The sequence below is a fragment of the Cataglyphis hispanica genome, chromosome 1 (genome assembly GCF_021464435.1).
Source record: "Cataglyphis hispanica isolate Lineage 1 chromosome 1, ULB_Chis1_1.0, whole genome shotgun sequence".
NCBI lineage: Eukaryota > Metazoa > Arthropoda > Insecta > Hymenoptera > Formicidae > Cataglyphis > Cataglyphis hispanica.
The window spans coordinates 18,819,265-18,941,160 of NC_065954.1; the positions used below are offsets into that span (position 1 = coordinate 18,819,265).

Here is a 121,896-nt window from a genome sequence, read left to right on the forward strand (position 1 = left end):
TTACATATTGTGAGTCCTGAATTTTGTTATAAGTAAACTCGAATATTTAAGAAAATATTTTTTTTTTGCATTTTTTAAATATTTATTTTATTAATTTATTATTAACATTTTATTAATTTAATTTATTAATTTATTATCGATTGTTACACATATATTATACATATATTGAACAAAATTTCTTTTTCTGTCTCTCTCTCTCTTTCTCTCTCTTTATCTACCTGCTAATTTTAAGTACCATCATTAACTTCAAAAATTAAGAATTGTTTTTAGCAGAATATATTTTGAAGTCTTTAGATAGACACAATAACAAAACCTTACCGTTACAGATAATTTCAAAGTTCTTCTATAGTGTTATATAAAAGTGTTTCTCTGCCAAGGAAAATTAAAGGAGATATTCTGGTTTGCTTGATAACATTGCGACCCTTATACTTCTATACAAACAAATTAAATTATAACATTTATCGTTAATTTAAATATTAAAATAAATAATATGCTTATTACAAAAAGAATACAAAACAAATTATAAGCTCGATTGTGTGTTTATAAAAATAATAAAAATTGCAAGGTGATAATTGTTTGTATCGTAGGGTCAGAGAATTACAGTTATATTAATTTCTGACTTTTGCGAAGCAATGAACTGTGATATAGAACACGAACATTTACTCGCGCTAATGACGGTGACAATTGCATGGTCGTACAATCGCACAGCCTTTTACGATGAACAAGCCGGTTAGTCTTTTCCATGGAGAAAGCAAACGTACCGCAAAAAAAGATGAGGTGGTTATGAACGCAGCTTTTACGTGGACTAAACAATGGAAGCGCACTCGCGCGAAAACTCGAAGAAAACGAGAGAACAAGTTTTTTTTTCAAAGTATAATCTTTGTCTACACCGTTTTATCATACCTATTCCTATTTATCTTTAACTTACTTTTATTCTTATCTATTTCTGCTCTAAATGACGCCCTCAATACGATTTTTTTTTATTATTATATCCAGTCGATGGGACTGATTCTGATTAATTGTTACTAATATAATTAAAATTTAAAATAAAAAATTTAAAATATTATATGAGGATTCTATAATATATTGTATCTCTTTTTTGTTAATGAAAAAATACGTATTTTATTTTGTCATAGATTACAATGTATTCAAAATCGAAGGCATACACTTGTGTTACTTTCTTTGTCAGACAAAGACATGATGAATTGAGATTACTGGATACATCGGAATTTTATATGCAATTTTATACCTCTGGGATTGTTATCAGATTCATTTTTAGCCAGCTTGATCGATCGATTGATTTTGTTAAAAGCTCTCGTAGCGACACATTGTTTCATCGGAATATCGCGAGACTCCTCGCTGGCATGGACAGTATCGTTGACATTCAAACGCGATCTCATACATATTGCATAGAATGTAAAACGATTTGCAGGAACAATGACGTCAGTGTCGTACACTGAGAAAGGGTTGGAAGGAGGGATGAGATCGAATCTTGTTTGTCATTGCATTACAAGTTGAACGTGTATGACACAGACAGAATTAACACTTTAAACTCTATTTTCCTCTGGGATGAAAGGCGCTTCTTTCTGATTGGAAACTTTGGATCAGCATGTTCTCGATATTTTTTGTTCAAGAAAACCAGCGGTTTTACTGTAATATATATTCAAACGGATTCGATTTTATATGACGCATTCTCTCCCACAAAACATTTGACCTTAATCTGTAATCTTTATGTGCCATACATCAATTTTTTTGATCTTTTTACAATGTTACCACTTTATATAGATACTCATATCTGTTAGATTAATAAGTTTTATCACACCTCTATTGAAAGACCGTCTCTTTAATAAGTTTTTTATTTTAACTATATTATTTATTTTCTTCGAGAAATAAAAAAATACGTTTAACATTCTTTAACTTTAGAAAATATTTTTGATTTTAAATTAAAGGGATATTTATGCAGATCCACTACTGTACCTTTTTTCAGTTCTCGATTCTTGGCCAACGTTGAAAAATTTACACTAAAAGAGATTAGCATTAAAAGCGGTGGATTAGTTGAGATTAATTATCGTGCAGTGAGACAAATAATCTGGCAAGCAACGATCCGTGAGAGAGGTCTTTAATTGGCGCCGTTGTCATCTATAAATAAACACAATAACGGGCATAATAACAGTATAACGACCCTTGTACAAGTACTCGGATTAAGCGTGGGCGTCCATCAGACGTTCTTCGGCAATCGATGCCTAGGGAGCGTCAAGATGACTGATTTTCTTTACATGTACGAGAATACCATATTGTTGTCTTTGTCGAGTTAAGCTTAAAGCTCGATCGTAATAAATAATGTTTATTTATGTTTTGCTAACAATTTCGCGAAATTTTATCAAAGTTAAGTCAATAAAATCTGCAGCATCATTCAAATTACTTACAGTTTGCATACAAAAGTAGTGTCTATTATTTTGTAGAAAATTTTGTAGAAAAGTTGCCAAGAAAATTTGCATGTTTATCGAGTGATCGAAATATGTCAAAAAAATTAATCTCATTCGGAAGTACTTTTGCGGATCGATAGCAAGGTCGTGATTTATGCTCTCATTTTGCTCTCTAATTTTGCGTCGTCGTTTTGATCGGCATTATAGCTAGCCAAGGATTCTTCGTCGATTTATCGCTCGATTTTTATCACTATAACGAGACCGTGTGCTATTGTTACAGCGACTCATAAAAAATTTATATGCGAAAGTAACGCAAAAGTGCAAAATGCAAAAATAAAATAAAAAAAGGCTCTCAAAAAAAATTGCTCCATAAAATTGCTTCATAAAATTTATTATATAATTATAATTAATAATTTGGAATTATTATAATAACTAATATTACTTTAGATTATAGCCATGTATCTTTTATTTATTAATTGGTGCATAAAATATTTTTGTTATATATATATATATAATCAGCTGTCGCTTTTGTTCTTTTTCTATGAATCTTAGAATTCTTGCAGTCTTATGTCTTCTCTGTTCTATTATGATGATATATCTATGAATAACAATGGAAGCACATGCATCTGATTACCGAGAAGTCATTTGCCTGAAAATTAGTACGTAAATACGAATCGTGTAACCGGAATCGGAACGGATCGGAATCGAGTAAATTGATGAGCAAAGCGGGATTAAGTATTTTACGGAAAAACAGATGTTTCTGATTAGCATGAATAATTATTATCTCCCGACGCTATAATTAGTTACATAGTTGACAAACATCCAAGAAACGTTGAAGTCAGAGGGAGAAAAATATTATTGAATATTCTTTCTATTTGGTATCTTATAATAAAGAAAGTATAAAAACATTACAAAATACAGAATACGATTAATATGTATTTGCTATAGACAGATTGTAAAAATAAAATTCTCAAAGCAAAATATTATATATAAAAATAAAATATTTTATTTCTTTGAAAGACAGTGTGTTTTGTAAGCGAGAAATTCTACGACAAACTTTTATTATAGATAAAATTTACAATTTTACGATTATTTTAATCAAATGTAAGCATGCATGGATACTTTGCTGAAAATTAAATTTAAATATTACTTACTTTTGTGAATAAAGTTTATTATTTCGCTATGCTAGAATTTGTCAATAAATAAGAATAGATATTCTTCGAGTTAAAATTCTGTAATATTTTATCGTTCTCTTCTGAAAGAGAATGATAAAAGTGTTAGAAGAAAAAAATCAATGTCGGGAGAGCAGGATGAATGTACATAGATTGCATATTATTTAGAATTAAAATTATCAGATATCTTAGTCGAACGAAAATAGAACGTTTATAAAACGTTTTCTCTTATCGAAGAAGACAAGTTATATTCGTAAAAACATCTTCGAAAAATATTTCTGTTGGATTATTGTGGATCTCTGGCAGTGAATTGACACTCTGGGACGCAATCTGAATTTTCGATGTGATTTTGTTCTTGATACATTGATCCTGCGGAAGAGGAGAATGTTGGGACGAAGGCGATAAACTTCGAGAATATTTGCTTTGAAGCTTTGAATACTGAGAGGGTTATTGAGGGATGACATGAATACCAAGAATATTAAAAAAAACTAAGAAAGTTTATATGATTTTAATAGATATGTATTTTTGATAATTTTTAACATATTTAATATTTTTATAAATTTTATTTTATTATATAAAATAATTCACAATATACAGATTATGTAACATAAATTAAAATATATAATATAATATAATATAATATAATATATAATACATGTCGAATGCAATGAGATAGAGATTAATACAGGTTGATTTCATAAATATTAAAAATAAAATCAAATAATTACGAATCGTATTTAATATTTAATATTTATAAAATTATATAATTTATCTTTGTTGTTTTACGCTGTTTTATGATTAAATTTGCAATATTATAAGATAGATTTATATTAAAAAAGAAGTCATATTTTTTTTTTAGGTGATCAAATAATAATTTTTATTTTTTTTCTGAAATATAATATAATAAAAAAAAAATTTATAATTATGAATATTTTTTATGGAAAAAATTGTGTGGAAAAAAATTAACCGTTCTTAATTATGAATACGTGTTTATGATATTAGTCGAAATATTAGTTGCATGTTCTTGCTGGTTAACATATAAAATTACAACAAAATTTTCTTCTTTTCTGTTTCTCTTCATAGTTCTGCATCGGTAATCGATAAATCGAGAATATTTCACTGATCCCAGGTGTAGAAACTATATTTTTAATCGTCGGGATATGGCGGCTTTTAACGGAGTTCGTGTGCTACCAGATATACCAACGAACGTACCGAGCATGGAGACCTTAATCCAAGAGTTCGAGACAGGCCTTAAATCGTCCAATCGCCAGGACAGCGTTTTAAAATCGTCGACTTCAAACGGCGGCAGCTTCGTTAAGAAGATTGTCGAAGCTTACGAGTCGAGTATTAGAGCATCTATTGAAAATGTTGAAGAGGAACACACCAGCAAAAGATCCGGTCTTTTCAACACCATCCGAAACCAGAAAAATGTAGAAAAGACCGATTCAAGTCCCTTGACATACGGCGAACTCAGCAATAGTCTTAAAAATACATCCGAGACTTTTGTTTCTTCCGTCGTCAAGAAGCACGATCCCGAGGACGATTTTGTGATGCCTAATCGATGCCGACATTCAAAGAGCGACAAAAAGACAGACATTTTGAAGACGTGGTCGGATATCTCTTCCAAGATAAATAAATATAGTTTTATGAGAGAATTGACGAATAGTCGACCCAATTCCTCGAAAAAAAGCAAAACTAAAACTCTGAAGAGGAAAGGTCAAATATTCTGTAGCCCCTCGGAAAGTGAAGGAAAATATAAATCGAAAAATAATATGCCTCTAATCTGCTCGAGTCCTTTAGAGGATGTTGACGACAAAGATATGGACTATGACGAGGATCCTCTTGATAATATCTTGACAAATTCTCATGACTCGAGTAACAATAGCAATGATAGTTACAAAAATTTGCAAGTCGACTTGTACCATTTTGAAAGCGAAGATCGCAAATTTGAATTATCCTCAACCTCATCGCAATCGTTGAATTCCTCCTCGAGATCATTGTGCGATGACACGTCGAGTACAAAGAGTTATAATGACAATTTGATGTTAGAGTCATCCTTCCAAGACATTACCGTTGTACCTGATGTTTTAAATGATTACAAGAATCTTCAGGACATGGAACAGATATTAAAACTCTCCTCCAATTTCAATGGGGAATCGCCGCGAGTGATCGGCGTTTCGCTGAAGCGGCCGATCGAGATCGACAACGATATCTCCGTGACATGGATACCGGTGCTGGACGAGAAGCTGCCGCAAAAGAAGTCATTGAAGAAAATACTATCAATGTTTAATCGAGCTAAGCTATCGTTAAATCACAGGAAGATCAGCAAGAAATCGAAGGAGAAGCAATCGAAGAAACAACATATTTTTGACTCGGGATTTATCGAACAATGTCCGTCAGCGTCATCTCCCTCTTCCCAACAATCCTGGCATTCTGATACCGATCACGTCGGCGACGAGCCATCGACGCCGCTGACCTTCGGGACATTTGGGCGCGTCAGTGAGCATTGCACTGGGAGAACGGACAAGAATCGCATGATGTTGACCGAAATACTTCATGCTCCGCAGCTCGCGAGTGATTTTGTGTCTTCCGATCCGAATTCCTGGATATCCTCGCGGATTTCAACTTCCTTGGGCAAAGAGCCAGGGCATCAGGACGTTGAATCCTCGTCGAGAAACATGAGCACTACGAGTTTTTCGAAGTCGAGGGTTTTCTGCAAATACCCGTCGCTTCCTAAGCACCCCCATTTGAACCGCAGTAGCATTCCTAAGCATCCTTTTGTTGCGCAGACGAAAATGGATCAAATAGAGGAGGAGGAAGCGGTGACAGAGAAAACCATGCAGTGTGACGAAAAGGTCGAACAGAAACCTGAAGTGCTTGAATTAACAATGAGATCTTCGAGTTCGTCGCCTATACCCGTGCCTCAATCTACATCAAACACCTCGCATTTCAGAATGCCCAAATGCACGGATTCATCTACAAATAGCAATTATGATCTGCCAAAGTAATTATATAATAATAATAATTAATAATATAATAATAACATATATTAATAATAAAATATATATTAATAATAACATATATATTTACTGTAATAATATATTATAAAATTTAATATTATAAGTATATAATAGAATATATTATATATTATGTAAAAAAATTAATAAAGAGCTATTTTCTTTCTTCTATAGAAAAGATAATTTTCAAGGCTGCAACTTTATTGCATAATCGGATTGAGATCAATAAAAAAGCGCTATAAAGTTTGAAGTTTCTAATTTCGGAATCTTTTCGACAAAATCAATTTTTTTCTTATTTATTACAAAATTACATTCTAAAAAAGCGACATCCGTTGATTGAATTTTTTAAAAGTTTGTCAAAGAGGGCCGAACGAAAAAAAGATATAGCACAATTTCGTTAACTGAATTTTGAAAAAGCAGAATCTTATCTTTAGTCTGCTTTTTTAATTAAATGTCTTATGATTTTTTTCGCCGAGTTATTTACTAAAGTAAAATTAATCTATTGACTTTGAGCGTTCATAATTAGTGAAAAAATTACAATGATTATTAAAAAAGCAATTTAAAGAGAAAAATCGACACTTTAAAATGCACTAATTGCTTTTTCAATCAACACCATTGTTGAAGTATAATCGTTACTTTAAAATCAAAATAAAAATTGCACTTTTACTCTTTTTTATTTAAATCAATGCAAATTAATAGAAACACGCTAACATTTTTATAAATACTGCAATATTTACAAAGTATTATTATTCATATATCAATTACTCGTGCAAAAGGTCAAAGCAATTTTGAAAAATTCAAAAAATTTGTTCAATTGGCGGACGTCGCTTTTTCGTAATATAATTTTGTAACAAATAAAAAAAATTGAACTCCAAAAGATTCTGAAACTAAAAAATCAAGCTTTGTAACGCTTTTTTATTGATCTCAATCTGATTATGTGCGACAAGGCGACTTGAAAATTGCCTTTTCTGTAGAAGGAAGAAAGTGGCCTTTTAATTCTTTTGCGTAATGTATATATATTATAGAATATATAATAAAATTATGCTATAATATAGGACAAAAAAGATAAAATTTAATTTTCATTTTTTCTCTTTTTATTCTTTTTATTCTTTTACTCTTTTTATTCTTTGCTACAGACAGTGTAAAGATGACATATATAAGTAATAGACTATAAATATAAATAAAATAATAAAAATTGTTTTTAAATAATACTAACCATTGCATGCTTTTGCAGCACAATCGATTACTTTAAAATTAGATAAATGCATGCATCTGCATTATAGTTGGCGCAGGTCAACATCAGCGCTCGACGAGGTCGTTCTTCGTCGGCAAGCATCTATCTATGATGTTCCCAGACGTTCCTGGTTGTCCAGCCTTACAATGGATCCCTCATCGCCCATTAATAATCTATATGAGGAGATCGTGCCTTGCGAACCTCGTTTTGCTACCGTGAGCCCGAAGAACTTTAGATTTTTTATATCTCAGGAGAAATCACGAGCGATCGAAAAGAGTTTTGACAATTAAAAGAGGCTCGGAGGCATCTTCTCTCGAAAAAATTTTCGACAAGGTTATATGATTAATTAGCCCGTACTTAATTTAAACATAATTTATTTTCTTTAAATCTATCTTAATGAATAATTTTTCTTAATGTAACATTTTATTTGATAAATGTATTTAAGTTATACGAAAGAATGCTATGAATTATTTGTCAAATTATGATCAAATTTTTCATAATCACATAGCAACGTTGTTTATTAAAAATTAACTTATAATTATTTACGGTAGCTCATAATTAAAATTATTTTTCTATTTAGGTTTATGAAGATTAATTGCACGGTAATGTCAGATGAATGACGAGAACGATTTCAATTTATGCATGCTTTACAGCGTTCATTGTTTGCGTTGTGTGAAATAGTCGAAAAATTATTAATACACGGATTTATCGCGTTAATTTACGGGCGTGTTGATATTAATTGACATCGCAAATTCCCGAGCACTGTTCTAGAATTATTCTTGTCTCACAATTAGTAGGATTCTAATACAACACTTCGATTAACGATCGATTTTGCTTAATGATCTAATACGATTTCTATGATAATATTCAGCGAAGTTGAATCCTGGATTTTCAGGAAACTTGTGTTTCCGACAATCATTGTATTTTAAAACTCGGATTTCAATGACTAGACTATCATTGCGCGACTAAAACGTAATTAAGAGAATGTATCATTTATAAGAATGGATTTCGGAAAATTAAAAATTTTACTCGCATGCGTCGTTTCGTTTGTTTCTTTTAAAAATATCACGCAAACAAAAGAGAGATGAAACGTGATAATGTTAATTGCAATTTTATTTCTGCAAATTTTCTACCGGAAAAAATATAATGACGCTCGTACGTTGTAAATATCGCGTTGACAATTTCGCATGCAAAATTGCATTTTTAATTTTCTTTTAATCTCTTTTATTCTTTTATAACATTTTATTCGATATAATCCTGCTCTCGCATTGTACGCAAAAGAAAAAAAGGAATTTTGACAATTGCAAGTAATTTTCCATTTACTCTTATCTGTCTTTGTCTAAATGAAATTCGTAGCTTGCAATCCGCGACAGGTTCATGATATCGTAAAGATCTTGATCATTTCTCGCGAAATGATACAAAGATTCATTCAATAAGCTTGATAACATTGTGCAAACGTAGGGCGATGTCATGTAACGCCACTCATACGGACGAAAATGCGCGAGTCTTTCGTATTTCTTACGGAAATATCGAAAAAGATCTCCAGTAGCATCGCACAGACTGTTATTTGTACAATAACGATTTGGCAGTTCTTGACAACTGTCGATATATTTGCTATTTTCTTTCAGTAACATTTTGATGTGATATTATACGCACAATTGATTGCCCATATTGATATGCGTTCAAGAAATTAGTATAGTTTTTAATAATTATATTTTTTATCTTTTTTTTTTATATTTGTGTATATTTTTTATATTTATATTTGTGTAATTTAGATACTTTCCTTTTTTTTTTTGTATAGTGTCTGGATTGCCTTTTTGTTCCAATAAATGCAGTACATCATATTCTAAATGGAGGGTGGGTTATTATATAATATAAGTGTTAACAAATTCCGACATCGATTTGACTCATGTAAATCCTTTAATTTTCTTCATCATTATTTATGAATTATTTAGTAAATATTTGTTTAGAAGTCTGGATATATAAACATTCTGATAAATTATTTTCAGAGATTATATAATTTCTTTTTTTTTTAAAAGTAATATATACAAGATTGTGATCTTTATCTTTATCTGATCTTTATCTTTTTTTTAAGTATTTTAATTCTAATAAAAATTCTAATAAAGTTATTAATTTTTTTAAAGTTTTTCTTAGAGATATTTGTGAATATTTTTCTTCGCAATGTTTATGAATCTAGAATGAATGTAATATGTGTGGAGGAGCCGTCGACAACAAGATGCCGATAAGATGGAGCTTTCGCGCGAGTAACGGGACGAAATCGGCGCAAATTTATGTCTGACGGTCGATGTCAGGGCGATTTGCATGAAATTCGCCTCGCTTCGAGCGCTGTAACGTTCATAACAGCGATCATCCGATATACAAACGGCGAATATGCGGGACAAGGACGAGAATATATGTTTATCTGGCAGAGAAATTCTGCCGCGTTGTAATGCAATGGAAATTGCGCGTGGAAACGAGGCTACGAGAAGCGTTAGCCTTCGCGGTTACGCGATATATCGCGTGCAGTCTTCCTAAGTAAAGCCACTCGTTTCGAAGAGCAGTTGCCCGTTTAAGTTTTGTCACGCGATATAGAGCTTCTTCCCGAATCACGGTCATTTCCTTAATCTACGGGATATTAGTGCGTCTTCTTGTAAATTGGTTTTTTGTTGTATTTATCTAACTTAATTCGAAGAACTTTAGTGTGGACATTATTTTTTAATTATTAATGTTGTCCGTTATTAACTATTTTAATAATTAATAATAATTATATATATATATATATATATATATATATATATATATTATTATTATTATTAATTATTAAAATAATTAATAATATGTAATACGGAAAAGATTGATAATTATGTAGATTGATAATTATATAGAAAAAACAGTTTTGATATTTCTTAATATATAATTTAAATTTTTCAAAAATAAGTCTATTTGGAATTATAGTTAGAATATTTCATTATTACCTATTTACATTTTTTGTCACAAAGGACGTTAAGAGATTGGGAAGAGTTGCTTGTTGTCGATAATTATAACATGTTTGAATAAACTGACAACTGCATGCTGTCGGTGCGTGATAAACTTGGGCTTTATATATTATTCTCTCTGTCTCTCTTTTTTGAAATTGAAATTGATTCTCAAAATCTTATCGTGCGCAAAAATTTGTCGACTTTATTTCTTCGTTTTATCGAGTTTGATTTTATAAAATTTTATTAAGCTTTCATTGTAGAAACTTTCATTATGCCTTTTACCGTATACACAAATTTTCATAAAAATTCACATCGATTTATTAATTACATAGAATTATTAATCACATAGAATTATTAGTCGTAAAAATTGGCCGATTAAAAAGAATTGACAGGGATTTATTTGAAATTATATTTTTATTAAATTATGTAGAATTTGATTTGAAAATTGTTACATTTCTATTTGTTCTTTCTATTTCTGTCTATCCATTTTAATTCTCAAAATAAATGAATTATAAATTAAAAAATAAATAATAGCAAATCTTCTTATATAAAAATTTAATTAAATTGTAAAAATATTGTATTGATACCGTTTCTTTAGATGCTTTAAAAAAATCTGGAACATTATTTTAAAAAGAATTTAAAGCAAGAAGAATGCAAATATTAATTATTTGCATATATTAAGAATTATCAATATTTTCTTTTGTAAATTAAATATCTAAAATTTACCAGACTTCATTGAGTTCGAGGTATTACGTGCGATCGTTCGACGACGTAGTAGATAATGGCGTCTACAAGTTCTCGCCCACGCTTAAATAAACGGTGACGTAGGTCATCCATTGAAAATCTTGCCCACACAAGTACATAGAGAGTGACCTCTTGGGACGTGTCCTTATATAGATTCCTTGATTACTTCGGAGTATCTTTTTGTCGCAAAAAAGCAATCTTTGTTTTACTTAAAAATATAAAAATTTTCACACCATGTACTTCACACGGTTCGGTTATTAATAAATAAACACTTTTCAAGATATCTAAGAAAAAGATAATGTATTATTTTTAATTTTTTTTGTGAAATATATATAGATAAAGAAAATTTATTGTTATTAAAATATTGATTCTATTCGGGAAAGAGAAAATTTGAAAAGTAAATATATTAGATAGAAAATTATATAATTCATGAATATTTGCTTTTTGAAACAAATTGTATTTAAAGTTTTAAAGATTTTGGAAAAAATTCCATTATGCTTAAGAGTTTAAAAGAAAAAGTAAGAAAACTTATTATATATATATATATATATATATATATATATATATATATATATATATATATATGACCTAAATATGTATTATCTTGTTCACCGAGCCGTAAATCTCGCTCGAGATTTAGTTGTTACTACTGAGATCCCGTGGCGATAACTCGCAATATCGAGGAAGCGAGTTAACAAACTCGTTTAACCAAATTAACATTAAATCTTTCTAAAAGTGGTTCCTAAATTATTGCAAGTTAATATAACGTCAGCCAATAGTTGGTTAATAAAATTACAAAATATCCTTCTAGCTTTTACTAAATTTCAATTAATTGAAAATAATAGCGTTATTATAAAACAAATTTTTCTTAAATATAAAATTATTTTTCATTTTTTCTTGTATAAAAATTTAAATTTTAATAATGTTAAAAGGAGAGAAAGAAAAAAAAGGAAGAATATTCTGATATTAAATTTTTTAAATTTGCAACATTTGATTTTTAAGTAATTATGTAATTAAGTAAAATTTCTTTAAATCAAGATTTATTTTTTTATGTATCTAAATATTACAAAATTCGAGAACTATTGTCTCTAATGTATAATAGTTTCTCTGTTCTATCGCGCTATCGCTTTGAACCATCGCATGCAACAATGAGTATTGAAACGAATCTGCATGCATCTGCTTAGGAGAGAATAGCATCACATAATAATACAAGCTGAAAGGAGCAATTTTCGGGAATGATAGCGAAAATAGATGCGATGCCGTTGTAGTAATATTGCTGTATGTCAATGATTCCTCCATTTCTCGGCAATGGCCATTGCTCGCGTTTTATAAAAGTGGTTGTTTGCAAACGAAGTATCATCGAAGTATGACTTTTTTCCGAAGAATCACTGGAATTAAAAATCTGCAGTGATTGTTTAAGAGTGCATTTTAGAAAGGTGGATGGAGAAAACGTCTCAAATAAATGGTGTATAATTTTATTTTTTTAGAATCTTAAAAAAACTTTTTTGTATATATATATATATATATATATATATATATATATATATATATATATAAATTAAGAGCATTATGTTACACGTTTTCGAAATAATGAGAATAATGGGGAAGTTACTAGAAAAGTATTCAAATATTCGTAAAAGTGAAAAAAAATGTAAAAACGTAATTCTCAAGAACATGAATTATTATAATCCGCTTTTCACAACGGTACATATCTATTTTCTGACAAAAGTGCATTTTTGCAAGAGAAAAGAAACGGTTTATATAATTTTTTTTCTCTTTTCTTTGAAAACGCACATGTACAATCTTTTTAATAATATTATGTACATTTCTTCATTGTTTCTAATATTCTTTTATATCTCGCAAAATTAATATTTTTATAAAATAAAAATTGAACATTATCAATGTTAAATATTTTTCCGATTGTTGAAATAATGATGTATGTGAGAGTAATAATAAGCCGATTTAATAATTAGATTTTATTTGAGAATCATATATAATACAAAATATAACACCTTGTTTTAGTATAACATGTTTGTAAAAAAAAATTTTATTCGAAACAGAGTTTAACTTTAATATTATTTTCTTAATGTTTGAACATTGTTGGATATGTAAATAAAAACGTAAAATAATTTTGCTAATTCAAGAATTCAAAAAAATGTTTGAAAATATAATTAGCAGCTTAATGCAGCTTTCTATATCACATAATTGTTTTATTATTCAGAGATATTTAATATCTTTTATAGATATAAATTTAATTAAATATGTATATAAACACATTTTTTATATGATTAGAATTTTGTATCGTTATTTTCCTTTAAAATTGATCGCTATATGATCGCTTTAATTTAGAGCTTAGATTACCTAAAGAGAAAAAGCAATATTATGCAAATTCAATAACGCTAGGTAGACCCGATGATGAAAAGGTTGCACTTAAACTCGTAAGCAAACCGCTTTGTGTTTGTATCTCACAATTTTTACCAAAATATCATAGCTTTAGAATAATATTTTTTGATTCTATGTAAGGATATTGGATATATGTATTTATCATAAATGTGCTTTTTTCTCTCTTAATATTTTTAAAATATTTAAATTGTTGTCATTAAAGTGTAGTAAAAGTGCTTTTGCTTTAAAGTAATTTTTCAAAAAAAGGATTGCTTAAATGATAATAATTTGTAAAATTCTTGATCACATTTAAGAAATATTTATTTAATTAATGACACACAACTATATTTTAGTAAAAATAGATATGAGTACGAATATGTGTCCGACTATAATCGTTTATTATCACTCAGTTTATATAGAAAACACAGAAGTACTTATATTTTCAGAGAAAATAAGAGAGAATTTGCGAAGCTTTCGATATTGCTTGAGAATTTCTCACATTTTAGCGTCTCCTTATTTGCTTTTTCCTTCGAGTCACCTACCCATTATTTTTCAATGTTCAGACCTTTGGCGTTCATAAAGAACGTACATCGATCGACGTCTTCATATATACCAATAGTGAGGTTGTTTCACTGCATGTTGCTTTCGACATAAATTAATAAAACGTGTCAATAACAGGGAGAGTCAGCGACATCAAGATACTTTACCAGTGAACTCAGTTTACTGGCTTTATGATCTGCGGCGACCATAACATGAAGCTCTGTTTATGATTTGCAGTTATGTATGTGATAGAGGAGTGGTGATTGCGGTTTGTCTACAGGAGAAATTTATATGAAATTTATAATAATTTTAATATCTATAGTATTTACACGCTATTTATACAGCAATATTTATGTCAGTACTCGTGGATTATAATATTAAAAACAAAAATATGAGAAAGTAGGATAAATGACCCAATTCTTGAACATTGTATTGCTTAATTTTTGCTTAATTACTTAATTAGAGAAATAGTTTCCTTTTTCATAAAAATTTATTAATATTTATTAAATATATATCTAATTTAAAAGAAAATTAGTAATTTCAATCTTCGATTTATGTAAAATTTAAAAAAAAAAAATATTAATTTCAAGATACATTTACAAATTAAAAAACCATGAATGATATATTGAAATTATTTCTCTTTTCTTCAGTTTCAAATTAAGATATGGGGAACTTCTGATAAGCTCGAACGATTCCTTAAATCTCTTCGAGCGTGATGAACAACCTTTGATTATCGTAAAGAAGTTATGCAAAATGTACATACTGTGTTTTTACAGAATAGTTGAAGTTTACATTTCATAAAAACTTGGTGAACCACTGCACACATACCACACACATGATTATGCTAATAATTATATATTTTGACGTAATAAAAAATTAAATTCAATACGTTTTATTTAAAGATAAACATTTATAAAAGAAAATTTATACGAAAAATTATGTAAAATTGCGCCAAATATATATAAATAATATAAAATAGTATTAAAAATTTTATGTATTATTATATTTTTCAGTCTCTCCCTTTTTTTTTCTATTTTCCCGTTTTTCATTATATTTCAATTTTTTATTAATAATTTTTATTTATTTATGGAAAAGAAAATAATTTCCTGATGATTGCATTGTATATTTGAATTAAACAATATCTTATTGAAAAAAATAAATCAGTGTTAAATCGCGCACAAAATTAATTTATTTGCAAAATATTTTATCGGCTCCTTGCAACAGCATTTTGAAATTTATAAAATTATAAATTTTGTTTACATTCGCTTAAAATAGCGCTACAACATGCAATGTGTGTAAGCAATCAACAGTTTATAAAAATCATACATAAGTATTGAAAGAAAGATTATACTACGTATTATATTAAAAATAATGTATCGAAAAATTACTTATGTATTAATTATTCATAAATGTGTGCGCAAATTATAAGACTCGAAATATAAGATATAAATTTATGCATTTAATTAAAAGTCTATCTTTTCAAACCTAATGTAATTTTATAAAATGGTTTTGCACGAGTTTAAGAAATGACGCTTTCCTTTGAAAACTAAATTTAAAAGAGGCTGCTGTAATCAGTGACGGGTACAATTCACATGCAAATTCTCTTGCTCGCTACTTCGTCGTTGTTGCGCACGATCGCGCTACTACTGAGTGAAGAAAAGTAGTTTAAAGAGGATGTAGTAGACGGAAGATGCTGGTTTCTGAGAATTTATCGAAATCTGACAAAATGTTATTAAAATTTTAAATAATAACAAACCAAAAGAGAATCTGGGAGGTTGTTAACAATTATATAATAAAACATTGCAGTGTAAAGAGAGAAAGAAAGAGAGTGAGACAGAGAGATTTCGCATGCTTAATTTTACATAGAGAAAATGTGACACTTCAATAATTTTTCCAAATTTCTTTCTTATTCCATTATGAAATTAAATAAATATTATTATTAATGTTATCATCATAAAAAATGTAGCTATTTTTTAAATTAAATACATTTGTATGATATGTCATTAATTAAAAATCATTAACGCAAAGTTAGCATTTCATATGCATTGACTTAATAAAAAAAGGAGCATGCTGCTAAAATTTATAGTTGCAAAATGTGGTCATCGTACAAGTTTTTTCTCTTTCGTATTAATTCTTATTGTGGAAGTTGCAGTAGTATAACCAAATATGTCGACGATAGAGCAGCGATCTGAAAACAATATCGATAAAATCATAACTTTTCAATATTCCAATGAATATTACATGAAGTACGAAAAATATTCAATATACAATATTTATATAATTCCCTGAATAAACAACAGAATAATAAAATTTATTAAATATGTATAAATTATAATATTATTATGACGTTATTTGTTAAAATTAATTAATATAAAAATAATTAATATAAAAATTATTATATATGATTGTGTTGCATATTTTCTCAAGTTTCTTATTTGCTAAAATAAAAAAAATTAAAAATGAAATAAAATAAAATAAAAATATAAGATAAAAAATAGAAAAAAAAAATGCAAAATATAAAATAGTAAAAATGCAATTGTCGAGTTTACGTATTGCAGTGAAAAATATAATCTTCATAAATACATTTTTAAATGACGCTTTAAATATAGAATATTATTAAATCTAAGCTAATTTTGCAGAAGACACTTGCGGAACTTCGTTAAGCTATTGTGAAGCTAGTGTGACAGAATTTAGAGAGTCTAAATATCATCGAAATTGTGTACTTATACAACTGTAGTACAAGTATCGTAACAATTTGGCGAAGTAGCAATTCCGAGAGGTAGAATACCAGTTTGAATGTACACGAATTTCGTATGGTTTGCGGAATCAAGACGCAAAATCGGAGGCGCGTTCCGGTCACGATACGATTTACGAGCGCGTTTACGCTAGCATTTACGGCACCTCGAATCCCGCTGGGATATCGGACCAAAGCCAATTATCCTATACCTTCATCACATGCCTGGAATTGTACGCGATCGGTGTTTGACAGAAAAACAATCACCTAACCGTGACGATCGTTAATGACACGAGTCTCTTTTTATTACTTTGCAAGAAAAATCGATCACACAAGCATTTAAGTGAATGATTAATGACTCTTTGTGAGAGTAATATAAGCATATTCAATGTTTGTCACATTTAACTGGCGTCGAAAAATATTTTATGCATTTTTTTCTTTTTTTCGAAAGTTATACGGCAAATTTTAATAAAATTGTTTGCGCGACTAGACATTTTTATAAAATACCTGTTATTGTTTACGTATGCATGATATTGTAAATAAACGATATTCGATTTACATTTTGATATCAATTTCTCGTATCATTTATTTTTATTTTACATTTTGATATAACTTTGCCTTCATTACTACACTTGCTATTTGTTTAAGCGTTAATATATTATGTAAAATAAACATGGTATTTAAACTGTTTTCGTTTTAATAACTTCGATTGACCTGTCCACGTGTCGAGACTGTCCTACGTGTTTGCATGCTTCTCTTTAAATAGTACCGCTGTGTCGTGATAACATCGCGATGAGAAACGTGTTCTCCATGCAATTATCCATATAATTCAACGGCTTTATAGTTTTGATGTGATTATTTATGTTAACTTGTAATATCTTGACGAGATTGTCTTAATTTCATGAGTTATTAATCATTTTAATCTTTCAATGTACGTGTGTGTGTGTGCACATAATTCTATTCATCCAGCATGTAACTTTTAGCTAAATTAAAATTAGAACAATCAATTACAGGATTAATTACTAGATACTCCTAATTATCTGAAGCTGAAACGGAATATCCTCCCCTTATATAATCCGTTTAATTAAAATCCCTATATAATCCGCAAGATGCAAGAGAAAATTTCGCAATAACTGCGAGCATTGTTTAATTAACGGGAAAGATGAACTTATAAGAGAATTTATATGTATACAGCTTGAAAGACACATTTATACCTAATTAAGAACTTCGATATCTTTCACAATACTCTCATTACTTACAGAACGTAATAAGGGTAAGTTTACGTAAAAGCATCCACCGGCGGAAAAGTTGAATCCTCGATTTAGGAATTGCAATAATGATTCCACGTATTCCTGCATTCGGAGAAGAGTTTTTACAGAGATTGCAATCGTATTAAAAATCATTGTTGCATAAATATAATGGAAACAGCATTAAGAAACACCAAGAACAAACTTTAAAAAAATTTAATAAAATTTTGATTCGAGGAAAATTGCATTTGTAAATGATTGGACGTGATTTATATATATATATATATATATATATATATATATATATATATAAAATAAACAAAAAATAGACAAGTATTTGAAATAATAAAATGTCATTATCTACTTACATCATTTCTTTTCCTCATTTTCACTTGCCACTCGATAAGAATTATACTTATGCAATTAGCCTGAAATACAGATCACGTTTTTTTTTTAATTTTCTAGTAAATAACATTTTATTTATTATATTTATATCAAACATTGATACTTTATTATTTATATATTACGTGTGTAAAGGCGCATTATTGTATGCATATACGCGTATATTTATAAATTTATACGATTAAAATTTATTATAAAATTTTATTAATTATAAATTCTCAGCGTTGCTATCTGGACACGGTTTATCGCAGAAGACAATTATTAAATTTAAGACGATTAATTTAAATATAAAAGGATCTTTTATTTTGCATTGGTGGGATGATCTTACTTGAGAGGAAGCATAGTGGCAGGCAATGTGAAGTAATACAAGCTGGAAGAGAAAGGCTAATAGCCAGGCGCTCAAGCAGAATACCAGACCCCACGACGGTGGTCCCTCTGGGGAAAGAACTTTTGCATTTTTGAATATCCACACTATTATATAAAACATATTGCTGACAATATGTATCCCAAGATTGCCGAGCCAGAAAAGTAGTGACCATGAGTACATCGATTCCAAGTTTTCTGCCGCGGTCATCAGATCGTTGTGCAGATCCAGGATTGTCTTTTGCAAATAAATAGAAAACAATATAAGTCGTTGTTATTAATTCTTATCTCTGATATAAAAATTCACATTGCAAAAAATAAGAACAAATTAAATATATATAAAAAATTATATGTACAATTATATATAAAATTCTATATAATCTTTATATTATCCTTTATGTCGTATTATTTATGTTTTTATATTATTTAAGCGCGAGAGATTAAAGATAAAAATTTTAAAAATATGATTCAAACCGTTTTGCTAATTGTGATAATACTCTTATTTCCCGATGTGGATGGCAGACTTTTTATCGCCATCGCGTTGAGATGATGAAATCGTTGGCCTAGAAAGAAAGCCATCGCCACAAATTTATAGACAGCGATTGAGCTCCCGACGTAGATAATCAAGTATCCCACATTATAAGTCCATGCCTCGTAAAAGGCGTACATCCCGATACGATTAATGGCGATCCAATTAATCGTCATAATAACAGTGACAATCCACGCGACGATCGCCGTCTGCGTCTCTTTGCGGGGATAACCGAGCTGTCTGACATCATCGTCGTAATCTTGCAGCGCGTTCCACGTTTTGACGAAGCTGCGTCTCGTGAATGCCGCCAAGCCCAATTCGTATATCGTCACGCTGTAGTTGATGATCACCTGGACGATCACTTTTGATCATTGCTTCGAGTTATTGATAATTTTAAAATTTAAAGTCTAATAAAACTTAATTAGATCCGCATTGAAGAAATCAGCCAAAATAGATTTAATACGAAAAATAAATTCAAGAATTTTTACGGTTGGCTATTGTCATCGGAAAAAAAAGAGGAATTTCTTTTTCGTTTCATAAATTTTTCTTTTTCGTTTCACGAATTTTTCACTGACCTTCGTGTTTTCTGTTGCTTCGACAGCTCCGTTGTCTTCGTCTCTCTGGATAGCAAAAGACCTTCGGATCACCACGTAAAATATATATGTGTAAAGCGTGGCAGCGATTGCCGAAAAGATCAGATAGATGTTTGACGGCACTAGACGATCTTGCGAGAAATCGTAAGGAGTAAGACCAAAAACTCGCATGATGTAGAACATCGGCCAGATAGACATGAAGAAAGGTGAGTCTGGACCGCGCAGCTTCTTCGCCTGTTGTTTCTTTGCTTGTACGAATACGGTCTCCACATCAAAAGGATGAGCTCGAAACATCATATTTAGATTAAATTCCTAAGATCCTTCGGATTAATTAAGCCTGGTGAGTTTACTTTCCACTAATGAGGGACGTGGAATTTGCACCTGTCTACAATAATTATCAATTAACACGTGCAATCGTTTACATTTGAAAAGTTTACATGCAAAAGAGACAGAACAGCATCCTGTAAAATTAATTGCTTCGAATGAATTCACTTCAAATTACTTAATCATTAGAATTATTAGGATTAATAATATCACGATAATATTATCAGTGACTGATGTAAGTTTATAATAATAATGCTCGAACACATAAATATGTTGGAAAAATGTCATACAGGGATTTTTGATTTGATTGAGAAATGGGATTTTATACATTCATTGTAAATTTTTAAAACATAAAACAAATTAAAAAAAAAAAAAAAACTGTAAGATTCAAAAGTTTTTGTTAATCAGAAGATACTTCGTTCTTCTTCATTGCGCCAATCTGTGCTGTTTTCTTTCGTATTACTAATTTATATTAATAAAATTAATAATTTGTGAGAGAGCCAATTATATCAAACGCGGCGCGAAAGCAAAGACTTTAATTGTAAAAAAGTCGATAATGTAGCTTCCAATCAAATCCACGTTCAATTTCACGAGTAAATATTAGATCAGCGAAGTCCAGAAAAGTCTGCCCGCTTTTGCTTGGTGTCCCGGAAATCACCACGTTCATCGATCAATGGCATTGTCCTAGAAAACGTAATGTCAAAAGACAACATGAAGCTATGATAAATAAAACTGGAAGTGAACTAACAGAGAAAGAAAACACAAGGCGCATGACATATGAAGAATTACGAAGGAATAGAATCTTGTGTGGCGTAGCACGAGAGCGGAGAGGGAATGCATTTACTTTTCCTTTTTTTTTTTTAAAAAAAAAAAATATTGACTCGAGCCCAATAAAATTAACCAGTATTATATTTGAAAATTCTGAACATTTCTCGTTTGGTATTTCAAGAATTAGACGAATTTCGACGTAGCCCTCGGGTCGGTGCTATCGTAAAGCTCAAACTTCTCTCGCCGGTCTCTGACGTCGAGCGCTCCATCGCCAAAAATGTTATAGATCTCAGAAATATAAAACTCAAGATAGAGAAATAAAAAGAGTTATACAGTCTGAAGAGATAGTGAATACTGAATTCAGCAAATGCAGGAACCAAAGGAGAACTGTATTTTAGTAAAAATATAAAATATTTATTAAGATTTATATGAAAACGTGATCACGTCGTGCGTTGCATGAATCTCGATCAGACATTATCGTGAATATTTTAAAAGAGAGCGCAATTCGTACTCACGTTACGCAGATCGAAGCACAACGTCTTTCCCGAATAACGTCGCGAGAACTGTGACCAGGATTCAATATGTCATGCACCCTTGTGCGTGCTTGATAAAGCGAGATTAGAACTGCCCGCACGTGTGCACACAAAGGTACGTATGTATACGTGCCGAGTGTGACGTGTGGGACGCGTCAAGATACCGCCGTTAAATATTATTCCATGTCAGTCTCGGATGAATAATTGAATAACGAAGAAGAATAACAAGTAAAAACAACCGGTCGAAGTGGACGCCCCTTAGATAGTTACAATTGTATCGCATGCAAATCGTCTATTTGCATTCATGGTTACTTTGGTTGATTTTATTGTGCAAAGTGATCTATTCCATTTTCCTCCGATTTCAATAAAACTTAAAATATAAGATTTTTTTTTTTTTTATTTTACACTTTTATATCTAAGTAACATAATTTATGGTTTAATGATATATATATATTTTCTCTATACACTTTTGATAGATTATGTTCTATATAATATGAAGTCACAATAATATTCAAATTACAACGCGGGATAAAATAATAAATATCTTTAAAATAATTTATAATATTGTATGTAAAATAATTAAAAAAATATTTTACACACATACATATATATCTATAAAATTTATATTATTTAAAAAACAATATCTTTCTTGCGATTGTATATTTTTGTATGAGAGATAATATTGATAAATTATACATGCGCGTATATAAATTTTGTACGCGTAAAGTACGAAATAAAAATGTATAATTTCAAAATTATAACACTGAATAAAATAACAATCAAATGATAACAAATATTTCCGACGTAATGAAAACGCAGAATAGCAGCAAATGTGTGGATGAGCACGCGAATAAATCGCGCGATGCTAGATGAAAATCTAGGGTGCGAGACTATCTCGTCCGGGCGACGCCCTCGAGAAATGTAATTTAACATGGAACGATATTCGTCGAGTACTCGAAACAACGGCTGGAACGAAACGTATTCTCATATTTTCTCGGCGAAAAGACGATGAAGTTACATGCCGATCTTAAAAATAACCCAAATGACATAAATAAATTCGTAATTTTCATTTTCTTCACTCTGCAAGCTTCTCTTTTATAAAAAAGGTGATAAATAAAATAAATAAATTAATTTTTAGATTTAAATAATAGTAATATTTAGAATTATTTCGTTTATTTGTTACTGACATTTGAGTAACGAAGAGAGATCAATAATTGGTTACAGTAAATTACGCGCACACAAATATACAATACAGGAGTTAATACAGATGATTCCTTCTGTCAATAAAAGCAATATTTCGGGCGACGTCTAGTAAAATATTCATTGTAATATATGTACCAAATAATCCGGAACTAATAATTAACAGAACGTAATATCACAAAGATATTAAACATTGTTGAGTTTATTAAGCGGCAGTAACGTCAGTGCTCTCTTTTATCTTATTGATATTCTGGTTACTACAAGAAAAATTAATTTAGAAAAAAAAGTATGTTAGCTAGCAAAATGCAGAAAAAGAATGCTTTTAAGGACGGTGCGGTGAATGCTAGTGGCAAATATCACGTCGGCGTCGTTGTTCTCATTTCTCGTATAATTAGATGGCAGCAACGGAAAATGTGACGACGATGCAACGAAATACTTTGCAGATTATTTTTTTGTTTTTAATATAAAATTATTCAGTCTGTGTTTTCTAGTTATGTGTAGGTTTAAGAAAAGAATTTATAATTTTATGCAACCAAAAAACAGATTTAGGTATCTAAAAAAAATCTCGCGTTTGATCAGTAAAATAATTTTTGCATATGTGAAAAAAGGAGCTTATATTGAGAGTAATAAATCTGAAATTAAATACGCGAACGTCAATGATCTCGAAATAAAATGCGAGCAAAGTATTCATGCCTGTGCAATTGCAATTTCTACGCACACATTCTACAAACTTCTCATAAAGATTAAAACTTAAGATGAATAGAAAAAATCAAAGAATTTTTTAATCTTTTTGTAAAATTTAATTCAGGTGTAAATTATTTAGAAAATATAATAAATTATATTTATTAAATTATATTTTATATTAATTTTAAATTAAATTATAATTAATTTTAAATTAAATTATACTTTATATTAATTTATTAAATTATTAAATTAATATATTAAATTAAATTATTTTTATTTAAAGGTAGATGTAAAAATAAATTTATGATCTAAATTTCTAATTATTAAAATTAAGAAAAATTTATCGTACGATTTTTCTTTTGTATATTTTATATTGATTTAATACACATTTATAATTGATAGATGAAAAGAGCCAATTGAACTAGAGAGACTTTTCATATTTCACATTGTTTAAACGGTTGAAAAAGAAAATAAATATTTGCATGCTATAAAAATCACATTCTGTCTCGACAGCTAATTAATTACTTTGAATCGGCGCGAGTGATTAAATCCGCCGAATGCAGATAATGAAGTAGTCCGACTTTTGGCTAGAAACTTTCTTAGATGCCTTGTTCCTGAAAATTTATTCTCCGCCTCTTTCGCTTTCCGCCATTATTTCCAACTCTCAGTGAGCTTCCACAAGTTTTACTAGATGCTTGTGAAAAACATTATACATTTGCCGAAACTGGCGCTGGAACTTGCATTTTATCGTGCGCTCACTTAAAAGCTCTCTTGGATTAAATTCAAGAATTAACTGAGTAATATCTTTACAAGAAATCTGAGAATAAGAATCATATTTCTGCAAATATTTTCTGCATATTGCATCACGAGTTAAAATAGTTTTCTAATACATTCTCCAAGTTATTTATTTTAAGAAATTTTTAAAAAATTTTGTAAAAATTAAGTTCAATTAATATGTTTCTATTATAGTTTTATAAATAAAAAATGTTATTATATAATAATTAAAAATAACAATAATTAGCATTATATAAACAGCATTAAAATTGTATACATGTAGATTAAATTTTAAATCATAATGTAAGAATATTATCATATTTCTATTCTTATTTGAAAAAATAATTATCCAATAATTCTATCCAATAGAAGTATTTATCGAGATTGATTCATAGATTTAATATATATGATTCGAATCATAATTCACAATCTCTGCTCGAGAAACTAGACAAAACGAAACAAGCACGCGGTCGGAGCGACGCATTTTATTTGTCAGTGCGTCCGTTTTGTTCGTATAAAACTTTTATTCTCTATAGACGCAGTCCCCACATTGCCATTTTAACTTTTAACTACGATTCGCCTGAAAATTCTCCCAATTGTCGTATCTAGCAACTTTGAAAGACCCGAATGTCCTGAAGACCACACCAACCGCGATGCGGTGAAGATGATCAAGAATCAAGATTTGCTGAGATGGACCAACGAGAAACACACCACTGACTATTCCCTCGACAGGCATTTTCTACGTGATAGGGCCCTCGAATTGTTCCGCGAACACGGACTGTCCAGTGCGTCTTCTCGAAATTCTCTCGCATTGCTCGAAGGGCTCATGACACGAACGTTTCGGGATTAATCCGAACGGAAGCCATTCTGCGATAGACGAAGGGATAATAGACTCGTAACGCGATAACATTGAATGTCATATATTTAGGAGCACGGGATGATGTCTGGCTGCACCGTGTGTGCGGGTGCTTTGTTTTATCTCGTTACGGAAGATCAACAATTTCCGCTCCTTATCACGATTTTATTAGAACTCCAATTGCTCGGGAATCCTTGGGACATCCTATATAGAGTAAGATCGATATAAGTATCTCTTAAAGAGCTTATAATATATTTATCATAATATACAATATAGATGTTCGGATACTAGCTGTCATATTTCATATTGTCATAACATAATCGTAATTATCATCTTATTCATAATTTTTCCGGAAGAATTAGCTTAGCCAGCTTTAAATGTTTTGAGAGATAACTGACATGTTTTCTGAAGAAGCACGGCTTCTCTCTGGTCCTTGAGAAACCCATCTTCAGCAAACACTGATTATGCATTGACATAATCCTATTATGACATGGTGCAGGCACAAGAACTTTTTCTACTTAGACGAGCTGATGATACATGAATATCTTGTTCACCAAGATCTCATCGACGATATAGCAAAATGAATCCGATATAATTTTGAAGAAGGCAATGATTCTGATGTGTTGCAACCGAGAATCTGCCACCGAGAAACTGTCGTTATTGATTTGCGATTCTAATCCCACTGTGTTAAGCAAGGATTGTCGTGTATAGTCTTAGTGAAAACACTTCAATAAGAGCTTCTTCAGAAAATGATTGATTCGATTGAACGATTCTATATCAAATATTAACCGCAAGATTTTATTGCTATTATATAGAAATTGCATAAGCGTTTTTCTGAGATCTAAAATTTATTGTTTTCTCAATGTTTTCTTTCAAAGCACGTTTTTTTTCTCGATAATTTCTTGCTAAGTCTTTAAAAAAACAAGACATGCACTTTATCAAGATGGTTAACAAAAATAAGTATGTTCAACAACTGCTGTTATCAATTTATTAATTTATTCTATAAAAAATTATAAGTTTATTGTATATACAAAAAAGATTCGTCACATATATAGTATATTCTTAATTATTTATATAAAATGTGCTGCGAAAAAATCGAAAAAATTAAGAAATAATATAATTTACAATATATTATTAATTCTTAATTCTTTTTAATATGAAACTAATAAAAAATTTTTCAGATTAAATTGTCTAAAAACACCTCATAAAATTCTTTAAATTTCTACCTCATCCTTAGGATACACACATATATTTTTTTTTAATTCATGAGCATTTCTTTTAATAAACATGAGTTTATCAAAAGCTTCAATTTCTCAAAGGCTTAATTAACCCGTCTGTAAGAAACTATCGCAAATAAATTATCGTGAGTTTGTAGAAGGAACTAGGGAACGTAAATGCCGATGATATGTCGAAAATAGAAGTGAAAAGCTAGATGGAAGCAAATTCCGTGCGATCTCATTATCGTCAATTTTCAGCAAACGAGCTTCCAAACCGACAATTATTTCCTGGAAATCCATTGCGACGCATGAAAGGATTTACAGGCTGGGCTGTCTTTCAGGAAATTTGTCACGTTCGATCACAATCTTTTAACCAATGCATTACACAAGCAGCGCAAATCCCGATAAAAATCCCAATTACAATCTGAGGACTACGGAAGTCATTGGATTAGTTGATGATCAGCTCGATTACGCGTTTGATTCGAAAAAGAAGAGATCAATCTGATCGATAATCGCATGTACGAGTGAACAGAAATTTAGAACAGATTTGTGTAAAAAAGGACATTCATTGGAGAAAAGGAGTTTGTTTCAATAAAAAAAAAAATCTTACAAAAGAGCGAGAACAAGTAATGTATCAATATCGAGGAACAACGAAGATATCAATATTCCGTTATCGGCAAAGTTTACGGAGATTATTGACATTTAGATGATCAAAGATATAACTCAAAGTTCTAAATCCGGTGAAAGTTTGACGCAAACGATTGTGAACGCTGTATTGACTACATTGAAGACAAATACGAGATCGTAAGCTCAATGAAACGGCTAACAATTGAAAAGGAAGTAGAAAATAGTCAAGTTTCAAGCGGCAATCAATCGAGTCATTGTCGGAAATCGACAGCGCGAATGACAGCATATCGTGTGGCAACAAAATATTTAACAATCGATCATCAGACAGAAACGATGGTTTTTCCCAGCAGAAAAAGACTCGCGCATCGTTGACGCCGAAAAATCTTGCAATAATTCTAATAATTCTAATAAACCAGAGCGTAAAATATCGCGGCTCGATTACGATTGCACGAAGTAGTACGAGCTGATATTCATTCGACTCGTCTGACTTAGCACGCACTGTAACTACTGATTATTCTGTTGATATAGTCAACTCAGTGAATTTTAGAAATGAAGACAAATGATGATAAATAGGATAATTTATTAATTTTTGTAGAATACTATCTTTTTTTATTTTTTTTCTATTTACTGCTTCATTAATGATGAAAATTTAAAGTATAAGGATATAAGAAGATAATGTTATTCTTTTTAATTTAGCAAATGCAGGATAAAGACGATGACTTTTGGAAAAATCTACCAAATTTATAAAGGAATGTATGACAAATATATGATCTGATAATAAACAAGTTTCAAATATTACGAAAACTAGTATACAAACTGTCATCATAAATCTTTTACTCAATATTTCTCATCGATTAACGCATTCACGTATAGAGGAGAACAGGGAGATAATAATAATTATAAGAAATAAATACTTGTATAAAAAAAAGTTCTCTGTGAATTGTTCCGGCAGAATGATGATACAATTAGAGAAAATTATCTTCGTATAGAATCATGCTTTCTCGCAATATTAATTGAGCGAGCAATATGGAAATTATAGTTCGAGAAAGCGAGAGAGAGAGAGAGAGACAGAGAGAGAGAGAGAGAGAGAGAGAGTTAATAGGTTCCCTGAGTAATTCGCGAAATCGCGTCCAAATCGCGTTTCCGTGGAAAATTGCATCGCTCCGAAATCATCAATTCCGTGCTGACGCTCCATTGTATTCCTTTCGTCGGATTTCTTAGGCAAATGCATTTTCCCGAATCGCGTTTCCGTAAGGAAACAAAATTGCGCCCGCCCAAAGACTCGTAACAGTAACTTCGAAGAGTCGTGATTCCCGGACGATGTCTCTAACCGTTGAATAATGCGACTTTGTATGTACCATCCCGCGCTACGCTGCGCGTGAGTGATACTGAAGGATTAATGGCATGTCGTCACAGAGGACTGTAATAATTCACAACCAGATCCCAGTAGAGAGAGATCTTACGTTAAAGCAATGTGGCTGTTTTATATAGATTATCTCAGATTTTGAAATGTCAGAGGAGAGATAATAATTTTTAATTTGAAATAATTTGATTACAAAGTAAATAATTGTTTGAAAGATATTAGAAGGAAAACACTTTTATATTGATGGATAAAGTAAAGAGAGAGAGAGAGAGAGAGAGAAAGTAGAGGAAGGATAACGGATAAACGCATTAATTTTAATGTAATTTATTACATATTAATATGCTAAACAATGAAATATTCATTATGTTCTTAGAAAAATATAGAAATTATAAAGTAGTATTAATAAAAATAATTAAATATGCATATTTTTTTTAAACCATCTAAGTATATAATTCAATATAATTAAATAATTATCTATCTATATAATTACAATCTATTTAATAGATCGATCAACTCTTTTAATAAATCGATTTATTTATGAAATTAGCAAATGTTTTGAATTTCTAGCATATATAATTATTCTTTGTTTTAATTATTTAAATTTTTTAAATAAATTATAATCACATTAAAAAAAAAAATTCTACTTAAAAGTATACGAAAAAAATTAATTTATTCTCGGAGAGAGAAATGCATTTATTAAACTCCCTTCATTCTGGGATATCCTGAGAGATTCAGAGATCAGCGTAAATCCATTACCACCTACTCGGATCTTTTTATAATATTAGCTATTGAGTTGTGTGCATACATAATATATGAATTATTTGAATATATCTTCTCTTGCTTGAATACGCTTTTATATAAACATATTTTATGTACTTGCTTCTAGATGTATCTAGATGATACGTGAAAGATATCATTATACACAGTACATGTCGTAGTCTGCGGAAGAGAAGCAATTTATCATTCTCATACAGAAAAAAACTTTAGCAACCGTTGTCGTCGCACCTAACATAATCGATTTCCATTTGCCATTTTCTTTATCATACGAGAATATGAGCATCGTAGATTCCGAGGAATATTTTTAGAAGAAAAAATGAATTTTTTCACATAAAAATATTACAAGAAATATATTTTGGTTTTCTAATATTAATTACTGTGTTTAATGCGTTAAATGTGTAATTCTCTTCAGCAGTCTTTAATTAAACATTTTTTTTTTAAATTATGCATTATGTAATATTTGTATTTATCTTTTCTCAAATTCGTTCGATTTTCTGCCGATGGTGGAATTTTAAGCCATTATAGGAATCCGATATGCGTGAATAAGCATACAAGTGAAAATGTGAAAAGCCGGCTGAGAATGTGAGTATGTGAAAAACGGCAAATATGAAATTTTCCAAGAATCGCAAGTCTAAGAATGTTTGAAAAGGCTCAAAATTTTTAAAATTGAATTTTTGAAAAGTCGGAAAATTCTTAGAGGAAAAGATGGCATGAACTGAAATTTCAAGAAATGTAATTACATAAATTTTTAAAAATTTTATGATCTTTGAACTAGAAAAATGTAAATTCTGAAAATGTTCAAAATGAAATAAAATATCATGAGAATATAATTACATAAGAAAGGACACAAATCAGAACTCCAGTTAATATTTCTGAATATTTCAATTTTTTAATTATTCTCTGCCTTTTGCCTGCATTATGACAAAAGTTATGATGTAATATAGGGCGATGTAAGTTAGTTTATATTGCTATAATACATTTCGCGTTCTCAGTTTTTACAAATGATTGTTGCACAACTCCAAACGCAATACGGCGAGTTATATTCTTAAAGAGAATAAAAGCAAGGAAAATAAATTGAAATTCTAACAAATTGGCTTTTGACTTGATTTTTCGCCTCAAATAAAATTCCTTCTTTCATTTTTTTTTTTTTTTTTTTCTTAATAGAACTTCGAGCTTAAACGACTTGCAATTTTTATTATCGAGCCGAATTCTTTAACAAAAATGCAATTATAAATACGGATACCTATATCATCTCAATCTACCTCTTTGTAATAACACTCATTTTTATTCATACATTGTTATTTATAGTCTAACACATTTTTATTTCTTATAGAGTTTTATTTATTATACAATATCTAATGTGTGTCGCATGATCAGTCATGTCCCGAGGACGAGATGCATCTCGTGAGAGACAGAGCGTAACGCACAAAGTGTGCTATCCGATTCCAGAAGGGTTTATCGCATATTTTATTTCGCTGAGATCGAGACCGAGACCAGATGTACGACGAAGCCGCATTTCTCTAAGATATGTCTGAATTTTTCCGAGAGACGCGTGCGACCCCGATTTTTTCTTTAATGCCGGTTTTTCTAAGAAATCGGATTTGTATTTAAATCCAGATGGAAGAAAATTCCGTCTCGGCAACTTATTGTGACAAGCGTGAAATTATATTTGCATGGAAAATTGCGTAACGCGATATACTTGGATTTCGCTTTTATCAGGAAAAATAAAAACAAATTTACTTTATTACATTTGGCATTAAATACAAGTATTTCATATACAAACGTTAATGAAACAAATAATTTTGAATCAAACATAGGCAATCTAAATTTACATATTACAATTTCAACATATTCTATACAATTTTATCTAAATATTTCCATTTTTTTTTTAATTCCAACTATATATATCTTACTTATTAACTGATATAGTTATATATCTATTAAATAGAAATCAACAAGATTTATACAGTTTAATTTAATAAGGCTTTTAAATTACTTTACAACTTCCAAATATTAAAATAGACTTTCATTTAATATATTCATTTATTTTATTATATCAAAATTTTAGAGATTGTAGCAAAAATACCGCAAAAAATTGCTAATATAGTAATTCCTTGCCATGATAGAAATATAAAATTAGATATTCATCCGCATTTTCAATTACTTAATACCTTTATATTATGACATTGAACCTCTTGGATTACTGACAGTGCCTTTTGCAGTATTTCACTGTGCACAGCCGATTCATCTTGATCCGCATTTACAATGACCCAAGTATCATCTTTTAATTCCTCATAATTAGCATTGACACGTTGCTGAAATTCATCATGCTCAAACCTTTCTTTTCCCCAATCACTACGCTGTTCTTGCTGTCGCTTGGAAACCTTGAGAAACACCACGCAATCTGGCTTTGGAAGCCCTATGTCAGGTTGTTGACACCAGTTGAGACTTCTGCCAGTGTTGGCTGCTGTATATGCAGCACCAGAAGCTGTGTATCTGTCCATCACTAGAGTAACGCCAGACAAAAGTGTCTTCTCAATATCCTCCTTGCACTCCCATCGATTCGCAGAAAACAATAAGTGAACTGCCTCTGGTGGCATATTTATCTCTTTTGACAGGAAACTATTCAAGATAGCTCCGACAGGAGTCTTTCTATCTATAAAAATAAAATAAAATTTTTTTTTTTTGAAACAATCATTACATTATGAGTTGATGCTTTATCTTTATATCATTCACAACAATGCGATTAAAGAAAAAATGACGTATTACGATACTGATTTCATTATAAAGATAATAACAATCATACTTGACATATAAATTTTCATTTGTTAATATTTTCAATGTTCTAATATTTAATTGTTTTGCTAATAGCGACAAAACATCTTTTCCCGCGCAATATAACCTAAACATAACCTTGCGATCTTACGAGAAAGTTTTCTATAACTTACTCGGAAAAGCTCGGGCTTTCACAGGAATCCGTAGATTGTCCAACGCGTTCATCAGCATCTTCGCTTGGGTCGATTTGCCGGCCCGATCGCAACCCTCCAAAACTATCAGCGCACCGCGTTTACTGAACATTGTTGAGATGACACGCGTCTTGGTTCTTGACGCCGGTCATTCATTCCCGGTTCTGGTTTGAATTACTTCTCTTAGTGTGATTCACGCACAAATCTACATGCTACGTCCATCTAACGGAAAGAATGAAGATATTATCCGACGATAAATAACTTGCGTGGTCCGCGTGAATAAAATTTTCTAAAAAAAAGAAAGTTAAAAATATTCTTTTACAATCTTTTATATATGACAAGAAATTAAAGGCGAAGTTAAATTTTTTGATAATGTAAATTTTTTATAATAAGCATTAAACATACATAGAATTATTCTTCTCTCTTCACTACATAATTCATCTTAAAAAAAAATTTGCTTCGTTATAAGATTATTACAGATTTATTTAATTTTATAAAAATTAAGAGAGAGAGAGAGAGAGAATAATCTTATTTTATAACAATTTTAAAATTATTAATATTGCCTTGGTAGAAAATCGGGATTGGTCTAATTATAAGTGAAAAGTCATTCGTGCGAAATATTTTAAGATATTATTTTATTTAGTTTTTTTCCTTAAAAAAAGAGTGAACTTCAAATTGGTTGTCAGGTTTCTTCTCTTGGATTCTGGCGAGTAATGACTGGGCATTTTCGAAGCGATGGTACACACTAAGTTTGCAAATTGAACTAGCTATATATATATATATATATATATATATATATATATATATATATATATATATAATATATAATATATATAATATTTATATATAAGATAAGTTTGTCACCTCTCGTTTACAGCATAGTACATCAGTGTATAATGCACATTTACGTTTTCGTATTCTCCCTGTAACTCCCTTTCTTTTCTCTTTCACACTTTTTCTCCTGTTCTTATTTTTGCGCATATACATACACACATATACACATGCTCACACACATTCATTCAAATTTCTTTCTCTTTGCATACTCATGCTTTTTTAAATATACTTTTGAGGGCTAAAGAATTAATAATTCTGTCGTACGATGCAGTAATATCTCTCTCTTTCTCTCTCTCTCTCTCTCTCTTTTTTGGTATATTACGTGGATCACTGGCAGATTTACGCTTCACGTGCACAAAGTGTACTTATTTTTTCTGAAGAAGAGAAATGAAACACACACACACACACACACACACACACACACACACATGCACGTATATAATCGTGGTGCACGCGCGTCAGCACATAGACAATTTTGTATTTTTTTTTATAGTTTCTTTTTCCGAATTAAAATCATTATTCGGAAATATTCGGATATTTTGGCATTTGAAATGATTTTACTAAACACGCACTAAATTTGCGATACCTTCTAAAAATCTTTGTGTCAATCTTTTAATATTTGATACTGAATATTTTATTAATTTTTAGTCTGGAACAAACATTTATGAAGCAAAATCTATTTAAAAATAATATTGTTTATTTGTGCTCTCGCTGTTTAATTATAATAAATAAACACTGTATTTTAAATTAATCTTACAATTATATCGGTACATCGTAAAATATTCGATAAAAATTTTAAAAAATATTAAAATTGTCCAAAAATCTTCTTCTTAAAAGGAAATACTTTTGCGTTGTTTGCGTCAGGAAAGAACGATATATAGAAGAAGCAAAACTTTTTTTCATTTCTTTCATTGACCGGATTGCGAATTAACTCCAGCGTGACGTACGCGCGAGCGCCCAAAAATTTTTAATTATTAATTATATATAAAGGTATAATTTCTCTTCACTTCACCGATCCCTTCTTAGAGAAAAAACAAGTATCTTTCTTTCGCGTATATATATATACATCTACATTTATGTATAAGTAATATACAGTAAATTTTTTTATACACTAACGGAGAGCACGACGGGACGCTGCGCGACGAGATCACGGATTTTCGCTTCATGGATTATCGAAATCTCGGCGAAATCTCGTTTACATGCTCGAGAGTAAATGTCGCACCGGAATTTCACATTCCTGGAATTTCCAAGCGCGAAAAATTCGCTCCTCGCAAGCTAGATTCGTCTCTCGATCGCATCGAAAGAAAGAAGTAGAAACGATCGGATCGTGCCGGACAATCGCGCGTCCGATAAAGCATCGAGTCTCTCCACTTTCGCCGTGCTTTCCGCACATGCGCCGCGTAAATCCTTCCGCGCGTACGCTTTTTTAAAGTTAGTTTGTTTCGAAGTTAAAGCTTTCAATGGATTTTTTTTTCGCTTTTTCCATCTTTTTACATTATGCTTATGTAACAACGGCACGCGGCTATTAAAGTCAAGGAATCTTTGGTACGTCGCGTCGTCGCGTTGCGCTTTTAGTCCTAAATGCGGCTCACAATACAGACATTAGAGACACATTGGATACACGATAAAAATCGACTCTTGCTTTCCCTTTTAAATAATACGGGCATTAAGAATCGATTTTTTTATATATACGCTGCATTTACTTCAAGTCGCTGGAGGGGATCCACTACGATCAGATTAAAATTTGAAATCGATCGCATTTAACGCTAAATGCGGATCGCGAAGACGCAACACACACACAGCCACGTTCTTTATCTCTTTTTTTTTTATTTCACTTTCTGTCGCGATTTATGTCGCTCGTATGTATTCCTTGAAACATTTACGCGTGATACACATACGCACATATGCATGCATACTTAGACACAGGCCAGTCGTGACTCGTTTCCCATCTCGTCAATTTGCTCTGGATTTCTGTCTCTTTGCTTTCTATTTTGTTCTCACATTTTTTCCGTTTTTCTTTTTATTTCGTTTTTTTCCATCTCTTCTTTTGATTTCTAACAGCCATAAGACGACGACGAAATCGCAAAACCGCGATAATATCTTAAAACAAAGCTGGGCGATTAGTATGTTGAATTGTATCTTGAACATGTAAACATCTTAAAGATGATTAAACACACAGACATTTCTACAGCATTACTATTTCTACGGAAATAGAAATTTGAATGACATATATATATATATATATATGTACAAAGTTATTTTAAAACACTTTAGAAAGAGAAAAAAAGATAGAAATATAATTTATATGAAACGAAAGTATGGCATTAATGATTAAATATTAATTAAATATTGATTAAATATTAAATGATTAAATATTAATTAAATAATTTAGAAATTTGTATTAATTAATTAAATTAAATGCGTTATGCATTTGTTATGTAATTATGATTTATACCCAGCAATCTTTTCACGTTTTTCATCGAATTATAATGATTCATACTTTGAATTAATGACTTGAACAGCTTTATATTTTCTCAGCCTTGATTGTTCTAATTTTTCTATCTTCTCCGCGCGTTTCGCGTATCCTAGTTTTGTGAACGTGTAATATTAAGGCAACTCTTGTTACTAGTTAATGATTTACCGTGTTACGATTTTTCTTCTTTTCTTTTTTTTTTCCCAATTTTTCTTTGCATTTCTCACGGGTTTTGCGCGAGAGAAAAACGTCAGCCTCGATTTTCGGATTTGTGAATTCTTCGATTTTTTTGAGAATACAATTTTCCACATCCGAACGATGCGTGCATACGTGTCGACAATATGTCAAAATTACAACTCACTATTATTATTTAATTAGAAATTTCAAAATTTTAATAAAACTACTTAAATTAAAGCTTTGCAGCAATTTTATGTTATTAATGAGTCATAAAATCGCGAACAATCATATTACAGTGATAATAATCATTATATTTATTCTGATTTAATTTCAAAGCAGTTTATTAGAATTTTACAAATTTTATTATATTACACGCACCTTATCTCAATATAAAGTAATAAAATTAAAAACTAATTTTAAATTAACGGATGACAAATTTATTTCCGCATTAATGACAATAAATAAAAAGAAATTAATTTTTATTCATTGCATCTTCATTATTCATAGAATTTCGCAAATTAGATTATAAGAAAATTCATCTTATTCCAATTTTTTCTTAATTATGTCCGGTATGTCGGCGCGCGTTCATGTATGGAAACGATATACATATAACGGAAGCATTCCGACCTGAAAAAATTGACGTTCTGAAATGATTTTCCGTCTTTTGTAATCTGCTAATCTCATTCGTACCGCGGCTGCACACACGCGCATGACTTAATTAGACTCAGACTCAGATTAACGAATTTAAATCTTCGGGTATATTTATATATATATATGTTTTTATATATATGTATAGAGAGATCGGTATAATATATATATTTTTTTTTAATATGTAGTATGTATCGACGAGATATTTCGATTACTTGCAAAAGTATGAAACTCTACGGAGTCTCGGCACCGATACGCCGAGAGATCTAGTGACGAAGTTTTTCCCTTTCACGCACTCTCCTCTTCTCTTTCTCTCTCACTTTTCTTTCTTTCACTATTACGATTATTTATTATCCACAGAATGTCCATTGTCTCACAGTATACGCTTTCAATGTGTTTATTTATACCAGTTATTATGTATAATATTTATATATGTATATATATATATATATATAACGTGTATGTGTGTTTCTTTTACGTGTACATATTTATATATGTATACTATATGTATGTATGTATATATTTCTATGTGTCATATTTATATATTTATATATGTATAGATAAGTAGAAAAACTTAACGGTATAATTTTTCCTTTTTTCTTTTTCTTCTTTTTTACGTAAACTTTATTCCTCGCTCGCCTGCGAAACTTCGCGCGCGTCGCGTTTTATTAGTTTTTATTATTCTTCTGCGATTATATCTTATAAATAGATACAAGTAAAGTTATATATATATATATATATATATATATATATATATATATATATACATATATATGGGACAAAAAAGTTTATTTTTATTTATATTCCTTTTTTATAATATACTATATAACGAGCAACGCGATTCCATAAATCTCTCTCACTATCTAACGAGATTGTTGTGTTTCGTTTCGTTTCTCACGCAAGCCGAGGGCAATCCTCTGTTTCTTCGTATTCTTTTAACATGCACGAATGCCGAATGGATGCATCGGATAGATGCACCATCGTGAGACAGATATCGGATGTTGCAAATGTCTATCTGTTTTCACTAGGTTTCCTTACTATTTTTGTGTTTGGTGTATGTGTGTGTGTGTGTGTGTGTGTGTTTGTATATGATTGATATTATTTCTAATTTATGTATTACGTATTAATAGAGTCCACGTGTGCGAAACGTGCACGTATCGGCGGCAATCAACAGAATATTCAGAAAATGTCGCGTTTAACTCTCATTTTCATACATTTTTCTGCGTTTTTTTTTTTCTTATCATCGACTTTCCTGTAGAATCCGTTTGGATTTGAGGCATTCCATGAAACTTATTGCAATATTACAACGCGTTATCTATCTATTTTCGTTAGCGTTAGTTCGTTTTAATATCACGAAAGTCCGACGATGCGTCGAAGGCTCGCTTAACTCGACGGAATGACATGTCGTGAATAATAACATATGCAATTCTATGGGACACATAGAGATCCTAAAAAAATTATAGCTTAAAATTAAAAAAAGATAATAGAAAATATTTTATTATTAAAATTATCAATATTAATAATTACGATTTTCACTCGTAATTTGAAAGAAATATTTGAAAAAAATGATCTTTATTGGACGCACACTCCATGTTTATCTTGTTTATTTTTAGTGCTTATTAGTTTGTTGATTAATTTATTCATTGCATTTATCTTTATCAATGATGAATAAGGATTAATAAATTAAATTAAAATTATTTATAATTTCTACTTTAAAATTAAGTTAATTAATTGTGGTATTAATTTTTTTTATATAAAATTAATCAAATTTTTTAAAATACAAATTAAAATACATGAAAATTAATGTATCATATTAAACAAAAATTATTTAGAATACATGCACATATTAATAATTGAATAATATTTGTACAAACATAGAGTGTGTTTATTGTTATAAATAAATTTTTTTTTGTATAATTAAACAATAGAAACAAACCTTTACTTCATCGATATAATTATATCATCGAAATGATATCGCGATGCCTTCGAAGATCGCTGAGTCGCGTCGAGACGAGTTTGGACATTGTACTAATAGCACTATTATTTTAGGTATTTCTTATAGTTTTGGCCTAACATTTTTCCTCTTGTATCAGACAATGAGATGACAATTATCTCGCGGGATTATATATCTTGTCACGTTTCTAAGAATTTTTCGTTATCAGCTGTCAAGGTTTAAATGTCATCAGACGAATCGCAACAGTCATTATTATTACGCTTATTATTATCGCAATATATTATTACTATCATTATTATTACAATAATTAGTTTTATGAATATAATCGTTAACGTTATATATTAATGTATTAACACAGTATTATTGTTATTTAATCATAATTCAACAACGATTTCGTTAAACTTCTCACGTTTATCTTTAAATAGCTCTTTTAAAATGTAATTACGTAATCAATATTTGTTTCGAATTACGTTCGCGTTATTTCATGCTTGCAAGCTTGGTCATCTGCTTTTTATCCTTTGCGATACTAGAAAATTTGCGAAGTTGCATATTTCTCGATTATCTTTTCACGTATGTATGACACTCTATCAACGTGCATATTAAGTGGCATGCATTATACGCGCACATTTTTTGCATCCTCTGTTTTTTCATCTTTCCTATATCTTCTCTATTCTCGCATTTTCTCTATCTTTTTTATGTATACCATATATTTATATTGATTTTCTCAGGTATTTTCTTTGCAAGTCGCATTTACATCTTATATTTAGTATTTACTTTTATTTATTTATTTATATTAACCCATTTTTTATGTGCAATTTTATGCTTATCTATAAAAAGAAATTGGAATCGGATGATTAAATTTGATGTATGATTATTTTATTTCACACTAACAATAGGAAAACATTTTGTAATTTACAAAAAAAAGAAGATTAGACGATATTTTGCGCTAACTACAGCACTGAATAAGGTTGTAAATGCGGCTCTTTTTCTTTCTGTCCAATTGTATAAACGTATTTTAAAAATCGCCTATCGACGCGACTATATCGTCGGACCGGCTAAAACTTTTCGGATTTATCACAGAAAAACATTTTTATGAGTATTTAATCTTATTCCCGCGTACACACGCACACACACGCGCGCGCAAATCGTAATCGTTTAATCTACTCACGATTTTATGAATCTCTCAGTGAATCATTGCCAATTTGCCTTAAGACATTCGCCAATACCGGTTGAACATATATTCGCTTTCTTTAAACAAATTGCATTTTTAAGCTTGTTTATTCTAACTCTTTCAGATATATAAATAAAAATCTAGTTACTTTCCTCCTATTTTATTTTCGTAAAAAAGAAGGATGTGAAAAGAATTTTTTAACGAAGACGATTCTGGACCAATATTAGCGAATCGATCGATAACGTTCTTTTTCCCGTCTCGCACTCATTCTCACTAATTATGATTAAATAAACTCCGTTTATATTGCAACGTTTATATTACGCAATACAATTAAATTTTTAAAGTAAGTCATGCGACTCTGATTACGAATTTCTACAGATGCGTTCACGAGATCCTCGGTGATCCTCTTTCTCTCGTCCTTTCAAAATAATATTTTTATTTTTCATTCCAGCATTGATTGTGATTTAAATTTAATTATCTTGGACCTGTAAATATAATTATGTCATTGAAGATATCAATTACTAATTATCCCAATTTCTTTTGAATTATCTTTTTATTATTAATTTTTATTATTTTACATTATACTATTAGACAATATAAAGCGATTGGGTAAGTCTGTAGTCTTCTCTTTGGAAAAATTGATCTTAATATGTATTTTGTAGAATTCTTAATCGTTGGATGATACAAACAAGTTCGATGGTTAACGCCCGTCCATTCACCAAGGATCTTTGTATACTGATTACGCTGGAAAAAATCGATCGCTCTCTTGCTTTCTTTTTTTTTCTTTTTTTTTTCTTTTTATTTCATTTTTCTCCCCCCTTTTCAGTTTTTCCCGTCGCACGCACGCATTCCCTCTCAAATTAGCTACTTACATTAATTAATGTCGTTACGTAATGGCAATATTCTCGTTTATTTTGACTTAATACACGATAATTACGCAAACAAGCATAGAGCAGCGTTGGAAATCAATCGAATCGTTGATTTGAGAAACGAAGTAAATCGGCTCAATCCTTTTCTCGCACATTTCTTTCTAAAATATCATATTACACTCAACTTTAATATTTAAATGAAAAAAAAAAAAAAAAAAAAAATAGATCGATAGGAACAAATATAGATAAATGAAAATAAGATATATTTTGCGAAATAAATCGCGGTTGTAGGATCGTGATTTAATTATCGCATCGACCGAGTTGTTTCGCTTCTCACATTTGCCGATTCAATTACTTGCATCCACATTCATTCATCTTTTTTATTCTTTTGCTCTCTCGCTTTCTCTCCATCTCTTTCACTCAAACGGGTATTTACACTTACCTATCGTACAGTATATCGTAATGTATTTATAATGTGTCGCAGGAAAAAAAGAACGTACGTTTATGTACACCTATATATTCTCGTATGTGTTTCCACTTAAAACACCCCGTACGATTGGCAGTATGTTAAACGTGTCTTTTTTTTATATATATATATATATATATATGTATAATGTATAGTGGTTTTTTTTTTCTTCTCTTTATTCATGTAATCTCGATTCGGATACGTGCGCTCGTTTAGCAAGCTTTCGTTTACGGATAATTTTCTCGATTTCTCTCTATCTTTTTTTTTTTCTTTTTCGTCTATTCTATCATCCGTCGTTTAAATGCACATTCAAATCGACGGTAAAGTTCTCTCGAGTTTGAGAAATAAATAAATTACGTAAACTGATGTTTCTCGTTCTTTTCTTACGAGTCGCGCGCGCTTTTGTAATTAGCACACTTACAATATTACAGTAATGATAATAAACAGCGTTATTTAGCGACGGTAGTAGAATAGTTTAGTTATGGTAAGTAGTAATAGTAGTAATGATAGTAGCAGCAGCAATAATAGTAGTAAGACAGTAGTAGTGGTAGTAGCGGTAGTAAATGGTAATACAGTAGTAATGGTAATAGCAGTAGAGTTAGTAGTTAGTAATAGTAATAGTAGTGGAGAGTGGAGCTGTTTTTTTTCCTTCCCTTTCTGTAGGTGTTAATTTAATAACGGTATTAGCAGTGATAGTAATAAGTATTGTAATTCAATTATATATATATATATATATATATATATATATATATATATATATGCAATAATTTACAAGTGCTTTTGTGTGTGTCTTTGTATGTGTATGTGTGTGTGTGTGAAAACCGTGTGGTAAGAACTGTTTTTTCTCTCCCGTGTGTCGCTTATTTTCTTTCTGTCTTCCTCTTTAACGCATCTTTCCCCCCCCCCTCCCCGCCCCCCCGGTGACATTTTGCGATAATCATTCATTTGTCTTACTTCGATCGTGGTCCTCTTTACTTGAATTTTTCCTCAATCTCTCTTGATTGGCACGAATCGCGAGGCAACATCAGATCACGAATCAACGACGACGTTCGCGTTTGATCTTTCATTTTTTCGCCTTTGTTTCTTTTATGACTTAAATGGCTACGGATCGTCTCGCGTGCGATTTGACAAGAACTGCGACTGCGAACATTCGTGTCGATATCGATATCTCGTAGCGGCGGTTCTTGTTGCGTCCCTCGGCGAACCGATTTCTGATTTTTCGCATTTGATTAAAAACGTCGCTCGCGCGATTTTGCTAATGGCAGAATGGAGCCAATGTGAGTACGAAAGGAATAATTTAAATTCTCCCCCTTTACGATCATTGATCTAATTTCTAATAATCCTATCGATTCTTTATCATTCAGTTTTCTCACTCGATTCGTCGAGAAACACTCGCTTCTGCTCGTTAGTCCATTCTTCCGTTTGCGCAGTGAAATTTTGCGACGATACTTTTTTTTACAACGAGCACGAAACATTTTTAAATTTCGCCGTTTCGGATTGTTTTAATAGATTTAACCGTCTATCTAATCAGCCTCAAATTATGTAAAACTGAAAGTGACGATTCTACCGCAGACCCTATCTGGCCTGCATCGTCGTTCCATTCATTCGCTTCAATCTCCCTCGATCGATGTCCCTTTAAAATCAACGTCGTCGTTGAAAAATTAACGTTGCAATTATCCCCGTATTCTCACGGAAGTGGAACGACTTAATACATGAGTCGCGATTTTCAACGTCGTACTATAGGGGAAGGAGGTTTCATACGCACACACAAGCACAAAATCATACGCGTACGCGTACATACATACATAAAACATGCACACTCATATCAGAGAACGTTTCACAGTGGTGATCACAGCGCATCCGGGCGTTCGATGAGTCCCTCCTTCGGAAAATCGTATAAAAAGTGAGTCTTCCCCGATCGATCTTCGCTCGATCGAGACGAGGGAAGATTGAAATATTAACTCGCATACAATCGGAGGGTTCGAGAACTCTCGGAACGTCCGCTCAATTTTTCTATCACTGTCGCGCACGACGAGTTTTCACTGCAACCCACCACCATCGTGTCTCTCAACGTAGTTATCGCTCGAGAGATCGATCTTAGCTTTGCCGACCGTCGTTCGCGCACTAAGCGTCCTCGATCGTCGAGCTCAGCCGTGATTTGATTTCATCTCGATCGTTCGTCGAATCGCACGCATCGCACTCCTCCCCGTCCGCGGACTCGTGCGACATCGTCGTGCGAATGAGATTTCGCTGGCCGATTTCTCTTGTATTCGCGAAAAATCGATTAATTCTTGTGTGTATTTTTTGCTGACCCTGTTCGGTCGTCGTGTAGCCGGTCGGGATCGATCCGAATATCGGTCCGCTTCGAATCATCTTCTCCGTTCAATTTTCTTAGACCCCTTTCGGTCGCCAATATGCCGCGATGCTGTGAATCGGAACTGCTCCTTCGTAGAACCGTCTTCGGCCGGTCGTGGCTTGAAGGAATTGACCTCGGACTCGTCGATCGCGGTTCTTCCTTGGCTGCTGCTCTTCACAAATAAGATGAAATTCAACGCGTCCCACGTGGACGACTATCATGCGCAAACCCTAAGACGCCTGGGGGCGTCCACGTCACCGGACCACCGTCCAGGGTCCCACTTTGGCTAGCACCAATCGTCCTCGTCACTGTCCGAGTGCCTCGATCTGCTCAAAAAAGTTTATCGTCTCATTACGTTTCGTTATTATATAACTTTTGTAAAAGATAAGTTGATATGCGTTATTAAACGGTTAATAATCATTTAAAATTAATTCATTAAAAAAAAAATGTTTTGCATAACGTCAAAAAAAAGAATTAAAAAAAAAAAATAAAAATAATGGCTAGAATTATATTTAATCGACCAATTTTAATAAAAAAAATAAATTCTGAACCGAAGCGACAAGAGCTACTTACCTAGGCGTTCTTTGTTTGGATTGCGGTTGCGGCTTGTAGCCATTGGGCACCGGGCTGGGCAGTAAACGACCACCACGGCCCATGGCGACAGCCTGCTCGAAGCTCAACGGGTGATGGCTCGGCTGGATGCTGGGGGGCACCATGTGCGACGGCGGATGCGGATGCTGCAGCACGTGGGCTGGCACGGGGCCCACTGGTACGTGGGCCGGTCCACCAGGTGCCATCGGGCCGTGCAAGCCGTGGGTCGGCGAGGCGTTCAACTTGGGGAAGTTGATGTTGGCCGGCTTCAGCTGCAGGGTCGACGGCTTGTTCGGCGTCGGCGGCAGCCGGCGACCCTGGCCCCTCCTCGCAACCAGCACCGGGTAGCTGTGTTGATGCGGATGATGACGATGATGATGGTGATGGGAACGACCGCCCGGACTCGGGCTTCTCGAACGTTGCTCCAGGCTGGTCGTGCCGTAATGACCGCCGCGCTCGATCCGGTGAACCGGGCTCGGCGATCTTGCCGGGCTCGTCGAGGCACTCCATGGACCTGATGAACATATCCGTTAAAGATTTCCCGTCTGAATTCCACGCGTATGGGGAACACAATTATTGCGGGGGGATTTTCTCGGTGATGATTGCTCGACAAGTAAATCAAAAGCGTGACAAGGGCCGATAAGGCCGTTAGGGTTCGTGAACAGCTTTCTGTGCTACTGTGATTGCTTATTGATTATTTAATTAATAAAATTATAGAGCAAAGGTTCGATCGTTCGGTCTCGATAAAAAGTTGAAGATCTCGAGTGTCGGAAAGGATTTAGGATTGATAGATCAATGATTCCAATATAATTCTATTAATATTTAGAATTAATTTACAGAATTGTTAATTATTTTTTTAAAAAAGAACGATGACTATGCATTGAACTAATGTAATGACGAAAAGTCAATTTAATAATACATCTATATAATTTTCTCGATTTCTGCATTTTGAAAAATTAATTATTACAAGTCGTAATTTAATTTTTGAAATTTAATAAAAAACACTCAAATAAAAATATGTGCTAATTATTTTTAAAACTATAGAATCCGTTAAAGAAAAAGAAAATAAAAAGGATCAACATGCTTATAGTGTTCGTGAAATAACTCGAATCGGTAGTGCATACTCGTGTCAGTGCTCTAATAATTAATGTGTTTAAAGTTCAAAAAAGGCATCTATCGTAACATGCGCATTCTATGATTCTAAATCGCTACGAGTGCATCAATAGTGTCGCAATAAAAGTCTCAATAAAATTATTTTTCAAAATTCTCTAACACTTTCCAAAATCCTTCTCTAAAACACCAATTAAAATTGTGCTCAAAGATTCCATTCTACGTCGTATAATTGAAAAACGAATTAATTGACTGTGCTAAATAAAATAAGGAGATACAATTGAAACTAAAAGTTACATGTGCATGTTGCATCTTTCGGGCTATTATTGCACAACATCAACCGTCTATAAAAACAAGGATTAGACTTGAAAATTAAACACATTATAAAAATATGTTAACAAAATGCAAGATATAACTATATATCTAATATAATGTTACAACGTTAATTTCTTCTTAATAAATACAGCTAATTGACAATCTCGACAACATCTCTATTATAAGAAGCATCGAGTAACAAAGAAGAAGAGAAACACTTTCGATGTAAATATGTGAAACATTGATTGTGCTATTGGTGTTGTAAACATTAGTCGTTTGAAAATGTTTACTGTGTTGATTTGTGTTACATGATGTTTATTGCACGCGCGTATATATATATATATATATATATGTTTGTGTGTGTGTACGTGTGTATATGTGTATATAATTGTATATTTGCGTGTATCATCGCAAACAGGAACGAAGAAACGGTGAAAGCCAAACGATCGTATTAATTATATGTAGTAACATTATAACTGCACCGTGGACATGGGAATGAAGAAGAGGAGAGTTGCGAAAGAAATTACCATCGTCGTAATATTCGCAGTGGTCGTAATAGTCTGTGTAGGCGCATAACAGAACAAAACGAAGAAAAGTATTACATCGAGTATCACACAGAGCTTTCCTGCCTCTTACGAGTAAAAACCACTTATAGCAACATTCATGTTCTTATAAACCGTGACCACGAACTCTCTTTCGTTGCTTTCATTGATTGCCAACAATTATACAGTTTACAAAATTTACAATTTATATTTATATATATATATATATATATATATATATATATATATATATTTGTATATGTATATATTTTCACAGTAGTAGAGTAAAATATTTTCTATACATATACTGTGTTTTCGTAGTAAATTCTAAAAACAAAAGTCTAAATATCACCAAGCCGGTTGGAGATAATTATAATTAATTATAATTAATAATAATGGAGAAATATAACACCAAGAATGAAGGTATATCGGTGGTATATGGTGATAGAGTAGGTATAAAGATGCTGTGTTTGTAGAATAAAATTTCAGGCTGAAAAAAGACAACGATAGATAGAGAGAGAGAGAGAGAGAGAGAGAGAGAAAGAGAGTGAGAGAGAGAGAGAGAAATAGAAAGAGAAACCGGTTGGAGATGATCGACACGAAATAGAGTTCGCGGTCCTGGTTTCGTGAAAAAGACTTATCGTTGCACCGTCGTGGTCTTTCGCTGGTTGGAATTATCGCCGGTACGTCGTACCTCGTATCCTATGCCGATGATTATATTGTGACGTGTGGGGATGATGAGTGTGCCTTTGTATCTCGACGACGTTGCTAACGGTGTCGCTAAACCCTGGTCCTTCGTGGTAATGACCGTGATGGTCGTATCGGCCGTGTCGCCTTGGCGATGGCGATCTAGGCATTATTGGCGAGTGTCTCCTGCAAATAGTAATGTTGTATGAGTCATAATTGGCGTATGATGTTGCGATAATTTAACTAATACATTAATTCTGTCTGTAATAATCAAAAATTTTGTCTTTGAGCACCATCTCCAAGTTGAAATGTATAGAAATTTTTATTTTTATTTCCTTAAAAGTATATATTTTATTAGAATGTATATTTGTTTTTCTTCTTAATTTTTATTTAATTTTATAATTCAGAATGCAATTAGGTTTTTCTCATTCTTTCCAAGAATTAAATAAAAAAGAATAAAATTATTATAATATTATAAGAAGCATGCTACAGTGGAATGATAATTCTTTGCATCCATATGTCAATTAATTTGCACCCGAAACAGTGTAATTTTTTGTAACTTTTGTGCTTATATCCTAGATCCAATACCTTATACTTGGCGATCGTGAACGTCTAGGCGGAGCTGAGGGATGATGCGGACGAAGGACTCTGTCGCCAGGATGCGTGAGACTCTCGAGGCTACCGGCACGTGAGTCGGACGGTACGACGTCCTGCAGCTCCTAAACGAGAACAGACTTTCGACTTAGTAGTTTGCTCGTATAGTTGAAAACCGGGTTGGGAATCGAAGGGGTAGTCGGGGTGTTGCCGGTTCTTTGTCTTTAGCAATATCGCGCTGTATTCGCGCGCGCTCCGAACAATAAGCTAATTTGAGACGCCTTTCGTTTTCGGAATTTGAAAGCAAACGCACGTTTGAATCCAGCTCTCTCCTTCAGAATATTAAATTTATCGTTAATTAGATTTTGGAATCATAATTACTTGCTTAAAATATATATGAATCAATCAGAATATAACAGTTAATTGGCAGTAAGACAGATAATTTTGTGCTAGATATTCATTTTTTATTTAGACAATATCGTATCTTGCTCTATAAGATTTATATTATTTAATTTTATACGAGAAAAAAAAAAATGAGTTTTCAGTTTTTAATTTTACTTTAATTTTACGTTTCTGTCTAACAAAGATAAACTTAAGCTTCGCAGAAAATAGGAGAAATTGATAAGGCGGAAGAAAGAATAGTTTACACACACAGATACATACATACACAAGTGTGTGTTAAACGGCATGCAGTTAGAAAAGTCTCGTTCATGCACATGCTTGTCGATAAAAATTCCGATCGCTTGATTTAAAAGAGGAAGATATCCGCTACCTTCGAGTACTACCAGGAGACTTGTTTCACGGGTGTGTTTTACTTACCGGGACGTGGATACGAAAGAATCAAGAGATAAACACGACATACGAGGAGAACGAGGCAGTCTCGTGAGATCGTATTGACTGCTTCGTTGCTCCAACGATAATCCTAAAGCCGAAAGCAGCAAGGGACAAGGGGGTGGAAACTGTTCTATACATCGACACGAGCAATCACTATATTCGGTTGGCACGTGGCTATTCTTCTATGTGACGTTTGCGCTAGAGTGTGCGTTTCTAGGTGTCTTATTATTTACGGGAACATTAACACACTCAATGGGCTCAAGATTGATTCGACAATTTTTTTTTTTGGCTTCGTGGCAAAAACGCAGAAAAGCGCGGTCTGTCTGACACTAACGGTCTTATTTCACTGCGAATCCATCTTGAATGCCAAGGATCACGACATCACGCGCAATACTTTTCGATCCGCGAATATCTTTCAGAAAATTTATTTTTTAAGGATTGTGAAAATCACAAATTGGGCCAGTGGAGAACGTCGATCGACTTATCTAAGATGTCCTAATCTAATCTTAACGCAGATATTTGCAATTTATCTAGCGGAAATTTAAAAGTTTCTCTGAAATCTAATTTTGTTCTAATATGATTTTATGTTTCTCTAAAAAAGCATTTTACTCACATATAGATCTTAGAATCTCTAAAGAATTTTTTCTGGAAGGAAGTCACATCCTCTAAAAATTACTTTAGGTGACACAATTAATACTAAATATCCTAATTTGGACCAATCTAATAAAATAATTCGCGATAGGAGGTAATATCCTAATCTAGAATTGTCTTTAGGTACAATAGAACGATCTACGTTATTTATTTGCAGGATATTTCTAAATTTCGATAAATTTTTATCGACAAGTTTTTAAATTTTTTTTTTGCAGTATTAAAGAAATAAAAACTCTTTTTCTTAACAATAAATATATTGGTATCGACAAAAATATTTTGGAAATTTTTAAGACTAAAAATGTATTAATATAATTATGTTATATATAAACTTTTTAAATTTATCAAATACAAGTTAGTAATCTTCTTCTTATATTTTTATAATTGAATAAAAACTGGTGCATTATTATACTTATCAATTTTTCTAATAAAAACCTAAGATTATTTGTGAAATCTTGAAATAAATATTTCGAGAAGAGCAATATGAAAAGAGTTTTTTTAATTCAGAAACATCTTGCAATTACTACGAAACACAGCTTAAACATATCTTATACATGATTATCAATTAGATCGCGATTCGGATTTCTCCCGGCTCTCTATCGCGATTTACTTTCGGTGGGGTCAAAGGGTGGGAAGGACACTTTCAAAAATCGAGGGAAATCGAGTTCTTTTCAAGCTTGGATCGAGCCGACACCTTGTGGTAACGGATCGAGGAGCGAGGTACGTAGGTGTTCTGGTGTTGGTAGTACGAGGGTGGTCGGTGGTCATGATGATCATGATGGTGATGGTGGTGGTGGTAGTATTGGTGGTGGTCATAGTATTGATCATTGTCGGTATCGTAGTAGTATTGGTCGTGATGGTGATGGTAGTAGTTGTTTTGATCATCCCGCTGGGAGGACACCTCGGCCAGCAATGGCTCTAGCTCGGGGGCGCGATCCTCGCCATTAACTACAACCCCAGACCCACCCCCTCCCTGGCTACTCTCTCCGCTGCTGCCTAGTATATCGTATTGGCGAGACATCTTCCAGTTCACCTTTTTATTTCTGAAATCAAAACAACCGTCATTCTCGTAACAATTAGACGCACACATATATCAAGAATAATATATATATATATATATATATATATATATATATATATATATATATATTGTATTAATAAATATTGTAATAATAAATTAATCTGTTCAATAATTTGGTCTCGATCTTAAAAAGCTATGAAAGCATTAAATATTTCCTAAAAATATCTAACTTATTTTTTCTCTCTACATGTTTATGCAGAAATAATTATTTTTATATAAAATATTAAGAGCCCTTATATTTTCTTATGAAGTAGTTTTGAGCAAATAAACAAATTTTATTAAAACATTATTTTAATTAAAAGACTTAATACGTACCTGATGCTACGCTGACGTCTGTGCGCGGCGGCTGCGAGGACACCAAGAGCCCCTTCCTCCTCATCTCTGTGATCTTTATGTCGGTCTGGCTTCACGTCCACGGCCGGTCCCACCACCGGTTCGAGACTGTTCGCCCTACTTCCGGCTCCGTGATTATTTCCGATGTGATTTACCGCCGAAATGTCCAGCAGGCAGTTGAAGAAGGCCGACTGCTAAATTGCGAAACGTGCGAAAGCACACCAGCTATCAGAGCTGATTGACACCGATCTCGTTGTTCGATCGACTATTTCTTTTTTTTTTTTGCGCTTTTATCTTCCCACGTTTATTTTTCTTTCCTCCGCATATAAGTAAACTATATATGTACAGGCACATACAGGCTTTTCTTTAGCGTTACCTCTCGTCGATGGTCTCTCGAAAAATTGTGGAAGAATGCGAGACGCTTATAAAGATCAGATGCATTCAAAGTCGAGAATTAATAGTGTAAAAACGGTGAGAAAGAATTTTCAGAGTAAAGAGGCGGCCATGCTAGAAAAAAAGGCATGTCGTGGTAGTGCGTTTACTTGTGTCGGTCTTATACAGCGGATTTTTTTTTTCATCTCCGTCTATTGAGTACGCTCGAAAGAACGTATGTGTGATAGAAAAATTGTAAAAATAGTAGCGTAAACGGTACTGCAGCGAGGCAATCTTTTATAAAAACGCATTGCATCGCAAAGCCTGTATATGTTGATCAAAATTATGTAATTTATATACAAAAAAAATTCAACTCCCCTTTACCCCTCGCGGGTAGAAAAATGTTACAAGTGAACACAAATGTGTTAGTAAGTAGACACGATTAATCGTTTGAGAAATTGTAACAGTACTGCAAAAATGCAATTATCAGTAAACATGCACAGAACGAGTGAAGTCTCGATGTTCTACCAGAGCTGTGAATTATTTTTCTCTCTGTCGTAATAATTATAGAAATAGAAAAAAAAATAGAAAAAATTTTGCATCATATACTGTATCATCAGGTGCCGTGAATTATTGGAAACAATTTATATATATGCAAGGTAGAACACGAACAGTTCACTCCACAAAGACCATACAAATATGCCAAATAATCGTGAGCAAAATCGAAATTCTGCTGCTTGGTATGCAAGAAACGGGCTTGAATGAAAGGTATATTCCAGGGTTAAGGAATCTGGAACATGCCACTCTATGAGACATCCCAAAATCTTTAGTACATAATATTTTTAAACAATTATGTCTTTTTTTGTCCTCTTCAGATATTTTATAAAAATTTAAAAAATCTTTTAGCGCCAAAAAGATTAATGCTGCTGAAACAATCATCATTTTTGGGACATCCTTTACACGTCGATGAGTTGTTAAGTGCTTACTGAATCTGTAAAACGGGAGCTGCATCGATAGACACTTAAAATGCAGTAAATGTAAGTAGATTCTTTTTTAATTATCGAACTTATCGCGGAAATGATTATCAATATTATTACTTCTTATCTTTATCGTAAACATCTGGAAAACGCAACTTGATTAGAGATTAATTCAAAGTAGTTTATTTATACCAAATTAAAAAAAAAAAAATATTATCACACAAATATTATCAAAACTGTTTGGTTTATTATATTATAAATTAAAATTAATTTATCTTGTATATCAAAATGTGTCAATACGTTAAAACGTGTACACGTGTACACGTTATAGAGAGTATCAAATAATGTAACGTATAATTGAAAGAGCAGAGAATTGTTCTGGTTAAAAGCGAAAAATTCTTCTAGTAGAAAGCGATCAGATAAGTTGAGCAAGACTACGAGTCTACTCTTGTAATTTGCTGGTTAAAAAAAAAAGTGCCTATAATCTCCTCTACACTATTGCAATATTAAATTCGTAAGAAAGAAGAAAATAAGGATCAGCATTAGCTAGCAGGATCATCAGTTTCGCTGCATTAACTTTGCATCGGTTAAAAGAAAAAGATTTCTTAGGATTATCTAATATCTTTCTAAAAAAAAAACAATTAATCAACAATTTTAAGTTTTTCAGATTATTGTTACATTTGAGTTTACTTGCTTCAATATTAGATCCTCGAATCTATTTTCTTATTAAGAATCAAGCGGGATGATCGATATCCTTATATAAATGATAAACAATGCAATGATTTTCTAATAATAAAAAATAACAATAATATTTTTCAAATAATAAATATTTTCTTAATTTCTTTAATAACTTTGTAATAGTTGATAAATGTTTATTATTAGAAAATTTTGTTGCATTGTCTTCTATTTATCTGAGGATTTAAATCACTTGAGCTTACAATGAGCGCAAAGTTAAATCGCTTGGAGTAACGTAACTCCAATTTTTACTACTTTGAAAGGTTTGCTTCAAACTAAATAAAGGAGGAAAAAGTTCATTAAACGCTCAAAATGACAGTTCGGCAGAATGAAAAGGAACGTTCTACGTCATGATCTAAGATCGGCTGTTATAATACGTTCAATTAATCGAGAAAAGGCTTGCTTGGCAAGAAAGGAGTGTATATATCTAAAAGAGAGACAGAGAGAGAGAGAGAGAGAGAGAGGCGATTGACGCGTAAGGAATGAGGCAAAAGGCGAACTATATATAATATACACGCTCGAGAATCAATCGGCTCATCTTTTGCTACTTTTCGCTCTAAATAGGCACGAGAAACGGAGCTCTAGGAGGTGATTTACTTACATACAGCTATATCGTATTGCCAGTAAGACAAAGAGCCGATATATCTACACGTGCGTACACGTGCCACGTAGCCACGTGTTACTCACGTGTCGGCAACAACACGACGACTAAAACAACTCTGACAATGTTTTACAATCGTATATATCACACTAGGGCGGGAGGGGAGGGGGGCCTCGCCGAAAATCAGACAGAGAAAAGATCGACTGTCTTCCCTTTGTGATATATAGATCACGAGTGAGAGCTATTCTTCGATGTTATCCTAAACTAGTTTGTTGAAAGGAAACGTGCGATTAGAAAAAGGAAAATTCTCTCCGCAGAAAGGCGGCTAAATATCTAGACACTAATTCGTATATAAGAGAAGCCTGATTAAAGAGATCTATATTAGGTATTATATTACGTTTCTAACATAATAAGTGCCTAAGTAAGATAACGTGTATTGCCGTGTTATTTCATCGTACGTGGAACGACCATCATTCTCGCTTTTTTTTTTCATTAAATATATTTTTCGGCTTTACTCATAATATTTTGAATTCTTTTTCTCTTTTTCAAAAAAAAAGAGAGAGAGAGAGATAAAATAAAAATACTTAAAAATATACGAAGATATTTGTTTTTTTTTTTTTTTAATTTTAAAGTCTGATTACGCGATGTCTTTGTCTATTAATTTTAAGAATTTATTAGCCTCAAATATATAACACATTCTTACATTTAGATTTTGCAAAATAATATTCATGTTAAAGTTGAAAAGTTTAAATAAAATTTATTAAAAAATTAATTGAATTTATTAATTAAAAAATAAAATTTATATTCATTACATTCATTAAATTTATTTTTATATTAAATATTTATTTTTATATTAATGGTTTATTATTATATTTACATAATAATGGTGGTTCCGTTACGTCCATATGTGTGTGTGATGTGATCATTTTAGTGATAAATAAAAGGCTACTTTACACAAACGAAAGATAGATTAAAATTGTACACGTGTGACGAGTGAGAAGAAAGATTGTGTGCCAAATGTTAATTGTAGAAAAATATGCACCAGAGGCACAACGAGAGTTTTGTCGTATATATAAACAGAAACAAAGAAGTTTTAATTTACAGATATTATATTATATAAGGTGTTTTGCGAATAAAAATTTCTGTCTCGAATACATTTAAATATGTCAAAGATAGAAAACAATATTATATTAAAAAATAGTATAAAATAATTGTCAAGAGAAATTAAATTACTTTTTTTATTGTAATATTTGCTCTGCATCTAATATATTTTTAATATGTAAATCCCATTATGTAGGACACCTTATATACGATGTATCCTTCCTGCATGCATAGTGTACCTCTGGATAATATGAATGACGAAGAAAGTAGAAAAATTTTGATTGTAAAAAGTGTTATTTTTATAAAAAAAAATCAAGCGTCTGCTGCAAAAGATTCGCTCTCTCTTTCTTTTACGAAATATTATTTATTTGTTTCTGAAAATGTTGAGGAGGAGAAATTGATAAAAAGAGCGAGAATACTTTTGCAGTATTTACGTATTTAACACAAAACGGACAAGTGTAATTAAAATTTGAACATAAACATACAGCCAAAGAAATGAAACAGTGTATGTTAAGAGAAGATAATAAGTAAGAGAAAAAGTAAGTACTACCGCCTGGGCTGCAGGACTTTGCCCAGCATTATCGTTATCGATAAGATCGTTATCGTTCTGGAAAATAAAGAGAAAAGATACAAGAAGATGATTGAAAGTTACGTGAATATCCTTCGAATCCGATACTTATGATAAAATAGTTTGATGGATAAATCAAGTATCAGTAGTTATTTAAGTTTAAAAAAAAAAAAAAAATTCATGATTATTTTTTGTTCTAGTCTCCAATAAAAAAAAAAGGTAGTAACATCGTGTCTTGTTATCTAACAGTCTAAACTGAAATTCATTCAGTAATTTTAGAGCTATCTATGATAGACAAATGTTGCTATCCAATCAATCCATCAATTGCTGTTAAAGAATTAAATTTTTGAAGGAGATGAATTTGATTTTTAATCTAATACCATTGTGTAATTTTACGTAATGATTTGTATTAGCATTTGTATTATTTATAAATTAACAGCAATTAATAGACCGACGATGGGTGATATCTATATTAATTACTTGCACAAATTTCAAATTGTAATGTTCAAGTAAAATTACATCCAACTATTTCTATACACATTAACATATTTAATTTAAATAAACAGACAGCGATTGTATTTCTTTTATGTTATCAACTAAATAGTTTGACTTATTGTCCCGTTAAATCAAAGTATAGATGTAAAGATATATTTATTATTTTATGTATTTAAATTTATCCCTTAATGAATCGCCGATGATTCATATGTATGGTTTGACAAATTCTAACAAATCTGTAAATTAATCGAATGTCTCTATCTATTAAAAAAAATCTCCATAATAATCAAAAAAGAGTATAAGCTCTTCGAGTTAGGGAAATTATATATAAAATTTCAGAAAATTCTCTATTCAAGATTTCAGTCGCACATATGATGTCCTATCACAAAGAAACCAATGACAAACACATTCATTCCAATTCCATTCTCAATCAAAATCTTCAATTCCGATTTTCTAATTTGTTTTTTTCCACAGCAAAAGTTTATAAAACGCACACAAGCGAGAGAATCTTTTGACAAATATTTATTACAATTTTGATATCAATTTTGATCTTGAATTTTGCTACAAATTAATTTGTTTAACAACGGAAAGTTAAGCGAGAGATTTAAACAAGAAAATTGCAATTGAAGAATCTTAAAGAGACTTAAGAAGAATCTGCAATTATTCATCCGAAAAATACTTAAATTTTGCTCGACTCACCTGTTCGGTAGGCTTTGACTTCGATCTCCAACTTTCGATTATCAGAAGACAGACGTATATCTTACCCACGGTGAGCTTGTCTCTGCCCAAGTCTGAAAGAAAGATATCGTCGCGCGATTAACGTGCTGTTCAAAGTGTGTGGGCAAGTTGAATATAAATCCTTTTCCCAAAACATTTTATTTAATCAAAATATTTCCAACTCAAGTCATTTTTCTACATAGTTTCCACTAAAATCTAAGCTAATTTTTGCCACCGGATTGGCAGTTCTTTTTATTCTCAACAAAAATGTGCGTTGGAAATATTTTGATTGAATAAAATGTTTTGGGAAAAGTTCGGTTTATATTTGATTTGTTCACATAATATCGCTTTGAGAAGAAGAGCGAATTTTACCTTCGTTCCTAGGTATCAAAAGGTCCAACATTTTTTTCGCTTGCAGAGGCCAAATACTTCTAATCGTGTCCCGCAATTCTTCATTAGCTTGATTCATTTCGTCGGCTAGAACGATGCAAAGTTGGAATTATTTACATGTAATATTTTATATTACTCAATATGTAATTAATTGTCGAGAGAGCAATAGCATTAAAATCTTGATAAGATATTTAAATTATTATTTTATAACGTCTCTAAAAAGACATCCGGATATTCTATGACGTGATTTATAAAAGAGTAAATTTTTTCTTTAAGAATATTAATGTTTTCTTAAATCTTTAATTATTTCATATATAAAAGATAGAAAAAGAGAGAATCACATCAATCTTAATATTTATAATCTGAATTTTTATAATGATCTCGCTGCATTTATCAAGCATTTTCTTGCACATAGAATCTAGTAAACTCACCGCATCGCATCTTTATGCTGAGGTTTTCGCGTATCAAAGCAAACAGCGTAGTGGTGAAGTTCACTTTACCGTCATCGTCCACCGGCATATTCATTCTGATGAGTTTCTTGTACGCGAGGCGATTCGGGCATTTATTGCCAAACCCCAACGGCGGGTCCATATTCTTCAGCATATCATACATTTCTGTATAATGGATCTTGCCGGTGGCGTTCGGATCGTACTCGGCCCAGATCCGCACGAATTCGTCGAGATGATGGGCGCCCAGGATCGACGAGTCCCGCGTGAGATAATCGAAGTTGTCCATGATGACGGCGACAAAGAGATTCAGCATAAGAAACGAGCAGAAGAAGATGAAGGACACGAAGTAAGCGTAGGCGATGTTGGAGCCGCAACCCTCCGGATCATTGTCCGGATTCTCCGGATCCTTGGCCTTGGGATCGCAGCGTTGGCCCTTTATGCAATCCAGCATGATGTTCGGCCAGGCCTCTCCCGTAGCACACCTGAGAAGATTGCTTCTTGAGCACAATAGCGATTAACGATTGAAACGAGATATCGCTTCAGCGATCTAGTGCATATCGCTTGCGTCAAAGCCGCACGCGCTTATTATCGCATGCAAACCTTCCAAAATTCTAAGAATAAAGTTGAACACGCACTCAATGTGAGTGTTTAACATGAGATTACTGTGAAGTATTCTGGTGACTTATAGTACCTAGATGCAATTGATCCTGAGTACAAATCCATTTTTTAAATTTGATTTTTATTAAGTGACTGTTTTTATTAATTCAAAACACTAACTCAATGGCAGTCTCTTAGAATATATATAAAAAAAAAATATATTTTGGAAAAGATTTTTATAAGACTTCAATCTCTCTAGATGCAATTTACTGCATCATTTGTCTCGCTTCGTCTCGCTAGAAAAATCGCAGTTGGATTTGTCTCAGACTTAGAAATTTATCTATGAAATACTATGAAAAAACGTACATTTATATTTTTAATGCAGCATCTTTTTGCAATAACAAAAATAAATTAGCCTTGCAAAAATTCATGCAATACTCTGGCAAATTATAACATTGCATCTTTTGCAGCGTACATTGAATGCGCAATTGCTATAATCTTCTCAGTCTTAACATATATATATATATATATATATATATATATATATATATATATATATACACATACTCTAGATGTGGAGATATATTTACATATAAGATTATGTAAAAAAAAAATTTTATTACTGATTTTGAAATTACTTTAAAATTGCTGTCATTAATGCTGTTTTAATAAACTGTATTTTCGTGTATTTTATTTCGAGTCTAAGGGAAATAAAAAATTAGGCCCATCTCTCTCGCAAGCGCGGCATGCACGAGATTTGGCACTTTATGCAACATTAAAGATGATCTAGAATCTAGAAACTGCGAACTTAAGGTGGCAAACTCAACTTCTACATGAGACTGCTGTGTATTATTCTGTTTGCTCTGAATATACTGTGTCATTTAGCCTGATTCTGCTTCTGTGCTCAATTTAATGCTAAATTTTAATAATAATACGTGGTTCGAAGCGAAAAGGCCTGCTGTGAATATACATCCGGAAATAATACGAATTAAGCGATTAGAAGACTTTACGCCGTCGTGATAATTGAGATGTTCGGCGTGACAATGGCATAAATCATTTTTCAAAAACTGAATTTAATATTCAATATTTATTGTAAATAAAATATGTAAATAAAAAAAAAATAATAATCAGAGAAATTAATTTTTGAATTTTTGCCGCAATTAAAATGAACAAATTGATGCAATAAAAGCTATGAAAAATTTTCGTAAAATTTCTAAAACCATAAATTAAATTAACCACTTTTGACACAAACGGTTCAATTAAATCGCCTTGTCACGTGAACATCTTCAAAGATCAATCCACTTTTCCATCGCCGTCCGAAAAAAAAAAAAAACTTAAATCATTTTCTGCATCATACTTTTGCAAACCGTAACAAAAAATCGTGAGCAAGTAGCTTGCCGCAAGTGAGCGTGATGAGCGTGGAAGCTCGCTCGATCGTTCCGCATAATCGCGTGGCCAAGTTGAATGGTTAAACAGTTAGCTAGATGCTTCTGGTGTGACTTTACTTACCGAAAAAGCAGCATCAGACCTTGTATGAAGCTTTGGAAATTGTTGTGCTTGGTAATAGCTTCACCATCCAGCGCGATGTTACCGAATACCTGAGACCCACAGAAAAAAGGGCAGCCAAAAAAGGCGACCGGCATTACAAATTTGCGTCACCGAATATGGTTCTTTTAAGTAATAAAAAATCGAATAAAGATAATTGAGATGTTCTCTGCTTTTCTTCTCGCTGGATGACCACTATTTCGATTTTTGTATCGCTTCGACGGTTTTTGTGTATGTAATGAGTATTATATAGTAACGCAATATATTGTACTTTCTAACTACAACCTCTCACATACTTTTTTTTTTTAATGACTAAACGGTATGCTTGGGAGAATTGAGATGTCTTAATATGTGATTAAATTAAATTGATGTGCATAAAACGACTAATGGCTAAAAATAATTAATTTGCCAAAATCTTTTTAATTTTGACAATTTAATGATGTAATTGAGTAATCAAATCTTTGTTGACAATTTGATAGTGAAACTTTTGATAAGTTTATGATAAATATTACGATACTGATATTAAATATTAATCACATTTTTAATAAAAAATTTATTCTCTCAAGCACTGTCTTAATAATAACTTGAAAACTCTAACGCAGGCATGACTATGTGGAATTTCTCTATAGGATTGTTATACTAACTGGGGTGTGTCACACAACAGATTAACACGTCGAGCAGCTTACTCTCGTTACAGCTCATGCCAACAAAGCAATACGCTACCGTAGAGATAATTTACGACGACCATACTTTTATATATTCCGTTCAACTTCTCGCTCTACATTCGACGTCTCCCACATCTGCGTCGCGCATGATCTTTAACGTTGCTTCGCTCGCACCGTAAGGATCAAAGAGAGACAATCTCGTATACAAATCAATTTTCACAAATAATCGCAAGTTACTGTCGAGATCAAAACATCATGTAACATCGAAGACACATTCAACGAAGTTTCTTCTCTGTAACACATTAACGATACAGAAATAAATCTTCCATGCTATTTTTCCGTGATGTCATAGGGATCCTTCTGCGATGACATGTGCGAAGCATCGCGAAAGATCGCGACGACGGATCAGGTGTGCTCCAAAAGTGTTTTTTCTTCTCGTACGAAGATAAATTTTAGGAGAGAGAAAGAAAGAGAGAGAAAAGCAAATTGAATTTTCTTTTTTAAATTTAAAGTCATGATAAAAGAAAATAGCAGTGATATCTTAGTTCGCATTATAGGATCTATTTCTTCGTACGAAAGGAAAAAACGACAGTCGGATCAGCCGCTGATCGGCCGGAGGTCATCTCACTCGTTGCCGTCGAAGCGGCAGTCAATCTAGCTGCTCGACTCACCGAAAAAGCAACATAAGACCGGCGAAGAAGGATTGAAAGTTGTTGTGATCATCGATCGCTGTTTCCGGATCGTTCATTATATTGCCAAAGACCTGACAACGGACAATTTCAGGTTGTCAGCTGTCTGTCATTTAAAATTCCTAATCTGCAAGATTGCGCGTACCAAAAACTATCTCAATGTTCAATTTCGACACTCCGTATCTCTTTCGATTCAAAGTTGAGATTATTACACAGGGTGGCCCATCAAAAACGAAACGGGCAAGTTTTTTGGCATTTAATTTCATTTGTTCGAAAAACGCTCGTATAGATAAAAGTTGACTTATACGAGCGATTTTCAAATAAATAAGATTAAATGTCAAAAAAACACACCCATTTCGTTTTCAGCCACTCTGTACGTAAATGATTTATAGTTTTTTCATAACAATAATAAATATTTAGATAACAATATGGAAAATAATTTCTTATTTTATGAAGAGACATTAGTCAACCGTACTACTAAATTTTTTAATTAATTAAAAATTATTTCACATAAAATTATTTACGTATGCGAACTTGAAACTCTTATATAAGAGATAAATAAGATCAAATAACTCCGTGCTGTATTATTTTCTTTTTTTCATGTAGAAAACATAGTAGGACACTTATATCAGGTATACATGTATTTCTTTGTTACGATTATGATAATTTAATTAATTTCCTAAACAATTATATTACTCTCCAGTCTTGCACTCTTCTGTGCGTCATCCCTTAAAAGCGCATTTAATGAGCGGATTTATAGAAACTTTTTTAGGAATTCAAGCAAAGGAGATTCATACCTGCATACCGATGATAGCATAGATGAAGAACAGCATTGCTATGAGAAGACAAACGTAAGGCAGAGCCTGGAAGAAGATAACTTTTTATTATCGTTTATCTTAAATATAATTATAGCTATAAAAAACCGGTAAAAAATATAACTACCTAAATTCATAATGATCAAGAGTGTTGAAAAATCAAGCCAATAATTACGATCACAATATGATCGTGAAATGAAAAGAATGTGAATCAATGATAAAAAATCAGGGCTTACTTTAAAGGATTGTACAAAGGTCCAGAGTAAAATTCGTATCGTGTAACCCTGTCTAAGTAGTTTGATCAGCCTGGCAGCACGAAAGAGCCTCAGGAAGCCGACATTGATGAAATTCTCCTGTAGGGGACAGATAAAATTGCACTTAACCCCACAAAATGCCGACTTTTTATCGCGTCCCAAAACGGAGCTTCGTACGTGCAGCGTTTAGGCGTTTGCGTATAACGCGTCGAGGGATATCAGTCCTTTCGGCGTGTCCTCTTTTCTACCTTAGCGATGCACGAACGAAGCTTTAGAGCGAAACAATATTTTCGCATAATATAAAAAGATAATAGATATTTAGAATATATAATTTCAATAAAATTTAAGATAGACTAAGGGTATTAAAAATGCAAGATCACTGCCAAAAGAGGAAACGAAGAATCAAAATGTATTATTCTAATGACACTAGTTTACAAATTTCTTTTTTTTTAGTGCCAGAAAAGAAAACAACTTTTTTTAACGTATTTTGGTGCGCTGAATTCAAATTTGCAAAGCAAAATGGTGTATCAGATCAAGTATCCGAGAAAAACTGGGTTGAAACCTTAAAAAAACGCGTTTTTTTACTATTTTTGAAAATTCATACAAATCCGATATGCAAGAGACTTCAAACTTTAAACACAGCTTCAAATGAAAACTTGAACATCTATTCTTAATATAAAATAATCGAATTATAGCGCAAATACAATCGAACCTCAGACGCGCTTTATTTTTAAATATAGTGGCACTAGTGTCAAGTAAAATAATTGTACCATGCAGTTCAATTGTAGATAAAAGATTTAATATTTTTATATTAAAGTACAATATTCAAGCTCTCATTTGAGCCCTGTCTGAAGTTTTTTGCACATCGGATTCGTCTGCTACAAATTTTCAAAGATGGTAAAAAATGCGTTTTTTTATAAGTTTCAATCTCTTTTTTTAAGAAGTTTCCACACTCTTTTTCGAAAACCTGACCTAATAGAAATTTCTTGATGGCAAATTTGTGCTGAGCGTTTAAAATTACTCTGGAAACAGTGTTGAAATGTTCTGGCACAAAATCTTGTAAACTAGCGTAATTATTAAATTATTATCATACAGAAAGAACTATTTTTAATATAACAGACTAGTTGTCATAACAATAAACTAGTTGTATTTTTGTTGTCAGTAAATTAAATTGGCATTTCATTGAAAATTAATTCCGATTATATGAATATTTATTTAATCAACTTTTATATCAACGTTATAAATCAAAGTCGTTAGACTAATAATAAGTCTAATGAATATTGATGATTTTTGAACTTAAAATATATATTGAGAGATAATTATACATATATTACTTTAATAATTGAGATAATTTAATTATTTAATTCTAACATAATTATGTAAATTAAAACGTAATTACCCTTTTGCTGTAATAATAAAATCATGCCCGACTTTTGCGTCATAAAAACGATTTAATAACTCGAAATCGAGATTAATTAGACACCGCATCCATATGCCTTTAAAGTATAGTTTGTAGTGTAACTATAATGTAACAACTATCTGGATTGGTGATGTCAATATGTTGTAAAATGTACGAGACTGTTAGTGTGAAATGTACAAACAGTTTATGTATTTAGAAAAGTGCATGCACAGGATAAGTAAACGGGATAAAAATGACTTGATCTAAAAATGATTTAGGAAGATTGTCAAGAGAATACAAAATACTATTTTTGGAACCTAGTTCTTCTGTTTGTTTGCAAATAATTATTTGCATTAATTGTAAATAAAATCATGTCAATCTCATCATTCGCCAAGTATACCATAATTTTTGCTAATAACATATCGGAAAATGATAATAGTGTGTAAAGAAAGCTATGTTTGAAATAATTGTAATTTTTTTTTTTCTGGTGAAAGAAATTGGTAAAGAAAGAGATAGACTTATATTACACATACATTTGATACGCTCGATCTCTACACAAAAATAAAATTTAGAATTGAGAGAATAATATTCGATATTAATTTTGTACTTGCAATATCTGCTTCCAACTTACATTGTCAAGGTAAAAATTGTATAGTAATTTTATACCTTCTTTTTGTTTAGCTGGTCACCACTAGCCACTCTCGAAAGCCGCTCCTATTACAGAAATATGCGAGATTGCGAGATTAATCTATCCCCAATATTGAACTTCTGATTATTCAACTTCTGGCAATTACAAAAGGATATAATAACGATTGCCAAATGAACACTGATGATAGAAGAACTTCATAAGCAGCTCGTTTCAATATCAGGATCAATACTCACTTTACGATAATTCTATCTATTCTCTTACCTGCATTTCTAAAACATATTTTTACCAAAAATATTTTTCAAGCACAAGCAGAGAGCAATATAAATTAAAAAAATATTTTAAAAAATCTTTATTTATTATATTTTTTCTCCGATTTGCAAAATTTAATTATTTATATATATATATATATATATATATATATATATATATATATATATATGTTTAACTAGATCGTAATTTCTACGTCAGTGGAATTTAATGTCATTGTGTGACTTGGAAGAAAATAGATAAATATTCTATATGATGTGCGCTTCCTCCCCTCCTTCCAAACTATACAATTGACATTGATAATTCTAATCACAGATCTATATCATTGATCTAGTCACAGAATATCAATATGTAACAAAAGGGGGATGTACCTATGAATGAAATACAGGATTTGTATAGGAATTTTGTTCATGTGTAAGTAGCTTATTGTTATACTATACTGTGCAAATGTAGCGATGTAATATAGTGTGATGTATTTAGCGTATGAATGCAGTAAGCTAAAAAGATATACAAAAGGTATTTGAGATATACTTCGATATCGTAATTTACCTGCTAGCTTGTCACATGGTTGCACGACGAAATCTAGTAAGCAGCAAAAGGGTTAAACGAAAGGTAAAGGTACACATAAAGCAACACTGCCGCGATGATTAAGGCTCATTATTATAGATGCGTGTTTCGATCAAAAAGCGCATTTCCAATAAATTCGCTTCAAACATGAGAATTAATCTAGTACGTTAAAACAATTCGAAAAGTGGCACAGTTCATTTTTACATTATATTGTCGAGAAAAAATTTTGCTCCTTAATACTTTTCCTGATAAATATAATATTTTTAAACTTTCAAATTTTTTATCCTTTTTTTTCTAATTTTATATATGTACGTAAATACTTTTAACTATCAATAAATTTTCAATCTTTTAAGAATAAAAACACCTAATGTGAACATTCAAATGACGTTCTTCTTTCACTAAATTTTAGAATATAATATAATAGTTTTTTATTATTAAAGAATTATATTCTGTACAAACACACAAAGATATAGAAAATGTTTCATGTAGCTATTTCGTCTATTGCGTCTACTATCACCACCTTTATTTGTATCAACCTACTAGATCAATGCTGACGTTTCGTGCGACTTCATTAGAATGACTTTTCGCCAAAACAAACAACCATCATAGCGTAGCCTCGAATTTCCCGGGAGGTTTCCGATTATATGTGCATATACCTGGAAGATTTCTATTACGGGTTATATAATAGCTAAAACGCGATTAACACACTTATATACTCTCTTTTCGACTACTTTTACGGTGCTTTACGTACCCCGAACTCGATCACAAGGGCATCCACGATGCTACCGATCACCGTGATGAAATCGAAGGTGTTCCAGGCGTCCTTGAAGAAGTTCTGTGTTCACGGGAACAGTCGAAAGAATTGATTAGCAAAGTGATCTCTCTTCGCTTCCGTTCGATATTTGATTGTACTACCCCGAAGCTCGCTAAACAATTCCGACACATTTTCTATCTCAACAGATGCAGATTAGAGCTCTAATTGTCTATGTACGAGCAATCAGAATCAAAGCCAAGACATTATGAAGAGTAACAATTAACTCTTGAAGGAATAATTCAAAGTGTAATAATTTTTTTTTATAAACTTAATATAAATTTTTAAAATATAAAACTGTCTATTTCTTACTTTGTGAATTCTTGTGGTAATATTTCGTAAAAAAAGTATATTTAAAAATTATTTACTACACTTAAGTTTATTGCGCTGCTTACTTTGTAAATGCGCTTTTTTCAATTAATCTTGTGCCTGTAATTGCTTAAAGAAATAAAAAGAATAAGAACTTAGAAATTAAAAATTGATAACAAACAAATTCCCATATAATTAACAAATAATCTATTATTTTTGGCATTCTTTTAATTTTTTTTAAATTATTTTTGCCTTCATCTTGTCTTGACCTAAAAATCCACAGCAAGCAAGTAATCTTGTCAAATCATTTACATGTTCGGTGATCTATTAAACGAACTTGGGCGTAGCTCAAGAGTGTTTGTGGGATATGTTTTGCGTAGCTACAACTAAAAAAGAAACTACAAGACTTTCGATAAGACCAGAATATAAGAAAAGTATGGTACAGTCTGCTTCTTCCATGAATGTATCACGCTATTTAGTGTGTATGTGTGTGTGTGTGTGTGTAAGTGCCTGTGTACATGTGTTGTGTGCATGTTTGTATTTGTGAGCACTCCCATATGAATGTAATATTTTTTTATGATCGAAACTCTCTATAACGTGTGCTTCTCTGAATGGTGCTTCTGGATATTGTAATGATCATTGAACAGATCTCTTCGCATCGTAAAATAATTTTTCAACAAAATTATTCTTATTTAATTAATTATCAATATTATTTAATTACATGCTTAAATAGACGTTTTGTTGAGTTTATCGCGTAATTTTACTTTATTTTCACACAGATATAACAAATTATTGTTAAAAATGATTAAGTTATTTATTTTAAAAAGTGAGAACTCTCAGACTCTAATAAAATTATTAAGTTGATTATATTATTATTTGTTTATTAATTTAACTAATTAAATAATAAAAAATATATATATTATTTCTACATTAATTTCTGCGATAAAGACAAATTTCAGCTTTTCCACTTTTACATGTGTGATAATAGTAATGTTCATACATCCATTATGATATTCAGCTTAAATACTTGTAGAAGAGTTGCCAATGAAGACGAAGAGATCTGTTCTCGCGTGAGCTTTTTAAAGCGTTTATCCATGTTATACGCTTTGGTGATCGATAATTGGCTCGAGTACAAGTGACGGGATCTCCTCTAGAGAAGTATCTACGGGAGCATGCCGGTAATAGCAAGCAAACTAGAGAGAGAGAGAGAGAAAGAGATAGATAGAGACACGCGAATTTAATATTCAACATTTTCTACTTGAACCAGAAAAAAGGAGTCGTCATTTCATATCACGCAATAAAAAAAAAAAAACAATATCAGAAATTTTCATCAGTTATTTAATTTATACAAGATACGTCTGTATAAAACTTATGTTGGTTCACTATTTTATTCTGACTTTGAGATGATGATTTTTCTTCGACAAAAATTTATTCAACCGTCGCTTTTTACTTTAACTTTTTTAATTTGCATTATAATTTGCGATATCTCTATTGATAATTATTTTACAAAAAATTTATTTAAAAAACGATTTAAATTAAGTAATTAAATAAATAGATCAAACTTTTATTATCTATTCATTCTTCTAGAATAATTAATTGTTTAAAAATTTTGGTTTAATTGCAAAAAGAAGCGTTCAATAAATATGTATTACTTTTAATTATTAATTATCGTCGCCTTAATATTTATATCAAGGTTAATTTGATATCTAAAATAGAGAGAGATTTCTGAGAAGAAGTGACAAATCATTTTGAACTCCATAAATGGCGAAATCCTGTTTTCTGGCAATTACTACTTCTTGAATAACTATACAGATTTGTGTAGAAATCTCGTACCAAGAAATTTTACTTTGAATTGTAATATAGTTTTATTTTATTCGCGACAAGCAGTTTCGCGATGTCTCGGTGTGTTCCCTTCCGTTCCTCTCGCCAGTTTTCGGGATCCCCACTTTCTTCACGTGAGTCCTCCGACCGGTTAAAATCACGCGATTAATGATAACCGATGAGTGATATCAGTCTCAGTGGAATTACAGTGGTAATAATTGCGGTGTGAAATTCGAGTGAGAGTGGTGAAGTTAGAGCGATTTAAGAGGCTTGTTTATACCTTGCATCCGAAGGCGACGAGTTTAAGGATGCACTCAATGAGGAAAAGGAGGGTGACGACCAAGTTCACGATGGTCAAGAAGTCCAATAAAACTGGCGGCGCGTTGTGATACTACAAAATACACCCAACACACAGACGTAACACAACCCAGATTCTAATATATTCCGTTGTGCGCCCTGATATATATCACACATGTACATATTGTATATATTTCTATATCTCTTTATCCTCTATTAATTATAATCTCTATTCGATCGTTTCATCTATTTTTCGTCCAAGCAGAAAGAACTGCTGTTGGACTTATAGAAGAAACATTTCTTTGCGCAAAATAAATCAGGAAATATATTTTCTTGTCAGCTAAAAGATATTTCTCGAATTTTATTATTGATATTTTTACTTTGAAATTTTCCTTCAAACTTTTATTCAACATTTGTACTTTTATTATCAATTTTAATAATGCATTTCAAAAGTTTGTGATGTGAAAAAATAAATTTTCTTTAATTACGCTAATTTATATTTTTGATATTTATCTTATAATTTATAACATTTATAATATTCTACATATCAAGGTATATGTAGGAATAAATTTGTTTCTTCTGGCACATCATTCAGAAAATTGTTTGGACACAAAATTATTATTTTTAATAAAATAATATTGTTATTCTAAATTACATTAATTTTGCAACAACTCTCACTTTAATTCCTCTTTACTTTTTAATAAAAAAGCATTTCTTCTTCCACGTTACCAAGCAAATCTAACCAATCTCTCACAGAGTGATTTTTCAAGAGACACATATGTGTGTACGTAAAATCTCGATCGGTGTGTATACGACGTTCGATTCCATGTGTGCTGAGTGTGTGCAGGTGAGACGGAAATTTATACTCTTTCCCACAACACAATGGCATGCATGCGATGAATAGGAACGAGGGACGCTTTCTGCTCCTCGGCTTTAATCTTGTCACGATTATCATATACATCATTGTTATAATCATCATCACCATCATTCTCGTCACTTTATCGCCACCGTATCGTTATTTCCGGCCGACAAAAACACACAGTCATAATAATCGTGATGTACGCATGCGAGGATCCAAAACATGTCAGACCGTGCAAGTGATTGCGTGCGGATGCAGGCAAGGCGGCGGGCAATTCATGCAAGGGATGTCAAAAAACGGAGCTTCCTTTCTGTACACCTATCTTCGATATTTGACACTTCCTCTTGGATTTATTTGCCGCCCGTTTTGAAAGTTACTTTTACAAATCAAGACGACGCGAAAACAGAATACACAGGAAGACAGAAAACAAAAGAGATAGAAAAAGACAGAGAGAAAAGTGAGAGGAAATAGATAGACAGAGAGAAAGAGCGAGAAAGACGAACTGAAAATAGCCCGATGTAAGAATTGTGTTTTCCATTCGTCGTGTTTGGGTATCAGTGAGTGCCAGATGTATGACATGAATCTTCGTCTGAGTATGTGTAGTGTAATTGTTGTTGATTGTAAATATATTTGTGTAAATTGCATTTTCATTCGGACTCGAAGAGCGTGTTTCTCAGCTTTGTCATTATAAGCATCGTTAAAATATGTAATGTAAAATACAATTACATGTAAAATATTGCAGATAAACTCGCTCTAGAGTTTATTATTACGATTGAATATTTATATATATTTTTTACAAACATTCAAACGTAATCCAGTTGTATTGTATGAGGTCAGTGTTATTAGCTATTACGATAACAGGATAAGATAAATAAGTAAATTAGTATCGTAAAAATGCAAATCAACGTTGTTTATAAAAATCAAAACTGCAATATTGAATTTACAATTAATGATTTGATCCCATTACCGTCGTGCTTAGTGTAATTATGGATTTAGAAAATCTGGGAAGATTTATATATCATTGCTTCTTTTTACGTAGCAATTGTATAATAAATGTTCAAATCTGATTCTGATTTGGCGTTTAAAAATTCTTATATAATTATTAATTGCGTCTCCTTAATTATAATGTCTTTTAAATACAAAGTCGGCCAAAATGTTTATACAAAATAGATAATTATAGTAAATATGAAATGAGTATAAGCTTAAAAAACGATGTAAGTAGAGAGATGCAAAAAACACTGTAATCAAAAAATGACTTTTTGGAATATTAACACAAAATTTTACATAAAAAATTCATAATCAGATAAAGATGAAAAAATTTTAACGCTTCAAATCTATCTTCCCAAATTGTCCTGAAGCTCGATTACGTGTACAGAGCTGAGCGTTTTCTGCATACTAAAGTACTTGTAGAGTTCATCTTACTAACTCGGTCCCAAAAAAGACAAAACAACGAGAGCACGTGTAATTAAAAGAAGTACTATCTAGGTTCTTGCAGCTATATATCCTTGCAATAGAAGAGCACCATCGAAAAAAAAAATAAATAAATAAATAAATAAAAAAATAAAAAATATACCATTCTAATTCTATCGAGATATATATCTATATATATATGTTCGTACGGAGGTATATCGAGAAATGGAAACGCTACAACTACTCCGACAGCATCTAGCGCTTTGTTCAGCCCTGCGCACAGAAAGTTTACTAAATAGTAATATTCTATATACTCGTACACGCGCGAGAATAGAAAGTATACGGAATATGTCTCCGGAGTACCGAGAATACTCGAGACGTTTGTATGATTACATATCGGTACTCGCGAAGAAACGCTCTAATTACTTTCTAATAAGCGGCACTTACCGGGCGACGCGAAAATTGGCTCTCGCGACACGTTCCCTTTTCGAAATTTTTTTTATATCGTATAGTCATACACGTTTTTTTTATACTAGCTTATTATCTTTTGTATTCTTTTTTATTCTAACAAATCAATGTACGTAATATCCATTTAATATATATTTATCGTTAAATTATTTGGATCCTAAATAATTATTTATGTGTCGCATTTATTAATAATTATTCCGACAATGATGATTTATGTATTGTCAGGCTTGTCATTTTGGGAAACGATTACGAGGTGCCATTTTTCGCGCTACTCGAGACTTGGCGAGAGTTTCGAATAATGAATCTCGCTCTTTATTCGGAATAAATTGAGAAGTTCGATGAGAGAAAATTGTTGGTTGTATATGGAGCCTACCTTCACGCCGAATGCGGCGATCTTCAGTATGCACTCGACAGTAAACATCCCCGTGAAGCACATGTTCATGTACTTCAGCGTATTCTTGTACAAGTCGGTTTGCCGATGATGCTGCAATGCATACACTGACAAATACACGGCCGACAAACAAACATATGTATGTACAAGCTTATAAAATTGCATGATTCGTGTGGACAAAAAATATTTTCCTTTTTTTTTCTTTTCTGGCACGACCCTCTTCCCTTCCCTATCAGTGAGAAAGGAGGAAGTTGCTCCGTTTTTTCTTTTTTTCTTTTTTTTCCTTTTCACGAAATTCTGTGCACCGATACATGAACATTCTGTGCTGCACAATAGGTATCGTAATAAAGAGGTAAGAAAAACTCGCATCAGCAAGATTAACGCGTCGAGCGAAGGCGAAATAAAGTGCGCAGTGCGCTTTGGAATCGCTTGTGCCCCTTCAGATTTAATTAACGAATTTAATTTAATAATTTCCACTCTTACCACGAGAACGTATTGCACGTGAAATAATTCCGAGAACGCTTCTGACGCGAAATTAACCCTGCTGAAGCAGCTTCACCCCCTTCATGCTATTTTATTTGCATAGCTGTCAAAATTGTATCGAATGCAGGATAGCCAAAGTAAAACTTTTTGGACTGAGGAAAAAAAAAAAAAACGGAGATAATACAAAATTTTAAATAAATTATATTACGCTCGACAATGATTTGCGAATCAATGTTGTAAATCAGCTTAATCATGTGTCACGAATTGGTACACAGTTTTAATCACAAACGGCATGTCTAATAAAGCGCGAGAGATATGCGAATTACATATATGTTAAAAATATAATGATGTGTCATTTTATATCCAAACAATGTGGGGAATATATCTCTTATATATATATATATATATATATATATATATATATATATATATATATATATATCGTAATTTCGTCGTTAATTTATACGTGAATCTACTGGGTGTGTGTGGAAATATATATTTAATGAAATGTTTTTGTTTCTTTATATTCCTGCGATTGTTTTTTCAACGAATATGCTTATGTCAACTGTGTGTACATGGATATATCATTTATATGCACTTTGTGTTATACATCTCTCCAAATGATTAACATGAAATATCTTCAGCACATATTGGTATAATTAATAATTAATTGATTTTCTAATTTTAATTGGCATTAATGGATTGTATATCGGGAATTTTCTGAATAATGGACACTGTCGGAAGTAACGACAAGAAGAAAATTATTTTATGTTACATAAAAAATCTTTCAATCAAGATCTTATCTTCTTTCCAAATTCTTTTTTTTTAATTTTAAATAAGTAATGAAACATAAAGAGGAGACCTATATAAAATTAATTTTCTTCCTATCGTCATCTTTTCATTTGGAGTCTGGATCAAAAGTTGGATATATACGAATCTAAGTGTCTAAAGAAACTAGTCGCAAAACTGATAAAGATTGTGAAGAAAAAGAGAGAAACGATCGAAGGAAACGTAAGAGAAATAATCAAACAAGGATACTTAAAGTAAGTGAATCTCCGGAACACAAAAAGAGTGCAATTCAATTAACGAAGGAATCGTCAAAAATTACGAAACTTCGTTTCTCGAAGTGCTCACATCTTTTTGCAATATTTTTTTTTTCAGGGAGGAAAGAGGAAAAGGCAAAACGTGCGGACGCCCCGTGCAGAGTGTGTTTTCTGTCATTGTAAAACACACACATTCAGTGAATATCTAATGTTGTTGCTGTTTCGTTTGACTTCTAATATTGGTCGATCTGTTTCGGCAGCCAGCATGCGACACGCAGTTTTACACGTGTGTAAGAAAAAGTGCGTGAGCACCCAATATATATATATATATATATATATATATATATATATATATATATATGTACATTGGTCGCCGTTCGAACGAGAAGGCAATCAATTATAATCGACTAGCGGGAAATTGATTTTAATTTGATAATTAATTATTAAATAAGTATTAATTATTATATGAGACTAGAATAATCATTCTTGTGATTTAGAAATAAAGTAAAATATTATACATTTAGAGGTGAAGAAAATCAACTAATCAAGTCACAAGTTAATTATTTTAGTCATTGACAGATAAAATGCTAATATTTACTTTTTATATCACTATTTCCTTTTCAAGATTTCTCTTAAAATTCACAAATTTTATTGTTTCTATAATTATTTTAAAGCAATAATGAATATTATCCCCCCCTCGTTCGCGCAAGCGTATCGAGTAATGTGAACATATAGTATCTCACTTGGTATGTGCTCTTAAGACAAGTGCAGTGCGTGTGCAAGTGATCTGAACATTCCGTGTTTTTTTTTTTTTTTCAGGCCAACAAGTCCGACCACAAATCATATTAATCGGGCGTTGCGTGTAAATTCGAATCAGCGCAAATGTGCTTATATCTCTAATCCAACGAGTCCAGGCTCAAGCTGTGATCTCGTTCCAAAGAGAAATGAAGGTAAATATCTATCTCGTGCGTTTTTAAAATGTACAAGTTAAGGGAGACTGGGAGACAAATAAAGAAATTTAGAGTCTCAGGCTCAGAATTCAGTTCAAGAGTGGAAGCGTGCGCGAATCCGTGTTAATATCGACTCGCACCCGTTTATTCTAACAACAATGAGTGAATAGAAAATCAAAAAATTGTTTACAAATCTAGAAATTGAGAAATTTAGAATCCAATGAGTTTAGAACCCGAATGTATAAATATATATATATATATATATATATATATATATATATATATATATATATATATATATTCAGATTTATATTTATATTTATCATTAATCAAGTAAAATAAAATTATGAACAATATAAATAGAACACAATGTAAAAACTTAAAAAAAAAAATAAAATTAGTAATTATTATATTAAAATAAAATTACTATGTGAATACCTTCTTAACAGCTATTATATTTTCTAATAATTTTATGAATCAAGACTGTACAATATTAAATAAGCAATATTTTTTATAATTTCTTAATATCTACTAATTTTTTGCATAGCTCTCATTTAGCCAAAAATTTAATTACTGTATTTACACAAATATAATAATTTCTGAAGCTATTTGAAAAATCTGCAATTATTGCATTCCGAGAGAGAAGAAGTCCATAAGGGTTAACAGGTAATTTAGAAGAGCGTGTGAGCTCGCGTGCAGGATTTGTAGATGCCAAGAAAGTGCAATCTCTTCCGGCACTCTAGTTTTCTCGATCATTTTAGTTATATCAAGCGAGGACGAGTTGAGGTGCAACGCGGCTGCTTCACCTCACTACCAGTTAAAACATGGTATTAGCAAGGTGAACGCAAAAGTTGAACGCACATTGTGTTAATATCTGTGTGTGTTGTTGTGGAGACCACACATTGATGTTCAAAAACGTATTTCCTTCTCACGTTTTCGAATATATCTACTTCGAAAACGAGGACACAGCGGCAGCCATGCAATAGGTTGAAAGAAGGATCACAAACTAATTTTAGAATAAAAAAAAAAAAAAGAAAAAATACAAGAATACAACAAAATTAAAATACGAACATATATACAACAAAATTAAAAATAAAAATTAACTGAGCAAAGAAAACATTCTATTTCATCTTATTGACCCTCGAAATATTATGATAAGAATAAAGATATTTACGTTATAAAAATTGTCATACAAAATGATGAAAATTATGTAATCATTGTCATACAAAATTATTAATTTTGCTTCATAACTTTAATGTTAAATATAAATCGAGTTTTATAAAAATTCGCTTAATATTTCAAAGGTCTACAAATACTAATAATACTTACAAATTTAATTCATTGAAATTATATTGAGAGATGATAATTAAAGTAGGATAATGATTAAATTAAATGCACAACTCATCAAAAAGAGAAAAATGAATCATTAGTCAATTATCAGAAATCCAAATTAATTTGAGAAATAAAATGTGACACGGATAATACATGTCGCTTAAAAAGAAGAAATTTTGCAGGGAAGATTAAAGAACGGGATAAGATAATATTTGACATAGCTGTGTACACGTATTGATAAAATACAAGGGTGATATACAATTATACAAGAAAACGATTAGAAAATATCAGCAAGCAAGAACAACAATGTCCTCGTACGTATATATAACGTGATATATAAATATCATATACAATCATTCGGTATTACGTACGCTGCACTTAGACGCGAGATATTCTCTTTTCGATCTCGCGTATCTTTATTATGCTAGATACGAGACTGTTTGTCGATTGGTTAAAGTTGCCGATAGATCTAACGTAATAACGGATCTTACGCGCAGATTTTGAAAAGAAATTGAAAACGATAAGTATCGCAGGATTTAAAAATAAATGAATGATACATCGCAGCTCTAGCAAGATTGAGATCTAAGTGCGCCGAATTTTCGTTCTTAAATTAAACATTTTATATATATTGTTACTCTTTGTATTTAATTGTAAAGAAAATAAATTTTATATACAGGAATATTATCTAGATTTTAAAGAGATTATAAAGAAAACTTTTTACTCGATTGATATATACTGAAAAATAATAATTTTCATTTATGTCTCTTTCTTATTTAGAGTCGCGACATGAGAAATCGAAAACAAAGATAGTCTCAAAATTTATAAAAACTTTTTTGAATTGATTTACGTTTAAAAAAATTTTTAAACATAACTTTTGCCTTCGATTGCTCTCATAAAAGGGATGCGTATTTCAGGACTCTATTATTTTTCATTACTCGCGTTTTTTATATCGGAGCTGATCGGGAAGAAAAAATTGTAATCTGATTAGTGAAATTCTCTTTAGAGAAATTTGAGTGCAAAAGAGAAAATATGTGACACTCACCTTCATCATAAGCAGTATTGTATTCAGTACGATGAGTATCATGATAAAATATTCAAATGGTGTGGATACGACTATCCTCCAGATTTTGTACTTTATGCTATTCCGTTCCTTCGGCATGTACCTTTCGAGCGGGCGAGCTTGTATCGTAAAGTCTATACAAGATTTCTGAAAGATTGTTTTAACACAAAATTATTAATATTTGATGCTAATAAAAAGGTAACTTTGAAAGATAATTTTACAAATTTAAAAAGAAACGAGAATATATAATATATATTTTTAAGAATATATAATGTATAATTAATAAATATAAAAATAATTTTTTATTACCGCTAATTTATCAAGTATTTATATTAATTGTCAATAAAAAATGAACACGAAATATATTTCGACAAATGAATTCGACAATGGAAGTGAAAAAATGATTGACGCGTGAGATCACCTGATTCTTATCGATTTCGCCATCCTGCAATTCAGCCTCTCCCTGCTCCTGAAATGTGATGATAATTAAGGCCACGAAGATGTTGACGAAGAAGAACGGAAAGACGATGAAGTAAACGATGTAAAAAATGGACATCTCAATGCGAAAGTTTTGGATGGGGCCCTTATCCTCGTATGTGGCCGCCATCGAGTTCTGCAGAATTTGCGGCCAGCCTTCGCCGGTTTGGACGGCGAACAGCGTCAGCATGGCCACCATCACGTTGTCATAGTGAAAAGCCTGGAGTTTCCAAGACCGGTTCTTGAGCTCCGGTACCATGTTATCCTCCTCGAAAACGAAGTATTGACCTCTGTTACGAAAATTAAATTAGTTTTCATTTGTTTTCCCTTGCACCATTCATGATTTACAAAATTAAAAAATAAATATGCAATAAATATCTTGATGTTCCGTGCGTGTTTCAATCATTATTATTAAATGCCCTAATACATATTTATTTATACTTTTCGAAACTCTCTCGATAATTAAAAGTGAAATAGAGTAGATTTGTAACATACTCACTTGCAATCTTCTTGCGATAATTTGCTCTCGTCGGTGCAGTAGTAAAATTTACCATTAAACAGCTGCACCGCAATCACAGCGAATATGAATTGAAACAATATGTACACTATGAGAATGTTAATGACGTTCTTGAGACTGTTCACCACGCAGTCAAACACCGCTTTGAGCTTCGGCACGCGCTTTATCGTCTTAAGTGGCCTGAGCACTCGCAGCACTCGCAGCGATTTTATAGTCGAGAGGTCCTGGCCGGCCGAGCTGCCGCTCATATCGAAGGCGAACGACACCATGGCGCATATCACTACGACCGCGTCCATAATGTTCCAGAACTCGCGTAGATACGAGCCCGGATGCAGTATGATGCCGAGATCGATGATCTTCAGTACCATCTCGATGGTGAAGACGCCGGTGAACGCGTAATCGAAGTAATTGAGGATCTTGTTCCTCGGCGCCTGCTCCCAAACGGGATCCTCGGCGGCCAGCGCGATACTCGACAGCGATATCACCACCATTATGAAGAAGTCGAAGTACCGAAGGTTCACGACCCAGTGGGCGGCTCTTCTTACGCTGCGAGTAAAAAAAAAAAATCTTGTTACTCGCGTAGAGAACAACAATCTTAAAACAATAGCATCGTAAATTCTAATTTTATTCTTGAGATAAAAATATTGAAACATTGCGATTGTTAATAAAAAATATTTTAGACTTCCACTACGTTCTTCAATTGATTGAAGAGAAGAAAATTGATTAATTTTATTATAATTTATTTAAAAGTTATTCTTAAAAGAAAAATTGTAAAATGAACTTACGGATTCGTAGGGGACAGTATAAACATGGAGGAGTATGGCAGCATTGGTTTTGGTCCCGTGTCGTCATCTTCATCCTGCCTCCTCTCTTCGGATGCTTGGTTATCACCTCTTCCATCTCTGCTGGAAAGGACAAGACATCGTTCTTTATTTTGTGCTTCTCTTCATTACATTTTTTTTTTTTAAATTAATCTATTATTGATTGTTTTTCTCTTATTTAATAACTACGACGAGAATTATTAATTATACAGAAAAAAAATTTGTTAGTCAAAGAAGAATGACCTTGTCGTGTATTGTATCAATAAATTTCCTAATTTTTTCCTCTTAACTCTAAATTGTCATAAAAAATTTTCGCTAATTACATTAGAGCATATACGGTTAAGAACATTATTTTGATTTTGAATATAAAATAAAAAAGAACATTTTCTACACTCTCGTAAAAATAATCATTTGCTATAAATTATAACTGGCTACGAAGAAAGAGAGAGTAATATATATGCGATAAAGCGACAAGAGATGAGAATTTCGACGAATGATAAGAGAAAGAAGGGAGACTTACAAATTCTGGGTTGGACTTGGAGGGCAGATTTCCACCTTCGGTGCACCACCGTCCCCGGGCTTCTGCAGCGACTCGATCTCCTTCTCGAGCTCCTGCAACTGCTTCTCCTTATCTTCCTCTTTCTGTTCCTCTTCGGCAGCGCTCAGCTCCTGCGCGTTTGCGAGATTGTCGACGGCGATAGCCAAGAAGACGTTCAGCAGGGTGTAGTTGCCGAAGAGTACGAGCACGATGAAGTAGAGCGAGTAGGCCATGCCCTGCGACTCGATACCCTGGTACATCACTTCATTCCAGTCTTCTCCAGTCAAAATCTGTCAGCATCATCAATTATTATACAAGTTGAAGATTTCTTTCTTGTAAAATGATGATTAATTGTCTAATTTTTTTCGTTCACTCAACAACTTGTATTCACTCTCGATTTTTTTCTCCAATTTCTATTGTGTGCAAATTTTAAGATACATAAATTGCATATAATATTATTAGCTATTTTTTTAATATTAGCGAGACTACGAAAATTTTCCCGCCAATTAGATTTCTAAGAAAGAGCGCATTTTAAACACACATTTAATGCAATATAAAATTAGATGATATTCATATTTATATAAAATTGAACTCAATCGGCAAATAAAAGATATTTATTATACACAATATTTTTATATATTGCAAATAAATTATATATACATGTATACAGTTTAATCACCTCGCTGTTATTTAACATCTGCAAATTGAATCTCATTGAATATACACTGAAATAAAAAAATAGCAATCGGTTTTACTTACTTGGAAGACAGTGAGTAGTGCGATGGGAAAGGTGTTGAAATTCGTGGGCGGCGTGCCGTTGGGGAAATTGAACTGACCGCCGAATAGCTGCATACCGAGCAGCGCGAATATGAGGATGAAAAGGAAGAGTAGGAAGAGGAGAGAGATAATGCTGCGCATCGAGCTTAGCAGCGATATCACGAGGTTCCTTAGGCTCTTCCAGTATTTGGTGACTTTAAAAATTCTCAGGAGTCTAAGGGCACGTAGGACGGAGAGGCCGAAAGAGCCGGACTTCAATGCGGACCAGATCACCTCGAAGATCGAGCCTGAGATGACTATGCAGTCGAAGCGATTGAAGCTCGATTCAAAGTATGTGCGGGGACCGAGCGCGTAGACCTTTATAAACATCTCCATCATGAAAAGGGCCAGGAACACAAACTCTGCGTAGACTGCGAATAAAAAGAGATCGATTTTCGAAGAGCTCCAAACTCCTTGGGCTATAGAAAATTTTGATGGCCGGTAGATTTAATAGCGAATCGATACTCACAGAGAAAATCGGTGAGCCATTTCGGCTGCCCGTGATGTTCAACGGCCACGCAGATGGTGTTGAAGAACACAAGGACGATGACGAACCAATAAAAGTGTTGCGACTTGACGGAATTGCGTACCCAGAACCTGAATCTCTTCTCGGCTCGCCAGAATTGCAAACACGTGCCCTGTTTTTTCACCTTCGATTTGAAATAGGAGGTTCTTGAGAACCCTATAAAATAGAAAAAGTCTTTTTAGCGTAAGACATAATTGACATTAACGCATGTTGACACAGACGCGAACCAGTCGATCGAGTTTAATTTTATCATATATGTATCATAATTGTACAATTGTATACTTTTATTTTCTTTGCAAATTATATAATTTTTGTTCGATTTTAAAATATCTTTTCTACATCTACGTTTTCACATTTCTTATTATTTACTAAAATCTATTTCTGCGATTCGATCCAAATATCGCGTCATTTAAAATATTACGATCTATATTAAATCAAAATTCTTTCATCTTTAAATATTATAGATAATGATATCTTTCTAAGTTTGTTTTGAAAGAAAATATTGCGAGGAACTCTGAATAATTACAGAATTATTTTGTGCATCGACTGGGAGAGAATTGGAAAATTTTATTTTTCTTCGACGTAAGATGCATAGTTCTAGACTCTAAGTCATATATTCTACCAAGCGGATACGTCTATATATATGGTGATGCGTACATGTTCTGGCTACTCAATCGCTATGTATAAACGTTGACAGGCTAGTATCTATCCAGCCTATCTATCAAATTCTATAGGACGGGATTCCTAGTACACTACTCAGGGGATTCAATTCCTCACTCGACAATACTAAATAATCTACTGTTCTGTCAGTTCGCTTTAGCTAGCTAAGATTATAGATTATATAATAAAAAAACTAATCGATATTTTATCATCACACCGTATATCTAAATCTGCCGGAAACATTCGCATCTAATCGCTTTGTCAGAAATCATTCCACAAAAAGAAAGAGAAAAATTATTACAAGCTACAATTACCATTCTAATTTACTGATAATTTACTGTAGAAAAAAAAATATATATTTAAATTGATGAAGAGAGAGAGAGAGAGAGAGAGAGAGAGAGAGAGAAGGTAAATTTTTCTTTTTTTTTTAATGTACTTATTATATTAATAATAAATATTAATTTCATAATTTGTTTAAATTTATATTTCTTTCAAAAATTTGATTCTAGCTTTATAAATTTTATATTTTTGGACGATTGTGTGAATGTTCTCGGCCGCAAAAAGAAATAATATTTATGTGTATCGTCACATCAGCCAATAGAAGCAATACCTAGAAAACAAAAATGAATGAGCTGTTGGGTTCTTGAATCTGTCTTTTGATTTTGAGTGATTTGTAGCAGCCATAACATCAGCAGCAAGTCGATTCGATCATTACATAGAATGCAATAGTTACATTTTTCTACCACGTGTGTATATATATATATATATAACCATATCCTGCGATTTTATAATAAATAATATATAATCTAGCTACGTGAGACGAACATACTTCGTCTGAGTGTGTAAAGTATGTTTTGCCAATATATATTTTTATGCGAAAGGATCCACGATTCAAAATTATGTAAACATTAATAAACACTTTAATTCGAATATTTTCTCATAAGAGATATTGAATTAATTTTTGATTGTTATTATTCAAAAGCTTATATCAATATAATTATCAAGTATTTTCGAGTATATTCTAAACATTTATTTTGAAAAAAAAAAAATCATTTAACAAGAGCATGTGAAGCTATCCGAAATTGCATCTAAATATCCATCCCTATTGGAACTATATGTTTTACTGTGAAAATTAATTTCTGCATGTACATGTCCACAGATGCGTGACTATCGATACATCCTGTATACGCGAATAGATACCAAACAATTTATTTACCAAGCGATAGCCCGTGTCTAATTTTATGTAAAATGTGATGCGCGCGCACACAATATTTTGCTTGTATATATGTGTATTTACCAACCATAAAAAAATCTTTCACAAATAAAAATACAAAAATAAAACAGTTACACGTAAGATTACGAATACAGCCCTGTTTTACGTTGCTCTTTACGAAAAGTCATGGCATTCACGGCATTGTAGTTACCTTTGAGCTTTTTCTTAGGCACTGAAACAAGAGGAGCATCTGATAGCGTGTGTTTAGAATGTTCATCGGCAAGAATTATGGGAAGGGAATCAGCATCGTTTTTTTTTTTCTTTTTTTTTTCTTTTCCTCTTGATACGAAAAAGACAATCAGGAGTAAATCCACAAAATATCAACGTCGATGAACGTGAAAATACGCTAACGTGCCAAATAGAGAGAAGTTTTAGAAACGAGATGAAAAGAGGCGAGCCAAAATCTCTCGCACATCAACGATTTCCTTTGCGCGAACTTCTAAAGTATATCACAATATTTTTGTCCATATCCTTAGATTTAATATCATTGTTTAGCTAATTTTATAACTCGCAGAATTTTAACATTGATTATAATTTTAAAGCAACGTAAACCCGTTTTTTTTTAATTTTTATTAATTTAAGCTTATTAATAGCTTTCTAATATTATCGCATTTTTTTTTTTTTTTTAGGATATCGTTGATTGACAACTTCTAACTACTGAGAAATCGTGAAATCCCTTACTACTTGAACTTGGTCTCGATTTCACAATTTTGTATTTGTTCGAACACTTTGAGAAAGAGTTATAACTCGAATGTAAACGAAGTGAACAAGAAAAAGAGAATACTCGATGAACGCCGAGAATGGCAAAATACAACTCACCATCGTCCTGATCGTCATCGCCGTCCTCCTCCTCCGTGTCGGTACTCTTGCTCTTGCCAAGATTTTTCAGTTTCTTCTTCTTCGCCGCCGCTCTTCTTCTTACTGCAAAGAACATACAGAGAAATATTAAGTTATATCAATTCTAATAAATTACGGCGCTTAATTATTCTTTTATCATCATCTATTGAAAATATGTAAGTTTCACGCTTGCTTTATGCCCGATATATCAAAAAGTATCAATAGACTACAAATGATTCATATTTACACGAAATAAGAAATATGGCAATGTAATTATTATGTCGTCACATTTTTTATTTTACGGTCTAATAACATGCAAATCGTAATGTCAAATTATATATTTCTTAGATCTCATCGGTAACTTTTTTTTAAAATTACACATAAATCGTGAATACGTCAACAAATATTATGAGAGAGAGAAATGTTATTATTTAAAATATACTTGTATGTACTGTATGCGCGCGCGCAAATGTATCAAAAAAATTGACTGATATGTATTCATGAATATCGTTATTCTATTAATTAAAATTACGATACATTGGAAGAAATATGACACTCGATGTACTTCTTGCTAAGAAAAAGTCAAAATCCGTTCGATTACGTCAAAAAGAGTGTGATCGAAAGTACATTTATAGGAAAGCATTTTATATAAATATGCACGAGCACGTTTCGGAGATATAGAGCTCGTCTCGCAAATCTTTTCGAAAGTGCAAACTTGAAGTAAGTGAATATTCATGATATCAATCGTTCTACATTATACGAACCTTCTAATATGTGCATTTTCTCCTCTTCCGTCGTTCTCTCCTCGGCAAGTATCACCTCCTCTGAAAATTAAACATTATTTATTAATAATAATCAATGTAATATTTCAATATACGCGGAAACAACTCGTACGTACAACAAGCTTTTACAAGCACACAACAGTCTTTGCAGAATAAAAGAATTAAAATAAATTGACGGGAATATATGTTTGAAAAATTAAATTAATTCAATCTTTGAAATTAGACTAACATATATGAAATATTAATTAACATTAATCGTACGTTTCTATTTTCTGCTTCTCAAGCTTTCAATTTTATTCTCAAAACATTATTTGATACACTATATTTGTATATTATTTATAACGTCTTCTCTGAAAAAAAAAAAAAAAATCTTTATTTTGTGCGAAGTAGATTCCCGTCAATCTTTTTCAATTCACGTACTTCTTCTACGGCAATTGATCTAACCTGCTTTGCAGATCCAATTGAGGTAACAATTCAATTCGCGCTCAAGCTGCTGCTGTCTTCGCAACTTCAGAAAGGACTGTCGATTCTCCACTTTCTCTCTCTCCTTCGCAAACTCTCTACAAGCGTGATACAGATGACATGGGAGCTTATTCGGGAGCACTTTTATAAAGACTAACAATAAGTTTAGCAGAGGACTTTCTGGCAGTACCGCTGAATATTCTAGCAATATACCGGCATATTTGATAAGCTAACTGTGTTTAAATAAAATACCATAGGGAATATTTCAGAAAAGAATTATTGCTTTTTGCGAAATATTTGTTTCGTGCTTTAAACTACCTTGTATATTATGGTGTAATATATTACGCACGCACTGAATTGTATAATCCATTTATTGTTAACTACTCTTTTAAATACGCGTGTTAATTGTTTCTAATTAAATATTAAAATAATCTAGCAGTGATTAATCGAACAAACAAGCTGCGATACCAAAAAATTTACATTTTTGTAAAATACACACTTTGCATCGTATTCTCATCGCGTATTCAGTACTAAGTATAGTTAAATAATTTTGAATTTTGCTTTTGGCATGTCAAAGGTCACATACAATCAGTTTAATCATAAATATAATACATGTACATATCCAATAAGAAAATAATAGAAATTTATACATGAAGAAACATAGTAAGCTTTTTTTTGCAATAAAAGAAAATAAATATCATACAATAAGATACTTTAATAAAATATTAATTAAGATTTATTAATAATTTTAGAATAAGTATTATATGTGTGTCTGTGTGATGACTGACTTCTTTGATATTTTTCTGTAATAAACTGATGATTGTTGGTTTATATCTTTAATCGTTATGATGATAGTGCTAAACACGCTAAGAGATACGGCTCATTGCACGCTAATGTTAGGCAATGATAGTTAACTGAAGACCTGCTTGAGTGATCCATTTTAAATAGGAACTGAATGCAGTTGTGAAGAGCCGCTTGTTTTTCGCTTTCCGATAAGCCGCTCGCCGTTCGACACGCGTTCTTTCATTAGAAAATTCCCTGACGAGGAAAGAAATTGATTCTGAAGTAATTTCTCAACTTCATTTGCAATTTTCGCGAATTGCGGAAGCACGCGGATCGCCGCTCCGTGAATTATTTCGGTGTGGACGGAAAAATTGCGGAAGATTTTTTTAAGGAGAACGTACTCACCCGCTCAAGACACCAAGAACTAAGTTCAGCATGAAGAATGATCCAAGGACGATCAACGGTATAAAGTAAACCCAGTTGAAATAACTGCCAAGAGCGTCGTTTGTCTGCAAATCCAGAATCGATATGAGAAGCAGTGTCGTGTGTACACATATGCACCGGTTACACAGTCGAAGGTATATTAATTTAACGGCAAAGGGATCGTTATGTGATATAGAGGCATCAGGCTGTGCTCTCGCTGTACCAAATGTAACGTGATAAATGTAATCGTTCAGTTGCGAGAGATCGAATTTTTTATTTATCGTTATTCGATAATTTTCATTTCTCTTCACAAAGACAAATTTTGTCCGACATGAAGAGACAAATTTTTATTTAAAAATAGATTGAAAATCCACCGACCTCATTTACGCAAAACAATACGAATTTTATGAAACCTTATCGCTATAGGAAATATAATCCGGGGGAAAGAAATAGAATCAGAGAAACGTGCCATGTTGTTGAATTGACCTGAGACTACTCGCTACATCTCCTTATTATTACTATCTTGAGAACCTAGTATACAAGTTTCAATTAATTAAACTAGAATAGTATTCAATAATTTGAAAATGTCTCTAAAATCGGAAAAACTTCCAAGTAATTTTAAAGCACGGCATTTTTTCCAATTAATATTTTTTTATCCCGGATTATCTGATTACAAAAATATTTTTGAGGTACAACAGTTAACGATTAATGATCGTTACAACCGTAGAACAATAATAGATGATTTCAAAATAAATTATTGTTTTTAACTTATAACAATAAAATAGTTTGAAATTCTCCTTGTTCTACCGGCTAATTATTAATCCTTTCGTGAACAAGCGAAACAAATACATCTTATCAATAACTCTTGTACGTATATTAATGTGCTAAAAGATATATACATATATTTAATGCTGCTGTAAAAATAATCTAATTATAAGGTAAATTAATACAGTCACGAAAGGATTAAACACGATAGAAAATACATTTAACATCAATATTAAAACATCGAAGAAGGAGGCTGGAACTGACAATGTCATACTGAGCAAGGTGAACATATGCGTCAGTGTTAGCTGTTTTTGCATTCCTGAAAACCGACGAATTTAGCAAAGAACACAGAATGAAGAGGCAAAAATACAAAAGAGTACAACAACAAAAGTGAAAAGTAATCAAATTAATTGTAAAAAAAAAATCAACCTTTAAAAGCGGGTGACAAAGGGTTAAGGAGGATACACACACGTATCAAATTTGATTTATTCGATAATTTATTCTCTCCTCTATAAAAAAATAATAAATGATTAATTGACAAGGAATTATATCGAAAGAATGAATTTGATACAAAGATATGATATCCAAATAAAGCCTTGACAGTTGATATAGGATTGATGACACTGATAGCAACATTCTATGATACATAGATTTGAGGATTTCGACTATTAATCTTTGATGTAATGAAGAGAAAGAGAAAAGAGACACTGAATAGGACAGATCGTGCGTGATAAGGAGGGCAAAATTTTAGTAAAGAGAAAGAGAAGATAGCAAGAGAGAGAGAGAGAGAGAGAAAGAAAAAGAGAGATAAAGAGATGATAAATAAAGAACAATAAAATGAATTTTTAACACTGAAGAACACATTTCTTGCTTTACCCAGTACAATATGGCAGTCCAGCCCTCCATAGTGATACACTGGAAGACAGTGAGCATGGCGAATCCGATATTATCGAAGCTGGTGATGCCCGCGTTTGGTCCCTCCCAGTATTCCCTGCACGCCGAGATATTAGGGTTGCACACGTTGGCCCCGGCTGGAGCCTCATCCTTGATGTCCGTGTTGCATGGGCTCGCACTATCGCCTTCCTTTATGATTGCTGCAACATTTACAGCATAATTTAAAATAATTTTTCAAAATAATTTTTAAATAATAATTTTTCACATACATCAACGTCTGTTGGGAGAAGCCCAAGAGAAATATCCCCAAAAAAAAAAATTAAAATATATATAATATTATCAAAAAATTTTCTTTTATAATTTTTTATATATATTAAATAAAAGAGAAATGTAGAAAAAAAAATAATAAAGCAAATAAAAAGAGATAACAAGAATTAGAGTTATTCGAAAATTTCTGAGAAGTTGGCTGAATTTTCGAATACACTCACACATGTCCATTATACTGAAGCACGTTTTATGCAAAGTTCCCGAATAAAACTCGAGGCCGATGATGGCAAATATGACGATGGCGAAGAGTACCAGCAAGCCGATCTGCAGTAGCGGCGCCATCGCCTTGATGATAGACTTGAGCACCACCTGAAGACCTGTATGCAAATAATCGCCGAGGAGTAATTAGGTCCAATCACCATTCTCAGATAATCAGATAAGTGGGAAAGAAATCTAGGCTCGATATAACTTTCTCCCTGTTCGTGCATCGTTATTGCTTGCTGCTCGCGAAAAAACTACACAAATTTTTACATAAATAATCTAACATCACTATAACATAATGTAATGTGTAGTGTATAACGTAATAATAATTAAATATTAATTTGACTTTTGAAATTAATTAAAATTTAACTTAAAAATATAAATATTCCATATTACTCGAAATGATTCTGCGTCTAAGGATTGGGACACCTCCGCCGCATTTAGATACAACATTGAACTTTTAATATAATATCTATCTATAATAATATGAGCAATACTACTAACATAAAACAAACAATCGATCTAATTCGATAGAAAGCATTCTACGGGTAATAGATAAATATATTTGCGATTAAATATGACTACATTCTCATCTACTCTGACTTGATTTCATAATCGTTAATTCGTTCCTCGTTAAATCTATATAACCGCTATTTGAGAAATAAATATATTCTCAACGGCGGATCATATTCGATCTTCGAGGTATCCAAATCTGAGACACAAAGAAGTAAGTTCAAGCCGTAAGCACTAATCAGTCATTACTCATTCGTATGTAAAAAAATTGCACGAGCAACGAGAATGCATTTTTGTCGCGTGTTTTAGCGCTAAATGTGATCATCTGATTTTCTCATTCTACATTTATAAATATTTTTTTTCTTATTTATTAATTATTTTTATTCTATAAAACGTGCACGCACAAACATGCGTAATAATAGAATGCATGAATGAAACATTGAGCGCTAAGAGTGAGGTAAAACGCGTCTCTAACTCATACTCACACCTCGATTTAAAGTCATATTTATTCACATAGATGACTATACGATATTTTAATTACTCAATATAGATTGTCATAGATTGTTTAGAAGAAAAATACTTGAAACGCTAGGGATTTAATAAAGGTGCGAATACGAGTATTTATTCCACGTGCTATTTTCGAAAGTTTTCTGACAACGAAAGGGCCTTCCTGAAAATGCGAGATCTCTTTAGAGCCTCTCGCGCCGAGCAACCCCGAGTTTTAAACTCAACCGATGCTCGACCGATTTTCTAATTTTTTTTTTTTTACTGATGCGCTACTCACTCGGTATGCCGGAGACAAGTTTGAGCGGTCGCAACACGCGTATCGCACGCAACGTGCGCAGGTCCATATCCAGGCTTATGCCTTGCGAGAATGCCGTGACGATCCTGCCTCAAAAACACACACACCCGCCATACTTTACTACTTACTACTCTATTACACTAATACTCACGCTACACTTAAATACTTAGACTACGGCCACTAGATGGTTAACTAGCGTTCTCTAAACCTAGCCCGGGAATTGGAGAAGAGATAGTGTTATCAGGACGATCGATTGGAGTTTTCGAATGCGATCGATAACGTGGAACATTAAAGTGAATTAGATTTTTTTGACAGTGCTAATAGATAAACAGTCGGGATCTTAATCGGCAACGAATGCCGAGAAGTTAGATTTCAATCTTGCAAAACTTGAATCAATTTAAAAAATAAATTTAACAAAAACTTGAAGGGAAAGGATTTACTTATGATTTTTAATGAAATAAATAATTTTATATTTCTTACATTTCTCGATTATTAAATTATTTATTTTACATAATGATATGTTTTAGATAACATATCAAAGTTACTTTCAATCTCTCTCTCTCTCTCTCTCTCTCTCTCTCTCTCTCTCTTTCTCTCTCTTTCACACACACACACACACACACACACACATTAATATTAAAATCAATAATAAAAATTTTAAGTAAAAATATTTTAAATATCGAAGGAATACATTTTTTTCTATGTTATTAGTTTCAGTATTATGCATTAAAATAAACTGATCTGACAGAATAGGACAATGATCTATTGAAAAGGATGTCACGAGAGGAATGGGATCGATGTATAGGCGTATAAATGTATCTATATATACGTATTCTCTCTCTCTAGACTATGGTGAAATACTGCATATCTAGGTCTAGGAGAACATGTGAAACGCTGGGACGAACTAGCGATAAATATAATCGCATGTAACTCGCGATTCTAGTTTCTCGAGGATATCAGTTCATCGTGCGCGCGCGCGCGCGTGCGCGCGACCGCCTCTCTCATCTATTTCTGACTCTTGCCAATAACAGCAGCTTTCCGGAAAGATTCTTTTCAATCCAGAACAGATATTATAGAGAGGTGCTAGATCTTTTCCATCCTGCTGAGAGAATGAATTAAAAACTTTTATACACCATATTTTCTGGAATTTTATTTTATATTCTAAAACATAATAAAAATGTATTTTTATTTTAATAAATCAATGAAATTTTAATAAATAAAAATTTTTTTTCTATGGAACTCGAGGTAACAATGAATTATTTAGCATTACAAGGAAACATTCAATTAATAAAATCATTTTAAATATCTCTATTACGAAACAATGATTGAACTGAAAATGATCCAATAATTTTCAACGCCAGTTTTCTTTACAGATTAATTCTAAAAATAAGATCAAAGAAAAAAAGATTTATTTAAATTTGAAAATAAGTTGCACACACGATAAAAATTTCACATAAAAAGAAAAAATATATTTTTATGACAATCAAAAATATTCAAGATTTTAACAAAGACATCAAAAAAGAATTCTTCTGTATATCAAAACAATAATTGTATCGTATTATTAATAATAATGGAAAAACCTTAATTATGAGTAACATGAATAATGAAGCTGTCAATGTCTGACTAATTCATGAAAGAAAAATATCCGATAAAAGCAGAAAGCAAATCCAAGGAATGAGGATCGAAAGAAAGTAACCAAAGTAACTCTTTGAGAATTATGGACACTATTAAATGATTAAATAAAACAACGATTCGGTCTGTCATATAAACGTCTAAAAGTACAACTATCTAATAAATAACCGCGCTGTTAAACACGTTATGTACTCTAGGAGGACACGTATCCATTTAACAATGTATAGTCGACTCTATTATTTAGCGTGACTGCAGCTAAAAATAGCTAACCACTAAATATAGGCATCGTTCTGCGCGGGTCATCATATCTGTGCGTGTGTGTGTTTTTTCTTTTTTTTTTTTTCCTTCTGTCTACCTGTTCATGAGAGCGCATCTTCAGCGTAATCAAAGACGAATGGTCCAAATTGCTATTTCGAAGAAAACACTTTCGGGGAATATTGACTACTCATTAATAAATAACTCTTTCTTTCTTGCAGACACACACACGATCTAGTAAATTATATATCCTAACAATCACAGAAGAGAATAATAATTAATTCCAATCTTAAATACGACGACTAAATTGCTTGCTACGTGTTTATATTTTTCTACATACGACTACAGTACTATCAAAATTCAGATCATAATTATTAAAAAGTATCATTAGAAATTAGAATTATTAAGGAATATTTGTATTGAAAATGTGTGCAAAACATTGATAACGCGTTGATGTTGCGTATATTGTTACAATGAAAAGACAAATGCATGTGGCAACTATTTTTTATCATAATTATTTTTAATTGGCAGAATTTCTTTTCTCTGTCAGTATTAGCAAAAGAATAGCTGCGAAAATTTTATGTAGTATTTAAAAAAAATTTTTTATGTTAAATATATATATATATATATATATATATATATATATTTATTTATTTATTTAATATATATTTAATACATATATAAATATATATATATATATATATATATATTTAATACATATATAATATATATATATATATATATATATATATATATATATATATATTTAGAAAAAATGCTTTGTACTTGCGTATAACTACGCTTTTTTTTAAATTTGAAGAATGTGTGTATTAAATAGCGAGATTTATGAATTTAAACTGTCCATAAATCTAATCGCTAATTAACGCAAATTCCTCTAGAGAAAATAGAATATTATCTAAATGTGATTATTCAGAAGCAACGCATATAAACATAGAGATTTAATATATAAATTATTGTTTATATTCAACAAATATCGATCATCAACTGAGCTAGCTTTTACCCATCATCAACTTTAACTTTATCAATTGATCTAAGACACCCATAGCCTCTAAGAGCAAAAGGGGCTAGTAAAAAATGTACGACGTTATATTACGTAATTAGAAAATTAACGTAAAGGATGCTAGAAGAACGGGAACTAATAATGTATATATATATATATAGACAAGTTCAAGTCGATGCTTCTCTCGCTTGCCAGAACTAGACGTCGCACCAACTAAAGCAGCGAAACTGACCGAAATTGTAAGATCGAGCTAAGAGTTTCGGCGCCGAAGACATTAAAACTATGTTCGTAACTATGAGAATGCATAATGCAAATTGCCAGGAAGTACTATATAGTACACGGTAGGACACGGGAAAGAGGATTGGGGGTAAAGTCATCTGCCGCTCGACTATTAGCTCGACTTGTTATTGGCAGGGCTCTCTCTTGGGCATGGTCTGTTAATCGCTGCTGTTCTTTCGCAGAACTCTGACTGACTCACTTGGAATTTTCGAAACCAGCTTTAGCGGTCTGAGGACCCTGAAGGAACGTAGCATACGGAGGTCGACGTCCACGTTTGTTTCGGCGAACACGGTCATCGACCTAATTCAAGGATCACTCTAAAATCTATCTGACCAATCGGTATGGCGATCGACGTATTTCCTTAAGTCCTAAGGCTGGAGAAACCAGTTCGTGAACTACGTTGCCAGAATGCCAACATTTTCTAACAATTTATTCAATAATGACATTTTTGTCATCAAAAAACTATTATATTGTCTATAGTTATTATCTACAGTTTTATCAATAAATAAAAAAAATATATATATATAAATATATTAAATCAGCTTTTAATTTCTCGGTACGACAAATTCGAAATTTTCAAAGTAAATAAAACTTTTTGTTGCCATCTCTTTTTGTTTACAAACACGCTTCCCTTTATTTACTTAGATTTTAATGAGTAAAAATTTGTCTTGTCTGTTGAACATTACAGATTTCTAATCACGTCCGCAAATACTGAAATATCTTGCCTGGCAATGTTGATGAAATTGATTCCTCCAATATCTTGTTTCCTTACAGAGGTATAATTAGAGGGAAAGAGGTTTATTTTGTCGCTCTCTTTGATCGCAAATTAATTAATGGACGAAACAATATTTGTCTGTCTTGAGAATGATCAATATTAATGATTTGTCCTATTTATGTAAGAGATGTAAATGTATATAGAAAAATGCACATATGTGTGTATGCTGAGCTTAAACATAAAATTGTTTATTTTTTCATATAAATATCACATAATATTATTTTGTGCGTGTCGGATCTAACAATAAATAAAAAAATTAATGATCTCAGGAAACTCTTTTCCCAAGGACATCTAAGTAAACTGTTTAAAAATGTAGGAGAAAATAATGAGGAATACAGAGTGAAGGAAATACAGAAAGGGAAGAATGGAGAGAAACGAAAAGGAGGACTTGCTGACAAAGAAGCTCTCGACTCTTACCCGGTCACCACGACGAAGAAGTCCATGATGTTCCAGATGTTGCGCAGGTAGGAGCCGCGGTGGAGGACGAAGCCGAGAGCGAGGATCTTGAGGCTCGCCTCGACGCAGAAAATCCCGAGGAAATAGATCTCCGTGGTCTCGAGCTTTTGTGCGAGTATGGTCTTGTCAGAAAACGGCAGATGCTCCTCGAGGGCAAGGACTACGCAATTGGCGATGATGGTGAGCAGGACGGCGTATTCGAAGGGCGGCCACTCGATGATGAAGCGCGTATGCTTCCGTATACAGTTATCCTCCGACAGGATAAACAACGACGTGGTGCCCTTGCCGCCTCCCCCACCGCCACCCGCCCCACCGCCCTGATCCCGGCCTGGTGCCATGTCTACCAGACCAGGTACCTGAAGAATCACCGCGATATCACGCTCAGAAAATGATATTTTCTTTCAAACACCGATGACCTTTTTGAATGAGGTTGAAGTGACTACAAAATCGGATTAAAGGACTCTTATTCATCCCAGTTATTTCTATAGTAAACTCGAAAAATGGAACGGCAATAAAACAAATAAGATTTTGAAAAAATTATAAATTATTTTTTCATGGTAACTAATTAATTCAATTTATCGGAGTAATTTTCTTATAATTAAATGTAACGATAAATGTAGTAATATATATCTATCTACTTTAAATATATTTAAAATTTTTCCAAATTTCTCAATTTTGAACTATTACACAATTTAATGACATCTTACCTCCCCTCCGAAGCTAGTCCAGTCACCGAGACCACTCCTCAGTCCGGCCAACCTCGACCTTCTCCCGTAGTACTGACTCGCGTATCCAGGGTCCCTTTGTGCCGCCTCTTGCGCTGCTGCCAACCTGGAAAGGGGATGAAAAGGGTTAATGACTGGTTGCATATTCAACTCTGATCGAAATTATCAAGAGACCATGGTCTATGATTTATCAATTATATTTTATTGATGAATTGATAACTATTATATTAATAATCTATATTATAGCTTATCAATATCTCTGCTAATTAATAATATTTAAAAATGCGTAAAAAATAATTTCAGCTGGCTACGAAAAAGCCAGTAAGATAATTAAAACCACGATAATACATAAATAAAACACCACATGCATCAATAATCATTTAATAATTTGATTAAAAGAATTTTTAAAAGAAGTGATCGCTGTTTATTTTATTATTTCCTTAAAACGGAGCACAGATTAAATATTAATTAACAGTCATATTTATATATTTTATATTTGCCATTTGTATAATATGTCACATATGTATGTATCACTTATATAATATAATCGTCAGCCTATATTAGATAAATATCTCGAAATTAAATGGTCATTTTTAGCTTTAAATATATAAAGTAATATATAAAGACACAACAACAAGTTTTTATTCTATTAATTTTACTTTTACATAAATATTAATTTCAAAAATATTATTTTTTAAATTTATTACAATTAATATATATATTATTATGTATGTGTATATTTTGACGAGATTTTTGAAATTTTCTTTCTACATGCACAACATATTGCGAATCATCAAAATATATGAAGTGTGCAGAAAATTTTGGCAGAATTATTCACGTCATGCAGGCGATGCCTCAGAGAGATTGCATAAAAAATCTCGTTAATGATGGACGGAAATATGTGACATGGCTCCGACTTCAATTAAGTACATTAGTCGAGACTTTTGCGACATATACCCTGCATGTGTGCTAGCTCTTCTCTCGCGTGATAAAGAGAAAGGGAAAAAGAGAGATAGAAAGAGAGAGAGAGAGAGAGAGAGAATTGGAGTGAGTGCAATCAAGGCACACGATAATGCAATAATTCATGGCAAGAATCTCTCGTCGTTGCTTCCTCGCTTTCGTATAATACACCAACTGCATGTAATAATGTCGATGACGAAATTGCTAGACTTGTAAAATTGCGTCTGATTCAAAAATGAGAAAAAATTGAACCTATATATTTATTATTTCTATGATAAAGCGTTTTTAGTAAAATATTAATCGATATTTTAAGAACTGAAAAGCTGTATAATATGTGCATGAAGAGTAATAAGGTTCTAAAATCTACTGGAAAAACACTTTTTATTAACTTTATTAAAAAATTAATTTTAAATTCACTTAAATAATTATATATTTTCCTATCTTGGACATATTTTTTATATTTTTGATAATATAATAATATTCTCTATAAAAATTATTTTTTTTTAATTTTATAACTTTTCAAATATTTTTATCAATAATTTACTGATATAATATTTAAAATTAATGATAAAAATAATTTTAAGAAATAAATAATAATAATAAATTTAAATATTGATAAAACATTAAATAATTTCCGCAAGAATATGACATCAACGTAAATTGGAATAATTTTCTAATTAGATATTAGTGATTCAATTGGGCGCTACAAAATTCACTCATGTCGTTCTAAAAAATGCTTGATGCTGAATTTGCACAACGTAAGAAGGAGTCTATTCTCGATCGATCGTAGCTGAATTTGGGATGTCTATCGAAAACCTGTAAAGAGTGCTCGAGCTCTTTTTGAAATGGTCGATATACACTGTATTTTTCCTTTAACAAATACAATCAAACGGCATAAAATATCGTGACTGAAAAATAGATTTCTTCGCAAAAGAATGATTCGATATTGCATGATAACATTATTTGATATTGATCAATTTAATATTACTGTGTCAGAGATACTGTAACCATTCATATGTAATAACTGATGAAATATATTTCCTACTTTCATATGTGCAAGTATTATTTTTATTTTAAGTTTAAAACAAATCATAAATATTTAAAATCAAATATCTAGTAAATGTATACTTACAAATGTCATTTGAAGTTTACAAAAAATTGACATTTCAAAATATATACGTAGACAGAAATTGATTACAAATGAATCGAGGCATTTTCGAAAACACTTTGTGCAAGCTTATTTAAGTTAATGATAACAAAGTTTCGCGATTTGTCACGTGGCCGATATATGACATTTAACTGGACGAGAAAACGGCTGGAAGGAAGAAGTTCGCGTTCGAGATTGTTCGATTTTATGTATCCGGAGAATCGAATATAATACGAAGAGCGAGCATGGAGTAGCGTCTGCCAATTTTATCAGCTACTTCCAGCGCTCCCTTATCCCACTTTACGAGACCCTTCCTTCTCTCTTACTTCGGCCGTTTCTGCCGGCGACCGACAAAGCGGCGCCGACCTGGGATAGAAATTCGCAAAAAATAATTATAATACCAGCCCGTCAAGCTTCAAATAAGAAGATAAATGTGTGCTTGTTTCTCTTTCTCTCTGAGATATTTTTGAATGAAAAAATTCAAACATGATTATGTATCGGCTTTTCATAATTTGTCACTTGTTGCTTAATTGTCTGATCGATTTTGTATTTCCAATCAAATTGTTGATTAAATCGATATGTATACATTTAAATTATATTTATTATTATTTTCAAATCAATTTTAATAAATTGCAAATTATGAATTTTAATGTCAATTATGTATAATTAGAAAAAAATGAATTTTTACGCACAAATACATAGTAGATTATCAATTATTAGATATAATTAAAAATTACAAAAAAATATATTTTTTCATATCCAGAATAAAAAGAAATGAGTATAAAAAAAAGGAAATCATATAAAATATTGAAAAAATGAACAAAATATACTCCGCAATTGTTGCTGGTGCTTGTTCGTGCCTCGGCCTAAAGTCGCTGAATTATTGAGAACAGGACAGGAATAATTGATCCAGTTTGTTCTGTAACGGTAGGATCAATACTACTCTCGAAAATGAACCGCCGACTCGTCCATGTGTCCATTTTGCAAGGACGCACGCTGTGAAGTAGAGCAATATACGTAATGAAAAGATTCAATTGCGGAGATTGTTACATCAGCAACAGGTGTAACCCTCGGCACGATTAGTCGGACTTGAATTAATGATTATTAAAATAGCGAAATATATTTCTTTGCATCTCGTCGAAATTAAATCACGTGCGTTTTTTCCTATAATCTATTTTATTAAATTTATAATAAATAAAATTAATTTTTTCACGTAATTTTTTCTTGATGAATTTGCTAGTAATGAATCTTTAATAGTAGGTGCTGTTTAAGTTATCTCTCTATTTTTCTCCTTATCTTTTTTTATATTTATTAATTTATTAAATATATTTTTATGGATGAATGATAACTTATCGCCTTAAAAAATCCACCAAAATTGTTATCAAAATTGGAATGGCTTTTGAAATTAAATTTGGAGTCAAAATTAGAAATTGATGATGATTTTCAGATGATATTTACTCGCAATATATACACAATCGTAAAACAAACGGATTGTCTTGCACTTGCAACGAATTGTCGCATTCAGCCCTCACGAAGGTTAATTGCGATTTATGCAACAACGTTGTGTTGCAGCGCACCGCTATGTCAGAGCGCAGTTTTTATCGGTTAGCAAGTTAACGGCGGGACGCGAGTCGTGCCAAATGGTCGTGTTACCGGATGCCTCTGTTTTTTCGACGATAGTAATTAATGCGTGCATGAACGGAAGCTCGGGTGAATTTTTTTTCCGCCGTTTATCTGTCCGGTTACTTCATAAATATTCAGTCGTGAGTATTTCGAGATTGAAGGGATGCCGCAACATGTGGAGAACTAGATATTCGAGTCTCACTTACGCAAAAAATACTAGGTCCACTTTTTGAAACTTTACGAGATTAAATTTTCTTACGCGCGAATAAATTTAATATTTCAAATTAATAAAACAATGAAAAAAAAAAGTGATGGCATTTGATGCTGGGAAGGATATTAAGTTCTATCTAGAAGACACGATTTCGAAATAATTTTAATAAAAATAGAGACAGATTTAATTCTTTTTACTATTTTTTTCTTCCAAGACACGCGAGAGAGAAACTATGAGATTCGTAGTCACATTTATAGACACACGAAATGTAGACAAAATGGCTTATTTGGCGAGATGCTAAATTTAAACGTTCTACTTCTCAGAGGATTAAACATTTCATCTGACGAAGAATATTTCCGTAAGAAATTAGAAGGGCAAATTCTGGGTAAAAAAAAAAAAAACTGCTTGTGCTGCAATAGAGTTCACAATCGAGGAAGATCCTAATTCTTGCCTAATTGAAATAACGAGCGAGAGCTGCAAATGTAACCGGTATCTCAGATAATCAGTAAGAAGGAAAAGAGATATTTGTTCCCCTCGGAAATACGTGAAGCAAGATAAATTATTCTCAAAGAGTTTCGAGAACTTATTGAAGAATACTAATTCTATCTTGGCCCTAGTTAACTGTAGAGCGCGCGCGATAAGAACATATCGATTTATTACATTATTCGCCAGTAATTTGTCTCGTTAATTATGTACATTTCTAATAGGGGTCTGATATTGTTAACGGATACCAATACAGCTCGCTATACGAATCTATGCATAAAAGATAAGAACAATGTCGAGCTAAAATGGTAGATCAAACAAAAAAAAAGAAAAAAAAAAAAAAGATCAAATAAAAATAATTCTTGCCTTGTAATTTCATAACTGAGCATAGCAAGAAAAGGGAATATTTAATTTCTCTCGTTCTCTCTTTTCTTCAAAAGAAGCACAAATATATGAAAATTATGCCCAATAAATTAATAACAGTGTTGCGATGTTTATTTCCAGTACAACTTCAATCGGCGTACCATTATTCATATCAATTTTGATTAGTTATACATTGGCAGAAGATTGGCACGTTAGATCACACAAACTTTATTTCGCTGAAAATATTAATTGGAATTGATAGATTGACCAGACTGTGAATCGAATGTATCTATGTATAGGCGGTCAGCCAGCAGGCGCCAACGAAAGGGAGACGAAGGAACATTAAAAATAATTGACCTTCGATTCCGGATCGACAGGCAAGCAGCAACGCGACGCCGTCCGCCATCGCGCGTCCCAAGGCCGTTCCATTATTTTTCCTTTTTCGCAAGAGATATAAACCTTTGCGAATGTTATCGGGCCGCGCACGACGCTCTCTTCTCGCTGGGATTCGTCATAGATTCAGAGCCGCAAACAGTCGTCACTCCGATGCACACTCGACCGAAGCGATTCGATTTCATCGAGATCAATACGTGGGAAATTATCAACCCCTCATCTCGTTTTAATGATGTTCCCGCATGTTATAATCTTCAGCGATCGACGCTGGAACGTACATGTTTGTCCTTCGAGTTACTTCACATATGGCAATATATATATATATATATATATATATAAATGTAATTTCTCTAATCTTATCTTATTTTCTTCAAACGGTTTAAATAACAAATAGAAAATTTGCGTAATAATTGAATAATTGAATTAATAATAATTAATAATAATAGCAACTTATTTGATATAAATGCGATGTAAAAACTTACGCGATAAAATAGTGATTAATTAAAATAGTAATTAAAATTTAAAATTAAAATAGTAATATATATATATATATATATATATATATATATGTATTAAATTAAAAAAAAATTAATTAAATAGACAATCCATATTATATATATATATATATAAACACCTCCCCTTTAATCAAGTTATTTACGCTAAAAATGGATGATTTTGAAAAACTAGTGCATTATGTGTATAAGTGTTAGAATCGCTTATTACTTATATATTGTATTAGAGTGACGTAATTTGTCTCTAATTTATTCATGGATTTTAATTAAAGATTAAAGCATAGCTCTATTGTAAAATTATAGCTTTTTAGTTGAGAAAGGATTATTAATATTTGTCTATTTAATTAATTTTTTTTAATTTAATACATATATATATTACTATTTTAATTTTTAATTTTAATTACTATTTTAATTAATCACTATTTTATCGCGTAAGTTTTTACATCGCATTTGCATCAAATAAGTTGCTATTATTATTAATTATTATTAATTCAATTATTCAATTATTACGCAAATTTTCTATTTGTTATTTAAACCGTATGAGGAAAATAAGATAAGATTAGAGAAATTAGATTTTTGAAGTTTACATACACGGATTACTAAATCTGTTGTAATCCCTAAGTAACCATTCTCATCTCGCAGCTATCTATTCATAGCCGCGTGCAGGCCATCTTGAATTATCGGATACCATCGTGCAACCGCTAATAGTGGTATTCGATAACGCGCGAAACACTCGGATGACAGACTCCGCTGACTCAGATTGACCAATCGATTCGAATGCATTGGCAAAACACCGCGATTAACCATCGCTGACAACGAATATCATTATCAACGATCGCATTTGATCAATATCATTCTTGAAGTATATCAATTAAAAAAAATTTAATTTATCAAGGCTCATGAAACGCTTATGCAACGTGCGCGAATAAAATGCTTGTTTCATTTTATTTCGAATAGAAGAACTTGCCGAATAACAATCTCCCTGTCTAAACAAACAAGTATCACCACCAGGCAAAATATCGCCATCTCAGAGAGTTCATGAATCACCACTCTTCCAATTCCAGAAATAAAGTCATTCGTGATCGTCGTTCTCTGGTAAAGTGCCTCGATACTCAATGACAACGACGCGATCGAATCACGGCTAAGGATAAGGATAAAGATAAAGTAGCGGCGATCCGAACAAACAATCTCTATATATACATGTCATAAGGGCGTCGTCTTCTCGCTGCCGGATCGTTACTCGAAAAACCGGCTCCTGTCGCCGGCTCCTGTCGCCGGCTCCTCAACGACGGTGCCAGCCAAAAATCGTAGCTACGAACCCCATGACGACCGTCGCGGCGCCCAGCCGCGGCGTCAGTCGCCGTCCCCACCCCAGCTACCACCCCGACAGCGGCACCCGGGCATACCCCCACACGCGGGGAATGGTGGCGTCAGAACGTTGCGGACTGAACGTCGCGGAGAGCGGCGTCAAGGGGTGCGTTGCGGAGGAAAGCGGGGGTCCTCAATGACGTCACGTCAGCGCCATTTCGTCCGATGACGTCAACCCGACAACGGCGACAACGACGACGACGACGACGACGATGACTGCCGGCTGCGTAGCTACCCTCTGATCCCCTCCCCACCCCTCACCTTGTACTTGTATGGCGCACGTGTGACCAATGGCATGTGTAGCGTCGCATGTGGGCATTTGTGTATGTGTGTTTAGAAAGGTACATTATCATTTGATACGTCTGCGAGAATGTGGATAAATTAATTCTTCATTCTTTTCACGAGACTTTCGACGAGGCTGCGAACAATAAGACAATATCTGTTTCCTTCTGCGTCAATCTCAAAGATCATATCGCTACGTTCTGTTTTATCTTAATTGCAATTGAAATGCCTGTCGGAAGAAATGAATAAAATTACTTTTGTTAAAAAATAAATTACATTTGTAGTGTTATTTATATTTCTACGCTCTTTGCAGTGCAAGAAACAGATTTTCTTGAGAAAAAAAAAAAACTTTGTTACATTAAAATGAGGATTAATTACACACATACACGCCCACACGTGCATCTATTAAACCTTTTTTTAAAAAGCCAGTTTCTAATTTCACTCCTGCAATTTGTAATTTTTTATTAATAAAGAATGATAGATTTACATATTGTAAATTATATTTCCTTTACTGTAAAAGAAAAAGAGGGAAACTCTCACTGTTCTATTTCAATTAATTCTCCTCTATAAGCATGAGACTGCACTAACCGGTGGAGAAACGGATTGGTATCCTAATGGCTTAATTGTGTCGGACTTAACTCATTCTCCGGACTTGACTGTTACAATACAAGCTTCTCGCCTGGACATACGACAATCTCATGCACAAACTTTGCTCTTGATCTGATTATGAGTAAGTACTATTGGTTGTATGAATACTACAGAAACAAATGTCTTTATAGTAGACGATGCAAACAAATGTAGTTACGCCAAGGTAAAAACACGAAGCGGTAACATCTCCTACGTTTTGTACGAATAAACTTTTATAAATTATCTTCTCCTGTTTAAAGTTTTGCAATCAATTTTGTTTGATTGATTTTTTTTAATTTTACCACTATATATATATATATATATATATATATATATATATATATATATATTGTCATGTGTAAGTGTGTTTATCAAAATAAGATGTTTTTAAAATTAAATTAAGATTTTACAGTCTACATTTTGCACAATAAAAAATTAAGCGATAAATCTGTCATCTTCAATTAAGAAACGCAGATTTAATTAATATTTCATTACTACATTATTAAGTAAAAATCATTATTTTGTACAATCGGAAACAGTCGCGAATTTATGGACGGACACTATGTGTGTGTGTGTGTGTGTGTGTGTGTGCACGTGTGTGCTATCGAGCATGCAGATCAAGGTATTTCGACAGAATGCTTCTGGGTTCGAATACGTCTCGATCATGACCGCGATCGAGTGGCACGCCGTGCTCGATTTGACGTTTAATGATTAATACAACTCGGTGTTGGATCGGAGCGACAAGGCAGCATCGAGAAAGGACGGTAGAAGTGACCGTATTTAATTCGATGGAAGTAATTAATTCGCTTTCATTTATAACTATATAATATTTCTTATTATTTATGTCATTTTATAATCGATATAAGGATATTGCGTAAAAAAAACATGCATCTAATTGACGATTTTATTGATTTTATTTAGATCAAATTAAAAAGACCTATATTTAAACAATAAGCGAGCAATTGCAAACGTCATCGTCAAAAGTTATAACGATGTGTCAATTTTAATACAAGATATCGCGCACTCACAATGGCGCGGGTCGTATTGAATTCTTTCGTCGACGATGCAAATGTCGCGTGATAGCTGCAAATGGTCGGTAATTGACGGAATGGAGCCGGAGGATAGGCGACTTTCAGAATGCAGCCAAAAGTTGTGCCCCTGGCAAATCCCCGAAAGGGGCCGCCGAGAATATCCGTCCCGCGAGCGCGACTCGCGTAAGTGGGACAGAAGCGACGTCGAGAGTGCAGCAGCGTGACATCCTCAACGGGGTCGCGCGAGAGCTGCGCGATAAATTATCTATCGGGGGTGAAACGGTGCGGGAAAATGCGCGAGACATCGCGTCGCGTCGCGTCCTGAGAAATTTACTCACGAATCGCGCTTTATCCCTTAACACAAAAGTCGCTTCACTCGAAGATTTATCTTTCAGAAAAATATATGTGTGTGTCTGCATTTTTTATTATTGTATTTTTCTTATTCCCTCTCTCTCTCTCTCTCTCTCTCTCTCTCTCTCTCACCGTCTCTCCCTCACACACCCTGTTTCTCTATGTTTACATGTATTCCTTTTTTAAGTAAAAATAGAATATATCACTTGTATATTCTTACAAATAAATTTGCTAAATCTGAAAAGCAATAACTACATGAGAACGTAATTGCTGGCTTTCTCGTATATTATGATGAATGAGTTCGCTGAGCTCTAAAAGATACGAATTTTGCTAGACCAAAACGGAGATGGATTAAATTTTGCCAACCTAATTTCTCGTCGTAAGTGAAATAAGAGAGAAAGAGAAAGAGAGAGAGAGAGAGAGAGAGAGACGCCGTCTTTTATCTGTCTAATATATTGCATTTGTTATTAAGAAAATTGTACATACAGTAATTTGTGTCCAAATGTCTAAATACACGCTACTTTTATTATTTTCCATTATTTTTTCCATTATTGAAAGAATGAATGATAAAAAAGTATGTAAGTAGATAAAAATCATATAACTAAATAATTTAAACAATCAAATAAGAAATTTTAATCCGAACATGAAACCACATTCGATTCAATTATTGGCTTTAATGAATTAAATACACGTCGTCTGAACGGCCTATTGATTGTAAGCGCAAGCTAAAAATGCTCGCTAATAACGAGCATCCAACTAACGGATAGCGCGACTGACGTAACTCGAAGCTTTCTGAACGCAAATAGAGAGAGAGAGAGAGAGAGAGATGAAAAGGTAATTTTGCCGGAGCATGTAGGCGGCTATTATGACTGGTTACCTTTCCTCTGTTGGCCTTCCACCCTTTTCCATCCTCTTTCACACATTTGCCTGCGCACTCTACGCGCGGCTTTAACGCACGGACAGTGCTATTAGCGTTATTTATATGCCCGTATTAGGCTCGTCCGGATGACCCCTGGTTTTTTAATTACGCGACAATTTTCCTTCCATTATTCCCTACGATAAACCACACCATTATTCCTCCACCGTAAATTATTGATTATTTATTGGTAATTATTCCGTCTTTGTGTGTGTGTGTGTGTACAATATATATTGTTATATATTCAGAATTGCTGATTAATTTGTACACAATTATAACACGCGAACAATAACACGTTATTAACACCATTTATGTGTCTCTGAACTCACATTAGGCTTGTCCACATGATCCCTAGTCTTCTAATTGCGTAATAGTTTCCCTGCAGCTATTCCCTGTAGTAACATGCCACCATTTTGTCCTTTTACCACAAGTTTACATTATTTGTTAATGATTATTAAATTTTTACTATTATACTGTAAATATATCATTGAAATTTATTAATTTATAAATTACTTTATAAACTGCAGAATTAATCATCTCATTAAAAAATAATCAAAAACAATTAATAATTATTTCTCAATGAAACAAATTTTTAATAAATTTGTTCTAAATTTTTGATAAATGTAATAAATTTGTTTTAAATTTTTTATAAATGTAATAAAAAAATAAATATCAATTCGCTTGCATTCTCGAATAATAATATATTTGAGGCTTTTTGATATTAGCACAGGGGTATACGTTTTTGCGAGTGCACGAAACCGGAATACGGAATAACTTGCAGAAGGTGCGAGCAGAAGAGAGAGGCAATGTTTTCGCAAGTAACGGCCGAGCAAATATTTGCGCCGATCGGATCGTAAATTGTGACGATCCGAGAGATCGCAATCAGAGCGTTTCTCTGATCACCGGCTGCGATCGGGCGATTCGAGGCTTCATTCACTGACAATCACGCATGAATCGCACAGAAGCTGTACAAGCGCACCAATCGCGATATCGATCGGAAAGGATAGATTAAGACTTACGTAGTTGTAGAATGCACGATTTCGAATAACTTTCTTTCTTTTTTTGCAAAGTTGTTTTTCTTTTTAAGTTATAATTATTTTAAAGAAAACGTATGCGAATAGAAAATTTTTGGTGGAAGATTTTTTTTATATAAATTATAATTCTAGAAATTTTAAATATCTGCAATTTCTTTTATAACGGAAAAAGATTATCGCAATTCTTTCGAAACTTTTTTAATTTTCTACTTTATACAGAATTTAATACAAATAATTTTATAATGCTGTTTCTTTTTTCTTATAAAAGCTGTTTGCGAGAAAGTTTCTTTGGGAAAATCTATAATTTATTATAAAACAAAAAAATCGATAAAAATAATTGAATTTAACAGGATTTATAGATGCAGTTAATGTGCAAGAATATTACTTTCGAGAAGCTCCGAAGAATCTATTTGGGACAAGGTTTATTCCCTGCGCGGAAATTAGCAAAGACAACGGGAGGAAACGCGGCGTCGCGACGCGAATCGTCTGGTTAGAGCGAGTGTCGCGTTGGCAAGCTCTCAAATGTTTATCCTTCCAAATGATACACAAGAAAGTTGCGTGTCAGCGAGAGAGTCGTAAGTCCGCGATTGGGATTTAAGAAATGAGAGAATGTATGCCACAAATATATACGTCTGGCGCCAATGAACGCTTCTATAAAGGGCACATCGATAGTAAAATAGAGCTAGATTTTATGCGACTTGAAAACTTGTCGAGGAATCTCGATATTGTAGTCTCAAAGACAAATTAATTGAAATTATACAAAGCTCTACGTATAATATTTATTTCTATTATATCAGTAGCAATATTCGTTATTATTTATAAAAATCGAAAAAATATATAAATACCTATTAATCCGCCGGAAAAGCAACTTGAAAATGGCTCGATAGTTTGGCATAGTTAATAATATTTAAAAAAATTCACCACTAAATACCGATGACTTTTCCCCTCTCCCCCCAAAAATAAAAGAATAGAAAAAGACGAGAGTAAGTTGCGAGAGATCCGACATTCGAGACGTCTGGCTCGATACTGCTGCTACTACTGGCTGCACATGCGGGTAGTCGATGCAACTATCTCGGACCCAATTCGAAGAGCTTTGTGGATGATAAATCGGGATTTTCCATGAATCCAAAAATAAATAACGAATCTTTATTTTTCTTATAGAAAAGAAATGAATATTTAATATAATGACTATTAATTTTAATTGATATGGGGAATCAGAACAATTTTTATGACTTATAAATCCATAATATCATTAAACACAATTGGCATAATTATAGAATATTTGTAATCATTTTCTCATTCAGCAATAAAAGAATATATTTTCATAAATTCAAAAAAAAATTAATTAAAACACACTAATGTACTAAGAATTCAACAAGGCTTCACTCCCTGACGATAGTCATCGATGAATGGCTAGTACACGCGATTACGAGAAGGGAAGCGAGACGAGACTTTCCGAGAAGAGCTGCGAATTTTCATTGATACCGGGACTAGAGATTTAGGGCGGTACAACCGCGTTTCCCCGAAACGAGTCTTGAAATTAGGGCATGCACATTTTATTATGAACTATATGTGTATATGGGTGTGCGTGCATGTATGTATAAGTGCACAATTCCAAGAATTTGCGGCCTCGCAGTGTCGTTTGAGTCAATGAAAGGGTGAAGTCACCGTTCTGTGAATCGCCCGACGAGCTGAATAAACCTTGTAACCTGTAACTCGAGCGTGTCGTACCGCACTCCCGCTTTACCACAGCCACGTGCTTTTGACATTTAGAAAGTAAATTGATTTAACAAATTTCTAAGAACGCTTTAAATGTTATATTCTCCTGCGTCTACGAGAACGATATTTCGCGAGTGTCGCAATTGTATGTCTCGTGAAACTTTTGTATATTATATATATATATATGAATATATATATGAATATAATAAAAACATTTATAAAATTAAAAAAAAAAAAATGAACACTATAAAGAATCAATTCAAGAAATTAATTTTTCATATAATTTAAAAGATTAATTTTTTTTTTAAATATTTATGCTTTAATTGGCTTTATTGATTAAGATAAATTATAATATCAACCCGATTTAATTTTTCCATTCACTTTAATTGTGATATTTATTTTGATTAGTGATAATTTATTTGCATAAATTTTTTGCTTTCTACATAATTCATTTAGAAAAATGTTTGGTCAGAATCTTCTGGGAATTTTGCAGCTAACCATCGGCCATATATTACACATACAATCATATTGGTATTCGTTATCATTTCCCATTTGTTATCACACATTCATGAATTTTGGATTATGCGAGCTTAAACGATGGTATTATACAATTTTGTTGTTTAATTTAATTAAATATTAGCTAAATAAATTAATGCTGCATCAAATAAATGATTTTGCATAGAAATAAATGAGATGATTGCAAAAAATGTATGTATAACAACAGCGTGATAATATTTAATTCGATTTATATGAAATATATGCACAAATTTAATATATCATTATCTATTATATATACACGACTCCTCCATTTGATATGATATTGCAAATATTGCAATACTAAATAAAAATATTTAACTTACTTAAAGCTATATGATTTATGAGGATCTAGTAATTTAAATTTCACGAGCGTTGAATAGGCAAGAAATTCTATTTTTCGGGAAATTCAAGTAATCTTCTACTGGCGCGCGCGCAAACGGAAATTTAATTTCAGATTTAATTAGCAAGATATTCGATGTCGGAGATTAGAGAGTTTGAAACTAAAATGATGGAGTTGCCGCATTTTCGCTAAAGACAAGTCGACCTAAAGCTATCCTCGAGAAAACATTTCTACTACTGAAGCTCATCTTCTACTTGCCAGTATTGCTTACACATAAGTGCGACGATAAAATATTCTTTAATCTCTAGTTTTATCATTACAATTATTTATGATCATTTTTTTTGTGTATTTATATTCGTATAATTATATCTCGAACGTAATATTTATTTTTAATCTTAAACAATGCTAGCAGTAGCTCAGCGATTTCTGATTAAACTACGGCTTGGTTTGATTACACGTGGCTGATGCCACTCGTCACCGCGATCGGCCAGAGTGCTTCGAGTGGCGTCCGTCAAAAATTGGAGACGCGAATCATAAAAATGGGAAGAGCTGGATTAACTATTAGCAAGCATCGTTATCTCGTTATGATAAATCTCGCGGCTGACGCGACGACGATTCCTGTGTTACGCAGCGGACAGATTCCGACTCATTGTGCGATGCTCGGCGATCCTTGAACTATAACATTTCGCCGAGAAACGATGTAACTTACATTCGGCCTCGAGTTGTCCGGTAATTGAAGGAGAGAATTATCCATCTTCGTGGAACGTACGCGTTAACATACAAATAATTCTGCAAATTCCTTTTGTGCAAGTAACTCCATTCATCTGCATTCCTAATTTGCAAATGTGGTTATGCGTTGAACAAGCTTATATATTTATTTGCTCATATATCCATCTTTTCTTAATTTAATTAATAAAGCTCTTTAGTCGCACGATCATATCACGGTTTAAATCCACTTTAATTAACGCATGACCTATGTTACTTTCACGATAACGCTTCTGAGCCTTCTATTCACAGTGCGACAAGCAATCTTCTTTGCATCCTGCATTTACCTTCCTTAATATGAGTTAAAGCCATGTTATGCTTATATCCAATGAATCGTCGTTGACATTTGGAATGTTAACCCCGTCGAGGAAGCATATAAGAAGAATTCGTCTTTTTAAAACGGAAATGTCGAAAAAGAGGGTCTATGCTCGCGTCCTTATTTCCGCGAAAGCTCTTCTCCATTGAGGTATTTATCGTGCGACGAGCAGCTCATTTCCTTACGTCGCTCCCGGCTTAATAAATCAGGGAAGGCGTCCTTGTCAATAGTAAGGTCAGTTGGGGCGACTCTGCGTCTCCAGCATTTGCCAAGTGGTAGCAAAGACGATGGTAGCTGCGGGTACAGGAAACGTAAAGGGGGAGGGATTACAAGAAGGGCGACTCGAGTCTCTCTTCTGCTTGAACGGGTTAAAATATACATCGAGAGAGAGAGGGAACTATACGCATACGCGTATGCCACTCGTTTCAAAAAGCTGGAGGTCACTCCGAAAAACTGGAACAGACACTGGTCATCTAAAAAGTTTGAGATTTTTTATTCCGCATCGCAATCTTAAGTTTAAACATAACTTAGAGAGTTATTGTTTTAAATGTTTAACATTATTAAAGATTTTGATTATTAAACGCGTCAAAAATACATTATTGTATTATCCTTACTATTTTTTTTTTATTTAATTTAAAACACATAAAAATTATTAAAAATTATATTAAATATTATTAGATAGAATATTATTACATAAATTTGAAAACAGAAATGAATTGTAAGTTTGAAAAATAATAATATTTGCAAAATGTAAAAGAAATAATATGTCAATAATAGGAAAATAATTTTTTCTAATCATAATTGTGCCAAGATGGATTTAAGTAAAGGATGTTTCAAAAGCGAGATAGGATATGTTAAGAACTATTAATAAATGATAATAAATGATAACAATTTAATTAACAGTGTGAAATATACTATTATTATATACTCCGTTACATCAATATTTTTCTCCCTCTTTTATTTGTTATAATAATAACTCATTTCTCATCCGCGCACACGAGCATTATAAGCCACCATTAACTGTATGGTCACGAAGAAAAATGTTCACTATGTGACATTTTCTCACAAATATCATTCAATTTTCACATCAAGAAATATACTCTGAAAAACGATATTGCCATCTTGCCGCGGCGCTTGCAATAATTCACGAAGATTTAACTACGAAACTATAGAGCTTAGCCATATTCGTCCACCTACGCCGCTAAGTACCGGAAAGCATCCGGTTAGATCGAAGAGTCACATTATCCTCTATCCGCGTGTGTATTTGATTACGAAGTTTTCACCTACGCTCAATGGTAAATGTCAGATAATAGAAAAGTTATATTTCCAGTTTGTTAAAGTACATTAACCGTGAGCAATGCAAATGCTACTCAAAGGATGTAGACGTTCTTAAAAAAATGATATTTAATTATTGTTTCATTCTTTGCTCCACTCGCTGTAAAGATAATTAATATATGCTCTGCCATTTATGAGTCTAATTATCATGCACAGTTATAATGGACGTAAAAGTTTATATAGTAAAAGTTATGTAATGAAAGCAGTTTTATATTATTATTAATATTTACGTGTCTTCATGTGGCAAGTATAATTTGATAAATATTGTACCAAACGTTTTTCTCCTAATTAATAAAATATATATGTCTTTGTTTAAGTTGAAATCTTTTAACGTGTTGCTGTAAGTATATAGATTATGTTTTTTAATTTTATATATATAATTTATATTTATTATATATATATATATATATATATATATATATATATATATAATTTATATATAATTTTATATATATAATTTATATATATTATATATATTATGTTTTTTTAATTTTATATATATAATAGAATAGCATTATGTGCGTGAGACATTATTGTTATTAATAGTATATATAATTTTATTATACAATATCTCTTATTAAAATTAAATATTTATAAGAACTTTTATAATAGGCATGCCACGTGGCACTCATGTTTACTTAGGCACGGCGCCACCAATTGTGTTAACCAAATTAGATGGAATTATCCGAGCTGTTAAAAGTAGGTTACGGATCCGCAAGTGATAACACGACAGGCCCATAAAAGTGTTCTGCCTAACCCTAAGGGAATCTACGAGTTTCATTATCTACCAAGAATTTAAGGCGTGTACACGCATAGCATTTACAGCGTAATCCATAAAAAAAAAAAGATGACTTTCGACTTATCGATCCAGCCACTAAACTTTAGAATGACACAAAAACGCGCAGCGACATCGTGAAAAAAATTAAATTTACGTCATTTTCATGTCGTTGTCATGTCAGTAAAATACATCTCTTCTCATATTCTTCAAACATTCTGTAAGTAAATAAATAAAAAAAAAAAAAATGATAAAAATGAATAAATGATAGAAAAATACTTTTGCGCAAGAAATATTGACATGATATAATAATGTGACAATATTGTAAAAAAGATCTGAAATGTGAATCAAAGCATGTCTACTTGAAAAAGGAGATAAGAAATACTGTAAAAAGTACTTTATATAATGATTGCAAATAATTACACCATATTTTTATAAGTCTCAGAAGAATAATTGCTACTGCAATATTACAATATTTTATCGCTATTTAATTTATCTGCTAACAAATTGTATTTAAGTCGCCGTATTACTTGACAATATATCAAGAAATCCCGAGAAACCTGCTCTGCACATTACGATATGTTTAATCGTACAATTGTATTACTTCTAGAAATCTTTACGTGTATTCCTAAGATTTTTTAAAAATAAGCAGAGATACGTTGGTGTTTTATACTCTCAAGATAATTATAATTATTTAAAAAATTGCAGGAGATATATTTATTTTAATTTTGTACCAATTGTTATATTTTTTATAAAATAGTTTTGTGTATGTATTTCACGTAATAATATTGACTGAAAAAGAAAAAATTATATAATATTTGGTGTCATTAGAGACGCGCCTATTATCAGACAGCCTTATCAACTGTCCCTCGCTGAAGGTAGGTACCCGGTGGAGCAAGCAAGTAACTATATATCTATTGATCGTTCATTCATGTGCCGCCCTTTCGTCTTCTTAGCCCCTCGTTGCCCCATCGAGCGACTCATCTCCCTCCCTTCTATCCATCCACCGCCATTTCCACCACCCCTGTCACGAACAACGTCCACCATCGCGATTCCATCGACGTCGTCGTTGTTGTTACCATCGACGCCGCCGTCGCCGTCATCAGTACCGGATTTAGAAGCGATCGGGATGAATGTCAGTTTTTTTTTGGGGTGCTAAATGAGAGCGTATGTCAGCTGTGCTCTAGCGTAAATAACGTCTCTTTTATTTCATCATTAATTTTTATGATTATCGTGATATTACGCTGTTATTATATTTTTCATTTATAAAGAAAGAAAAGCTTTTATATTAAAAACAATATTTATTTTATTAATATAAAAAAATACTTATATAAGAAAGATTACATCAAAAATATTAAAAAAAAAAAAAATTGGATCGCGTTATTTCATTTCAAGATTAAAATGTTAGTAAAATATAAAGGGTAATTTTTGGAAAGATCTAAAATTAATCTTGAATATCAATCGAGAATTTTTTTGAAAAGCCATTCTTATTAAATTGATGTCTGAGTAATTTTTTAAAAATGATGAGCTTAATTCAAGTTAAAAAGAGGATTGGCTGGATGAAATTAAAAATTCAGGGTGCTGCTGTTCTTGCAGCCAGCTCTGGTCGTCGTCCTAGCGTACAGAGGGAGGTCGGGCCTGCCAACTGAAAATTCATCCCTCGTAAGCTCCTCACACGTGGCGCTTATCTACCTACTCTCACGCTTGCCAACTCCGTAAAACTGACGGGGAGCCTGAATGACCGTGATTTACACCGATAAGCGTGTCTCGAAAGATGCATAATATTTATTTTATATACCTATAATTCGCCACTGCTATAGATGAAATCATTTGATCTCAAGATGTAAAAAGAAATATTTTTACATCACTTACCCGTACCATCAGATTTTAAGATACCAACGTTATCAGATTTTAAGATATTTTCAACAAATTACGATAAGTTTTGTATTTTGTAAAATTAAAATCGTTATTCACATATTATATCGCAATTACTTTATTAAGCTCCATGCCATGTAGACAAAAATATTATTAATGAATATCTTATCACTACTATTTAATATCTTCGGCAAAGTCTTATCTAATATATATGTCTTTAAAGATTTAAATAAAAATATAAAAAGTATGCATGATTGAAAAAAAAAAAAATGACGATAGAGTTCAGCATCGCGCTTTTGCACATTCACGTTTTCCTTATCGGTGAAGAATTATGGCGTGGAAATTATTGAATTGCGGAGACACGGCAGCACGCGAAAAGCGGGTCGGTCGGTGCGCCAGAAATTGATTTGTCGCGTTCGCGAGCGTTGCGACGTGGCGCGTCGCCTTCTAATCTCGTCGCTAATATTCGCTCGCGAGCGCAATTGGCTTCCCTTCGCGGGCAGTGATTCCTGTGAGCCGAGGGGCCGATCGATTTGATCGAGAAAACCGGATGGTACACGAGGGAACGCTATTACTCGAGAGAAGAAACGACCGGCCGGCACGATCCGGGCCATCATTCAATTGAAAGTTACATAAGGCCGGCGTTTACATGACAATAGAGCCAGCTGATGATCTAATAAATTAGTCCGGGTAAAATTGAATAAGAATTAAAATTTTACATAATCAATTGTTATAATAAAGTCAAGCAAATATTCAACATGTTAGACTAATAAAAAAGCATATATAAATAAAGTAGCAAGCCTGACAAAATAATCAGTCAAATTTTGATAAATATGTGTGAAGAAAATTAAAGTAATTTAATTAAAAGCATATTGACAAAGCTATCTATGTATAACTTTGTATTATGAAAAAAAAACTTTATATTCTTTTATATATAATATTAGAGAATTTATAAGAAATTTATTTCAAAGTTTAGAGTGTCCAGAATCGAGATAAAATGTCACTTGCCAATTATCAGTCGAATCCTAAACTTTTTTGATCTTTTGATATTAATAGATGAAGGTAGAGCAAAAAAAGTAAAGCTACAAAGTTTTCCATGCTTTCAAGAATAAAACAAAAATGACAGATCGCAGATAAGACAGTTACGGTTTAATTTACGTGTTTACATACGCGGCAACTCTGATGTAAAATTAATCTACTTATTTTCATTAAGCTAAAAACCTTTAATACTATTATGGTGATATGTGTCATCATCACGGCCACACGGATTAAAGTTGTAAGGTTTCATTCTTTATAGCGCGCACGCAAAATTCGAAGATTTCTTGATTTTATTACACCTGGAGCGGGATGACGCATAATGTAATTTAGTTATTGAAATAAAATGTCATTGATTGATATCTGTAAAAAAAAAATGTTTGAAAATAATACATAATTATGCTGTTGATCTTAAGAATTGGAATGAGGTGAGAAATCATTAGAAAATTACGCGAATAGCAAAGATCTCTCATCCAAATAGAGAATTATTCAGGTAGCAACATCTGCGAATAGCATGATAACAAATTAAGTGTGTCGTTAGGACGTACACACGTAAATATCTCTGTCGAGAGCGCAAAAACTGGACTATTTCGTGAAATACACGCGAACGATCTATAGCACGAGATGACCTACTGTTTTAATGAAAGCGATAAATACACATAAAACAAATTCCCACGGTATTAAAAGAGGAACGATAATAACTCGAAGATCAGTTTGTGCTGTATAGAGAGTTACTCTTTGTATGAAATATATTAACTCCCTGTTACGTTAATTAAAGATTTAAAACAAAAATTTAAAACGCAACAGTTTGCTATAGTCTGAAAAAATTTTTGTTCGTTAAAAATAATCGAAATGAGTAGCACAATAAAATGCCTTTTTCTTCCATTGTTCATTTATTAAAGACAAAAGTTACTATAAAAATTATTTTTTTGCGTTGTTCAAAATTTTTCCCGAGAAGGATATCGGATAGAATTGTCGAGAGAACAATTTTAAAAAAATATATTTTTTCCTATTAGATATTTTATATTATAAAATATTATTAAATAATTAGTGTTAATTTGATTACTATTAAACTTGATACTTGTAACATGTTTTTTATCAAAAAAAAAAGATTAAATTGATGAAAAATATATAATTTTTTTATGATCAGTGATTTACCAGCACTTTTTCACTGCATGGCTGACCATTATCGACTGTATCTACTGTCACGCAATTTAACTTTAATTTAATATTTTATCAATAAAATATGGAAATACATGTAATTTAATTAGTTTTTCCTGTTAATATGTATATAGATATTTTTCAAATTTCTAACAATGGTTTGCGTTATTGTTGCCTTGAATCCTTTACTCAACATACATAACTCGATTTATGTTTTTCCATTCAAGATGACTCATCGTATAAAACGTATTGGCTAACGGAAGTCTTGCTAAGAATTAATCTATGCTTTTTCTAGCTTTTTTCTATCTCTTTCCCTTTCTCTGTCTTTGCTTTTAGCAAATTTTTTCCTTAAAATCTGAAAACAATACTCATAAATACTTTGCGGGGATTATAATCATAAATATGATGATTAAAATTTAATTTGTCTTAAACACATATTAGATATTAAAAATATTAATTATTTTATGTTGTGTGTATATATTTTTTTATAGAGACTTTTGAAAATTTGAATTTCAAGATCCGGACAAATAAATTTCTCTTGCAAGTCTAAACAAAATTCTTTCTTGCAAATAAGATTATCTTCCTTAATTGATTTAAAATCCAGACAGTCGTGAGAAATGAAAAAAACAAAGAAAATCCATAAAGAACAATGTGAGATAAAACACACCAAAGAGAAGTATTGCACCAAAAGGATGCTTTCATATCTTTTATGAATACTCTTGAAAAGTGTTCTGTAATATTTAACTGCTCCATTTATCTATTTTATTAGCAAAAATGGCAAGAAATCTCAATAGTTGACACGTTAAAAGCGTGATAGTATAGGTAAAATAAAAAATGCATTTAGTTTAAAGATAGAAATAGAGAAATAGAGAAAAAGAAAAAATTATCCATCTTATTTTACCATCATTCTTTCCACTCTTCTCAGTTGACTAATAATAGCATTATCGAAAATATATAAAATATAAAGTAGAACAAAGAAAATAAAACGAGAAGAAAAACTCATTTCACTCTGGATAAAAATGCAAAATACATACAATGATTATGAAGATAAATGATAAAGAATAATTAAATTATAAATGAGAGAAATAATACAGCTTCGAATATATAAGAGAAAGGCAAAAAAGAGAACTGATATCTGAGTACATTAAATCACTTAAATAAACATTTAAATAAATTTTCCCTAAATAAATTTACAGCTTTTTGCACTCTTTCAACGTAATCGACTAAAATTCAAATTTCGACGACGTTGAAAATTGAATATATGTCGGTTGTAAGTTTTCAAAGTTTCGTATTTGCGTAATTGAATAATGTGTACTAGCAGAACGACTCTTAAGAATCGCATATTTCTGCATTAAATCGTAAAGATGTGAGCAAGAAATATTAGAATAAACTATTCTAATATGTAAATGCAGAACTTTGAAAAGTCATATTAGCACAAACATGCATTTAACTGTCAATTACCAAAGTTTGGATCATAGGATGACAGTTAGGGTGAAAAAGGAATTATTAACACTATCCATGTACGCTATTTAAAAATAATTTCCTCTGTTTAGTACAACTTGCTTAAATAAAAATTTAGTCTAACAATTTAGATAAGTAACTATCATCCCTCCAAAAGTGGTTATATGCCGTAATGTTATTTCCGGAAAATTAAAAACAAAAGATTTGTTTATATGAATAGTTTTATATATCTTGTAGTCATGTGTTGCCACACAGCACATGTGCTTCTCCAATTCTTTTTATAAATACATATTATTTTTATAAATTATAAATATTTTTATAAATTATAAATATTTTTATAAAAAAAATTATACATTATTATTTAAAAACAAAAATTTTTACTATGTATTTGTTTAATTCAATTTTCAATTTCATATTGTAGTTAGCAATGAAAAAATAATTTTTTTCTATTCTAATTAATTTGTTTAGCTGTAAGAATTGTAAGGAGTGTTTAAAATTGTTTACATTATCGCAACGTGACGATTTCACATCGGATCGGATTAATGTTGATTATTACCAGGACCGAATACCACAAAACGAGGATGAGGGCACTGTTAGCACTGTGTCGCCCTCGTAGTGCGTGTGTCCAATCGTTAAGAAAGCCAATCGCGCCAAAGAGCACGCGTAGGTTAATAGATGATAAAGCCGGTTTCACGCGTATTATCATCATTCTATAATAGACCTATTACATTATAAGCATATTTCTTCGAATAAAAGTCACATAAAACTATAATTACTTTACTGTATACAGTAAATCCGATAGCATATAAGTAGTGACAATTATATGAATATTAAATAATGATAGAGATTGGAAAAAAAAAATGCAACGGAAAATTGAGGTTTCCAACGCGCGATTATAATTATATTATTGATGAGGAGGGATTCTCCGAATAACACGCGACTGTGACGTTGTAATCAAATCGTAAAACATCATACGTCATTGCTGATCGAATAAACGTTGCCATGAAATATTATCACAAGATAATTCAACGCACAATTGGAGCAGTATCGCGACAGATATATACTATGAATGACTTTGCGAATAGCGTGAGACTAGATATAAAAACAGAATTTATACCAATGTGTAATATTATGTGTTGTGTGAAATCAGCTTAAAGGTCAGCCTTTAACCCAAACGTGGCCACCGTGATGGCCGAGTGATCCCAGCCAGCGAGGTGACGAACGGACGGGCTCGTTGACGTTATCACGGATGGATTTGTTTAATTGGATTCCGCGAATCGGACGGACTCATTGTAAACGTGGATGGCATCGTAAAATGGAATGCGAAATTTTAAAGCGAAACAAGGAGCAGGAGGAAATGAGAAGGAGAGGGTCGAATATCCGCTCCATTTCGCTGAACTCACCTCTAGAGGGAGGCAGGGGCTGGATGCGGCCATGTTCCTACATGCGTTCGAGCCTCTGCCCCGGTGGAGATCCCCTCTTCTTCGTACTGTCGCACCACTTTACAGAAATGAAAAAAAAAAAGGAAAGAATAGATACAAAGACGAATTGGCGAACTGCACACTGCACACTCACGACGACACCCCGGCGATCGACGTGCACTATAAACCAACCCCCCTTCTTCGAAACACCGGCGAGGGGTGCGGGCAGGCGAGGGAGGGGTGGAAATGGGGAGGGGAAAATAACACCAACGCAGCACCTTTTGCACCCCTTTCTTTTTTTCCTCTCTCTACGCTTCTTCTTTTTCGCCCGAATTATTTTCTTGTTTCACGACAACTAAACGACACTCTCCGAGAGAGGAGATAACAGGAACGGAAGAATGAGAAAGAGAAAATGAGTGAGCAAGTGGGGAAAGAGAAGGGACAGCAGAATGAGCGAGAGAAAGAAAGAGAGAGAGAGAGAGAGAGAGAGAGAGTGAAGAGAGAAGGGGGGGGGGAAATCCTCTCTCCCGAGCCCTGAACTCTCTCAGATTTTTCGGAGCGGGCACACCACAACCACCGGCAGCCACTATCTTCCTTTTCTTCTTCCTCGTCTTCCACTTCCTCGTCCGCCGCCTCTCTTCTTCCTCTCCTTTTTCCTCGTCGTCGACGTCGTCTTTCCTCCCTTTCGAGCCTCCCTCCTCCCCTCTTCCTCCCTCCCTGCGACGCACCAGAGCACACACTCGACGGCTCCTCTCGCAACGGCGAGGAACGGCTAGCTGCTTTGCCTCCTGTGCCGCGTCCTCCTCTTTCCCGTCTTCCTCCTTCTCTTCCTCCTTCTCCTTCTCTCCTCTTCCGCCTCCTCCCCGTCCACTTCCTCCTCGGCGGCGGGCGCTCGTCTTCTTCTTCCTCCTCTTCGTCGTCGTCGTCGTCAACCGCCACTGTACCACCGTCGCATAACAAACACTCCGGCGACCGTCACGGTCTCGACGGCACTAACGCGAGGACGAGAGACAGAGACAGAAAGATAGAAAGATAGAGAGGAGAGATAGGTAGAAAGAGAGACAGATAGAAAAAGAGAGAGAGAGAGAGACAGACAGACAGACAGACAGACAGAGAGACAGACAGACAGAGAGACAGAGAGAGAGAAAGAAAAGTGGAAAGAAAGAGAGAGGGAATCGAATAACGAGAGAGAGGTCGCGGCGAGATTCGCGAGATTGATTGAGAAGAGAGCTAACGAGCCCAATCGCTTTCTCTTTCTTACGAGAGCTCGACGTTCACGAAAATACGTTTTCTCTCTTCTCTCTTTTTTTTCTTATCGAGGCGCGATAGGTACACCCTCGCGAGCAAGAGAGAGAAAGAGAGAGAGAGAGAGAGAGAGAGAGAGAGAGAGAATCACCCCTCTGCGAGTCAACTCCGCGCAAACAGCTTTCGGCAGCGATATCGAAAGCACGATCCGAATACGAGGAGGAGAACGAGAGTGAACGGGCCCGTTTTTTTCGTACGAGCACAACCACACTAATCACTCTTGTTCTTCCTTCCTTTTTTTTTCTGCCTCTCTCACACACCTGGCTGTGTCACTTCTTCCCTTCCTCCTTTCTTCTGTTTCTCTCGCTCGGTTATTCTCTTTACGTTTCGTCTCTACCACGCGATCGTCTTCTATTTCAACTTCAACGGCACCTTCCCTATAACTACAACAACCCCCTGTCCGCTTCACTCGGCCGGAAGTTCACACACTACCTACGTTCCCCGAGCGTCGGAGCTCGTGGCCACAGCGGGACGGTCGCTCGACTACGCTCCCTCGCTCTTCCACCACCACTCGACCATCGTTCTCGCATACTCACTCTTCTCGGCCCTCACCGTCATACCCTCACCGTCATCCCCTCGCATCTCCCCTCACCCTCCGTGTCCCCCGGCGTTTCCACTACCGAGTCGCTCGCCGCCCTCCGCCCACCCTTCGCCCCTTCGCCTCATCTTTGTCGCGCCGACGATGCCTGTTCGCCTCGCCGATAACTTCGGCCACCATCTGAATATCGTTATCTCTCTCGCGACTATCTAACTATCATCGAACCGTCTCCTTTCGTCGCACTGACGTGGTCTCCCCGCTGCCAAAGTTCCACCTCTCGCTCGCTCCAACGACGTGCAATGAGGTTGTCCTCGTCGCACAGAGTGAGCTTCGCTCGCTTCTTTCTAGGAATTGTCGTCCCTTCTCCCTCTAGCAATTTTCATCCCTTGGTATAGTACTATCCTTGTCTTTTCCTGCACGATGCTGGTTCCTTCTTTGTCTGATCTTTTACTGAATGTCTCTTTCTACTGGTCGAGCTTGCGCTCACTTACACTCCGGTTTCTCTCTGTTGCGCTTACGTATTAACCCCCATTTTGAGGGCACCAGGACCGAACTTTCTTAAAGCGATACCTTGTGGTTGCTTCTGAAGCATGTCTCGAGTGATTCTATTATATTTCAGCGTGACGAGCGTATATATAATAAAATAATTTTATTTAATTTTTCTTTCCTTATCAATTATTGCCTTACTGTTGCATTCAAATTAATTTATCGTATTAAATTAAATATGAATAATTATAGTGCTAAGTAATATTATAAATAATAATTATATTTGTATCTGTTAAATAATAACTAATGGTGCACAGATATTATTTTTATGTTTTAAATAATAATTAATGATACATAAAAACAAATAGATAGATAGAGAGAGTGAAAAAGAAAAAAAAATTTATTTTTATATTTTAAAATTTATTTAAGCCACGATGATTTATTATACATAAATATCTAAGCGCTGATAATTTCTAAAAATTCTAAAATTCAATAATTAAATTTTAAAAACAATATCAGAAAATATTTGCGAATTCATTGCAGATGAAATACTACGATTAACTAGCTTGTGTCAAGTTAATAGGTAGTGAGATAAGTTTATCTGTGTGTCCTTGATCGTGAAAACACAAACGAATGAATTACGCGATATTATATTGGAAGCAATGTATCTAAGAACTTGTAATAACTTGTAAACACAACAAAATAATTATATTAACGTTTATGGCAAAACCGATAGCAACAAATATTCAAGAAGTTTGAATAATAATTTAAATTATACATAAAATATTGCATAAGAGAAAATATTTTACTAAATTAAAATAAATTTTAAAATAATTAATATTGCTGACATAATCTAACATCTATATAGGTTTTTAGTTAGTAAATATTATTTAATTCATGATTGTATACCATAAAAAAATTATATTATTTTAAACATTAAGATTATTAACATACGTATGTAAAATTCGAGCTTAGAAGACATTATGACAGACATATTATAAAATTTGTTATGAGATAAAAAAAGAATTTTCTACAAATTTTCCATGTTATTATGATAATGATAAGAAAATATTGTATTTCTTGATAAAACTTCCTTCCGCTCAATCGACTTTTTGAGCAAGATCGTGCAACGCAAGATACTTTTTTACTCGGGCAATACAAAAATACACCCTTTCTCTCTGATCGTTTTAATCCTCACCTTATCTATATGTTTAGTGAGTTTTAACTGGCGGGCTTTTTCGAAGTTCGACCTGTAATCTTGTCCTCTGACGAGGAACCACCAGGTGTCACCGTTCGCGAGCCCAAACGCACCGGTATACATGTAAATTCGCGAGCATGCGTGAGCTTTCGCTCTCGTTTGTGTGCGTCGAACCGATATCGCCGGGGGTTGCCGGTGCATGCGCCTTCTTGCCTTCCGAGAGTAGGGATGAGCTTATTCACGTTGCACTCGCGTACGCGGCGAGCTTCGGGCCCGGATCTTCACGGTATCACTTGGGAAATTCATTAGAATCGTGCGAACGAGATTGTCGATGCGATCGAGCAATCGATTAGGATAATCGAGAGCGCCAGCATTCGATGAAATAAAAAAGCGCGGGGAAAAGGGATGCTTCAACGTTCTCGATATACGAGGAGCGTTAATTGGCTTTGCCTCGAACGGAACGAGGTAACGGCCTGGGTCGCAACGCTGCTAAACGGCCGCGATAAATTCCGGCACCTCGTTATCTGATGACCGTTCCTCTTGACACCCTGTAGAAAGGTAACCGGAAGCCCATGCGCGGCAGCGGGAAATCATCGTCCACATCGCCGTAACTTGCTCGTATAGAACTTAATTAATTGGACGTGGAGCGAACTTTATAAGATGTCTCCACATCGAATATTTCTTACAAAATTATATTGGTGAAAAATTCATTTATTACAAGAGAAAGTTAATTATTTCATTAATATTTATTAAGCGTGATTAAAAGTGTATAAACCTAATTATTAAAAGAATATTTATTAAGAATTAATTATTAGAATAGAAGAACTAATTATTATCCTTTAAACGTTATTAATTATGAAGAATTAATAAAAAATGTGAATAGAATATTAACTATTTGATAAAATATATATGAGATTATTGTCTGAGATAGAAACTTTTTAAAATGTATTTATTCTGATAAATTTCATTTTCAAGTATATTGTTTTAAAAAGAATTTCAGCAGAGTTTTGCTACGGACAATGTTGGATCAACAAGAAATAGAATATTTGGTTGCCATGTTGCAAATGAGCTTTAGTTACGAATGCGTGTGTGTGTATGTGTGTGTGTGTGTGTGTGTGTGCTTTGCCATTTCCATCAAAAGTTGCGAACAATTCTAAACCATATATATATATATATGTATATGGTCAAGAGTTCATTTAAAGTTGCTCCGATTAACTTCCTTTCAAATTTCTTGATAAGTTTCAAATTACTTTTATTTTTGATAAAAATTACAATAAAAAAACATTCGTCATTAGCAATATTGGATCCTAAATAAATCGTTTAATTTTAATTTCAATTATCTCATATGAAACAAGCAAACAACGTCGTGTAAACGCTGAAAATTAAAAGGATTGCATTTAGTTAAATGTGTAATATGAATCACAAACTTCAATCTAGTTACGCGAAATAACGGCATAATAACATCGTAACTCGTTATTACGTCATATAATCGCAAAATACAAGGCATTTCATTGAACACTCTTTAAAATAATGATGTAACAAAATACCC

At 32.6% G+C, this 121,896-nt stretch overlaps 4 protein-coding genes and 1 long non-coding RNA gene across 12 annotated transcripts in view; 1 reads left to right on the forward strand and 4 right to left on the reverse strand.

Annotated features, from left to right (window-relative positions):
• Positions 1-8,497, forward strand: part of LOC126852196 (uncharacterized) — a 67,772-nt gene extending 59,275 nt beyond the window's left edge. The window contains exons 2-4 of one of the 2 annotated variants that reach the window (XM_050596734.1): positions 4,682-6,602; positions 7,899-8,182; positions 8,430-8,497. In XM_050596734.1, coding sequence (XP_050452691.1) covers positions 4,759-6,602; positions 7,899-8,139 — 2,085 coding nt within the window. In that variant the 5' untranslated portion in view covers positions 4,682-4,758 and the 3' untranslated portion in view covers positions 8,140-8,182; positions 8,430-8,497. Of the gene's footprint in view, positions 1-4,681; positions 6,603-7,898 lie in introns of both variants that reach the window. The other variant, XM_050596724.1, reaches the window with a different exon arrangement.
• An 8,065-nt stretch (positions 8,498-16,562) lies between these two features.
• Positions 16,563-20,658, reverse strand: LOC126852368 (uncharacterized). Its single transcript, XM_050597130.1, has 6 exons — positions 20,344-20,658; positions 19,714-20,118; positions 19,205-19,477; positions 18,843-18,902; positions 18,487-18,579; positions 16,563-16,681 (listed from the first exon to the last, which is right to left on the reverse strand). Exons 1-6 carry the CDS (start codon positions 20,656-20,658, stop codon positions 16,628-16,630), a joined length of 1,200 nt encoding a protein of 399 aa, XP_050453087.1. The 3' UTR covers positions 16,563-16,627.
• Positions 20,659-30,613: 9,955 nt separating this feature from the next.
• LOC126852458 (thymidylate kinase) lies at positions 30,614-32,629 on the reverse strand. Its single transcript, XM_050597299.1, has 2 exons — positions 32,433-32,629; positions 30,614-32,140 (listed from the first exon to the last, which is right to left on the reverse strand). The coding sequence occupies exons 1-2, from the start codon at positions 32,560-32,562 to the stop codon at positions 31,641-31,643; spliced, it is 630 nt and encodes a 209-aa protein (XP_050453256.1). The 5' UTR covers positions 32,563-32,629; the 3' UTR covers positions 30,614-31,640.
• A 7,612-nt stretch (positions 32,630-40,241) lies between these two features.
• On the reverse strand, positions 40,242-92,184 carry LOC126851951 (voltage-dependent calcium channel type A subunit alpha-1). Of its 5 annotated transcripts, XM_050596319.1 has the most exons (32): positions 92,016-92,184; positions 91,023-91,123; positions 87,619-87,726; positions 86,282-86,437; positions 85,776-85,993; positions 84,117-84,220; positions 82,911-83,026; positions 82,449-82,508; positions 81,667-81,768; positions 78,858-79,070; positions 78,332-78,759; positions 77,555-77,862; positions 76,999-77,115; positions 76,196-76,759; positions 75,641-75,986; positions 75,202-75,366; positions 70,334-70,444; positions 64,737-64,820; positions 61,086-61,202; positions 60,832-60,897; positions 58,645-58,733; positions 56,521-57,020; positions 56,072-56,176; positions 55,682-55,773; positions 54,470-54,526; positions 50,116-50,327; positions 49,414-49,762; positions 47,232-47,362; positions 46,651-46,829; positions 45,942-45,974; positions 43,972-44,503; positions 40,242-43,724 (listed from the first exon to the last, which is right to left on the reverse strand). In XM_050596319.1, exons 1-32 carry the CDS (start codon positions 92,039-92,041, stop codon positions 43,685-43,687), a joined length of 5,829 nt encoding a protein of 1,942 aa, XP_050452276.1. In that variant the 5' UTR covers positions 92,042-92,184; the 3' UTR covers positions 40,242-43,684. The 5 variants fall into 5 exon arrangements, with proteins under 5 accessions (XP_050452276.1, XP_050452284.1, XP_050452304.1 ...); XM_050596327.1 differs by lacking the exon at positions 91,023-91,123 and having other exon boundaries at positions 76,999-77,118; positions 92,016-92,151; XM_050596347.1 differs by lacking the exons at positions 49,414-49,762; positions 50,116-50,327; positions 58,645-58,733 and adding an exon at positions 60,017-60,108 and having other exon boundaries at positions 76,999-77,118.
• A 182-nt stretch (positions 92,185-92,366) lies between these two features.
• Positions 92,367-118,647, reverse strand: LOC126852521 (uncharacterized). 3 transcript variants are annotated; one of them, XR_007687836.1, is made up of 4 exons: positions 118,386-118,647; positions 116,803-116,899; positions 92,762-92,885; positions 92,367-92,493 (listed from the first exon to the last, which is right to left on the reverse strand). It is a non-coding gene; the product is annotated as an uncharacterized LOC126852521 (long non-coding RNA). The 3 variants fall into 3 exon arrangements; XR_007687834.1 differs by having other exon boundaries at positions 116,803-117,812; positions 118,386-118,630; XR_007687835.1 differs by having other exon boundaries at positions 92,397-92,410; positions 118,386-118,630.
• Positions 118,648-121,896: the final 3,249 nt, after the last annotated feature.

Excerpts from the sequence above, each read along its gene's own strand:
- LOC126852368 (XM_050597130.1), bottom strand. The coding sequence starts at position 20,658 with ATGATGTTTCGAGCTCATCCTTTTGATGTGGAGACCGTATTCGTACAA. Across the intron at positions 19,478-19,713 it reads TTATCACAATTAGCAAAACG|ACAATCCTGGATCTGCACAA; the intron begins GTTTGAATCATA and ends TATTTGCAAAAG. Across the intron at positions 16,682-18,486 it reads ACTTACCCTTATTACGTTCT|ATCGCTGCTCTATCGTCGAC; the intron begins GTAAGTAATGAG and ends TATTGTTTTCAG.
- LOC126852458 (XM_050597299.1), bottom strand. The coding sequence starts at position 32,562 with ATGTTCAGTAAACGCGGTGCGCTGATAGTTTTGGAGGGTTGCGATCGG. Across the intron at positions 32,141-32,432 it reads GAAAGCCCGAGCTTTTCCGA|ATAGAAAGACTCCTGTCGGA; the intron begins GTAAGTTATAGA and ends TTATTTTTATAG.
- LOC126851951 (XM_050596319.1), bottom strand. The coding sequence starts at position 92,041 with ATGGACTTCTTCGTCGTGGTGACCGG. Across the intron at positions 86,438-87,618 it reads ACTTGTCTCCGGCATACCGA|GTCTTCAGGTGGTGCTCAAG; the intron begins GTGAGTAGCGCA and ends ATTTGCATACAG. Across the intron at positions 75,367-75,640 it reads GCGAAATCGATAAGAATCAG|AAATCTTGTATAGACTTTAC; the intron begins GTGATCTCACGC and ends ACAATCTTTCAG.